At 39.5% G+C, this 144,179-nt stretch overlaps 3 protein-coding genes and 2 long non-coding RNA genes across 10 annotated transcripts; 3 read left to right on the top strand and 2 right to left on the bottom strand.

Moving 5' to 3' along the window:
• Positions 1–33,521: 33,521 nt before the first annotated feature.
• On the top strand, positions 33,522–44,633 carry LOC139631183 (uncharacterized). Of its 5 annotated transcripts, none has more exons than XM_071495189.1 (3): positions 33,522–36,314; positions 37,107–37,151; positions 37,249–43,342. In XM_071495189.1, the coding sequence occupies exon 3, from the start codon at positions 37,257–37,259 to the stop codon at positions 38,493–38,495; it is 1,239 nt and encodes a 412-aa protein (XP_071351290.1). In that variant the 5' UTR covers positions 33,522–36,314; positions 37,107–37,151; positions 37,249–37,256; the 3' UTR covers positions 38,496–43,342. The 5 variants fall into 5 exon arrangements, 3 of the variants coding, with proteins under 3 accessions (XP_071351290.1, XP_071351289.1, XP_071351291.1); XM_071495190.1 differs by adding an exon at positions 43,438–44,633 and having other exon boundaries at positions 33,888–41,404; positions 41,502–41,657; XR_011693322.1 differs by having other exon boundaries at positions 33,522–41,657; positions 42,297–43,342.
• A 1,413-nt stretch (positions 44,634–46,046) lies between these two features.
• Positions 46,047–50,916, bottom strand: LOC139631090 (uncharacterized). The gene is made up of 5 exons (XR_011693283.1): positions 50,852–50,916; positions 50,618–50,733; positions 49,746–49,806; positions 49,582–49,630; positions 46,047–46,906 (listed from the first exon to the last, which is right to left on the bottom strand). It is a non-coding gene; the product is annotated as an uncharacterized lncRNA (long non-coding RNA).
• An 18,549-nt stretch (positions 50,917–69,465) lies between these two features.
• LOC139630717 (uncharacterized) lies at positions 69,466–71,917 on the top strand. The gene is made up of 2 exons (XR_011693206.1): positions 69,466–70,775; positions 71,300–71,917. It is a non-coding gene; the product is annotated as an uncharacterized lncRNA (long non-coding RNA).
• Positions 71,918–90,866: 18,949 nt separating this feature from the next.
• On the top strand, positions 90,867–98,048 carry LOC139630978 (sterile alpha motif domain-containing protein 3-like). Of its 2 annotated transcripts, XM_071494885.1 has the most exons (6): positions 91,036–91,130; positions 91,695–91,756; positions 94,737–95,738; positions 96,035–96,187; positions 96,627–96,719; positions 97,089–98,048. In XM_071494885.1, the coding sequence occupies exons 3-6, from the start codon at positions 94,737–94,739 to the stop codon at positions 97,410–97,412; spliced, it is 1,572 nt and encodes a 523-aa protein (XP_071350986.1). In that variant the 5' UTR covers positions 91,036–91,130; positions 91,695–91,756; the 3' UTR covers positions 97,413–98,048. The 2 variants fall into 2 exon arrangements, with proteins under 2 accessions (XP_071350985.1, XP_071350986.1); XM_071494884.1 differs by lacking the exon at positions 91,695–91,756 and having other exon boundaries at positions 90,867–91,130.
• Positions 98,049–100,296: 2,248 nt separating this feature from the next.
• Positions 100,297–105,051, bottom strand: LOC139630980 (uncharacterized). Its single transcript, XM_071494886.1, has one exon. The coding sequence runs from the start codon at positions 101,582–101,584 to the stop codon at positions 100,673–100,675; it is 912 nt and encodes a 303-aa protein (XP_071350987.1). The 5' UTR covers positions 101,585–105,051; the 3' UTR covers positions 100,297–100,672.
• Positions 105,052–144,179: the final 39,128 nt, after the last annotated feature.

The raw sequence follows: 144,179 nt of genomic DNA on the forward strand, positions 1-144,179 counted from the left end.
CCTAAGTTAGACTCCCATACATGTCTTTTGTTGTCATTGGAAAAACATTTGGTCACGTTCATGAGGTTTAAAAGTGCTTGATAACCGAGCTTGCACCTAATTTGTGTGTATGTTTATGTTATGTAGCAAGCTAGCTTTTTAGCTATTGTTTTCACTGCCGACAGTGTGAAGGGCAGGTATTTGGTTTGGATGTGTTGGACATGATTCTAATATGTTTGCCACCACATAATACCGGTTCACGTAAATGGATGTATTGTTCCAGGGATAAATGAAATCGCTCGTATTCGGGTTGCTATAGTTATGTTATTTTTGAGGTCACGTTCATGTGTTTAGAATGGTTTGATGATTTTGGTGTATCTATCAATGCAGCCACAGTATACTCTTGTTTTTTTTGTGTTATTATTTATATGTATTGAAGAGATATGCAATTATAGTTAAACTCAAACATTTGCCTGATATTAACGCTGGAAATTCACCAGTTGAATGTGAATTGAGATGTTTCACATGTTATATAGGAGGCAGAATAAATTGGTGCTTGAGACAGTCGCACGCTGCTGAAATCGTGTTTGTGTCTTACTGTTCCACAGTCATCCATTGCTGTGTAACAAAACCATAACTGTCCCGAGTACCCCTAGGCTTGAGGCCGGTAACACCCACCTTCCAAAATAAATGTTTATATATTTATTTGTTTTTGAGTACATGAAATAAGAAGTAATTGTGTGTTAACATTTGATCAAAGGCATATTTTAAAGTTTGAGGCAGTAATTGCACTTAATTCTTTTCAAAAGCAATTTGCTCAGGGGTGCCAAAACCATTCCATACAACTGTGTATTACAAGGCATTCAGTAGCACTTTTGCGAGCAGCCATAGCAGGGTGTGATAATTGCTTAGAGGTAGGAAGGAGCTGTTTCCTTCCCTGCCCTGTAGGCCACATACAGAGTCTTGAACAAAATGAAGCCATGTCACGGAGCCGGTGTCTATGGAGAATAGGAGTGGTTGGGGAACTAGGAGAGGCTGAACCCCAGACAGACAGCAACATTCTGGAGAAGCAGAAAAGGCCTCCCTGTAAAGGCAGGGGTGAGTCTTCACAGGAGGAATCCACAGGAGTGGGCTCTTAGTCCTTAATGTTCATCACAGTGTTGTCATGGTAACAGATCTTCCCTCAAGGAACACAAGCTCAGTCTTGTGTAGGGTGAGCTTTATGTGGTGCAGTTTATTTCAACTGGGAACTGTGCTGAATTCCATAACTCAGAGGAGATTTAGTGGTGCTATTGGACACAAACCAAGAGGCCAGATAACTGCTCCTGTTCCTCTTGTAGATGCTATTTGCATGTAGAATCTACAAGAGACAACAGTCTCAAAGTTAAAGTTTTAAGCTTAGTTACCAAACTTATTTGAGTGTTGTGTTTTGTTTTCTTGTTTAAATGAGTCCCTGTCGACATTCCCCTATAATTTCACTCTCCTCAGAATGAATTGTTATTTTGTTTTCTGAATTGTTGTTTTTTTTTTTTTTGCAAAATGTTTTGTTTTGGAAAATGTTATTTTGTTTTCTGAATTGTTGTATTGTTTTCTGAAATGTTTTGTGTTGTGAAATGTTGTTTTGTTTTCTGAAATGTTGTTTCATTTTGTGAAATGTTATTTTGTTTTCTGAAAAGTTGTGTTTTCTGAAATTCTATTTTGTTTTCTGAAATGTTGTTGTGTTTTGACCACCAGGGCCACCTGGTAAAATCTATAAATTCCTTCTGTTATAGCTGTCATAGCTCTATTTTTGTCCAAAGCCTCAATTCGGTCACTCCTGTTTGTTGTGTTAAAGTTACTGCATTATGTGTTAATACAAACGCAACACTTCCTGTAACCATTTCATGTTAAAAGATCTCTAGCGTTTCAGCAGGTAGAAAACCTTTATTTCAGGGCTTTTATTGCTGTGCTCCAGTAAGTGTATTGTATCATTTCATTAAGTTGGCAACACTGCAGGTTGTAAACAGCCCCCTAATAAAACCTGTTTGCGCCAGAATCCCCAACTCGGTGACCAGGCGCTCAACTGACCAGTGGTGGAAAATTGATCAGTCAGTCAGTCAGTCAGTCAGTCAGTGGCATTCCAGATTATAGGGCTAGCCCCACTGTTGTGGTCTAGCTACAACATTATTTTTACCCAGCCCTTCTGTGTTTCCGATACATAATCTGCCTGGCTCTACTTCCCTCCCTACTGAAAGTGCTAAATGCAAAATAGCTATACATGAAAACAATTATAGAAGGTGTGGATGGATTGTAGGTGACACTTTTAACCACAGTAGCTGTCAAATTCAACAAAACACGTGTCAGTGGTTTTGTTATACTTCTCATGAGCTGAGAGTAGTACAGTTATTGATTGTAATGAAAACCTATTTGTAGCATTCATTTTATAATAGCCTGGTATTATCCTTACTGTACTGTGGAATGTTCTTAAGTTGATTTTCCTTTAGATTCATCGGGCTCATGGTGTATGTATTTGATATTTTGACAAAAAATCAATAGCAGCTTTTGATTCTGCTTTGTACCTGAGCCTTAAAGAGCTTTTAAGGATTGTTTAAGTTGTTATTTTCTGGAATCATATAAACTGTGGGAGCAGAATCCCCATTAAAGCCTCTGCCTTCACAGCTTCCATCCTTCAGTCATTATGTGCACTGATACACGTGGATACTTTCTGCCTCCTCCCTTGTGCTCAGTAGAACAGAAGGCAGAATCCTATCCTAAACCCTGTTTATTTCATTCACATTCCAAAATACAAAAAAAACAGTGGCTCCAAGGTTATCACTGATTTAATGTTGGTGACTTTTGCATTGATAAGAGTCACAGAAACAAGCAACAGTTTTTCTCATTGTTTTAAGTATGAAACTTTAAAAAAATGTTTGAAATCATGTTCATGATACTCAAAGATTAGTCTGTAATACTGCTACTGAAAATATTCCCTTTGTTGTAAAGAGGCTGGATTTTCACAGGGCGTGTCTTTACTTTAACCAAGGATAGCAAAACAGCCATTTATAAGAATTAAGGGGCTCATACTTTGACATCTGTCAGACAAGCTCTATGGCAGCCTTCTCAAAGAGTGGTCCACAAATGACCTCTTGTCATTTTAAACATTGTTGAAATATCAATTTTTAACAATGTTTATAACAAGAGCAATTTTGTTCCTGCAATGCAAAATATTTTGCTTAACATAGTTTTCCCAAATAAAAAGTGAAAAAAGAAATAGAAAACTTGCTCCAGGTGTCCAGATGAAAGAGCAGAGAGTATGAAGATGGTTAGAGGAGGAAACATCAGAGAGACTCAGCCACATGTTTGAGCCTCAGTCAGACCCAGACTCAGATGAGGAATCTGTTGAGACCAGAATCAGAGACAAGCAGACAGATCAGAATGGTTAACATAGTTAGTATCTTTTATTTGTTTATGTTGTTTGTTAGCTTGTAACTGGCAGTGGCTGACACAGTGTTAGTGGTTGTGTTAATGCTAACTCTTGCTCTTTGTACTGGACAAGGTTTCTGGTTTATTTAGTCCCGCCCCTCATCCCCACAAGATGACAGGATTGGGTCCTTATGTGACTATGAATCCCTGGCTGTCTGAATCTGAGAGACTGTCATTGGTTCACTGCAGTTCAAGGTGGAAATACTCAGTCATGGTGTTGACTCATTATTTCACTCATCATATGTGTTGTATTATATAAAAAACATCATAAGGACATGTGAACAAGGTTTAACACTTGATTTTCATCGGAGGGGGTTTTTAAATTTAATTTTTCTCAAACCTTCTGCCAGTGACCACAAAGCCTACTAGTGAGAAATGTATATGAGTTGTTTTCAGTATTAAATCAGCCCATATGTAAATTTTAACATTTTTATTTGAATGAAGATAATGAGATAGGATAATAGATACTTTATTCATCCCTATAGGGAAATTAACAGTTCTCCAGTGGCTTATTTATGTATTTAGTTAAATTTAGATTAAGATTTAGTCTCATGATCCACTGCCTTTGTCTGAGTTGTTAAATATTCTGATGTCAGTGGGAACAAAGGATTTCCTGAACTTCTCAGTCCTGCAGCACAGAGAGATGAAACATTGGCTGCTGCTGTAGTTGTTTCTCTGACCCACGAGGATGTTGTGGAGAGGATTGTTGGTATTGTCCAAGATGGCCTGCATCTTACAGTGCATGTGTCTCTCCACAACAGACTGAGGTGAGTCCAGACTCCTTCCAAGCACAGACCCAGCCTTTTGAACTGGCTTGTCCAGTCTCTTTGTGTTCTTATGTGACATGCTGCTGCCTCAGCAGACTGCAGCATAAAAAAGAGCACTCTCCACCACGGACTGATAAAAAATTTGCAGCATTTCACTGCAAATGTCAAAGTACCTGAGCTTCCTGAGGAAAAGGAGCCAGCTCTGCCCCTTCCTGTATATGGCATCTGTTCTCAAGGACCAGTCCAGTTTACCATCCAGGTGCACACCCTATAAGTGTGCACCATCTCAATGTCCTTACCTCGAACATTGACTGGCTGAAGTGTGGGCCTAGACCTGCGAAAGGCAATGACCATCTCCTGGACATAGAGGTTCAGAAGGAGGCAGTTCTTGTTGCTCCATTTACTGAAGGCCATTGTCAGACCCCTGCACTCTTTTACCTGCCCATTCCTGATATGTACCCCGATAGCTGTGTCATCTGAGTATTTCTGGATGTGGAAGGAGAGTTGTATTTAAAGTCTGCTGTATACAGAGTGAACAGGAACGGAGCCAGAACAGTCCCCTGTGGAGTCCCAGTGCTGCTCACCACTATCCCTGAGACACAATTACATACTGTTGTCATCTTGTGAGGTAATCCAAAATCCAGAATGTAAAGGATGGATCCATACCCATCCCTTCTAGCTTGTCTTTGAGAATGGGGGGTCATATGGTGTTAAATGCACTTGAAAAATCAAAGAACATAATCCTCACATAACCACCTGGCTCATTCAAGTAAGAATGGGCCAGATGGAGCATGTACAGGACGGCATTATCCACTCCAATATGTTCCTTGTAAGCAAACTGTAGAGGGTCTAATGCTAATCCACCTGTAGCCTCAGAAGGTGGAGAACCAGCTGCTCCAGGGTCCATGGTAGAATAGTCTTAGCTCTCCATCTCCTGGCTTTTAGCTTAGCCTTGAGCTTAGCCCTGGCTCCTTGATACTTCACCTTCAGCTGGATGTATAATTCCATGTCTGGTACACTGTAAAGCAGGGTTCAACAAGTAAGTTTGCCCTTGGGCCAATTTTGCCTAATCCATTACATGGCGGCCAGAACATAATCAAAGGCTAACTTTGAGAAACTGATTGATAAAAATGCAACTTAAATTTACTTTATTGTGTGGCCACAGTCATATAAATATGTTTGACTTATTAATTTAACTGGTGTTATTTTTTCATATCACATCATATGTACCCTATTTCAGAGGTCTATCAAGCAAGCGACAGAACCTTTGGAAGAACTATTTATAATAAAGGTTTGTTTGAACTATAGAATTGCAGAAAAAATGAATATTCTTGCACTTTTATTTTGGAGACAAAATCGCTAAAACGGAAGTGATTCTGTGGGTAACTGTTGCTGCTATGACAGAGATCTATTGTAGAACCAGGTGCTGTGCGCTGGTCCTGATGTGATACGATTGTGTCTGTCGTTCACTCTCAATGTGGATAAAATATAATAACAGCAATAATAACATTTCTGTCCACCCCAAAAAGAAAAAACTCTGTCTCAGATGAAATTTTTCTGCACAAACTCGCCACAATACTGCGGAGATAATAGAACCTCTCAGTTTTGGGGATGTCTGGGGAGTTATTTGGTCCATGAGTTTTGTTTTGGTGGCAAAGTGGTCCTTAGTCTGAAAAAGTTTGAGAAACACTATTCCATGGTATTTGATATAAAAAGTTAAACAAATTACTTTTAACAATTAGTTTATAAGCATTTAGAAACATAAGTCGATTTCCATTTGCATCTCAAGACACAGCAGAATACAGCAGAATCAGAAATGAGAAATGAGATTTCTGGCAGTTGGTTTAATGTTAGTTCTGTTTCCAACAGACCAATCACAAAAATGTTTCTTGTTGCATATTGGCATCTGTCAAATGCTGTGAAGGCAGAGAAATATTACACTAATATCATACTGCCTCTGCAAAGTCTCCATCATAGCAAAGGTCAGACTGACATGGTCAATGCAGCAGAGCTGCTGTGGGCTGTGTTCACACAGACAGGCCATGGCATCTGTCTGTAATCTGTCTGTCTGAAGGCTAAGGTCGGGAGTCGAGAGTGAAGCCAGTTTAAGCTTTGCTCCAACACTAGTCTAATGTGCGTGAGGTATGTTCACAAAAAGAAATACTCATTATACACCTAAAAGTTCACTTTAACCCACCCTAAACTAAGAATTTTGTTGCTATAGTGACATTTAATCATGCCAGCCAAATATGCTAATGTTGGGGTTTGTGCTGCCTTTGAAAGGAACTTGGAAGGGTACATGTTCTATATGGGAAGTCAAGCACACAACAAACAACAGTGAAAACAGTTTTGTGAAGCTACTTTTAAAGCATGGCTATGCAAGCTATCAATTACATCACACTGGACAAAGCTGAAAGACAGGAAAGCTACACTAGGGAGAAATCTAGTTTAGCTAACTAAAACTATGTAACAAAAGTTGTTCAAAATACTTTGCAAAAAAATGATGAAATTGATAATGTTCACGTGATGCTAAATTTTGACAAAATATAATACAAAAAGTCATATGCCACCATTAATGGGAAAGTGCTGGAACGTCAGCTTTGGTTTGGTGAACAATAACTGTTTAAGTATCGCATGGTGGTTCAGGAGGTTTATTTATGATAACATCAAACAAGATCATATTGTGTTAAGGTGAAAGATGCATTGCCTGGGCTGCCTTCATAGTGGGCGGGGCTGGTCAAATTACATGAGAAAATAAATAAATAAATAAAAAATTGTTCCTCTCTATTGATGGCCCAAAAAAGTAATTTAACTACTTGAATTACTATGCACATATGGATGTAGTTGAACTATCAGCAAGCTACTGCAAAATGTAATAATAATAATTATTATTATAATAATGATACATTTTATTTATAAGCACCTTTCAAAACACAAAAGGACACTACACAAAGCAAATAAAACATTCAGAAGCATAAACAAGATAAAACACAGATAAGAAACGATTAGATTAAAAAAATGCATAATGTACATTTTAAAGAGCACCAGGAAATAAATGTTGTTCTACAAGTTTAATTACATGTAATTCACTACTCCCCAACACTGGTGAACAACAAAAACAAACACTGCCTTATTTTTTTAAAAACGGTGAATAATCTTGTGTTCTCTTCATTTCTACACTGAGAAAAAAGACAAATAATGATGAAGGTAACTATAGCAATCAGTGTATATTTCTTACAACAGAGAGATGAGTATATGACATTTTTTAATGAACACTGAAAATAAAGCCACTGCATTTGAATGGGTCTGTGTTAACAGTTAAAATTTCAATTGTTTGAAGGTGCATTGGATGACAGCACAACTAGAATGAAAGTAAAAATTTCTGCACACTGTGTCACCCACCAGGTGGGCCATCCAGATAACGGTCAGTGTTTTGCACTGAACTTAGACGAAACCTCCATCGATTTTACATATCAAAGTCTGTTTACAGGTGTTAGGGGATACTACTATGGCATTTGTGAAAAAAAATTGCATCAAGCATTTTGTAGCTCCAGGAGCTTTTGGGCAGAAGACTACATGTTTGGAAATGAATAAAAAACCTGGGGGTGTGGAATTAGAAAGACTTGTGTTATCATGATCTCCTCATCTCCACTTTCATCTCTGCTTGAGGCAAGAGTCTTAAGGCTACATTAGACGCTGCTAGCATAACAAGCTAGAATCTCCAACTGAACTGTCGGGTTGCATTGAGGTAATGAAGGGGCCGGGTTTTGACAGAGAAGAAGGATGTCTCTGACAATATCTCTGGTTCTGCTCCATTGATTAAAAAAAAATAATAATTGTCCATTGAGTCTGACAAAAGAAGTGTAATGCTAAATCACCTGTGTACATTTGGAAGTTTCAGCTCAGTTGTTTTTTTTGTTTTTTTTTTTACTATGAAGACTCTTGATTTAGTCGGATACATAGAGAAATAGTGTAAGGTAGACAGCTGTGCGCAGTGGACGAACTCAGACATGGATCTGGAGTCTATTTTTAAGATGTAAGCCAACTCAGAGTCTACCTTTGTGTAAGCAGCCTCTGGTCGGGGTTCCCTAATCTCCACGCTTGTCAGTGTGTCCTTTCTGTCTCTGATGCTTTCTGCTCACTCTAATCTTATTTCTACCACTAATGCCTGTTTCCTGGAGATGGTGTGCCGACAAGGTGCATTCTGATAATGATGCATGCACACAACTAAATGGTATCTCTCAAACATCCCTGACTCGGGGAGGGAGGGTTCCCCTGATAAGATTTGCCAGCCAGCTACGCTGCTGATAATGGGTTTAATGCAGGATGTGAGTACTTGTTTACAGCGGGCTGTTACATTGCAGACATGTCGGGAGTGTGGGGAGACTCCATAGTTCCCTTCAACACTGAACTTGCCCTGTAATTCAACAGTCAATTTAATTCTGTTTGATGTAGAGTGTAATACATAGATTATATCAGACAGATCAATGTCAGCATGCCTGTACTCCTGTGATTGTTTAGCCAGCCAGAACACCATGCTGTTTGATGTGTTGTGAATAATTCAGTTTTGATATGTGCTCTTTCGTGCACTGCATGTGCATGTGTGGTTCTGAAATTCATGTCAGAGGGACAGCAAATAGGGACAGCAAATGTATAAAACATCAAAATCTCTTAGATCAATATTTTGCTCAAATCGGGCTGCAGCATTGGCTCTGACTTTGTTTTTCCTCAAGACTATGAACCAAAATGTAAGATGAGACCTTAACTCTTCCTGGAATTGATTAAGATTTACATTTACATTTAGTCATTTAGCAGACGCTTTTATCCAAAGCGACTTACAGAAAGGGGAACAATCAAGGTTAAGTGCGATAAGAAGGGTTAGCGCAGCAATAAGTGCTAGTGACGATTCTTTAAGTGTAGATTTGCTATGTAGTGCTAGGGGAGAAGGTGCTCTCTGAAGAGCTGGGTCTTCAGGAGTCTTTTAAAGGTAGAGAGGGACGCCCCTGCTGTGGTAGGAAGTGGTAGTGCGTTCCACCAACGGGGTACAACGTGAGAGAAGTGTGCTTTTGGTCAATAAGAAAAGGAAAAAAAACAGCTTAGATTACATTAACTCACAAAGGCAAGCTAATGGAGGACCAACTGCAGTGGCATCATTTGCACAGTTAGCTGTGCTGCAACATTATGGAACGGCACAAAAATTCATTTTCTCTCTATTTTCACACACAAACACATTTTTAATTCAGTTTAAGCATTTGATCATCAGAATCAATTTTGGCTGATAAAGTAGTAATGACAGAATTATTCTCTTTACAAGAGAAAGTAAAGTGTGCATAGTTAGAAATAGGAAACTAACTCTGTTAACCACTGAAAACTATCTTAAACTTATCTCTTAAACCCAACCGGTCGAGGCAGACAACCGCCCACCCTGAGCCTGGTTCTGTTGGAGGTTTCGGTTTAAAAGGGAGGTTTTCCTCCCCTCTGTTGCCAAACACTTGCTTTTTGTGGGAACTGTTGGGTTTTTTTTCTATAACAAAGTAAGGTCTCAGCCTTACCCTGTAAAGTGCCTTGAGATAATGTGTATTATGATTTGGCGCTATACAAATACAATTAAATTGAATTGAATTGAAAGGATGTTAGTCACATTATGGTCTTGTAGAATGTGATTCTATTACTGTCTCCAGATTTACAATCAAAATGTTTTCTTTAAATTCAATCATCAATGCACCGGTAATGTGGAGTTCTGTATTGTGGGGTGAGGGAGCTGCGTCCAACTACGCAACTTTCGATTGAACAGATGTGAGAGGAAGCAGGGTTTGAACATCTGTCTCAAGCTCTTCTTTTCTCATTCTTCACACAAATACCTCTGTTGCCATGTGTACAACTGAGTGCCACCCCATCAAAGTCCTCAAGGCGAGAAAGTTTGCAACGTCAAACATGGTCAGGCACCCCCCAGCCTCAGTGGTGTTGTGGTCAGGATGCATTAGGTTATTTTTCCAAGGGCCTGGTACAACATACGATAATAACACTGGGGTGTGCCAAGCTGTGATTACGTGCATTTGCACTGCAGCTTCACAGCAGGGGATAATCACATTGAGTCATGCTGGCTAGCCTTGCTTGGTAGCAGCGCCAAACACAGCCAATCTGAGATGGTCTCCTCCTATCCCTCAACCAAAGCTGCATCTTGCATTTACTCACCACATGAGGAAGCTTTTTTATTTATTTCTTTATTTTGAATGTCTCTCTGTGTTCAGCTCTCTCTGCCTGTGTAGTTTCTGACAAAAGTTTTGGAATTTGGACTCAAGTTTCACTCCAGTCAAGATACAGCATTAGTGTTTGGCTTCACGGTGGGTTTCCCAGACTCAGGGCGTGTGGAATTCTAGTAATCAACTGATTTCCCTCCTTGTCAACTAAATTTCACTCCAGTTTGTCTCATTTTCTTCTTTAAATGACCTTGTGGGGGGTTGAATTGATGTAAGAAATTTCAGACTTGATTAACTACTCAAAACCCTCCGTGGCTGCAGAGGCCAACTTGTAAACAGGCAAGGCAAGCAACTGCTTCGGGCCCCTGGCTGTTAGGTGGCCTAAGGCTGACAAACATAACCCCACAATGTCTCAAACTGTACTTACCTTTGTAATTAGCCATCTTTTTAAGCAGTACCTCAGTGTGCATCTAAACCAAACACAAATATTAAAACTGTTTTATGCAGGCTGTTGCTCAGATTGAAGTATCCTGAACAGAGCAGTCGAATATAGTCACCATTGTTAACTCAACAAAACGTAGACAGTAAAGTTAATTCAACTAGAATAAAAGCAATGGGGATTGGTCATTCATCATTATGTACTGTCTCTGTCTGGCTGGTGATTGGTCGACTGAACATGCTGCTGCTCTGTCCCACCCTCTCAACACTCTTACTCCAGAGTCACATCAGAGCTTCTTCACTGAGAAAGAGAGGAGTTAAGGTTTTTCAAAAAGGCTCTAGACATGTCAGCAGCTACTAGTGGACTCTATAATCGCCTCTGCATTACTGTCAACTATTGTATAGACGTCTGTAAAAGAGCTGTTGGGGCAAGAAACACGGAAAGTTGAGTAACAAACCTTTCTGGTTCTAGCTGCTCAGTGCAACTGCATTATGCCTCTGTCAGATAATGATGAGCTCAGTGCAGTGTGGGAGTGTGCAACGTCTTTACATCACTTTTTATATAAAGTACCCAGTGTAATTGAAGCAAATCAGCCTACCCATCTGCACGAAGACAATGTTCAAGTACACAGTGGATTATATTAAGTTACTGTCTTCCTCTCTGACTTTATCATTCACATCACCTTGTCTTTCTGGGGTGAGGCAGACTCATTTTAGTTTTCAATTGTCTGGCAGCCCCTAAAATGATTTCATGAAAAGGAACTATCAGTAATGGTTTCCTGAGCAGTCTCAAGAAGAACCACACATAACCTGACCAGTAAAATGTAGATGAACTCAAGGCATCTTCACAACAGTCAAATAACTGAAAGCAGTGCTTCCCAAACTTTTCCAACTCATAGCCCTCTTGAACATCTCAAAAATGTTGGCGGCCCACATTTGGCGGCCAAATAATGCCTTCTCAGAACATTTTTTAAATTTTTTTTATTTTAATGATAACGATCAAACATTCAGGACTTAACTGAAAGCAGAGGAAGCTCCATGTTTCTGTTTTGTTTGATGGCGAAGAGATCACTTGTCAATTCACCATCTGCCTCCTGACTCTGTTTCCTTTAACTCTTCCTGTTGTTAACCATCTATCCATTTTAATTCTGCAGTTTTTGCAATGGCTGTAATTTTTTAGCACACAGACTGAGATAGCAAACAAGTATATGATATGGCAATAGCATAAAAGAAAAAACTCTGGTGTACTAAGGAATACAGTGAGATTTACCTTGAGCTGATAGGCTTAATCAGCATTATGTGAACTAGTTTGGTGAAGGCTTGAATGTAACGGATAATCATTTATATTTGTAAATCCTGCACTCCAGCCTTAAAGTAAATACACACTCGTGACTGATCACCAAGAGAAAGGATTGTTAGTTTTATTGTGCTGACTCTGAAACTGTATCACTGGTTGAATAATTAAAATGGTTCTGCAGCTAATTTTTTCCAGCAGCAGCCGCACATATAGTGCATCCAGAAAGTATTCACAGCGATTCACTTTTTCCACATTGTGTTATGTTACAGCCTTATTCCAAAATGGAATAAGGCTGTAAAATTCATTTTTACCTCAAAATTCTACACACAATACCCCATAATGACAAAGTGAAAAAAGTTTGCTTGAAATTTTTGCAAATTTATTAAAAATAAAAAACCAAAAAATCACATGTGCATTAGTATTCACAGCCTTTGCCATGACACTCAAAATTGAGCTCATATGCATCCTGTTTCTACTGATCATCCTTCAGATGTTTCTACAACTTGATTGGAGTCCACCTGTGGTAAATTCAGTTGATTGGACATGATTTGGAAAGGCACACACCTGTCTATATAAGGTCCCATAGATGTCAGAGCACAAACCAAGCCATGAAGTCCAAGGAATTGTCTGTAGACCTCCGAGACAGGATTGTATCGAGGCACAGATCTGGGGAAGGGTACAGAAAAATTTCTGCAGCATTGAAGGTTCCAATGAGCACAGTGGCCTCCATCATCCGTAAATGGAAGAAGTTTGGAACCACCAGGACTGTTCCCAGAGCTGGCTGCCCGGCCAACCTGAGCGATCGGGGCAGAAGGGCCTTAGTCAGGGAGGTGACCAAGAACCCGATGGTCACTCTGACAGTACTCCAGTGTTGCTCTGTGGAGATAGGAGAACCTTCCACAAGGACAACCATTTCTGCAGCAATCCACCAATCAGGCCTGTATGGTAGAGTGGCCAGATGGAAGCCACTCCTCAGTAAAAGGCACATGACAGCCCGTCTGGAGTTTGCCAAAAGGCACCTGAAGGACTCTCAGACCATGAGAAACAAAATTCTCTGGTCTGATGAAACAAAGCTTGAAATCTTTGGCCTGAATGCCAAGCGTTTTGTCTGGAGGAAACCAGGCACCTCTCATCACCTGGCCAATACCATCCCTACAGTGAAGCATGGTGGTGGCAGTATCATGCTGTGGGGATGTTTTTCAGCAGCAGGAACTGGGAGACAAGTCAGGGTCGAGGGAAAGATGAATGCAGCAATGTACAGAGACATCCTTGATGATAACTTGCTCCAGAGCGCTCTGGACCTTGGACTGGGGTGAAGGTTCATCTTCCAACAGGACAACGACCCTCAGCACACAGCCAAGATAACAAAGGAGTGGCTTTGGGACAACTCTGTGAATGTCCTTGAGTGGCCCAGCCAGAGCCCAGACTTGAACCCGATTGAACATCTCTGGAGAGATCTGAAAATGGCTGTGCACCGACGCGCCCCATCCAACCTGATGGAGCTTGAGAGGTTCTGCAAAGAAGAATGGGAGAAACTGCCCAAAAATAGGTGTGCCAAGCTTGTAGCATCATACTCAAAAATACTTGAAGCTGTAATTGCTGCCAAAGGTGCTTCAACAAAGCATTGAGCAAAGGCTGTGAATACTTATGTACATGTTATATTTTTGTTTTTTATTTTTAATAAATTTGCAGAAGTTTCAAGCAAACATTTTTCACTTTGTCATTATGGGGTATTGTGTGTAGAATTTTGAGGTAAAAAAATGAATGTAATCCACTTTGGAATGAGGCTGTAACATAACAAAATGTGGAAAAAGTGAAGCACTATGAATACTTTCCAGATGCACTGTACACTAAAATGCATTAACAAAAGAAAGTTTGATTGCAGCTAACACAAACCAAAACTCCCTTCTACTTTTAACTTGCAATTAGCAATCACATATCATGCTCACAAATAACAGTCCAATTGTTCATTTTATTGTAATTTTTAGTTTTTACAGTTCAGTAGGTATATACTGTATATTTAATCAATGTTTATTGTCCCCACAACAACCTTCCCTGTGGTGTTCCAGAGGCAAACAGTTGTGACTGACTGTCACCAGTTGCACGACCTTAGCAAATCATGCAGACTACATTTATTTGCACGATCCTCGATTAAATGGAGAGATGCATTTTGTTAAAATGACACATAAACTGTAAATCCAGTCCAAACACTGCATGTTTCCAGGGCAGAATACATCACATCTGTGCCAGGAAATCTGTCCCTGATCTGTCCCTGCTAAAACTCTACTTGTTTGGTATGACCAGTTCTTTATGGTGGCAAATATTAGCTAATGGCCAATTAGCACAATCATACTACAATCATAATTAATCTTTTCCTCTTCTCCAGTTTCAACCCTTATTTGATAATAATAATAATAATAATAATAATAATAATAATAATATATATTTTAGTTACTTATGACTTTATTTCCATTAACATGCAATTAGGATTAAACAAAACCTCCTCACACCTGAACCCATGCATTTATTTAATCATTCATTGATTTATTTAATCTCTTCATCCCATCCATAACCAAGGTTTCCCTAAAACTCTCACTGACTGACTCTGACTTGAACTAGTATTGAGCAGCATTGTGACAGAGGGACATATCACTGTTTAATCTGATTTTAAGTAGAACCTTTGTACTGAGACCTAAATGAACAGGCCTCCAGGGGGCTGTTCTAGAGGGGGTAAAGGGTAAGGTAAGATATGCCTGTTACAAACTACTGGCAACTTATGTAAACACTGATGTAGAGGTAGGCCTATATCCACCAGCATAACAGCTGTTGTTTCTGTAATGAAATGAACAAATAAATACATTTTAGTCATATGTGCCGAGGATGAGTAACAAAGCTGGTGATGGAGGACCTCCAGCCTTTGTCCTGATGGATCCTGCTGGTCAATAGGTTGTACAAAATGGTAAATCTGGACCGAACAGAGGATGAATGTAGAGTTAAATGTAAGGATCTGAATTAAAATGTATTTATTTATTTTTTGATCTTAGGAGTCATGATAAAATTGATTTTATAAATTGGATTATGAATCAAAATCAGAAAGCATGTTGGTCACATTACCTTTAACTTATTTTATTAGTCCCTTGATATCTGCCTCTGTGTGTAATGCTCATTCTGCCCTAAAGACTTGATAAATGTGCCTGACAGATATACTGTTCACCCACCTCCCATCAGAAAATTGAATCTAAATAAGATTTCCTTTTCACCATGAGAGTCCCATTTGTGCTGTGTATGATACACATGGTTGAGTTACACAGCAAAGGTAGTTCTTTAATTAAAAAGCAGTGTTATGCTACCCTCTATCTCTGTGAGTTACTCCCTTTACCGAAACTACCCTGTACCTGTTAGTGGACTGCTTCATCAGTTATTTCCTTCCACAGAAAAGAGGAAATTGCTGATAGGAGGTCTTCCCCTCCTGCTTGGCTAAATCAAATTTGTTATGAAGAAGTGCAGATGGGATTAAATCTTGTTTCAATGGCCAGGCTCTTATTACCTAAGCAGGTATTTTGCCACCTGACATGGCCAACAGGTAAAATGATGTGGGGTTTATTTACTCTTTGTTAATTGATTTTACATTGAGCCCAGTTAAGAAGTGTGATCTCCTTTTTTAAGCAGGCCGAGGCCAGAGTTTAACAAGCTCTTAGATTGCAATGGATTGTTTAATGTTTTAGCAAGTAGAACAAAAGGCCTGTTTGCTTCCTGACTGGCAGTGCCTTGAAGGCTGTAATCATCCATTGTACAAGCGTATTCACGAGCTTCTATCCTTTTGAGAGCCTGTGTGTGAATCAGATCATCCCTGAACAAGGGATTTGTTCCCACTTTACTGACCACATTCATGCTTCCCACCCCAAACCTTACTATGCCCTTTCCTCTATCACCACCCTCAGGACAGAGGGCCCTCTAGCTGTAAGGATATGAACAGCAAAATCATCACTATTTGCTATTCGGAATACTACTTTGGAATCTGTCACTGGTTTTTCAAGAACAGATGTGACACACTGTAGTTAAAAAAAACAGGCTGGGGTATCCACTGTATCAAACAGGTGCACAAGGCATAAACTGCAGTGTGGATGTCATCTGCATGGGGTTTAGAAAGGTGTCTTTGACCCTTACTGCATACATATTTAAGGAAGGACCATGCAACAAACCAGAGGAGATAAAATATAGTAGTAGAGTGACTGATTAAACATTCTGTTGGATTTACTTTTAAGTTCTAAATATTTTTAATGGTAATTTTGTTTGGACAATTCTCTCAAATTTAATGACATCAGAGAACAAAGTCACACCCCATGTGTATGTGGTGTAATTTGAGCTTCTCTGTTCTGTGTTTTGGCTCCTGGGACAGTGGCGTGAACATGTTAGTGCATATATATGTGCGTGTTAGTGCACTTTGTTAACAGGGAGTTTTTTCTCCCCCCTGTTGCCAAGTGCTGCTCTTTGTGGGAACTGTTGGGTTTCTCTCTATCATTAAGTAAGGTCTTGACCTTATCCTGTAAAGTGCCTTGAGATAATGTATTATTATTATGATTTGGTGCTATATAAAAAAATTGAAATGAAACATTGAATGGGAGTCCCTCCTTGTTAAACCATTGGTGCTCCCCATGTTTTTAAAGACACAGGGACCACCCTTAGGTGAGATGGCACAGTGCAGTATGCAGTGTTCAGGTGAAAGTAACTTTCTTGTAACAACAAGGTTTTATTTATTTTTTTCTTTTTTTTGTAAAAAGGCCTCTGATATAAACAGAGATGAGACCAGAGCCCAGGCGGAATGGCCATGGGGACTACTGGTGCAAATCCTGGTAAAATCTTTCATGTAGCTGGTCCCAGTGGAAGGCTGAATTTCTTTCCCAGTCCCACCAGTACTGGTCTGGCTTAACAACTAATACTTAGATGGAGAACCTTACGGGCTGCCAAAGGGCTCTAGCATTACTCAGAACTAACTATTCATCCCCTCATGTGTAAGTAACTTGATGTTACATAAGGTTATATGCCTGTTTTATTTAGTGACAGCTTCAGTATGAATGGAGAGGTGGTTGTGGCCGAATAGAGGCCAGAGATGTGGTCGACGAAGCATTTGTTTTACTCTGAGATGCTGGTGGTCTAGTGCGAAATTTAGTGATAGTTAGTGATGATTGTTTACAGAACCTTTAATAATTTGTGCTCAGGAATTAGTCATTTATAATCTTAATTTAATATTGGGCTTTTCCCCCCACATTCCAGCTCCCAAAAACTGACACTTTCTTCAAAATCAAAGTCAGTTTTATTTATTTATTTATTTGTTTTATTCCTATATGTTACCTATATACACATGGTGATCCATATTCTTGAGCAGGTGGAATCAAAATAGATAAAACATACTGAAATAAAACAATAATGGGGAAAGAGAAAACCTATACTGCTCTCTTCTTCTCAACCTTTACATTTTGTGTTCTTCTATTTTTATAGGACATAAGCTGCTCCCTCATTTTGTAATTGAACTGTAATTCCTATGGTGACAGTTCATCGAATCCCATCATCAGGTCAAAGATATAATTCCTCCATTACTTCGGTCTATAACTAAAAACATGCAAACTGACATACCTATCAAATTCACCAGTAAGGGTGATTACCATTGCTGGAGCTTTGACCTTGTAACATGTCAAGATGGCAGGAAAAGAGGTGTTGATGGTAATGGGGGCAAATGGGTTATTGTATTTAAAACACTAGTAGGAGGATCAAAAGTGAAGGAAGAGGGCAATGTTGGATCTGACTGACCTTGTTGACAAAAAGTGATAAATACAGTTCACAATCTTCAGTTGAGGTGGCAGCAATAGCAACAGGAGCAGGTTGTACAGGCTGATTGATTATGCTAAACAGAGCTCGGGGGTTGTCTTTATTACTAGTAATTAAGTCTAAGAAGTAAGCTGATCTTGCATACTTGATTTTTTGATTGAGCAAAGTCAACAGCTCTTTCATGGGAAGAAAATGAACACTGAGTTTTGTCTTTTTTCATCTGTGCTCAGCCCTGCTGCTGTCCCACTTACAGCTATCGATAGCATCATTTATCCACTGAGATGTGTCGGTGGCTGCTTCTGTTTTAATATGTGAAATGGCATCTACCAACACAGAACACAGGTTATTGAAGTTATTGACCAGATCATTAATGTTGAAGGGTTGAGTAGAGCTCTTATATAAATCAGAAAAAGATTAAGAAAAAGTAGATGAGAACTTTGAGGCAGACTGGTTATTAAACATGCAGGAACAAACTGTTCACTTCTGAATTGTTTAGTTGCCTGGATGCAGGAGTCAAAAAGAATACATTTATGATTGGAGATAAGGTCTATCAATGAGAGGGAGTTTATACTAAAACCAGGTCAAGAATGTGGCCTTGGTTGTGAGTTGAGCCCGAGACTTGCTGCTCCAGGTTGAATGAATCTGTAAAGTTTAGGAATTCAGTGGCAAAACAGGTCTCCATGGTGACAATTACTGTTCTTTGGTATAATAACAATACAGACTTGTCAAACCAATCTACATTAAAATACTGTGACGGATCAACAGTCCAACTGAATTAGCAGGATAAATGCATTTTAAAAAATCAATAACAAAACAGCATGGTTCATATAATGATTAGCTGGGATGAAACATGCAAAATCACGTTTCTTTAAAATTCTGATTCCAAGGACTGAAAAGTAAGCCAGGATGATGAAAAGGTTTGTTGAGTAGAGACGGGATGAGGCTCTATCTATAAATGACACTACACAAGAGACTGTGCCCTGTTATTGTCTCTATCTTTTTTTTTTATTAATTAATCTATTAATTCTTGTTGGCATAGTTTTGGATTACTGTGTTTCAAGCTGCAGGCATTATAGTGTATTTTATGTAAACTTTTGTTTTGGATTATTTCTTTTTATTTGTTGGGGTTGTTCTGTCTTTGAATGTGTACTGTGTTGAATCCTGTGGTGTTGAGTGTGTTTTATGTTGTGCTTTTGACCACAGCCATCAACAAAATAGACACACCTGTGTGGAGGGAGGGGGGGCATTGACAAGATGTGACTGCTGACCGGAAACACAGGAAGCAGAGCAATGGAGAGAGGCACAGAGGGAGCAAAGCAGGTCACAGAGCCATGTCTGGTAAGGGGTTCTGAGGAGCCGAGGCCACAAGTTACACCCCATATCTGTTATACCCTACAGCTGGACGAGCTCTCCAGAGAGGTCAGCGAAAGCAGTGAGTGAAAGCAGCATGTGATTAGAACTTTTTTTCATGTTACAGTCCCCCTTGAACACACAGCATGACTAATAGTCAGAAGAGTCAGGCACTGCCAAGATGGTGACGGTGGAGCAGAGCACTCTGAGCATCAGAACCGCTCTTCAGCAACCTGTGGGGGATGTCACTGAGGCTACAACCATCCTTACTTATGGTCTATGAAATAAATGTTATCAACAATACAACTAACTACAACTTATCTGTGCTTCTCTTTCTTTATTTTTGTAATTTATTTATTCACTTCATAATTTTGTGATGATCCAAAGTTATTGTACTGTAAGTATTGTCATGCTTTGACCCCTTGAAGTACGCTAGGCTACTTCACCTGGATGTGCATGGGTGGAAACACTTCACATGACAGGGAATCTTCTGTTTATGAACTTTACTTAACTTCAGCAGGTGAATACAGAACACAAACATTTACATCCGTGATTTAAGTAGTTAAGCTGGGTTGAGGACTCTAGCTCGGGCACAAAACAGCAAAGCTAGCGCCGTTCATGTGATGAGCTGCAAGCACCATTTAGCCTCAACACTAACATGCTGGCTGACCAGTCAAAATCCTACAGTTAGCACCAGTAACATTTAGCAAGGAAAGAGAGGCAGTCCTGTCTATCACTGTCCTGCCTTACACTATCATACAAGACAAGACAATAAATTAACCTCACAGACAATTACACAACAGGAAATAACATACTGTAAGTCTGTATTTCAAAATAGAAGTTGATTTATTTGATTAGTATTCATTACTCTGGAAGCCTCTTTCCACATTTGATTTCCAACAAACTGTAAACAGCACTTCAGACTAAAGTGTTTAAATCCGCAGCGACATGACAGTGTACTTGGTGGGAGTTACGGCCTGTTCTGTGAGCGGTCTGAATAAAAGAGAGAAATCAGTTGTTATTTTGTAGCTGTAAAGGCTGATGGCATTTACAAATTGAGGGTGATAAAATCTGTGTAAAGTAAACACTAATTGGGTCATCTCCGTACGCAGCGAACTAATTGCAGTATTCTACTTCTTAATTGTGGAACTGTCAGAGAGCATTTGGAATGCTAATGCAGAAGAGACAGCTGGTGAGAGAGAGTGTGGGACCAAATCCAAATTCACCCATCTCTCTCTCTCTCTCTCTCTCTCTCTCTCTCTCTCTCTCTCTCTCTCTCTCTGGGTCTCTGGTGGCTCAGCAGTTCAGGTAGGAGATGGGAGAGAAAAAGATGGTAGAAAGGAGGCAGTATGCCAGGTGCTGTGATTATCTCTAGGCTCCAGTCTTCCTCCTCTTCTGTCAACCCGCTCTGCTGTGGTCAGACCTCACAGCCCACCAAGAGGGAGCTGTGTAATTGCTTAGGTGTCATTTAACCCCATTATAGTAAGTCATGCAGATGTCTCAAAAGAAGGTGAATTCTCTCTCACAGCCATTAGATATAATGAAATTGGTCACAGTGACATGCCAAATGATCGAAATATGAACTACAATGGCACTCAGTGGAGCGCATACCTCCACCAAGGCTAAACGATCTTCCATACGTCTGTAAAATATGGTGCAGTAATAATCTGGATCTCACAAAGTCATAAATAAATCTTCTTTATTATATAGAGATCTAAATATTATTCCCTAAGATATTGATGAAAGTGTTGAAAAATGGCCTGCCTCGCCCAATGTTGAGGAAAGAGATAAATAATTCCTGGATTGCAGAAGAAAATTCTGACACATGAATAACAATAAGGTCCTCACACCCCTGGTGCTCTGGCCCTAAATATGGAAAAAGGGCCTCCAGTGTTCAGGAGTGAGAGGCTGTATGTTATCTGTACATCAACAGGTGCATTTATGGAAAAACTACACTGTGTGGGGTATTATATACTGTAAAAATTATGTAATTTACTTTGCTGGAATCTTGGAGTTCTTGGTTGGAGGTGGTGTTGGTGTTGGCATATGGAGTGGAATGCAGCCGCCAACAGGTTAATTGGTATTTTTCTGGGCCTTTCCACTGAGGTTATTCCTTCAATGTAGTAACTCACGATGCACCCCAGAGGATAGGTGTGGCAATGTCAATCCAGTGGGAGCCAACTTTAGTTTGCCTTTAAACACCTGCAAAAGATAGATCTTGACAAGGTGATCCTACAAAAACTACAAAAAACTACAAAAGGGTTTCATACAGGGCAATTTGAGAGTCTTCCCTCTCTGTAAGGAGAGTTTTGAGGTTACGTGTAGCAGCACTGGACCACACCAGAGAGACAGCAAAAACAAAGGAGGGTCAGAAACAGCACAAACACCACAGGCACTCCAAAGATGCTCAGCGGTTTGTGGTCACATCAAGAAAAGTGGAAAAGGACAATACCTGTAGAAAGGACACTGTGTGTGGTTTGATCAACAGGTGCAAGTCTGTGTCCAGTGTGCAGCACTGCAACAGCTGAAAGGTTAAAAATAACATCAACATAGCCCATCAGATGAAATACAATTTTACAGCACACAGTAATTTATCAAAAACAATTAATTTAACAAAAAACGAGCGGAAAGCATTAGTTAGAAGCAAACATAAATCCATTTAAATTTAGTTTGCAAAACAAGGTTTCCCACCAATATGACCAATTATACTATCAAACGGAAGGAATAACAAAATACAAGTCTGTTATCTTATGCAGCTGAGGTAAATGAAGTAAATACGGTAGATGCTAAAAAAATAGAACCAGAATGTGTTTGTGCAGAGCTCAGCTGAACTGTATATTAAGCGGTGGGAAAAATGTTTTCTCACAGCAAAACAGCAAAATGTCAACCATGGAACAGTTAATGGAGGAGTTTGCTAGATGTGACACCATCTTTCTATCTTGGACAGGATCTGATAAGACGGATTCATCTCTCCAAACATGGCAGACTGTCACCAAGAGAGAAATAGTGGCACGCAATAATGTTTTTTTTCACCTCTGCTGTGATTACTGCTTGTATGAAAGGAAAACCATCAGCTTCATTTATCCACTTGATTCAATATCTCAGACTTGATGTTACTGCATTTCTTTGACCATAGCTTTAGTTAACAAGATCTATCATTTTCAACACCAACGTTAGATGTTGGTAAAATGTACTGTAGAACCGGAATTTGTGTGGCTGTTAGTTGATCATTATGTTTTTTTTAAATGAGTCAGGATTTCACAGGAAGTTTGAGGTTTTTGACATGTATTGCTGTGCCTTTCAACAGCTCTCACGCTGGGCCTTTTACCTTTAAATTAAGCTGCCATTATCCATGCATTCATGCTTTAATTTTTTTATTGCTCAAGATAATACAGGCTTCCACATACCAAAAATGAAACAAAACTGAAGAGTGAACTCAGACTTCAGATGTCTTGTTTTTGAGAGTGCTGACACCAGTGGCTTAGTAGTCAGTGTAATGGATCACTAAGTGATAATGGACAGTCCCACCACGATCTGCAATTTTAGGTGATACAAGTGGCTTAGGAGGTAGAGTGGGTTGCCTTCTACTCCGAAGGTCGGTGTTTTGATTCCCAGCTGTGTCCTTGGACAATATACTGAAGCCCAAATTGCCCCTGATGTATTATTGGTGTGCCAGGGTGTGTGTATGATAGAAAAGTGTTGTATGTTATGTGTATGAATGTGCCTTCCATTGTAAGAACTGAGTGGTTGATAAGACTAGAAAAGCACTCTGTAAGTACGATCCATTTGCCTCTCTTTCTTTTTACTCTAAGCATCTGTTGACCTCTCAGATTTTGGGAACCACAGTCTTGGTTGGGCGTGTGGTCCACCCACACAGGTGTTGTTTGCCAAATTGGACAAATCTTCTCATGCCTGGGAGTGCACAGACTCTTGCTATGTCTCAATTTTGAATACTTCTATAATCACACTTGCTTTTGAGTGCATAAGTGCATTCACACTGAAAAGTACAGTATGGCAACCTGGATGGTGCACTCAAAAAAGTTGAGTGTGGAACACTGGACCCTTTTCCAAATTTATTTTCCGAATTGTGAAAATGATGGCCAAAGAAGGAGGACATGTCATGGGCACCAATGGTGGAAATTGACAGGCAGCATGTGAATGATTGATATGGGTACCTTTATCCCACCTGTTTCACATACTGTCTTGACAGGTGACCCAGACACCAGTGAAGAGTCTGGCGGCAATGCAGTGAGACACGCCCTACAGACCAATCAGAGAAGGCGAAAGTTAGGGGCGGGAGCTCATAGCTGCCAATGATTATGCTTCTGGTCTATTGCTTCTTTCACACCAAGGCTTCAATCCTAGTATTAGCTGCTGGAAGGCGTTAGCCAGATATTGTATTCAACAAAATCTATTCTAAGCAGCAGTGAGAGTAAAATTCACCTGGTGACATTTACACACACGGTGTGGCCAAAAGGAGAGGAACAGGAAATGGTGTGGTTCTGCCATTTTTGAGTTATGCTAAGCCTCTCAGAAATGGGAGGGATTATGCCCTTTGAGCTGCTGGAAGGCTTGTGATGTGAAACATATGTGACTGGGAATAATTGATAATTAATTCATGAACGTAATATTTCTTTTAGAGTTGTTAAACTCAAAGCTGCAGAGTGCTGAGTAAGATATGATTTTGTTGTTCTGATGGAAACTTTGCCTCTAAGCTTGCTTTAAATGAAGGCCTGGTTCCCTCTGCAGAAGAGATAAAGAAAGGCCCTGACCATTATTTAACAATTTACGATAAGAATTTCTAAAGTGTACAAAACATGAAGGGGTCTGAACTCTTTCTAAAGCCTTTGTTGAGAAGCAGCTAATGGGACTGAAAATTGAGCAAAAAACAGCTGAGGGTTCAGAGGGTTAATGCAGGTTTCAATACCACAGCATCAAGCATTAATTAACATCAGAGTGTTCAGATTAACTCTGCTGTGTTTCTGTCCATTCTCCATAATCACTATTGGTGAAGAAAGAGAAAACATGCAGTGTTGTATAAAGCCGTATCCCTGACAATGATCTGCAGTAGAATCAGTCTCCACCTCTCACAGTCAATATCCGTCTCATTGTTTCTCTCTGACTTGACTTGAACATTCAGTGCTCAGTGGAGCACTTCCTAAAGCCTCCTGCTGTTGCTTGGCAACAGATGCTGTCTTTTCTGAAGAGAACCTGCCCTTGATATAAAGGCCATATAAGCAGCTCTTTGCCATACACACACATAAGATAGACAATTACAATGGCCAGTGAAAGTTACCCAGGCCTGGCACTGTGCAGGATTCTTTGCTAAACATCAGTGTGATGCTAACATCACACTGATGTTAAATAGGTACAGCATGGAACAGGGGGTGGGGTGGGGGGGGGGGGGGTCGGGGGGGGTCATAATTCTTCTTGCCTATCCTCTCTCATTGTGCCAGGAAAAGAAACAGAAAAATTACGTTTGTCTATTAATCATTGTTTTCAACTAGTTTGAGCAAAAAAAAAAAAAACAACAACAAAAAAACCTTGAATTAATTTGCATGATTTTTTGAATAATGTGCTTATTCTCTTTTCAGAATAATAATCAGTTCTTGGCTTTGTGCTTAACTTCTCAAGTGCTGCTCTCACTTCACACAGCTCCTCCATGCTCAGATTAACTTTGGACCAGGGAGATTTCTTTCTCAACTCTTCTATACACCTCAATTCTGAGGCCATATGTTAGCTTTATTTAATTAAATTTCTCTTTAAATACTGTGATTGTCAGTCTTGATTGGAGAGACCTGACACATTCTGAGGAAGCCCCACAGAGCATGCAGTATTGTATGAGTGTATTGTGTCAGTCTGTTAGACTGATGTGTATTGATTTATGCAGTCAGGCAAACCTGAGCTGTGGTTAAACTCTGACTTTACTGTGACTTGAAAAAAAATTAACCTTAAAAAATATAGATATCATGAGATATTTCTCTCCATTTAAACATCCATCTTAGCATGTTGTTACAGATCTGTGGTGCACAGCACAGTGTGGTGTGGACAGGGCATGGTGGCAGCAGTGAGACAACATATGCAATCTGCTTGACAGAGCAGAGAACCATTCTGTTGGAAATAGCACGATTGGACACAATACTAGATCATAAACACCTGAAAACTCTAATGCAATCCATTACAGCAATCCTGCAATAAATGTAACCCTTTTGAATTCAGTATATTATGGAAGCCCCAAGAGACAAGTTAACTTTTTCCACCCAAGAGTCTGGATGAATGAATCCTGTTATATTTGATGATTTAGTTAACTTATTCTTTTCAGTTTTTTCTTGGTTTTTATTTCAAACCTTTCATCCAGAGGCCTTGAAGGCTTCTCCCATGCACAGGAGCTGCATGTTCTCATGCACAACCCGATTACACAGAGAGATCCAGTAAACAGACAGACTGAGATGTTAAACACTGTACTTACAGCTTACATGTATCTCTCTCTCTCTCTCTCTCTCTCTCTCTCTCTCTTGTTGATTGTCCCGTCAGCTCCCTGTCGTCTTCTGCCTGTTGTGAATTGCTATACTGGGGGGAAAATGATATTATGGCCATAAGTTCCCCTCTCTCTGTCACCATATTTCCTGCCTGTAAAGGCATAAAATGCCCAAAAATATAACTTAAAGAAATGATTTGATTAAATTTAGTTTTCTATGCCACTGAACATGGTTTCTTGCCAGGAGCAGATGTGGTAATTGTCGCTTGACAAGAGCTTTAGCCATCGTTATAATACGGAGGTTATAATACGCAGGTTATAATACGCCCTCTGACGTACACCTTCAGTGCTACGTATTCAGGGCAGATTGAAGGCTACACTAGTTGGGTTTCCATTACCCAGCTTAATGCAGCTTAATTGCAAACCTAAAAACAAGTAATAGAAACACATGAATTATAAAAAAAAATCTCTCATTGGTTGGTTTTTCCGAATATTTGACAAAATATTTGACAAAATTGAAATGGAAACTATTTTTTTTCCCATTTAAGTATTATGCCCCAGGGAGCCAGTTCTAACTGAGAAGCAGACTGCTTGAAATCTGTACATCTTTACACTCAGTGGAAATGCACACCGTTTGCAATTTAGTTTTACCAGCATTTCTAAAATAAATGTACACAAAACAGTGAGGGAAACCCGGTTTGTGAGTCTTCATCGGAAAGTGACGATGGCTAGCTGGTTAGTGTGCTAACTTCAGTACAGGAAAGTATGCGATAGAGACAAGAATTCACTGAAGACACTGGAGACAACTCTTGGCTAGTAAAGGAACAATGTTAAACAGGCTTTTTGAGCAACATGGTCCATGGTAACTGGATGAACAGATTTTCATTTAACATACTAAAGATAATCATGCTGTCCTGACAGTGCATGGGCTTCTCTCTATCAACCCTTAGGACAAAATGACAACATTAAAGATATGATGACTCATTATCTAAAAGGCAGATTTCCATTAAATTTACATCTGTGTTCCCTTGTAATGACCCTGTGCCCTTTCCTCTTTCTTCTTTTTTTTTTTTATGAAGAATGTGCTGCTTGAATAAATAAGCAAGTCACACATGTGGTTAACCATAACCAGTTGCTTTTAAAAAACACTCATTAAGCAGTTATTTTAAATTTACATTTAAATGATGTTATTTATAAAGGTAAAAACAAAGATAATAAATGTTATAAAATGATGGCAATTAAGAAAGCAGGTTCTTTGTAAAGCGACTAAAACAATTAAGTACTTATCAAAAAACATGACCTCCAGGGGGTTAACTTCTGTGATGTAGATGTGTTTTCCTGGATGTGTCAGTACACTCTGACAACACTGTTAATGGGTGAGTCTAACCACACCCATCCGCACCCACTCACTCCACAATCTTTAAACCAGAGAGGGCAGGGAAACACTGTGTGACAGCCTGGTAGTAAGTACCTTTTTGAAATATTTATCTTTATTTTAAAAACATATAGCCAGTGTGCCATAATAAAAACTCACTCCAAGAGAGCAGGTGATACCAAACTCTGCACTGGAGCTGGCCGACTTCCAACTCTTCACAGCGGATCGCGACACAGAGCTGTCCGGCAAAACGAAAGGTGGAGGAATCTGTTTTTATGCTAACAGTGGCTGGTGCAGAGACGTGACAGTGATCCTGCAGCACTGTTCTCCTGACCTGGAGACTTTCATCATAAACTGCAGGCCTTTCTACTCCCCCCGTGAGTTCACCTCAATCATCAGGCCAACGTGCAGGAGGCACAGCGGGCGCTCGCCGATCAGATACTGTGTGTGGAGCGGACCAACCCGGACTCCTTAGTTATTGTCCTTGGTGACTTTAACAAAGGTAACCTCAACCACGAACTGCCCAAATACAGACAGTTTGTTAATTGCCCGACCAGAGAGGGGAACACTCTGGACCACTGTTACACCACAATCAGTGGTGCTTATCCCGCCGTCCCCCGGGCTGCACTGGGCCACTCTGACCATGTCATGGTCCACCTGATTCCCACATACAGGCAGAAACTAAAACTGTGTAAACCTGTCATGAAGACATCGAAGCAGTGGAGCAGTGAAGCCATAGAGGATCTGCAGGCATGTTTGGACTGCACTAACTGGGAAGTGTTCAGGACTGCTTCCAACAGTCTGGATGAGTTCACAGAGGCTGTGACGTCATACATCAGCTTCTGTGAGGACTGCTGTATCCCATCACGCACCAGGGTGAGTTATAACAATGACAAACCCTGGTTCACAGCTAAGCTCAGTCAGCTCAGGAGGCAAAAGGAGGAAGCTTTCAGGAGTGGGGACAGGGGCAGGTTTAAAGAGTCCAAGTACAGGTTTAGCAAGGCGGTGAGAGAAGCTAAACGACTGTACTCTGAGAAACTTCAGCTCCAGTTCTCAGCCAACGACTCTGCTTCTGTCTGGAAAAGGCTCAGAAAGATCACAAACTACAAACCTAAACCCCCCCACTCCATTAACGACTTCCGCCTGGCCAATGATCTGAATGAGTTCTACTGCCGCTTTGAAAGACAATGGGACAAGCCGGACACTAACCTCCACATCAGAGCCACATCAGAACACCCCTCCTCCTCCCCTACCAAAGGAACGTCTCTCTCTATCCTGGAGAGAGATGTCAACAGGCTTTTTAAGAAGCAGAACCCCCGCAAAGCAGCCGGTCCTGACTCTGTCTCTCCATCATCCCTGAAGCACTGTGCTGATCAGCTGTCTCCGGTGTTCACGGACATCTTCAACACCTCACTGGAGACCTGCCACGTGCCAGCCTGCTTCAAATCCTCCACCATCATCCCTGTCCCTAAAAAACCAAGGCCCACAGGTCTAAATGACTACAGAGCCATTGCCCTGACCTCTGTGGTCATGAAATCAATTGAGCGCCTTGTCCTGTCCCACCTCAAATCCATCACTGACCCACTCCTGGACCCCCTGCAGTTCTCCTACAGAGCCAACAGGTCTGTAGATGACGCCGTCAACATGGCTCTCCACTTCATCCTCCAGCACCTGGACTCCTCAGGGACCTATGCCAGGATCCTGTTTGTGGACTTCAGCTCTGCCTTCAACACCATCATCCCGGCTCTGCTGCAGGACAAGCTCTCCCAGCTGAGCGTGCCTGACTCCACCTGCAGGTGGATCACCGACTTCCTGTCTGACAGGAGGCAGCACGTGAAGCTAGGAAAGCAACTGTCTGACTCCCAGACCATCAGCACTGGATCCCCACAAGGCTGCGTTCTTTCTCCTCTGCTCTTCTCCCTGTACACCAACACCTGCACCTCCAGCCATCAGTTTGTCAAGCTCCTGAAGTTTGCAGACGACGCCACTCTCATTGGACTCATCTCTGATGGCGATGAGTCTGCCTGCAGGTGGGAGACTGACCGTCTGGTGACCTGGTGCAGGCAGAACAACCTAGAGCTAAACGCTCTGAAGACAGTGGAAATGATAGTGGACTTCAGGAAGAGCCCAGCCCCACCCACCCCCATCACCCTGTGCGACTCCCCCGTGGCTACCGTGGAGCATTTCTGCTTCTTGGGAACCACAATCACAGAGGATCTCAAATGGGAGCTGAACATCAGCTCCCTCATCAAGAAAGCTCATCAGAGGATGTATTTCCTGAGGCAGTTGAAGAACCTGCCAAGGACTATGATGGTGAACTTCTACACCTCCATCATTGAGTCCATCCTCACCTCCTCCATCACCATGTGGTACGCTGCTGCCACGGAGAGGGACAATAACAGACTGCAGCGTATCATCCACTCTGCGGAGAAGGTGATTGGCTGCAATCTTCCATCCCTCCAGGACCTGTACGCCTCAAGGACTCTGAGGCGTGCAAGGAAGATTGTAGCTGACTCCTCCCACCCTGGACACAAACTTTTTGTGACACTCCCCTCTGGCAGGAGGCTGCGGTCCTTCAGGACCAAAACCTCTCGCCACAAAAATAGCTTCTTCCCATCTGCTATTAGCCTTATCAACAAGGCTAGAGAGCCCCACTGTTGCTGATCCCCCTGATCCTCAATTGCACCAATCACCAGAAAAAAATCCTTGTATGTGAAAACATACTTGGCAATAAAACTGATTCTGATTCTGATCTGATCCTTAGTCTTATATCCACAGTTCATACAGTCTAGAGTGAGTTCAATCAGGATCAGTTAATACATATTTAATCAGAGATAATACATAGAGCTCATGAGACTGCACTGTTAATAAATGACTAGAACCAGGAAGCATGCTTCACTGTGTAACAGCAGCCCACACGATGTAAACACATCAGACCTGTCACTGATCTCTCTTGTCTGTATGTAATAAACACAACACTTCCCGTTGAAGTGCCACTGAATGAAAGGAGAATGTAGTCCATGTGTTCCTGCTTTGTGCTGCAGAATATTTCACTTGGAAAGATGGATTACAAGCCATATCAATCTACTACATGCTTTACTGGCCTAATTCCCTCTGACATGAGGCAGACTGGGCTCCAGTGACAGAGCACCAGTCTGATACTGCCATGCAAATATCCCGAGTAAAATAAACACATTCTTTGATTAGGTATCTTCTCACAAAATTCATTAGACCAAAAGCTGATTACACACATCTAGTAATCCTATTAAAATTTATAATTAGCAGCATTTTCTATCTCTCTTCCGAGGTTGCGAGTGGCGGGTGGGAAAAGGGTTGCAATTAGGAAAGACACAATGCTGTCCCTTGTTATCCAGCGATTTCATGACAGACATTACCAGACGCTCAGGCAAAGATAAGTGAAGCAGCTGTTTTTTTTTTTTTATAACCCCTGAAGTGTCTATCACAGTACTGTGATGGTACACAGCAAATGAGCAAATGTCAGGCTGTGGGGACATTATTTTTCTATGACATAGCCTAGCTTGAATATTCTCAATGAGATCAAACTAATGTACCAAGACAAGTAAATAAAAACCCGTTACTTTGATGATCTTCTTACATGCTACTTGACTAAAAGTTTTTTTACTATGTATTACACACAGTGCCATTGTATTAGCCATGTATTTACAAAACTTGTCTCCTCTAAGATTATAGGTTTGAGCTAGTTTATGTGATTGGACATGATTTGGAAAGGCACACACCGGACTATATTAGGTCTCTACAGCTGACATTGTACATTAGAGCAAAAGCCATAATGAGGAAGGAACTGCCTGCAGAGCTCAGGGATAGGATTGTGTCGAGGCTCAGGAGGGCTACAAAAAATTTTCTGCCTTAAGCTGCTCCGACATGATTTTTTTTATTCAGTCCAGTTTGTGTTTTATAGTCTCATCGGTATAACATTTGCATTTACACAGACACTTTTATTCAAAGTGACTTACAAGTGTGGGACATCAGTATAGAATCAGGACAGTAGGGGACTTTTGTGTAAGTACTAAGTACAACATCTCATCAATAAGTTCATTGGTATGATCTGAGGAAACAGGACAATTGCAACAGCTTCATCAGTGGAGTGCAGTAGAGGAACTAGTGGTTAGAAAAGTTTTAAATGAGTCCCTCGTTTGACCAAATTATCTGAACTAATATGGAGGAGGAAGTAGTCATGTTCGTGAAGATATTGTCCAAACATGCTGATTACAATACTGAGCTATACAATTTTACAATATAGAATACAACTTGTTTCTGTTCATATTTAAAGATAGAACAAATATTTACTGAGGGTTTATGTTTGTTTAATTCAAATAATTGGTTTCGAGGAATTTGCTCCCGTAAGGACCTCAATTTATGCCCTTATGGATGTGTGTTGTAATTTTATGTATAGTTTATGGGTACAATGACTGGGTGCCCTTTGTCCATACCATCCCTCTGCTCTTCTTTTTTCTCTTATTTGTGTCTTCATTCTTTACCTTCTTTTATTCATCATTAGTTCTGCATTTGTGCTCTGAGGCTTTGAAGAACAAAACTTAAATTTTCTGTAATCTCTACCCCCTGTAGCTCTGTTTCAGTCTCTGTGTATGTAGGCAGTGTGGTATTAGCATATTGGCACAAATATATCTGCATTTTATTTTGAAAGCATTGTTGATTTTGTTTAAACATAAGGTGGAGTGGTGGAGTTCCTCTCCAATCTCTTCTTCTTCCAGTCTCCATCCCCTCCCCATCCTCCACTCTTTGTTCCCTGCTCCCTCCTCAGAACACATTACACTGACACCCTACAGACACTCCTCCCATCCCCCTATACACACAGTAGTCCCCATACCGCCAACCAAATCCCCAAATGATTGCATCTCTTGTGCACACCCGGCTGTGCATGGATCACTGGTGTTTGCATGCAAGCAACCACACAAACAAAATCAGGTCAATGGCTTCTCTGTGCTGCAGGTAATGCTGAGCCTTGACCTTTTTTTCTTATTCTCTTGTGTGTTTCTGCTCATATCTGGCCTGGAGGGCTTTGTTTGTTGGCCAGTCAGGAGTCAGGCAGATATTCAAGCCCCCACAGAGCTGTCACAGCCCACTTACACTAGACAGCTGGCCCGGTGAAGGCCAGCACAGGAGCAGATCACAAGACTGCCTTTTTTGTTCCTGCTAGAATGACCTGTTCTGTGCCCTGTATTCCCTCTTGTGTTTCCCAACGATACCTGTATTTGGATTTTCTGTTTTTGCACCCGTTCCAGAGTTTGGATCACCTTTATTTGGTCTCCTACCTGTGTAGGTCTGTAGGTGTCATTCTTTGTTATCAAAGCTTCTTCACTGCACCTACCTGCCTTTGTGTATGTTGGTATTGGGCCCAGAAATCCTTGAACTGCTAAGCATCCAGACAGAGAGCTCTGCTCTAACTATTCCCATTACTCGCAATCTTATGTTTGAAAATAAATAAAAACCATTACATTAATAGAAAGTCTTGACCATGGAGACAGTCATTTGATATCTGCTTTTTTATTTGTTACATTACATTTGTATTTTGATGTACTGGTGACAATTTGAGTCTTGTTTTAATAAAAAGACACTACAATTGAACATCAATCAGTTAACACAGCAAGTGTTCCTTGCAAGTGTTCCTAAGATGAGATTTATATTTGGTGAAACAAACTACATTTAATTCCTAAGGCCTTTGTATCTATTTTAGTACCTGGTAATGAGACATACTTTGAAATGACTGGATCCCACACAATACAAGTCGATCTTTTTTTATTAGACCTGTCCTGCCTGTCTGATGACAGTCCTGTGACATCACTGGGGTTTTTTCTCAGACTTGTCAAACCCCTCCAAAGACACATCCTCACAACAAATAAACTAATGTTGATGTATAAATTGGGGAGGTTCACCTTAAGTACTACAGAAACTATAGAATAGCTGTTTTAATTTTGCTGCTTGATGAGTGAATGACACAATAAACAATTTCAGTGTTTTATGTGGGTTTGCAAGGTTTAATATACTGTAAATGGATGGAAATATTAACTTTCAAATCAGTCAAACGATATATCAACACATAAATAAGTAACAGCACTCTCCAGACAAATACTCCATAAGAACGAAGCAAAAAGTCTTATTGGATGTTGCCTTGTGGGAAAAAAATAAATAATAAATAATAGCAAATCAACTGAAAAAAAGGATCAAAGCAGTGGAAAGATACAAATCAACTTCCGGTTTGGGACTTTCAAGATAAAATTGGTGTCACATGATCTTTTTTTGCCAGATCGTCCACCCCTAGTTTGAGGTAGAATTCAATTCAATTTCAATTCAATTTTATTTGTATAGCACCCAATCATAATATACATTATCTCGAGGCACTTTACAGGGTAAGGTTGTTATAGAGAAAAACCCAACAGTTCCCACAAAGAGCAGCACTTGGCGACAGGGGGGAGGAAAAACTCCCTTTTAACAGGAAGAAACCTCCAACAGAATCGGGCTCAGGGTGGGCGGCTGTCTGCCTCGACCGGTTGGGTTTAGGAGGAGAAAAGGGGGGATGGAGGGAAAAGAGAGAGAGAGAGAGAGACAAGGAACAGCTGTATAGTGTTATCAATAATAATGATAGATAACAGTGGTTAATAGTAATGATGAGTAGTGGTAGATCTGGATCCTGCTGCTCCCGAGGCAGAGAGACCTGCAAATGAGGTCAGAGAGATAGAGAGAGAGGAGAAGTACAAACTACAGGGGAGAGAAAAAAAATACAAAGTTAATGGCATAAAGTAGTCGAGAGAGAGAGAGAGAGAGAGAGAGCCCAGTGCATCATGGGAATCCTCCAGCAGTCTAGCTCTATAGCAGCATAACTAAGAGATGGCTCAGGACATAGCCGAGCCAGCCCTAACTATAAGCTTTACCAAACGGGACAGTTTCAAGCCTGATCTTAAAGGTAGAGAGGGTGTCTGGCTCCCGAACCCACACTGGGAGCTGGTTCTACAGGAGAGGAGCCTGATAGCATTCAATAGATAGATTGATAGAATTCAACTTTTTGGTTGAATCCATGACAACTCCCAACTTCTGAAACCAAACACACCCAGGAGATTAGTCAGAAACAACTTAGTTTTATCCTTATACATTTTTATGTCCATCCTCCTGGACAAAAACAATTTCCAGATTTGTTGATTTTTTTCCTTTTGTTTGTTTAAGAAATTGGGCAGCTTCATCAGTAAAGCAATTAGAACTTAGCCTTTATTTTTCTGCCACACATATATTTATTTCCCATTTGATAGCTCACTTGTTTTGGGGAATTGTCTCTTCTTGTGTATGTTGTCTACCTTTAATGTTTGACTTTTTCCCTTGTACATGTTTCAGACATGATGCATGATGGACACTACTTTGTTCTTTCTTCCTTGTAATCAATAACTCACAGATCTCTTTAGAGCTCAACTCAAGCAATTCGTCTTTGCTTCCTTGCAGACTTGGACTTTTTGAGAAACTTGTTTCTTAAAATAAGCAGCACCTTCGAATTAAATGGAGGTTTAGTTTTTTATTTAGCTTATATTTCTTTTAGCTGTCAAGTACTTTTCATAATAAACATCTGACTGTGCTCACATTCATGTTTGACAGCACCCTGATTATTATACACATCTTAACATTTAAAGATGTGTTTTATGTCACAATTATCCTGAAGCAGCTCCAGTGTTTTTCTAATTAAGATATACTTGTGTTTTCCAATAATTATCACCCAATAGCATGTGAACATGACAATCAGGGTCACTATAGATTTAAAACAGGAACCAACATTGCCCTGTCTACCTATCAAATACTTTTAATAAATTCTCACAATGACATGAGTTGTAGATGTGCAATGTAACAAAATCACAGGTTGTTTCATTTGTGAACACAGATCTCAGTAAATGGCATAATAATAATGTCATATTCTTATGTTGGTGTCCTCAAATAAACTTAATTTCCATCCAAAATCCTGGCACTTTGATGCCAATAATTATATTCATAATTTTAAACCCAGAAAATACTGCATAGCCATCTCTGTTATAGTTATAATCGAAATGAAATTCATTTCTGTAGTCGGAAGTCATGTACTTTCCCCCAGACATTTTTTCAACTATGTAAAAATACTCTATGATTAGTATTTTCTTTAACATGTTATTCCCACATATCCTACACTGTATGCAAATCTCACTGAGAAATCGGGATCAGACCACATGCCCCACCCATCACTGCGCCAAAATCAGAAAGTAGAAGGATGAACTGATAAGACTGTGGTGGTCAAAGGTCAAGGTCACATGACCACACAAAACACAACATTCCCATAAAACCTTGAGGGGATTTGGTATTGGTACAGACGTTCACATGGGCTCAAGGACAGCCTGATTAGATTTTGATCTATTAAGATTGCTGTGTGAAGTCTTGACTCACACAAATGGTTAATATTTTACATGATTCTGTATAAGTGAGGGTGGAATCTGAAACTACTGTTCTGAGTGGCGGAGGCATACAACCGCTAGTAATTCTGGTCTTAAATGTAAAAAGTTCTGATTAGAATTTATTTAAGTGTACTGTTTGACCATTTGGGCCAATGGTTTGATGTAAGAGAGAGGAAGTATCCACTTCACATCAAACTTTTGACAGGTCTGACCTTTGACCTAATTTGCATAGGGGGAGGGGTTGAGCTTTGACCCGCCCCTCCCCCCCCTCCTTTTTTTTCCTTGCTTGCACATAAGTTTCTCAGAGTCTAGACTTTGTCACAGAACTATAGAGAACTATAGAGTTGGTGTATTTTCAGGAGGAGAGCCCTACACTCAAAAAACTGATCCAAGCCCTTCTTTGATGTGACACATTAAATTGTTGTTTGATTTGCTGAAACAAATCTAGTAAACACTAAATATATGTACATTTAATTGTGGTAACATAATAGTTTCACCTTGACATTCATGATCTCAAAACAAATGTGTTTCATTTGAATTGGGACCGCCCATTGCGCATGTGCGAGGCAACGCGCTCCCAGCCTCTGTTCCTCCCGGTCTTTTTCAGACAACTTCTGCCAACTCTCCTGCGGGATTTTACTTTACAGAGCCACGGAAAGCTGCTGTAATTCCACTCCCTGGTCAGTACTTGATTTTTTATATTTTTAAAAGCTTAATGTGAAAAGAAAAGTGAAGTGAAGTGAGATGAATTTTACTGTCAGTGAAGTCGGACATTGGCTAGCGGGCTAGCTAGCTAGCTAAGATACATGAGGGAGAATGAAGGTTGACTAAGTGTCTGTGGTTACTCAGACTAGTGTTATAACGACACAACTTTTACTTAAAGTGAACATGAACATGAATTATGAGCTCTTACAACTAATGAGTCTGTTTCAGGAGCCCCCCCCCTTAATCGAGCTAGCTCCGGGTGTGGAGCATGCGCACATGCGTAGTTTAACTCCGTTTACATCCACGTCAGATGTCCAGTTATAGTCAGATTAAGACACGTGATTCTGCATATTTAAGCCATGTGCTTCTGTTTGTTTGAGAGATGATGGAAGATTCAGTCTAAATGATGGACAGATGAAGAAAGATACATTTGCATTAGAGGAGATACATTTCACAAGATTCATTTCAGATGAAATTAGAATGATTTTATAAACATCATATGCATCTCCTTCTGCATATCCTTCTCTAAAATCTGAGATTCACAGAGCAAGCTAGATGAACCTCTAGGGCATAACACATGAAAACAGTGGACTTGTCAGTACAGAAAAGGAGTTTCCAGAATTTCAATAAGTTTTTTTTGTTGTTTGTTTTTTACATTTTATGTGGGAAATATGAAACTTGGCAAGTGCTCTCATGAAATGCTGTCTACTTGGTGAAATTATGAGTATCCCATCACTTGCAATGAATATTTGTCTCATCTTTTGCAGTTTCATCAACGGTACCAAGCTACTGGAGGCAACCTCTCAGTGACTGTAAGTAATAGACTGCTACTTAATGCTGGCACATGATCTGCATCATTGTCACATGTTCCATTTTAATTGTGCTAATTGTCTTTACTCTCCTTTTCAGGATAATGAATGTGGAAGTGCAAAGAATGCAGTCTAGAACTAGCTAGCAGGTATTTGTTGCTACAGCATTTCAGGCAGACACATGGGCATTTTAGGGGCAGTTATCGCTTTCCATGTCCATACACAGATTGCCCTTGTATGTTTAACACATGGAATAAGCTATTAAATCACACATACAAACATCATGCTAAACAGACAACTCCAAAGCCATTAGAAACATCTACATTCCAGTGTCATGTGTGTTCTTGCAGAGAACTAGCAACAGAAAGAGATTTTTTTCAACACCTAAATGAACATCTCAGGCATAATGAAACGGTTCCATGTGTGTTTTTAGGCTGCACATTTAAAACCAACATTTACAGTACATTTAACACACACAAAAACAGGAAACACAACCAACATTCATTAAAAGACTTTCAAGCAAATGCAATCTGTACAAGCACTAATTTACATCAGTTAGATAATTCTGCAGGTGGGCTAACAGAATCCATAGACACAGAACATGAATACGAAACACTAAGTTGCTATGATCTTGCAGAGTTACATCCAACAAATTTTATTGAAGAGAAAATTGCATGTATTTTACTGAAGTTGGAAAATATAGTTCACATTCCAAAGGCTGTTATTGATGAGGTCCTCTCTGAACTTCACTTTATATTAAGTACAGAATCTTTGCCTTTGACAAAAGCTACAGTTTGTGGTGTATTTCAGAGCCATAATCTACAAGTTGAAGATTCAGTCGTTGATGAGCTTTCCAATGTTATATGTAAAACTAACCCATTAGGTATAGCCATTGCAAAGGATGGCCCTCTTGCTACTGCTTATAAACGTAAAGAATACTATACCTCTCATTTTAGGGTTGTGGAGCCAGTTGAATACATACTAGATGCCCAAAGGAAAAGGACATTTCAGTACATACCTCTATTACGATCTTTGCAGCAGTTGCTCTCTGATAAAGGTGTCCTTGATCATCTTGAAACTCCAAGAATACAAAACCAGCCATTGTCTTGCTTACAAGAGTACCGCACCATAAGAGATGGTGAGTACTATAAACAAAATAGTTTTCTGTCTAGTGAAGGTTTTAGAATAGCAGTTCATCTTTACATTGATGATTTAGAGATTTGTAACGCTCTGGGGACATCTCGTAAAAAACACAAACTCTGTGGTGTCTACTGGGTTTTGGGAAATTTGCCACCAGGTTCCCATTCAAAACTAAGCTTAATCTATTTAGCTGTGCAAATCCGATGATGTCAAGGCCTATGGCTATCAAAAAGTGTTAGAGCCACTCTTGCAAGACTTGAGTATACTAGAACAGCACGGAGTCTGTCACAGATTGGTCAGTTTGTTAAAGGTTCAGTGCAGTGTGTAATTGCTGACAATCTTGGTGCGCATGCGATAGGTGGATTTGTTGAGAGTTTTTCTGACGGATCAATCTGCAGATTTTGTACGGGAGATAAATCAGAATTTCAGACCAAGGATGTGAAGTCTGGTGCTTTTCAACTTAGAACCAGAGATATCCATGATGCTCTTGTCATTTCTGCTCAGGAAAGTGCAACTATTTACTGTGGTGTCAAAAAGCAGTGTGCTTTAACAGAGCACCTTTCTCATTTTCATGTAAGCACTGGCTATCCTCCTGATATTGTGCATGATCTCTTCGAGGGTGTTGTTCCAGCCGAACTTGCACGCTGTATTAGTTTATTGATCTCAAAAAAATACTTCACTCTTGATTTCCTTAACACATTGATTCAGACATTTCCATACAAATGGGGAGACAAAACCGCCCACATGCCATACCACGCTCTTTCACATCTAGGAACACTATAGGGGGAAATGCACATGAAAATTGGACATTGTTACGATTTCTTCCCTTTATGATTGGGCATATTGTACCAGAAGATGAACCAGCATGGCTAGTGATTCTGGATCTTAAGAATATTGTTGAGTTGGTTGTGGCCCCTGTACACACAGATGAGACCATTGCATATCTTGAGGCTAAGATCTATGATCACAGACAGCGCTATCTTGAACTCTTTCCACATATTAAGCTCCTACCTAAACATCACTATTTAGAGCATTATCCACTAATGATATGTTGCTTCGGACCTCTGGTAGCACTGTGGACAATGAGGTTTGAGGCTAAACATAGCTTCTTCAAGCAGGTTGTTCGGCATACAAACTGCTTTAAAAATATACCTCGCTCACTAGCTACTAAACATCAGTTTATGCTGGCCTATCATGCACATGCCTCCAACTTGAAGAAGTCATCCTTGGAGGTCATGGATGTTTCAATCATGCCTGTGGATGTCCTTAGTGAGGGAGTAAGATCTGAACTGCATCAGAGATACCCAGAGGTCACTGAGGTCCATATGGCAAAACATTTGTCTTACAGTGGTATATGTTACAGTAAGGGAATGCTTATTGTACATGGCTCTGTAGATGGACTTCCGAAGTTTAATGAGATAATTCAGCTGTGCATTGTAAAGGAGAATCTGTTTTTTCTAGTGAGAAGTGCTTGTGCTTGGTACAGGGAGCATTATGGTGGCTTTGAACTGTCTGCCTCACCCACTACAGAGGTTGCCCTAATTGAGCTTGGAGACTTGGAGGACCCATATCCCCTTGTGGAATACATCGTAGGGGGCTTGCGCATGGTAATGTTGAAAAGATTTGTCATCGTTAAAGGTTAGTGACATTGCTGAATATAAATAGTGGAGCCCAACTGATCTATCAGTTTGCCGATTAGCCTGATCACAGACATATTGGTATCAGTGTTGTCCAATGTGCTGATACATTTTTTTTCTTTTTACATAGAATAATGCAGAAAAAAGCTGCATTTCAGACAGTAAAGTTTATTTTTAGGTTGTAAATTATAATAGTCACGTATCAAGTGTTTGATAACTGTATTTGAAGGATCATTGCAAAAACTGTGTGTGTCGCTTTGGCCTCAAAAATTAAGTATCAGTCAGGCTCCACTAAATAGTCTGGGTGTTGGATGTCTGGCTCTTGTAAAATCTGAAAACTATTTTATTTGCATTTCATATATTATGCTTATGTATTCTTTTCTTGTTCTACTTCTCTGTTGTTTCAGATCAGGATTAAAGGTGTTACACAATGGCAAATCCAGCTGTTCTACGGGTCATCTTTGGTGATGGATCTGACTCAAGAAAATTGCACCTGGTTTCTGGTATTCCAGAAACAGTGGACGAACTACATAATCTCGTAAAGACATGCTTTCAATTGCATGAGGACTTCCGTTTGCAGTACATGGATTCTGACTTTAATGAGTTCATGAATCTAACGTCAGTGTCTGAAATCCAAAATAAGAGCACACTCAAAGTAATATACATGTCTCTCACGCCACCACCATCACTTTGTACCCAGTAGGACAGTCTGATGAGGCTTTGAATACCACAAGCCCAAATGCTGAAACCTTTTCTTTTTTATCACTGGCCTCATCAAGCAGCAATGATACGCTGTACACATCGACCCCGCATTCATCCCCAGAATTTCATCCCTCAGGATTGTCCTCCTGGCCCCTAGTCTTTGTGGTCCCTAAATTCACCTGTGAGGCTGAATTTGAGCTACAGCAAAAGAATAATGAGTTCGAGACAAATGCAACATACTTCACCCTGGGCCCAAAGCTAAAAGGGGTTATCCTTGATGGCCTAGCTCAAGAAATGATGAAATACACCAAATACCCAAAAGACTATCAGTGTGAAGAGGTAGCAGCAGCTTTGACAAGGACCCATCCTTGTTTGGGGCAGCTAGGATCCAAGACAGGATTTTGGGGATGGAAACAGTCACTAAAATATAAAATGCAAAATTATCGAACAAAGCTTGGGAGACTCGGTCATCCCGAAATCCGTGTAAACTCCTTGAAACACAAACGAGAAGGCCAAGGCAAAGCTGCAGCTAACATCAAGAAGCCTAGAAAGGCTTAAGTTAACTACATTCCTCTGCACCCAAAAGGTGAAACTGTGGAGAGCCTGGAGAACGAGAGAATTGCTTTACTGTCAGAACTGAAAAAGCGTGACAACGAAGTTGTGATAAAAGCAAAAATGGAGAAAACCTTCTCCCACAGGCGACTCGAGGTTGTGGAACAAAGGCCTATGATAGGAGACTTCAAAAATAGATGGCCTGCCCTGTTTGAGCAGAGTGAAGTAAGTAAATGTTTGTGTGTCGTCAAGTCTTATTATTGTCCATAGTGATTAATGGCTGCACAAGTAACATGTCTGTGCATTGTTGAACATTTTTCAGGTGAATGCAGAGTTCTTGCGGATCACCACGAAGCCACTACAATCTAAGTTCCTGTCACAGATGGACCACTTCTCAGACAAGCTGATCCAGATCTTCCAGAGCAAAGGAGGAGTTAAAGGGCAAAAGATCAAGCACATCCTGGCAATGACAGACTTGGTTAGTATAAATGCATCAAACAAACTTTCACTGTATTGTGGTGGTTAAGTTTATTTCTTGTCTGTAGCTGCTCATTTAAAGAAGTATTTCACAGCTGGAAATATGGTTTTTTCATAACACTAGGAAATAGGTGCTACATGATCAGAGAAAAGGGGCTGTGGCATTTGCTTTTGCCTAAAAGGGAGGGGAGAAAATCTCCAGCTACAAGAATGCACTGCAGTGCATCATACCAAAAAAGACCTCTTGCAAGTTGAGTGGTGCTTGGTTTATACAAAAATGGAAATGCAACAGTCCTAGAACCAAAACAAAATGGTGGGCACTTTGTCCTGCTGCACGTACTACTACTACTCACCTAGTAATGATAACAACAATATGGTTAAGTATTCTTTTAATCTCAGCAAGAGGGAGGCCTGAAGGAAGGAGGTCAATGTTTGAAAACCTTACATGCTCTGACTAATTTCTCAAGCCTACTTAGTGCAGCTATAATTTTCACAATTTAATGTCTGCTTTCCTTTACAGTTTGATTATATAATTATTTTTTTCACATATAATGACAGCCCAAAAACCCACTGATCTTCAGACTGCTCTAATCCCTGCACCATCATAACCAGATGTCTTTATTTGTCACCCATGTTTTAGCGCCATGACATCAACACAAGGAGGGAGTGCATCCTGAAAAGCCTTGTTATCTATGTCAATGAAGACCCAGATGTGTATTTCAAGGAATATTTGCTAAGTTTATTAAAATTCTTTCTCATGTAGTATAATTGTAAACATGCAACATAAAAAATACTGTAATTCATCTTTTTTCTATTTTTCCTGTATTTCCTGTCCTCTGGAACCTCCATTTACTCGTCAGGACATTACTCCGACCTAGTGACACATAGTAGTCACTGTACACACTGTAAATTATCATACGAAGATACACACACAGTACACGCAGACACACCTACCTTTATAAGTGGGGATGGATTTGGTTTCACACTTCAGTTTTGCTGAATATTTTCTGTGGTAGATTCCAAAAGGATCACTACAATTGCATAGTTTTAAAACTGAAAAATGTTGGCCATAAAGCTGCTAACATTGTGTTGCTACTCAGCTCTCTTGCACTGCTATAGCCTTGGCTCTGACAGCTCCAGTTTCAGGCATTGATGGAGCTGAAGCTGATTGGGCTCAGTCCACTGTCATCCATGTTGTGTGCCTCAGATTCCACAGATTCCTTTGTGTTTTCACCTCCAGAATCTGAGGAGCGGTCTGTGGAATAGGTGACCTGAGAGTCTGTGTCGCCGTCCATTTCTATTTTATCTGTCATGTCAAGTAATTTATCACACATCTATGCTCCACCCTGTCTCAGCTCCTCCTCTTTCCTTGTTCTGTCAGTGTCTGCCCACTTTTTAAGCATTTTTCAAAATTATGCAGCAGGTAAAGTTAGGCTTTGGCCGCAGGGGTTAGTTACTCTATAATATTGATACTAATCTAATTCCATGCTTCATTTATGAGAAATACTATGAAACAGCCAATCACTTCAGGAAACAACACTGATGTGTGCATCAGAAGATTCTGTGAAAGCCTGACACACCATCATCACTAACCCTGGCCAGATATCTTAGGTCAAATGTTGAAGGCTACAGCCAAATTAGCACCTGTTTTTTGACCATGACAGCTGATGAACTGTTGCTCTAAACTACTGTTATAGTAACTGTGCATTTATATTTTGTATATGATTTTCTGTTTGTTGTTTAGCGTTTTACTTATTTTTGTTTTCTGTGTTGTTGTTCAGTCCTCTGCAGCTGAGGATGCAGAGAGGGACATCGCCACCACAGTCATGGGGATTTACACAATCGGAAGAGATGGACATGAGGAGCCAGAGGATGTTGGAGTTGTGATTGAGGGCATAAAAGTCCTCAACAATGTTGGCAGCGTCATCATGGGGTTCATCATGCTGTTTGGGCTCATTTATGCCCTTGATCTAGCCTTTCCCGAAAACCTCAAGTACACCTTCGAGTTTTTCCAGAAGATCATTATGAACTTGGATGGACACAAACTGAATGCAAAGATACAGCAGCTGAAAATCAAGCTGTTTTCATAAGGGGCAAACACTGTATCCACACAGTCAGTGACAGTCCGCATGGATGTTTTTCTTGTTCTAATAATATGTTAACTACTTGTGTAGCACATTTTGAAGTGTGTTCCTATGGATAGGCTGTGACTGGACTCGAAGAAATTGCTTTTTTTTTCTTCTTCTTTCGGGTTCTGTTTTGTCCTTCTGCTATCTGTTTGTAGGCATTACATATTACAGTTTATAGTAAAAGCAAAGTTTTCATGTTTTAATGTGAGCTGGTTATACCATGCCTAAGCCTTTGCAGATAAGTCAAGATCGAAGTGCATTTTGAACAGTTTAGATTGAGATTGGTGGAAGAATTTCCATGTTTTGTACTGTTGATGTGTTATATTGTGGTATATGTATATTTCATGCCAGTTTTTAGGCACTACATAGTGCAGTTAATGGTAAAAAAAAATGTTCAGGGTTGGTCTGAACTGGTCAAAACTTGCCGTAGCTTTTCTGCCTGAAACATATATCTGGCTCTGAGGCAGTTTTTCTGTGTGTTTTGACACACAAGTTCCATGTTGATGTTTTATATATATATATATATGTATGTGTACACTCAAAAAAATAATTTGTTCAATGTACTTAATATAGTTATGTCAACAATTTCCACAAAACTGTGTTGTTTTCAAACTAATTTAATACTACTATTACAGAGAAAATAATAACCTTATGTGAAACCAACAAGACTGTATTAAGTAATTTCAATATTATCTGGTCAAGTTAGCCTTAATTGATCAGGCAGTGTTCAGCTAACTAAACAGGTATTCATAACACTGACCTAACTCACTAATGTAAATGTAACTCAGCTGCATTGAGTAACACTAATTGAACAACCCCTTGTAGTTCCAACTTAACTAACTTGAATAATCCGTACTTACATAGATTTTTACTATGGAAGCATGCCCCAAATCTTTCTGTCTGTTAGAATGTCAGGCAATCTGATGCTTTTTTCTTGTTGTCCATAAATATCATGTTTGGATCCAAGACACTAAGGAACTGCCTGCTAAGAAGTTTTGTGTGTGTACCCTAAGCCTGCATGGTATCTTATTCTTCTGTGTGATAGACTTGTCAAAAACTACTAAAATAACAATCACATTTTCAGTTTCTGGAGAGAAAGTACAGTAGAAATCAAAGGCCAAAATACTCACCATGTACTCTCTTATGAGATTTTCAGGGTCTTCATTGAGGTAAACCATTAGTGCTTTCAGTACACAGGCTCTTCTTGTTTCAACAGCATCATTCTACAGCAGAGAACAAGGGAAGTGTGTAAGAGAGGTTACATTGGTATTGCATTGTGCAGCAATTAGCACTACAGATCATCACTGTTCAGCCAAACTGGTCAGACTACTAATTTTCAGCCCTGCAGTAGCCAGCTGGTTAATCTTCATCATAAAAAATAAATAAAATAAAAAGTACCTTATCCAAGTCTGCCATGATAGTCCTTATTTTCCGCCCTGCTGCTCCTCCTTTACTTTTGAAGATTGTCATCAGCCGTGTAGAATGATGATCCAGCTGTTGCATGAATTTCGATCTCAGTGGTGCAGTGGTGATGCGAGTAAACTCTGCTTCTACCTACAGACATTTAAGAAAGTATAAAAACATCAACACAATACAGGTCAAAGAAAACAATAATCAAATTACCGGACCAACAAAATGTTGTTGTGACTTCCTAAGATTAAAATTTTGTCACATGATCAGGTACTGTGTGAATCATTTAATTAATGCAATATAGAACTACAACAAGGATATCCCTTAGTTATTTTTCTCAAAAGTTATAATTTTCACAGATATGATTCTGTTGCCCAGTTCCAATGACCACCACATGCTTGCAGTACAACAAATTTGACACAATGATTTTCTTTTAAATTCATAATTCTAATTTTCATCTTTGGGTGAAGATTAGAGCAGCAAATAATCTTGAGATTTTTTTGCAGACAAAAAAATGCCAAAATTGTCCAGTTTCCCTCTTACTCTGAGTGTCTGTGTTGCGAATAAACAGACATTTGAAGACATAATTTTTTATAATCAAATTGATGAAAATAATCTGTTGTTGCAGCCCTAGTGAAGATTCCTTTTAATGTCATCCCTTCACCCCCTAAAATGTAAAAAACTTAGTTATGACTGACCTCATGCTCAGAGAAAAGAGCTGGCCACCTTCTTTTGAATTCAGCAATGAAAGGCTTTTCTTCAATCACTTCATGCCGCCTGTAAGCAAATGTTTTTTCCATTTTCTCCTTAACCACCTGTTGGTTGTTGCTCTTTCTCACAATAGTGCCAGTCTCTCTTCCTCAAAGCTCTCTTGGGATTGTCCTGTTGGATAATCTGGACAATAGTTCACCTCTGCTCTTCTAGCTTTCTTCACTTGATTTGGAGATGTGCGTGGATCACCTTGTTTACGCTTGAAGGAATTCACATTCAGCTCAGAACATCCAATATTGCGCAGTTTTGTGCGGTAGTTTGCCATTTTATATTTCAAGCTTATTTTCCACCCATAAAAGCCAGAAACAGAACCTTGCTCCTTTAAACATGGGTGTTTCTTCACGAGTGCTTCAGCTACTGCATCAAATTCAGCATTGCACGGATAAGCTTTATATTTGATTATCTGGGATGCCAAACTTTCAAGAATGTCTGACTTCATTCTTGGACTTGGACTGAAGAGGATACCATTATTTTGAAAGTCAGTATTAGCACGCTGGAGTTGGAGCTTGACATCATAGCCGAACTCAGGCACAGGGAAGACGTCTGGCTATGGCTCACATCTGAGGGACGATGATGATGAGCTAGAAGATGAGAGAATGTCAGTGTCCACAGATGAAATGGAAGCAGTCTCATCCCAACTGGGTTCCACTGAAGACAGGCAAGGGCTAGTAAGAGACAAAGCACTTGGGAGGTAAATCACTTTGAGAGTAGCTTTGTTTTGAATGTCTGAGGTGGACTTCAGGTTTATGAACTCATCAAAGTCACTGTCCTTGTATTGCAGTCTGAAGTCTCCTGACACCTCACATTGTCTCTTTATCTCACTTTTTGGTTCCTCAACAGAATCAGGTATTCCTGAAGGCAGGCTTATTTTGGAAGAGTCATTTTGTCCAAGGATGATGCGAAGCACTGCCGATGTAGCCATATTGCTTGACAAGTTATTCTGAAGAAAAGCAGAAAAAAATGATTAAAACCATATGTAACAGAAGTTTGAGCAGACAGCATTCATTCATCATCAGTATGACTATCATGGAGATTAAAAGCATAGGGATAGTGTAAAGAAAGCATCCCTCAGAATGACGCACAAAAGTCAGACACTTGCTTCTAAATTAGCTTACTGTTTATTATGAATCTTGATTTTATATACATTTACAAAGTCGTCATCAACATTATTTTATGATGCAGTGTAGTGTCATTGTAGTGTTTATTCTGGCTCAAATAATCTCCTCCTGAAGCCACAAAAAGTCTTGTTCTACTTCTGACACATTAAAAGGCACTCATGTTCCTGTGTAAACTGTTATGAGATCAGGGTATTTTTGACATAGATGAAGCGCCACATCCTCTTTCATGACATCTACAGGAATTGACGAGACATGTGTCACATCAAAGGCTGATCTCGCATAACTCCCTGTATAGATGTGATGGCCAATCATCAGCTGGTGCTTATTTGCCAAAGACAGTGTGATGTTCTTGAAACACTTTGTGTGTCTGACAACCTGTTTGAAAAAACTGTGTTTGGCCTCAAAACGCATTGTCCAAAACATTACAATGGGGCCAAACAGCTTTATCATTTCTGGGTAATGCTCCAGAAAGTGATGTTTTGGTAGGAGTCTGTGACCTGGAAATACCTCCTGGTATCGCTGTCTGTGCTCTGAGATTTTATACTCTAAATATGCCACAGACTCATCACAGTGGACAGGAGCAACCACCAGCTCAACAATATCTTTTAAGTCTAGAATCACTTTCCAGGCTGGCTCATCTTCAGGGATCAAATGACCAATCATAAATGGTAACAATCTTAACAAACACCAATTCTCGTGTGCGTTACCACCAATTGTTTTGCGACATGCAAAAGTATGTGGCACCAAGTGAGGGCGATTTTTTTTGTCACCCCACCTGTATTGAAAGTTTTTAATGTGATTATTAAGGTCAACAAGTGAAAACAACTTCTTGGAAATGAGAAGTCCCAAGCACTGTGCAAGCTCAACAGGGACTATGCCCTCAAAAAGATCATGGACAACATCAGGGGGATACCCTGATGTGACACAGAAGTGGGCAAGTCTCTCTGTGAAAATACAAGCTTTCTTCACACCAAAAAAAGTACCTCCTTTTGCCTGTGCAGTATTAACATGTAACTGTTGAAGTTCTTTGTTTCTGAGGGTAAATGCACCTGATTTTACTTCTTTGACTTGAGTTTCTTCCCGCTGAGCCGTGCAAAATCTACAAAAATACTGGCCAGAGAAACTTTCCACAAACCCAGCTATTCCATGTGCTGCAAGGTTGTCTGCTACCACACTCTGAAGTGTCCCCTTCACAAATGTACCCAGATGTGAGACAAAAACACCCTGTTGCTCTAGGGTAACAAGATCTTGGAGTAGTGGCTCAAATATTCTGTGATAGCCAAAGATCTTTACATCATCAGATTTACATAGGAGAGCCAGGTATATTGAGGCCAAAGAGGAATGGCTGCCAGGGGGCAAATTTCCCAAAACCCAATAGACAGCACACAGTTTGTGTGTTTTCCGTGATGTACCGAGGGGGTTACAAACTTCGAAATCATCTATGTATAAACAGAGAGAGATTCTTAGTTCCTCTCCTGACAGAAATACATTATTCTTAAAGTGCTGGCCATCTTCAAAGAATCTGTAATGCTGCTGGTCACTCACTCTCTGTTGGAGTCTTCTCTTTTCAATAACTTTGCTAAGTACATCCTTTTGATTAAGTAGCTGCTGTAAAACCTTTAGCAAAGGGACATACTGAAAACTTCTATTAGCTTTTGCATCAAGTATAAACTCAACTGGATCAACAATATTAAAATGATTTCTATAATATTGCTTCCGCTTAAATGCAGTGGCTAATGGCCCTTCCTTTCCCAAAGCTTTTGACAAAGGGTTAGATGAAGAAAGTGTGCACTTTAACTCTTTGATGAGTAATTGGTCAACCTGCAAATTACGGTTCCTAAAGAAGTCAGCAAGAATGTTGTTAGCTACAGGCACCAGGGCAGAATTAACTAAATAATGCAACTCATTTAACAGCTCATCAACAGCCGAGGCTGGTACATGGAAACAATTCTCCAACTTTAATAAGACAGATGCCAATTTCTGTTCTATAACTTTTGGCACATCCTCAGGTTCTGGGATCAGTGCATCATCTTCAAGTTCAGCATCGTCAAGTGACTCATTACTATCTGTCAGACATGCTCCTCCAAAAGAACAATTTAATGAATCTGCTGTGGCATTTTTCACAATTCCAGCTTTTAAATCATTCAGTGTATATGTCCTATGTTTTCTGTTCTTGTGGGTTTGATATGTTCCGTAAATATTTGTTTGAAAGGAACAATTCATGCAACATATAGTTTCGTGTTTTTTTAGATGGCTATTAACATGAGTTAAAAATTCTTTCAATGAAGCAATGTGGCTATTTGAACAATGGTGGCAGTTGAATGTTGTGCAATCTACTGATTTTTGAGAGGTCTGATCAAAATGTGATCTACACAGGTGACTTCGCAGTGCATTCCAGGTTTTAAATGTGCACGGGCAATTTGAATATGTGCATGGATAAGGGTGTTTGCGGCCAAAGTGGCCATGTTTTAACCTATAGTGCTTCAATAACTGATACCTTGTCGTTTCCTCTGCAGCACACTCTTTACACTTCCACATTCATAATACTGGAAATGAAACACAACCAAAAAAAAATTACCATCCCATATAGAGTATTCGATTTGAACATCTGTGGATACTTAAAGGCTAAGTTTGGATGTATTACTTCGTAACTGTACTTACCACTACTGAAGAGCCACAAACAAATCCAGACTGTCCAGTCCTCAAGCTCAGAAATGAAGACCTGTAAAATACAAGTACAGTCTGTTAAATATCAGTTACACTTGTGATAAGCAAACCATTATAACATATTGAGAGCAAGCACATGTTCAGTTTTACGGTTGGAATAGCACTGAAACCTGAAAGTGATATATCATTCAACACATAACCAACTCTGGGTGTGGTAAAGAAAGCATTATTTGTTTTATATAAAATTGGTTATTCATTAGTAATATTATTATTTTCATGCATTTTGCACCATCATCCACATTTAGTTATGTATTATTAATGATACAGAATAACCTTTTGTATTCATAAACATATATATGCAGAAATAATAATATATAATATAATAATAATAATATAATAATATATTACATCAGTAATGTTTTCAAAACTCCTGCAGTACAATCATCTGACAGTCCCACATGTGCAGGGATCCCTGCCTGGCTCATTCAAACAGCCTACCATATCCCTGTACGCTATGAGAGACAGACAGACAGCCAATCATTTAACAGCTATGTAGTTCAGTAGTACCAAAACGGCTGTAGTGAGAACATAAGGCTGAAGAAGCAGAATGGCAACCAGTAGACCTTTATGGTGCGTCTGCCCCAATTCTGAAGCACGCAGCAACAATTACGTAGTGGTGGAAAACTAATCATACTAGTTTAAAATGTCCTTTGTATTTTGCTATCGTTCAGGCTAGGGGTAAAAAACGGTCCAAAAGTCATTTTTCTATCACAACATACAGCAACACCTGACATATTTTTCAAACTCTGCTTTCCTCAAAGGCACTGCATAGTATATTTTATCACAAAATGTGGCTCTATACTTACACACAACGCTATATTCCTTTTCAAATGCTGACTCAGCTCTGAGTGAGCAGCGCAGTCTGTCCTGACCAGGTCCTGACGGAACTCCCTCACTCTTGGACGCCCACTCACTCACTCCGCTAGCATAAAAAAAAAAAAAAAAAAAAGTCACTCAACTATCTTACCATTAGCTGCTGGCCTGCAGCTAAAATACAAGCTAATGACACTGTTTTTAACCAAGCTGTTTAAAAAACTTACGGTCCCCAACTTGTAAACCACCAACACAGCTTTTAAGGTCGCCTTACCATGCTACCAGGAGCTCTGCAATGAATTGTTAACAAAAAAAAAATGCCATTAAAACTAAACCAATGTAATGTTGCATTTGGTGAGATGCTAAAACTAGAATTCCAGAGTTAAATTGTTATTTTAATGTATGTCTGTCATCTGGCATTTTGTTAATTGGCTAGCTTGTTAGCTAGCTAGCATGAGCTAACATGTGCTCATATATGCTAGATTTTAGCAAGACAAGTACAGTAGCACCAACAATATCACTCTCTAACCATTCACAAATGTTCCAACATCAAAAAATATACTTACTCAGACAGAGATAGATGTCAATGGATGAAAACAGGGTAAGAACTTGACCGAGAACACATTCGCCCGCTAATTTGCACACAGCAACAGTGGAGTTTGTGGAATCAGCTTCTGAGCATGCGCAGAAAGCCATCTAGAACATTCTTAGTTTGATTGTGCAATTCACTCAACAGTGTTATGTTGAATTTACTTAACTGGCTTCTTTTGCTTTGAGAAGTTTTCATTTTAAGTTAGACTTATTAAAGTGGACTTGGTTTTAAAACCAAACACAGAAATGTTAATTAAATGTAATATATGATCATTTATTTAATTCAACAACTCACAGAGTTCACTTTTTTGAGTGTATGTATGTATGTATGTATCTATCTATCTGTATATATATATATATATATAGATATAGATATAGATATATAGAGATATAAATATATATAGATATATATAGATAGATATATAGAGATACATAGATATATATTCGTATGTGGTTTTATTCATTTTAAATAAAAACATACTAACCAGATTTTGTGTTATGTGTATCTGACATGGGCGTCAAGTGAAGTAATGAAAGAATGTTATTTTAGACCAACTATATTAGTTTGAGTTGTACAAATGTAAATCAGTTTAGGCTGGTTAATGTACTTATTTTATTTTGGCTGTATTTGATAAAGATGAGTTCGACCAACTCAATTAAATCATATTATAAGGAGGTACTTAGTTCGAGTTGGGGCTACATAAATTTAATGGATGGAAATCCTGCCCAAAATTTATTTGTGTTCATTCAATGAGTTATTTTTTTCAGTGTACTCACCACAATTCATTCAACCCTCACATACAAAGAGTTTCTCATGGTCATGGTCAGAGTCACTTTAAGAAGTCATGTCAGTCAGTGTATTTTCAGGAGGAGAGTGTACTCACCACAATTCATTCAACCCTCACATACAAAGAGTTTCTCAAGATCATGGTCAAAGTCACTTTAAGAAGTCTGTTTCTTATAAACTTGACCTGACCCAACCTTAGGGTGATAGATAGCTTTCCATATGAATCCAACTTTATTTGGTTGGAAAACTTTTTTTAAACAAAAACCAATTATTTTTTGGTTGAAATACTAAACAACAAACTAAACAAAAGACACAGGGTAATTGTGTTCAAGATAAGAAATACCGGTATAAATGCACCGTCATCCTGAGCGGCTGTATGACGGAGCAGGCCCCAAGACGTATGACTCAAAACTCAGCATGATGGCTCGCGGTAAGAAGACTTTGCGTTTCTACACACGTTGCTTCTTATTTTTTTATAACATTTAAAAATATTAAACGAAAGATCTGTGTATTTTAGCATTTACCGTCTCCGTAGATGTCCACCCAGCACCGCAGTTTTCTGGTAAGTATTTACTATATTTAACATATTTTTATGTATTCTATTCATTGTCTAAACATCGGACTGTGTTTTTTTAATCAGAATTATCCATCTTTTAAAGTCACAGCCGCAGATTTGGAAGGAATCAACTTTTCACAATCACATTTTGGGAAGGTTTGTCTTTTTAAAATTTAAAACTCACACTGCATCCATTTCTGTGTTATAATAACAGTTTCAACAAAACATACTGAGGTTTAGCTGAAATATATACTCACAGATTTTACCGACAGTCTGAACGAGGTATGAGACCTCGACGGCAGTTTCACAGAGGTTTTACAAGAAATGCAAGCGGCTGAGGATTTGGTGTTGATCCCGTCAGAGGCTGCACCACCTCCTCCACCTGCCCCGACCAACACCACCCCTCCGGCGGGTGAAGAGCGCATCATCACTCCGATAGCTCCAGTGCCGGCTGGGGCGTGGAATCCGGCCGTCTTCCACGGGGGTATCGACGAGATCCTAGCGGGGGATTCGCTGGTCCGACCCCGGGGGAAAAAATAAAAAGAAGAACCAGCAGAGTGATTCGGTGGTACGTCCTGGGTTAACCGCGTAAAAATAAAAGGCAGATCCAGCAGGGACCACCGGCGCAAGGATCCGACGGGGCACAGGAGATATAAGGTAATCTTGACCATTTTTTAAACCTCCTTTGTTTTTAATGTAATCTATACGTGGAAGGAAGTTAACTCTTCGCGCTTCAGCGTTCAAATGAAAATACAACTTCCTTGCGTTTGGTCACAAGGCGATGATGATGATGACGTAACGTGTTCTCATAGGTCCTTGTCGTTTTCTTGGCTGTCTTGGCTAAATAAAGTAAATTCTGAGTCTGAAACTAAAACTCTGTGTCTAACTAAAATGTTTGCTTTAAAAGATTAAAAAGTTTATTGTTAATGATGCTAACCCATTAAATTTGTTATACCCAACAGACTCTCAGCCTATGGTCTCAACACCCCTGAGGGCCCAGACACCACCTCGGGTAGACCTCCCATCTCCTGTCAGGCGACAAACAGCACCTGTGACACCTGTTCTTTCATCTCCTCCCAGAGGACAGAAGCCTCACACTTCTTCTTCTGCGAGGGTTACCACTACAACCGACATTGAGAAGGCTCCGGCGAGACCCCACAGACGGCGTAAAATACAACGTGTCAGATCGACGATTGTCCGCAAACTCTTTGCGGATACTATCAATCATTCACCAGGACCGATAGTGGGAAGAAGAGGAATGGGAAGAACTCAAAGAGGCACCCGAAACCAGCAATTGGAAACGCTCCAGATGGTTACTCAAGTAATGCATTCTATCATTTCATCCTTCACTGCCATTTGTGAAAAAATGTTGTAATCTTAGTACGTATGTATATTTGTATGACATTTTTTAATTTAAAAGATGAATAGAGAATTTGATTCCGACTCTTTATCTTGTTCACCCTCATCCCAAGTATCTCTTGAAATTGAGTTAGCTGTAGAGCAATTATGTCATATTCCAACACCCTCTTCTGTCCATCAAGTCCCTCTCGACTTGCAAATAGCTGTAGATCAATTGATGATGAGCTTTATTGTCACTGTAACAGTACAAGTACAGCTGTAAAAGTACAAGTACAGCTCATCATCAATTACGTTCTATCCCAATATCCAACAATGTTGCCTTCAGAACCACGAAATCCTTTCCAAACCTGAGAAAACACATTCCAAAGATTAAATCAAAACAACTAAGACGCTTTCCACAACATAGAAAACATACTCCAAAATCTAAATCAGACAAAAATATCAGCTCTCAGCTCATCAAATGAACCTCAAAATGAACAAAATGAGTCTCAGTCACAGTCTCAGCCACAATCACAGCCGCAGCCTCACCAGGGGGGTGAAGGGTTGGAGCAGAGACACACTCCTGCTGAAGAGCAGAAGGAGGAGGCATTTAGAGGGGGCAGAGAGACAGAAACAGCCTCTTATGGTCGGTTTAACACTCTAGTCATGAGACACACATTTACAGTTCCTTGACCCGGCAATGTACCCGATATTGCCGCATTTTATCAACATGATAGGGGTAATTAGGGAATTAGCCAACAAGGTAGAATCGCGAGCTAGTCGCAATGATGTTATTCAGTTGGAGGTGGTAGGTGAAAATGTGCGTGATTATGTTTCAGTCACCAACAACGACCAAGGCAGAAATATTCTTCCAGCTTTTGAAGGTTTGCTCGATCGTATAGTACAGTCAAACAATAACATAGCCGCTGACAAAGGTGTAGAATTAATTGTTCACATAGTGCGGAAGCCTACAGGTGGTGCCAAACGTAAGATGGAGAAAACTTTAGATTGTGAAATTCTCAAAAAGAAAAGACCCCATCTCTATTTTGCAGATGACAGGGAGGATCAGCTCTGCTTTGCCGTCAGCCGTCATGTTATCCATCCGGATTTCACAGATAGTGTGATGGGTAGGGGGTTGCAGTGTCAGGCCTGTCACTTTCAATGACATAGCCAAATTTGAGGAGATCTTGAAGCGCAAAATTGTAGTGTTTTACAGAACATCTCATAATGAACCCCTCTCACATTTTGAAACAGACTTCCCCGATCGTTCCAAACCTCTGTTTTTATTCCTATTGCAAAATCATTACTACGGGATTAAAAACCTAAAAGCCTTCAGGGGCGCAAAGTTTGTTTGTAATTATTGTTACAAGGGTTTAAGTAACTCCTATGTGCACAGCTGTAAGGGTTACTGTCAAGTCTGCATCGACCCCATCTGCTATACACAAGAGCTCAAACCCATAAAATGCTCCGATTGTCACAGGACGTGTCGTTCACTCTCCTGTTTTGCTCAACACAAAGAGGCTAAGCCATGTCCTATGAACAAACAGGCTTTCAGTTTCTGTGATCAAGTAAAAAAAATGCAAACTATGCAATCTATGCTACTACGTTAATATGACCACAGGCAAGGCCAAGCAACGTTGTAGCACATCTAGATGTAGAATCTGCGGTGAAACATTACCGTCTGGTTCTGAAACAGACGATCACCTATGTTACATTCAACCTGTTGCCAGTGAGACCAAACATCTTGGTTTGGTTTTTTATGACTTTGAAACATTTGTCAACAAGAACAACGAACACATCCCCTTTCTAGTGTATGCAAAAACATTGAAAGGTGAAGAGAAGGTGTTTTACGGTCTGGACTGTGTTAAACGCTTTCTCCTGTATTTCAGGAGGAATCAGTACCGGGGAAATGTTTTTATTGCGCATAACGCTTGTGGATTTGACAGCTACCTAGTTTTAAAAGGTATATTGAAAGAGAAAGCATCGCCACAAAACATTCTCATGACAGGTTGTAAAATCCTCAGTTTTGAGGAACCCGATTATCAACTCAAGTTCATAGATTCTCTTTCTACCCATGCGTCTTAACGCCATGCCCAAGACTTTGGGTTTCAGCGATCAGATCAAGGGGTATTTTCCGCACAGATTCAGCTCAGAAAAGCACCTCATGTATGTAGGACCTTACCCTCCACCGTCTAATTACGGTATAGACCGCATGACGACGCGCGAGCAGGAGGAGTTTTACAGCTGGTACAGTAAAGCCAGTCAGGATATCTTTGACTTTAGGAAGGAAGCTTTGCATTACTGTAAGAATGACGTTGATATTCTCAACACAGGGTGTGTTAAATTCAGGGAGCAGTATCTCAGTGAGACAGGTGTGGACCCTTTCCGCACTATTACCATAGCCTCAGCCTGCATGAAGGTGTTTCTCACCAATTACTGGCAACCTAAAACCCTCGCCATACCATGCCCTGACAACTACACCCAGCGGTGTAAAAGATTCTCAAACGTATCCATCAGATGGTTGGAGTGGGTTATGCACAAGGAAAAAATCTTTATCCAGCATGCTCTCAACATGGGTGAAAAACAGATTGGTCGCTATTTTGTAGACGGTTACGCAGAGATTGACGGTGTAAAATATGCGTGGGAGTTTCACGGATGTTTTTATCACGGTTGTCGTGATTGTTTTAATCCTACAAAGACTTGTCCAATAAGGGGTTTGACCTTTGGGGAACTGCATGCAAAAAGTGAGGAGATGTTACAGTCTGAACACAACCTCTGCGTCATTGTGGTGAGAGAACACATGTGGAATGAAATGAAAAAATCGAGCGATGTAGTAAACTTTCTCCAGCATTTCAACTTCCCAGAACCTCTCACACCATGACAAGCGCTGTATGGAGGCAGAACGAGCCCTTTAAAGCTGAGGCATACTGCGGGGTCTGATGAAATTGTGCATTATGTTGACGTTTGCTCATTGTACCCATATGTCATGAGCACACAAAAGTTTCCCCTAGGACATCCTACCATCATTCACAAAGATTTTGGGGATCCTTGTAACTATTTTGGGTTAATGAGACCCACCGTATACCCACCACGTGGTCTCTTTTCCCCTGTTTTACCGTACAAATGCTCATCCGGTAAATTAATCTTCCCGCTGTGTCGTACCTGTGCTGAAACCAACAACCAAGAGGGTCTCTGTAGACACGACGATGAAGCCAGAGCGTTGACAGGGGTGTGGGTCACGCTCGAGTTTAACAAGGCCCTCGAGCTAGGGTACAGAGTGGCAAAAATCACAGAAGTGTGGCACTTTGACAAAAGTAGCGACTCAGTGTTTGTCGACTACATCCACAGTTTTCTCAAAGGTAAACAGGAAGCATCGGGGTACCCGCCTGATGCGACGGATCAGGAAACCAGAGAAAAATACATCAGGGACTATCATACAAATCAGGGCATTCTGTTAGACGCGGACAAAATTGAAGCAAATCCTGTCAAGAGACAAGTGGCTAAATTGTGTCTCAACAGTCTTTGGGGGAAGTTTGCGCAGATAGACAACCTAGTCCATACCAACATTGTCTCAGAATCTGAAGAGTTTTTCTCCTACCTTTTTTCGGGCACACACAAGGTTGAATACTTCAGCGTTCTAGACAACGAGAGAGCCTTAATTAGGTGGAGATACACAGACCGATGCAGTCAACCCCCGGGTAAACAGAACAATATATTCGTTGCGGCATTCACCACAGCACACGCACGTCTAAAACTGTACAGTTATTTAGAAAAGTTGAAGGAGAGGATTCTTTACATCAACACTGATAGTTTAATCTATGTGGTAAAGAAGGGTGACACGCCTTTAGAGATGGGTAATTATCTAGGGGACTTGACAGATGAACTGGACGGGGATAGCATTCAAGAATTTGTAGCCGCGGGTCCAAAGAGCTATGCATACCAAACAAACAAAAAAAAAAAAAAAGTAGCAATGCGCGTCAAAGGCATCACTCAGACTCAGGAATGCTGTGAGTTGGTAAACTTTGACAGCATCAGAGATCTGGTGGAGGGTTACCTGTGTGAGTGTGATTGATGTCCCACAGCAAACCATAAGTCGCGATAAAAAGAGCTTCGTCTTGAAAAACACATCATTTCAGAAAAAGATAAAGTGGTGTATGACAAAAGACGTCTCTTTGCTGATGGCACAACTTTGCCTTTTGGATATTGAGTTTGATTTTGTGTTGTTTTGTTTCATACAACTTTGCCTTTTGGATAGGCCTACCGAGTTTGATTTTGTGTTGTTTTGTTTCATTTTGTTTTAAAAATGTCACACCAGAATGTAATGGAGGAAGTTGATTTTGAACCTAGGTTTATATTTCCTTTCTCATGTTTGATTGTAGGACCTAGCGGGTGCGGGAAAACCTATTTTGTAAAAAATGTACTTGAAAACTGTGAACATGTCATGAATATTGTACCTGAAAATATTGAGTGGATTTATACTTCCTTTCAACCTATGTACAGCGAGTTGCAAAGGTTGAATAAAAAGATTACATTTGTTGAAGGATTGCCAGATTCTTTTGACGATGAAAACCTGTTTCCTCCTGATCAAAAACATTTGATCATTTTGGACGATGTTATTTTCCAAGCCTCTGACCATCCTGATGTAGTTAAAATCTTTACTCAGTATCGGCATCACAAAAACATGAGCGTCATGCTGTTGACTCAAAATGTGTTTCATCAGGGTAAACACGGTCACACCATTAGTTTGAACAGCAATTATTTGGTGCTGTTTAAAAATCCTCTAGACAAACTACAAATAAATATATTAGCCCATCAAATCTTTCCATCTCAAAAGGCATTTTTTTTAGAGAGCTTTGAAAACGCCACCAGAGACCCTCACGGGTATTTAATAGTAGACCTTACACCCGTCTGTCCAGAACGATACAGATTGAGGAGCGGTGTACTTCCTCACCAGCGGCCGACCGTCTATGTACCAAAATAAATTACCTAGATCATCGTCATCATGTTGGTACGTTTAAAAAGAAACGCTTCTTTACTTTCGGCTTTATACCACGCCACACCCAAGAAATGTAAAGATATTCTTATTCACAGCTCTCCAGACTTTATCCAAGCATTGTGTGAGATTGCTTTAAACCTTTTGAAGGGAAACATCCCTTTATCACCTTCTCAATTAAAAAAACTGAAGAAGCAGAAAGAAATTATCAGACTGTTGGCGGACAAGAAAACAACTTTAAAACGCAAACATCAGGTTTTAAAGAATCAGTCGGGCGGATTTCTTTTACCCCTGCTAGCCGCCGTCGTACCTATGATCGGGGATCTTATCGGGGGACTCATTAGAAGACAATATGTGAGAAGATGTCTTTGAGGAAGGCGCAGAAAATGTTTCTCGTCTCACCCCATCAGCTAAACTGTATGACTCAACCACCAGCCGCCATCAGAGAAACCACCGAGGATGAATTGGATGTCAAAATGAGAGCCGTATTAGATGAGCCGGGGTTGACTCCCGATGAAAAAATTAAAAAGTACAACGCTTTACTGCAAAGATATTTAACTTTGATGAAGCAGGGTCAGAGAGACCAGTGGCGTGTAACCCTAACTCTTCAGAGGGAACACCCGGACGAGCAGGGCGATGAGACCGAATTCTCAAATCAACAAAGCGCTCGGGTATCATCTAAGGCGTCGGATGATGCTGACCATGTGATCGCTGAAGTTTTGAAAAGCTTCCCCCCACGAGATCACAACAACACCGAATACATCTTAAAAAAATATCCGAGCGTGATAAAGGTTGGAATGCAAAGGGGGAATTTGTTTATAAGGGTCAAGTTGTGAAGGGGTCTCATATGACTGATTCATTGAAACACCTATCACACTCTTATAAATCATCCCGGACCGCGCCACAGACGAGTTGGTCAAAATTTTTGAATACTCTGGCTGATTTGAACATCCCTTTTTCCGCTGTGAAAAACCCACAAGCTCGTGATCAGTACCGCTCCCTCAAGACGGGTACGGTCCATGACCAAAATGTCATGCTTGGAAAAGAAACACCTCGCACAAGACGTGGAAAGATGAAGAAACAAATTACTCTGTCACCGAGTTGGGTGGGTACGGGCCATGCCCAAAATGTCATGTTTGGAAAAGAAACACCTCGCACAAGACGTGGAAAGATGAAGAAACAAATTGCTCTGTCACCGACTTGGATCGGTATTTCACCATAAATAAATAAATGTAACACACAACTTTGTCATTTATTAATAAACTGTTTTATTGAGCATATTTTTTGCGTGCTGTCTTTTTTTTCAATCAGCAATGAACTACAATTAAGTATCGGTTCAAACTATAAAAGTTTCATATAAGATAACATTTATCCGCAACAGTCTTTAAACCTCTGTAGAGAGCAGTTCCTCTGTTTCGGGATGACGTTGATTTTATTTTTGAGACGGTGTTTTCTCACAAAGTCGTACACCATACGATCATTTTTTATCACATCGTCGCTGTACAAAGACAGTACTTGGTGGTAAGATAATCAGCAGGCCCGATGACAGAGATAATAGATGCAGTGTTGCTCGCAGATGGTTGACAGGGGGTGTTACAGTTGACGGTTGTGGTACTTTCCAAAAACTGTAAGATGCTTGAGGGGTAGTGATCAAAGTCTGGCGGAAATCCATAAGAGTCAAAAAAGGTGGCTTCGCCTCCCTTTTCTAGTGTTTCCCAGGCATGTGAGCAGGGTGTGTGTTGACTATGAAGCAGGCCGGTGTCCTAAAGGATGGATTCAGCGAGGGTAATAGGTCACAGGCCCACACACCGCAAAATACATCTCCCAGCAAACGATTCAAAATACTTTCTATCTGGAGATTATCCTTTTTTTTAAATTATTTTTTATTTATTTATTTTTTTCTTCAAATTAGTAATAATCCACAAGCACCTGTCTTTTTGAGTCGATCTCCAGAATTGAATCAAAACAGGCATAGACTATAAGAGTAGTGGTTTGTGGTAAGGGTGCTCTGAATCTCATCTCTAGTCTTAAATTACCGCTGGAGACGGGAGATAAGGCATCGTTGTCGTCAGCCGGGTTGAGATTAAACACAAACAGAGAGTATCCATTGTTAAATTCCTCTTGGTCGATACTCAGGGGTAAATCCTTAAGATGTCTCCCCGTAGCCAGGAACATGTTGTAAAACTCTCTAATGGACTGTCCGTTGTTGAACTGAGGTTGAAAAGCCTTAGCGGGAATCTGTTTACCATCCTGACAGAGAGCTAGATATTCTACATCATTGTGAATAAAATTGAAGGGTGACAGGTCTCTTCTCCCGGTGAAAGCTTCGTGGTGCACCATACCCAAAACTATATATTTAGGCATAGCCCCCAGAAAAGATTCTCCTGGCTTCACATTCTAGAGTTTTCAGGGATAGAGTATGTCTTCACATTGACGCGTGAGATGGGGTAGAGCGCGTTACCTTTCATTAAGGCTGCTGCGTGACCCAATCGCACGGCTGGGGACACAGACACTTTTTTGGCAAACAGAGATGCCCCCAGCATTTTCAGACGAAACATGGAGTCACGGGCTCCCATTAGACAGAAAGCGTCGCTGGCACGGGTTAGTTTAATTCTCAGGTCAACAGAGTTCAGCAAAAGTCTCTCACAAAAAAATACATCCCCGTGGAGAGGACCAAACAGGTGTAGTTCTCGTGAATTAGTTGTGAACGCGGCTCTCATGTTTAACCCTCTATTGGGGCCGTTGACGGTCACTCTAGAGTCCATGGCCCCGGGGGTATCTTTGTAAAAAAGACCGGCTGAGAACTGACTGGCGAGCGCATCTCCTGAAAAGTTGAGTAGGGTCTCAATCATGACACGGTACGGGTGTGTGGCGCTCGATTGTGAAATCAATCTATCCCCCAAAATAACGTTGCGTTGATTGAAGATTGTATTCAGAGGGTAACTGATAAGGCCCACCGCCGCATCATTGGCCAAGTCTGTACCGTCCGCGTTGGTGATTTTCACACGGAGATGCAGCAAAATATCGTTCAGATCCAGATAATTTTCACCGTCTCAGGGGATATAAAATTCTATAGGACCACCGTCTGTGATAGCCGACACGGGGGAAATTTCGGTCTATGTTTTATCTTCGATGGAAAGCTGTGTCATAGGTGCTGTAAATAAATCCAACTCAGCGAGGGTGCACTCTGGGGATTTCTGGTGTAACAGAGCCATGATTTTTTAATTCTTTTGAAAAAGAAATCAGAATTCAAATATGTCAGAGCTCTGGGGAGAATTCCTCTTTGCCTGCCTGCTTCTCGCGACTGATTTCCTCTTTTTACTAGCCCACACGGCGATTCTTATACATTTATTATTTCAGCGGCCTTGATCCAACTGTTGAATTTCTCAGGCCAGTTTTTCCAACGTACAAAGACTTGTTTTTCACCCCTCACGGTACGTCGTTTCAGAATCTCCTAGACGTGGTAGACTCTGTCTTTATCCTTTTTTACTTTTTGCAACTCTGCCTCGTAAAATGAACCTTGGATGGGTTCTCCATCATAATCTTTCAGTTTGTACACAGGAGGTTCGCGAGGGATGCACTCAGAAACTGTAAACACTTCGTCCGTAAAACTCTGTTCATACTTTTTATCAAACACACCTCTCTACTTTGATATCCTGACAAGGTCTCCCTCCTTAAAAATTTTCTTTAATTCAGTCCTCTGTGGGGCGAGAGATTTACCGTACAGGTTTTCAAACACTTGATAGACGTTCTCTGCGGTTACATCCATAGGCACCATTTTTATGCTGCCGTGATAACTCTGATTATAGCTTTTCATCAAGTCTTGTAAGACGTCGAGGTATCGCATGGTGTTGTTAGCTGTGAAATATCTCCACATTCTGCTTTTTAAAGTGTGATTAAATCGTTCAATCACAGAGGCATTGAGATCGCTAGCTGTGGAAAAATGTATGCTGCCGTGTTTTTTCATCAGAGCCTCAAAACGCTTGTTAAAAAATTATTTTCCAGCGTCGGTTTGTAGTTTTAAGGGTGTCTGACTCTCCTCAAAAATTGACTCGAAGGCCTCAACCACCTCAGATCCGGTTTTTCTCTTTAGAGCACGTACATAAGCCTTTTTGGAAAACACATCTATGATCGTTAATAAATAATTATACCCGTCACTCTGCTAAGGCTTGCATATCGTATAGGTCAGCTTGAAATTGGTTTAAAGGACATGGGACAAAAACTCTGTTTCTAGTAAAATGTATTCTGACAGGTTTGTGTAGAGTGTATGCATCCTCTCCATATAAAAAGTCTTTGACCTTTTCACGCTCAACCATCTTGCCCGTTTCATCATGCACTCCCCTACAGAGGCGTTCTGCACCGCCGAAGCTACCCGGGTGTGTTGGGTTGTAATAAAAGTTTTTCATGAAGCGTACCTCAGACATGTTGAGACCAGAATGAGAGAAAAAGATCATGCGTCGGGTATTTGATTTTTTTTTTTTTTTAATTAGAATTCAACACAAATACAACAGTGTGAAAAACAATACATACTTTTTAAAATTAGAATTCAACACAAATACAACAGTGTGAAAAAACGATACATACTTTCTTTAATTAGAATTTAACACAAATACAGCAGTGTTAAAAAACGATATGAATTATAGAAAAAACTTAATCTAACTAACAAAACAATTTGTTGTCAAAAAAGAAAAACTACTTATTACTACTAAAACATATGGTCATGAATAGAGTTTGTGCTAACAGAGAAAAATCTATAGTACGCTGCATATCAGCGTGCAGTTTTTTGAGTTCATCCGTAACGTTGACAGGGTGGTTGTTTTGCAAAAGTTTGCTGGTAACATCGACAAACATAAAAAACGAGTATGTGCCAGGGTGTAACGATGTCACTCGTTCGTTCTTTTAAAAATTTTTCAAAACTCTCTGACATGCGGTTATTGATGTGGTTCATGATCTGAGTCACGATTTTTCTACAGAAATTCCACATTTTCCTGCCGTTTAATGCTCCAACCACAGGTCACACAGTTTGTCAAGTTGTTCTTTTTTGGTCCTGCTGTCTCCGTCCTCTCGATCCAACATCTTATCGAGTGCGTTGTAGATGAAGCTTGTTGATTTCAGCTCGTGTAAAAGACTCTCCACCGTATTTCTGATCCTCACTTGATCCGCCTTGATGTTTTGCACGGATAGGAAGTGTTGAATGGCTGGAATAAGCTTGGGGGTGTAGAGCCTTTTCATCAACCAGAAAAAGTTTTCCTGGTAGAAGCCTTCCAGACGCACATTCAGGCATTTGTGCTGTCTCTGGCTGGGATGATTAATGCGACACCCCACGCACATCTCATCTTGGTACAGGGACAGAGTTTTGCTCAGCAGGTGGAGCACGGCTAATTTTACACCTTTAAAGAAAGTATCATTAAAGAAAGTATCAGTTAGCCAACCGTCAGGTTGGTCATGGTCACCTTGTTCAACAGCCTGAGTTGGCAAATCATCGGGTGGTGGAGTTGGTGGAAGGTTGTCATTCTCCCCAGTCATCATAACTGCATTTTCTAAATCCGATTTGTAATCTCTTGAGGGAGCCGGGTGGATGGTTGTTGCGATACGCCTGGACGTGTAGCTTCTCTGAGGGGTGCACATGTTTCTCTTTCTTGTGGTGTTTATTTTTCCGCTTTGGTAGGTTGTCTCTTTAGTGTGTGGCGACGTGGTTTATCCTTGCATGGGAGGGGTGAAGGGGTGGTTTGTCTCTGACGTGTGTGTGTGGGGGGTGGGAGTAGAGGGGTCTTTTTTTTTTCACCAGGACATTATCCCAGATATGGCAACTGTGAAAGAGCGAAGTGATCGTATCACTGATCTGATCCAACTTTTCACTCCAAACTTCAGCCGGTAAAGCCAACAAAGTCCAGAAAACACTGTATTCGGAATTGAACAGATCCAACACAAAATACAATTTAGCTTCTTCCCTACAGGCTCCATCTTTCTTTGACTCTTCTTCTTTATTCTCTAACCGGTAACTGACGCGGAAGAACCAACGACCCGAAGTTGAGGTTTTTGACAGCCAAATAGCCGCAAACGATTTTTGCACAGATTGCAAAGATTTTTGTTCCTCTTCTACCACCTCCCTGATACTCCTCGGATTGATCAACTTTAACACACCCCAATCGTTGGAAGATAATGTGGCTAGATCCAGCAGGTCCCCTGGTGTGTCACCTTCACTTCGCTGATAGAGACACAGTTCCCCGGTCTGGTACCTGAACATATATCCCCAGCTACCACACAACCCATAGGGTTCTAAAGACCATTCCTCATGCAGACGCAGGGTGAGCGGAGGAGGCATTTGGGTCCTGGCTAATAAAAGACGCTGCGCGATCGACCGACATGGTGAGTACACTCTCCTCTTGAAAATACACTGACTCTATAGTTCTCTATAGTTCTGTGACAAAGTCTAGACTCTGAGAAACTTATGTGCAAGCATGGGAAAAAAAAGGGGGGGGGTGTCAAAGGTCAACCCCTTCGTGTGGGAAAAAGGGGCAGGTCAAAGCTCAACCCCTCCCCTTATGCAAATTAGGTCAAAGGTCAGACCTGTCAAAAGTTTGATGTGAAGTGGATACTTCCTCTCTCTCTGATGTATAGTGCAAACAAGGTAGGACTATACAGCAGCCCTGTCTAGTTTGTCTCTCTAATGTGAATCTTTCCGATAGAGAGGCTACAGCAAGGGTGAAACTCCTACAAGGTAGGTATAAAAATTCCCAATTGACCATATTGAATGCTTTTCCTGCTTTTAGGCTAATCAAAGCTACTGGTTGATTATTTATATGTATTCTATGTATAATGTGCAATGTTGTCCTAGTGTTGTCTTGTGTCCTTCTCCCTTTAACAAATCCAATTTGGTCTTTACCTATCAAGTATGATACAAATGTTTGGAATCTGCTTTATAAAATAGAAGAGTAGATCTTGTAATAAACATTAAAAATTGATATTAGTATATAATTCTGGCAATATTCCTTATTCTTCAGTGGCTTAGGGAGTAATTATTGCTTCTTTCCATGAGGCGGAAGTTATATCTTTAGCCATGATCTAGTTAAAGGCGGTGTAGAGTAGAGGTGTAAGTTCTTTTTCAAACTTCTTGTACCACTCAGATGGAAATCCGTCACCACCAGGTGCCTTGTTTGATTGTAATTTGCCTATTGCTTTCATCTATAGTTATCTTTGTGGTTATGCATTTATTTTTCATATCTATTGAGGGTAGGTCTAAGGAGTCATGGAATGTTTTAATATTTTCATTTGAGGCTGATGTTTGAATGTGAAGTTCTTTGTAGCTGTCTTCAAAGAAATGTTTACCAAATGTAATTTCTGTCTGCTGTCTCCATAGTCGTTTTTCTAATAACATGGCAGCTTTGGGGCCTGATTCATAGTAATTTACTTCATAGTACCACTTTTAATGCATCCCATAGTATTGCTGGTTCCATCTCCCCATCATTTTTTCCTCCACATAACTAAACTGAATGTCTGCTTTGATTTGCTCAATGACCAATTTATTATTTAATATTCCCGTGCTCATTCGCCATCTTGTATCTTTTCATCTACACCTCAAATAAATCTAAAGATAAATGGCACTATGATCGGTCACATTAGCCTTTCCAATTTGACATCCTTGTATTTTATCCCTATTGTCTTTGTGCATGAAAAAATTATCAATTCTGGCGTAAACGGAATGTGTTGTTGAGTAATGACTGAAGTCTCTCCACCGAGGATATCTCTCCACACATCAAAAAAACCCATTTCCTCCTATGTATTTTTCAACAATTTTGTGATGGATTTCTTGTTTCTCTTAAAACTAGTTGTGTCCAGGCCATAGTTCACAATCACATCAACATCTCCACGAATGCATATGCCCTTAGTTTCTACAGCAGTAGTATCAACTAAGGATTTAAACAATTTCTTATCACTCTCAGGTGGTGCATATACAGGTATGTTCACCAAAGTAATCAACAATCGATCAGTTGTCTCTTTTACAATAACAAATCGTACCTCTGTATTTTTTACTTCTTTTTGGCACTCAAATTTCATTACATTTTATATTAGAATTGCTACTTCTTTTTTTGGTATTAAAGGGAGAATGATATAAGTTATTTTTGATGGTTTCTGATTGATCTTAACCCTTTTGTCTGGGTTTCCTCAGCCATTAATATTTAAAGACATACAGTAAGCTTGATCTCTTGGTATTGGTATTCATGGGCCATTTTAGGTCTATTATCATTGTAGAAACTCCCCCACAGGTTTTCAGTAATTCAAAGTAATTAACAACATATACACAACATATATGCATATATACAAATAGGGCAACCTCCAAAAAAAACCCTCATTTTATGTTGACTCTCTTTTTGTTCAGAGGGGAAGGGCCCCCAGATGGTACTGGGACTCAACCCATATGGGATTGTTTTTTTATCTGTAACCCTCTTTCCCTTTTAATTTAAACTACTTAGTAGTCACTCATCTTGCTTTATTACTGGAATTCTTGCAGCCGTCCTTTCGCATGTCTGCCCTGGACATATCTCAGAAGTTTTCCTTCTGAGATATGTCCAGGGTTCCCTGTTGACTGGAGCCTTTTGAGAGGGGCAGAGTCTTTGTATCTGCCTCCCATATTTTCCACTTCATATCCCTATTTCAGCAGGTTGCTGGCAGCCTCCTCTGTGCTGCCATACCTTTTTGTTCCACTAGCCCAGGGGATGCACATCTTGCAACATCCTCACATAGTAGTGGTGGTCAAAATAAATCCTTTTTGAATCGACTTTGAAGTCAAATTTAATCAAATTTGGCTGTTTTCTTTTCCCATTTTTAAAAAAATACCATGTCTTCATAGTAAACTGCTGACAATTGAGGACAATTGACCTTGGAGGTTGCTCTGCTTTGGGCACAACATAACCGAGTCACTCTTGACCTCGATTCCAAGTAATCTAGCTTCTCCATCATAATTTTCTGCTCTTTCATTCTTTCCTGTAGTGCAGAATTTGCCTCAGAGCTCCACAATTCAACTTCTTCAGTGAATGTCACTGTGAGGCAAATTTTATCGTGTGGCTCTCCTATTTCTGTGGTTATTTTTGCAAATTTCTGGTCAATGTCCTTCTTGAGTTCTGTCCGTTCGTTTGTCATATGGATTGTGATTTCATCCTTAAGGATTTTCAGGTCTGTTTTTATTTTATTTTATTTTTTGCAGGGCTTTAATGTGTTTGCTAATGCCATTCTAACTGGTTTGAAATGGAGCTGTAGTATCAGGTGTTGCGTTTCTGTTGAAAGTCCGCTCTTGTTTAGAGGTCCCAGGTCCCTCTGTATTAAATTCACGGGTTTATTGTGCTGTCATAAGGGATCTCACAACTCAATGATTCATGCTACTACACTGCCCCACTGGAAATCTTTCTCAGGTGTGGCCAGAGGTAATATGATTTTGAATTATCTGTCCGTCCATGTATCCTATTCTTGTGAACACAATATCTCTGAAAAACCTTGAGGTAATTACTTAAAATTTGGCACAAATATTTGCTTGGACTCAAGAATGACCTAAGGAATTTCCTTACATCTGACACAAATGTCCTCTAATTAGAATTTGGCGATCAAAGGTCAAGGTCACTGTGACCTCACAAAAACTGTTTTTGGCCATAACTCAAAAATCCATACAGTAATTATGACAATTATGGACAAACTAACATAATTATAAATAAGAGGATTACTTTTAATATTTGGATGAAAACCCTTCACAGTCAATGACTGTCTAAGGATCACCATTGTCCTCCATGGAGATGCATCAACAGACCTTTACTGCAACTGCTGGGTTGAGATTAGGTGACTAACTTGGCCATTGGAGAATATTCCATTTCATTGCCTGAAGAAGCTTCTGGGTTGCTTTCGCAGTATGTTTTGGGTCATTATCTGTACTGTGAAGCACCATCCTATAGATTTTTCAGCGTTTGGCTGAATCTAAGCAGATGGTACAGCCTTATACACTTAAGAATTCATCCTGCTACTTGCATCACCGTGACATCATCAATAAAATGCTCCATTGGCAGCCATATGTGCCCATGCCATAACACTGCCTCAACCATGTTTGACAGATGATGTGGTATGCTTTAAATCATAAGCTGTTCCTATGGTTTTTAATTAGTCTCAAAACTTACGCACATAAAAACCATCCAGGTGCACATGACACGAGGGCACAAACCTGATCTGCAAATGCTTCTCAATGAGAGAAAGTAAATGTAATAACTTTATCTGATGAGTTGTAGTTATCTATCACATGCAGCATCCATATCTTAAAATAGCCTAAAAGGCAATTTAAACGTAACATTTTTGCCTGGTTATGATTTTTTAAAATGTTGATTCTAATGTGACTTCAAACTGAATGTTGTTGCCGTTTGTATAAATCCATGGTTTAAAGCCCTGGGCCGGTCCTGTATTAGTCTGTTAAACATCAAGTCCGCTAGCAGAGCACTCGTGAACGCACAGCGCCAGATCGAGAACGTTTTTCGCTCGTTCTCATTGCCCAAAGGGATGATAGGAGTGACACTACTGTGCAGTCTCTATGGGCCGCATAATGCGGAAGTAACCCGGAAGCCAGAAACTTTTTCGGCGTATGCGCCAGGCGAGCAACTTGTATTGAACTGAATGGGCGCCATTTTAAGATCCGTCATCCAGTTCTTATAATACATCCATGGTCCAACAGCTATATTGATTGTACACACACACACACACACACGTGTTGTACATATTTTCACATTACAAATTGCTCTAAATTGTCCGATGACCTGGCTTTCTCTATTTCAATGCCGGCATAAGAGAAATAGCTTATAAGCTACACACGGAGCTAACTCAGCCCAACCGGTCAAAAAACCTGCTAAGACCCGCTAACATCGGGCTTTTGTCAGCAGTGATGAAGGGTTTAATCAGCATTCACAGTCGGGTTAAATTGATTTGCAGTAGACATGGGTATTTATTGGCTCCTGCTCCGATCGGCATTGATGTAAACACAAAACCCGGGTGAACCCGCTAATTTTTGCCTCTTTTCCTGCTGTAACGTCTCAGAGGACACAGACACACACCTGTCACCTGTCCGGCACGGTGCCGTTACACCAGAAACTCCGCGGCTACACTGATGATGGGGAAGAAAGAGTGAGCTGTAGCTCTGACAGTTTTAAAAACACACAATTGCAGACCGAAACATCTCATATGGAGGCACCAACACTTTGACAGACTTTCACCAGTTTGCAGGGCGGCTAGCAGCTCACTCTTCCTCCATCGCTTCTGTGTGTGTGTGTGTGTGTGCGCGCTCTAAGTGCAGTGATGACATTGCTCCCTGCAGTTGTGTGTCCTGAGTCCGAACAGACAAACTCGACTGGCGGTGGAAAAGAAGTGTATCGGCTTCGGAACATCCTTCTGGTCATGAAAAGAAGGGAAACGTCATGAGTGAATTACTGATTATCTATTCATACATTATTACTAATAACAACACACCGTTGGTATTGCAGCCTGGAGGGAAGGCTTAGCTAACCAGTGATAACACTGAGCAGGAGAACGACTGATGCTGGTACACTCCAGACTTTTATACCGCTACAGCTTTAGGGGCGGGATCAAGTGGCAACCCACCGTGATGTTACCCATTGGTTTGCGAACTGCTGTTTTGAAGCCTCAAGTTTGCAGTTTGGCTGCCACCATCTTGATTTTTTGAAACCAGAAGAAAACATTTTTGGAGAAGAGGGTGGAGCTGAGGAGGAGTGAGGGGTGGAGCTGACCTAAGAGCCGAGGTCACTGTGCCCGCCAGTTCCCACCCACCTACACCGGCTATCTGACGGACCGTGAGAGGCTGCTCCGTGTGAATCCGAAATCAGTCGATTTCCATAAGTCAAGGTAAACTTTAGTACTAAGTGATAACTTGCTGTTAATAGCTAACTACATGCATGTGGAAAATATTACATATAGGAATGTAATGTACACACAGATAATGACATGTTATTGTAACTGAAGTTACCGTGTGCTTACACACAGAGTAAGCTAACTGTATGTAAGCTAACTGTAGAGTAGCAGCAGTATAACATCTTGCAGTAAAACCATAGACTGTAAATGGTAAAACACTTTACTGTTGTGTTTTAAAACTGGTTCTGTGAATCAAAGGTTATTGCCTGACTTCATGAGTGTTAACGATGACAGCGGGTTGTCGGTGTCGTTAAGTTACAAAACGATAACGTTATTACAGTGAACTGTGCTGGAGACCTGCAGACCCAGCAGATCAGTGTTATTGATTGTTTATTCTCGCAGTGCAATCGAGTGTGCGTTGATATGAAGTGTGGTTCAGTGTTTTTAGTTTTTCGTTAATTTCATCGTTAAAAACGGGCGTCAAAACATCTGTTGAAATTATTATTTCTCTCTTTCAGAATAAGTAACATCACTGTCTGCTTGGATTGATTATTGCATCTGCACACACTCAATACCACTTTAGTGAGTATTAGTTTCTATTATATTATATATTGTTAAACAGGGCAGCAGTTTTTACAACTAGCTGGAGGGAGTACTGTATTTTCAGATAACTGTGCGGAGTTAATCTAATAAGAGTGATTCTTATTTTACCTTTTTCTAGCTAGAATATCACACATATCTCACTATTACAGTGTTTCTTTCCATCTGGCCAAGGTCTGGATCACTGGGGATAACTACATCCATCGTGGAGCCCAGAGAGCTACAGACACCACGGGGATCAACCTTGGTGATGATGGTGTCTCCGTCCATTGGTTTGGCTGGGGTGGTCTGAAGTGGAAGCTGTCTAACACCTCTACTACTTGTTACTAAAAATGAGGGATTGAACAATTTATTATGCAAACTTGTGACAGTTCACCTTTACCTTGAGCCACAAAAGTATTTTATTTTTATTAAAGTTACTGAGTTTAGTAAAAACTTTTTACATAACTTTCCAGTATTGTTGATGGTTAATGATTTTGTTGAAATTGATGATTTTTAAAGGTGCAATAAAAGTATTTATGAATCTCTTGGTCTAAGTCTGTTGATGGCTTTATGGTATAAATTTTGACAATCCAAGAACATTGACAATGAAGGATCAAAAGCCAGATATTTTAGTTTGTGCTTTCCATGTGTTTTATGTACTTTATGTACTATGAATTATCAACTTCAATGACACTGAACACTCATTCACCAAACTGTACTGTTAAATTTATAACAAGGTGTACGGTAAATCTGGAAAACCCAGGCAATACTTCTGTAGTTCATAGAAAATGCTCTCAGTACACTTTAATCACAGTAGGTTTATTTAAGATTCCATAAACAAACCTACAATCACAAATTAGAAAAGCACATTAAACCCATTTCAATGACAGTAACAGCAGATATGAGCAAAACTAATGTGCATAAGCTGTACTTCACTATACAAAAGAAAAACCATAAAAGGACCTAAAATATCAATTTCTTTACTGCTTACTTGACTGTTTTAAAATCTCACTGTCAAATCTGCAGTACACACCAAAGATTTTGTAAGGCTAATATTTCTGAAGTGGTAACAGCAGCACACATCTGTTACAGGAGTCACATTCTGCTCCTGGTTGCACTTCTGGTTTGACTGTGCCAGCTGTTGTCCAGTGAAGATCCTTTAAATGTCAAATTGTGAAATACTTTCATTTGTGAAAGTGGTGACTAGAGTAAGACTAGAGTAACGCTAAGGACAAAGAATATTAAACAAACTTCTACAGAACTAGTCTGTCTTTCCATCAGAGGCACCTGAACTGGAAGTGGTTTTCTAGCATCATCATCACCATCCATTTGAGAACTAAGGATGTTGTCCATGCAGCCTCCTTTCTCCACAGCCAGATGAATGGAAACAAATACTGTGCTCCATACATGAGGGCCTCCTTCTGTTGGCAGTGGTCCTTCAGTTTTCAGTGTGGATACCTTTAAAATCACAGTAAAAGACTAGTTCAGACATGATGGATCAGTTAATCACATACATAAACCAGCTGTCAGGATAACTGCATGAATGCCTACTTCAGTTGAGAAATATTGTGTTTGCACTTACAGCATCAAATGAATTAACTGCTACATGTTATGTACTAATATTATTTTCTACATTGCGTATTATACATAACTTCTAACCGTATTGTGATGATCGGGGTGAATGAACAGAACTTCTACATAGAGACTCTAACGTGTGTCTTTTGTGCACAACACATCAATACACCAAGTTAACACTTCACTTCAGGGTGACATAATCTCTAGGGTCCTTCAGATTATGAGTATATCTGATTGTCCAGTAATAAGAATATCTGGGTCGAATAAAAAGGACAGATCCAGTAAACCAGCATAATTTACAGTCTACATGTTAACCACATTTAAATTACGTTAAGGTTAAGTTAACCCAAACTTTCACAACATCCAAACTGACATTTTAAGAACTTTAATAGCATTAATGGAGCTCAATATGAGCCCAACACACTAACGCAGTACACTTCGACTGGACCTTGTGTTCCAGAAACACAATAATAACGTCGGTACCTTAACATTAGTTATATGCACATTTTAGTTGGGCTTTTAACATCATATTCAAACATGTATTAACACCTCTAGAATAAAGTCACCAGGTCACCATCCCAGCTAGCGCTAGCTAGCCAGCTGGGTTAGCAAGGTGCATTTGTAATTTATCTACACTACGATATCAATTGGAAATTGGGATGCTAATTTTGGCTAGCGAAAACACACTTAAGCTAAAAATAAAATGTACTTACCGTATAATCTGAACAGCCGATTCCTTAGAGTGTCTTTTGGTTCAACCAGACGCTGATCAATGCTGACATTTTAGGCGAACAAAAAGGACGAAAACACTACACCCAAAAACAAGTTCACGGCTAATTCAACATCATTGGTTGTGTGAGAGGGGACTGCTCTTGATTGACAAGTGACATGTGTCAATCATATGTTAGCCACGCCCCAATGCATACCCTACTTTATGGTCTATTTTAAATTCAATGGGACTATAATTTTAAAAATGAACATCATGTTGTATTGAAGAAGACTTGAAACTAGCGATTGAGACCATAAACTCGTTATGAAAACGTTTACTGGGGTCATATACCAAGTGAGAAGTAGGGTCATTTTCTCATCGACTTCCATACAATCGGACTTCTTTTTGCAACCAGTGGTGTCGTCCCCTGATGGTCATTCGACAGAATGCAGGATTAAGGCACTTCCGCATTGGCTTCATTTTCCGGAGCCAGCGTCGACGTCCATTTTTATATACAGTCTATGGGCGGGATATGCTAAGTGGGGGACCAAGTGCGTCATCAGTACCCCATTTAGGCCCCGCCCGAAAAAACGGTCAACGCAAAAATGATGAAACACAGTTTAAGGTATAACTGCACAATGCAGTACCACACAAGTTTCACATGATTCACATGTTTTCAGGAATAGTTCTCCAACATATATATTGATTTTATAAACAAATCTGTGAATTTGCTTAACAGCAGTCCTCCTTCACGAAGGTTATAATGTTAAGTTTTTGTTGAAACTCAATTAAATTGTATTATTTTGGAGGTTGTGTGTGTTGCTGTTGAACTGTACTCCATTACAGTGTGTCTGTTGTTCAGCCGAGCCTTCATTGATTTAAATGTGGTGGACAAAATAATAGGAACACCTGCCAATACAATGCAGTGCAGTTCAACAGCACCACAGACCACATCCTCATAAACGATCACAGTGTGTTAAACATAACATCCAAAGCATTCACAACTTCATTGCAGTACACATCTGATTCCACTGACCAAATTTCACATTGTAAGGGTAGGTTTTATGCAGGATGTTGTTTTGGATTGTGTTGGGGTTTCTTTTTTTCTTGTTTCATGGTGTTGTATTCCTTTTAGGAAGTATTTGCTTAAATTAATAGCATCAGACCACATATACTCAATGAAAAGCTGCATCTTAATCCTACAACCATCATTTTGTGGCTTATTTGAATTTCAATCTGTTTTAGCCTCAAATCAGTTGGATGTATTGTAAAATATTCTAATTCTCTTTCCACCCCTGATTTAATGTAGTAAAAAAATTGTAAAAACACTGTATCATGAGTTCAGTATTACCATGTCAGATAACTCTGCTATCATTTTGAAGTCCAAGTAAGGGCAACAATAAATGAAATACTACAATCCAAGGTAGGATGCATAGGCATTTTAAATTGATAATGAATGTTAAGGTATCCTCATGCCAAATAAATTTTTTGCCCATGCCTTGTCATTTTTCCATTTCCTCAAATGGAATCAAATCTGGAAAATACATCTGCTCTATAATTAGACTATGGAAAAGGTTTGATTTGGTTTAGATACAAGAACAACTCAGATAGGTTTCAGGAAAGATCATGATTTGGTTAAAGTAAGTTTAACCAAATAAGTTTTTTAGAAAACAGATATTTTGTGAAACTGCTTTGAAAACTCTGCAGGTTTTTATTCAAAAAACATTTTAAAAAAACATGCTCTGAAACCTTCAACAGCCCTCTTTAGCCCACAAGTTATTTTGCAGAACAATTTGAAAAGAACAAAAAGAACAACATACACATTATGAATCAGCTGTTGATGGCCCACCAATTTGCAAATACAGCATGGTAACAGTAAATCAAAGAAAAATGTGCCTCCTATAAACATGGGCACATGTCTGGATTGTTTTTTTACACTGACCGTGGAAGATGGCGCACACACGCTTCTCTGCTGGTGCAGCTTTGGAACAGATCCTGGACATGAATGAAAATGACTGCAACTTCTGCTCTGTAACTGTTCTGATTTCACACATTAAATAGAAGAATGATAAATAAACTGCTCTAATCGCCTCACTAGCAGCATATCATTAGCCACTTTTTGGCATGGATGTATTATAGGACCCTCTAATAATACATCCATTTTTTTCAATCTCAGTGTCTCTGCATGAATGTTAGTTTCCATAACTGCCCATCTTAAAATATATATAAATAAATAAAGTGCTAGAAATTCAAAGGTTTTACAGTTTAAAAATCTAGTGAGACAGATTTGCTTCCATAAAAACAAACCTAAAAAATGGTAGAACATATGGTGAAAGTTAATTTTTCATGCAGCCAGAGGTGCACAGTACATATGGATGGATGTTGGAGTTGCTGAATTTTACAGATACACTGGAGGGATATTCTACAGATACCAGACCATACCCTGTAGTGTACACACAAGTGAAAGCCTGTGCATAGGTCCTCTCAATGCCCCTCATTTGTGATGAAATACAACAAGCTCATGGGAGGTGTGGATTTGTCTGATCTAGTATTACACAACACAGCACTTCCTCCTTTGCTCCTGTTATAATTATTACAGTCTCTAGAGAGCTTAGACTTTTAGGGCACTTGCTGAAATGTCTTACATAACACTTGCATCTGTGATGCTGTCATCCTTCTTGGGATGACAGTGTCCTCTGTCGTTTTGAATTTGGCACACTGAAGGAAATAACCACTATGAAGATCAAATGCTACAAGTTATCATTATTGAGTTTAGTAGTAGCTGTACCAGGATCAGCAGTCTTAGTAAGAGTAATTACACCAGTACTAAAAGTGAAAAGTTGCAAAATGATGATGTGAGGATTAAAGCCCTTTGAATTGTTGCATTCAGACACAAATAAAACAAAAACAAAAACAGTGTAAATATGTTGCAGTCATGTGTTATGCATGTTTGTGTGCCTATGTGTCTATGTGCCAAACAGAATGTGAGGACAATGGCACCCACCCAGATATTTTCCTTGGACAATTGAGTGGTGTCCTCCTTTTCTTCAGTTGAGACTGTGTTTTATAATTAAAACATCATCTCCCAACGGCTTGCTCCAGATGTGCTGCTGAACTCATCAGCCTCCTCTGGGCCACAGAGAGATAGCACATACAACCAGACAGCTTGAACTGAGGGAGCCTTGGTCACAAAGCACATTTGTTTTAATACATCCCATCCCATGTAGTTTTTGCAGGCCAGCACAATGAGCAGTGGCTGTCTCATTGCTTCCAGCTTGCATTTATTTATGAAAAGATTCTTAAAGTTAAACATAGCAGCACATAGAACTACTCTGTTTATTCATAAGTGTTGGACAGAACAAAATAGGATTTAGTTGACAGCAGTAGGAGTAAAAAAGTAAAGTTCTGAGGGTGTTTGTCCAGTGGGGGGCATGAATGTTTTCACCACAGTATATTTCATTACAATCTGCCAATTTAATTATGAAATGTTTAATGTTGCTATGTTTATGTCATGTCGGAGTTACTGTAAATACCACCTACCACCTATAAGCAAGCAAACATCAGTGCCTCAGTTCAGCCAGCCTGTTGTACAGGGTAATTGAATTAAATTATATGGCTATAGTGTCACAGTGCACACTATTTTTTAACCCATGCACAACCATTGCTGCAATCATGCATCTGTCTTGAGATGCCAGATAAAAACAATGCTTGCAAGACATAAACATGAGAACCTTTCCCATTTTGCCCTGATGGTGGTGCTCAGGAAGTATCCAAAATGGAAAGGGTTCATACTGGTGAGCATGAATGGTAATCTGCATGGAGTGTAGAAAATATATGGTTGGATGTTTTGTGTACAAAAACTTGACATTTATTCTTGAGGGTGGCACAAGAGCCAAAACTGGAATGGGTTTTTTTTGGGAAGAGTGAATGTGATCAGTACATTTCACAGCAGTATGGGTGTCAGGAATCAAATGTTGGGATCATGAAGTATTTCACAGCCATGCGGACTGCCTTGTGTTGGACCGAAGTTGTAGCCTGATTCCACATATCTGGATCCCCACCCATACCTGCATTAGTTTTTTCACTAACTCAAATTGATATAGTGTTATGCTCATGTGCCAAGCAAAGCAGAGCTTTGTTGATGGGATAAAGAACTGGGAAATCTTTGTTCTGTGCCACAGCTAGTATCCATTCCAAACAAAAATGGCAATAGTGTGAACATTGCTGCTGAACGGGTTGTTGTAGGTTGATTCAGAGACATTTGAGCAACTGATATGAAAATGACATTGGTTGGGTACATCAGTCTACACTCAATTACACATAATGACAAAGTGACAATGTGGTTTTAAGATTTTTTTGCAAATCTATTAAAATGAATTAATCAAATCGCTTACTATAATCTGAAGTTTTCAGACCCTTAATACAGATTGACTGGATGTTTCAGGTCTTTGTCATGACGACAGGTGAATCATCACCTCAGTCTTGAGTCAAGTCGAGTTAGAGCTGAAAGTTACAACCAACTTACAGTTATGACTGTTGTACCAGTTAGGCCAGGAACACACACACAGGTAGAGAGGACACACTGCCTGTGAGAGACACGCATCTCACACCTGCGTAGCGTGATGAAGAAATTTGGTGCCTCACCTATTTTTCATGTGCAACAAAATTAGACAGAGGACCTGTTGAAAGTCATTCTGACATCATAGCAACAACATTGCATAGAACTGACACCTTTCACTGTAGTTGACAATGTCTAGATGTCTAAATCTGAATATGATATAATATAAATATATTTTTTAACCATTTCAGCAGCTGCATGTGGAAACAGTGGTACTTTAGTTACATTTCCTGTCAAAAATAAATAAGAAATTAATTTATAGTGAAAAGGAATCCAACAGTCCAGTAGCCTGGAAACTCTATGCAGAAAGACTGAGCTGGCAGCGATGCAACCACAAACACACAAGGCAAGCAGTGTGCTCACGGTGTTACACTTGCGCTCTGTATGTGTTGCACCTGGGTGTAACTTTTACATCCAGTGTGGAGCAGGTGTAAGTTGGAAAGTTAAACTAGTATCATTGGTAATAATAACGGAAGATTTATTGATATATTGATCACACAACCAAGATCTTCCCATTTCTTCCTGACCTCAGATCAATTTTCATGCTGATAGTTTTTGTTTTTTTGTGTTAGTGTTAACTGTCAGAACATTTCTATGCTCTTCTTACAACTCTATATGTGTTATTTCTTTATCAGTAATTTTCCCTTTCTTTTGGTTTTTCTTATCCATAACCTCCAGCTTTTTTGAAGGTAGAAGTTAGAGTGGCATGTGTTACCTAGCAACAATCACATGCATAATTGTTAACACCTAATTTATTTCTGCCCAGCTGTTGCACTCTGCTCAAGGTGATGAGCAGTGCCTCCAAGGCAGGCGTAGTGCTTGAAATTTTTCCCGAAGTGTTCAATTTCTTCTCTTCAGATCAGAGAATCTGATTTTCCTCATGTGCTCAGAGTCCTTTAAATACCATGTGTCAAAACTCCAAGTGGGCTGTCATGTGCCTTTTCCTCAGTGTGGTTCCTGCCTCTACCATAAAGGCTTGCTTTTCATGTGCTGCTGAGATGGACGTCCTTCCAGCAGGTTCTTCAATCTCTGCAGAGGACTTCTGAAGCTCTGTTAGAGTGACCACTGGGTTCTTGGTCACCTCATTGACCAAGGCCCTTTGTGCTGGGTGACTCAGTTTGGCCAGATGGCAACTCTGGGAAGAGTCACAGTGGTTCCAAACTTCCTCCCTTATGCAATTATTGAGGCCACCATGCTCCTGGTAACATATTAATCTCTAGAAATGGTTTTGGACTCTTGTCCCCATCTATTCCTCCACCACTTCATGGCTCATTGTTTGTCCTGACGTGAATTTTGAAATGTGGGACCTTATATAACTGCTTGCCTTTCAAAACTATGTTCAGTTAATCAAATTTATCACAACTGGATTTCAGACACATATCAAGACACATATCAAGGATAGTTAAAGCAAACAGGATGCACTTGACCATAATATGGTGTCCCAAGGGTTTTTTAATACATTTGCAAGAAGTTTCTAAAACCATATTTTTACTTTGTCATTATAGGTTATGGAGTTTAGAATGAAGGGCAGAAAAGTCAGTTTTATCCATTTAAAATTAAATCTCTAACACAAATAAATGAAGAAAGTGAAGAAAACACCGGACCATGTCGCATTTGCAACCTCACTATGGCAGTCACAGATTGCTGATGAACTGCATTCATGTCAAAAAGCATCATTACTCTAAATTATTTTAAATTACTTCTAACTGGTTTATTAAGCCTGTCTACAGTGATTATTCAAGCAAAATGAATATTTTGTATTGCTCAAGTGTGGGCTTGTTTGCAGGTTGTGGGTTTTGTGAGTGTGTGTGTATGTTTGTGTTGTGTCTGTGTTTGGGCTTGTTACCATCTAATTTCCTCCTCTCTGTGTTCATGCATTTATCTCAGCATTTTCATTTTGGTCCTCCATCATGTGACTGAGTGCTGTGTTTTCTTTTCCTCCCTCCCTATCATGCTCTTATTCCCACTCCCCTGGACAGATGACAGCACTGGTTGGCAGATGATTCACTATGCCTACAATACAATAGGGAGTTTAAGTGTGGAGTGTGGAGTCGAAGTGTGGAAACTGCAGTGATGAACTTATGCTAACTATCTCTGATACAAAATTCTCCACAAAATTATACACCCTCACCCCTACCACCAGCTTGGGTGGAGCCAAAGGCAGTTATGGCTGAATTACACTAATGTGGTGACATAATGGCTGGAGAGTGGGAAGATGGAAGTAGAGAGGTAATATCCCCTATACTGATTGGCTGAAAGATTGTGGTAGGACAGCACGACATCTATAGGTCAGCATCAGCTGGGTGAGTTGTAAAGGAGCTTGGAAAATATATCTAAACTAAGCACAACAAGTAAGGAAATTTGTGTTTGGTAGATTATTTCTTTGTTTTAACAATGCTTCTTGGCAATAAATCTTATGCTATTGGAAAGCCTGTTTATTTCCATTTTAAATGGTGCCACATTTGTAAGGAACATGCATTTGTGGGATGAGCAGCAGAGCTGAGTATTTGGGTTGCACCCATGAAAGATTTGCCAAATCTTCTCTGCCAATGCCAAACAGCTTTCTTTTGCTGTTGCTATTATTTTGGAACTGTAAGTAGTCTTCAACAGATTTTTAGTCAAGGTTTGCAGGACGATATGCCCAACGGCTCTCTGCCCAGACAATCCAGAACAGACTGCACGCAGCCAATGTCTGGTCTCATAGGGCTGCCAGGAGGCCTGCCATGACTGCCCTTCACCCTCAAGCCCGTTTGCGCTTGTGTTGACAGCACGTGAACCGGAACCCGAACATGTGGAGGAACGTGTTCAGCGATGAGTCCAGATTCTGCCTATAGCACTTGTATCGTAGGCTGAAAGTGTGGAAAAGACGTGGAGAACACTTTGGTGATTGCTGCACCAATAGAGTAACATCTTTTGGTGAAGGTATTGTGATGGTGTGGGGTGGCATTTCCCTCAATAGAAAAACAAGGCTTGTCATTCTCAATGGAGAGAGATATCAAATTGAAATTTTGCAACTAGTGGCAATCTCATATCTCCACAGTCAGTGACCAAACTCCAAGATGAAAACGCCCCCACCAAGCGGGGTTTATCAGAGACTACCTCCAGAATTTGGGAGTGAAGAGGATGGAATGGCTTGCCAGCAGTCCTGACCTCATCCCCATTAAACACTTGTGGGATCAGCTTGCGCGTGCTGCTCATGCCAGAGTGACCAACACAACCACGTTGGCTGACTTACAACAAATGCTGGTTGAAGAATGATGCCATCCCACAGCAGTGTGTGACCAGGCTGGTGACCAGCATGAGGAAGAGGTGTCAGGCTATCGTGGCTGTGTATTGTTCTTCCACAAGTTACTGAGGCTCCTGTTTGTTAAATGAATAAATTGTTAAATTGCCGATATGTCTTGTTTCTTCAGACTTCAATCATCCAATCCACCAAACAACACCAAACAAGAGTCAACAGCAAAAAAAAAAGCTGTTTGAAGAAGATTTGGCAAATCTTTCATGGGCACATACTCAGCTCTGCTGCTCATCCCACAAATGCATGTTCCTTACAAATATGGTAACATTAAAATGGAAATAAACAGGCTTTCCAAAGGTATAAGATTTATTGCCAAGAAGTATTGTTAAAACAAAGAAATAATCTACCAAACACAAGTTTCCTTACTGCTTAGTTTAGTTAATGCAGTAGCATGGCATGTAAAGACTAAAACATTTCTGGAGACATTTTGAGTGTGCCTGCGGCTTGTTGTGTAATGAGGATAATCAGCTGTCAGTTGATAGGTATATGTACTAGTGGATGTGAGGGTACAGTACATGGAAGCCAGACACTGGATATGACAGCAGCATTCATACAGGAGCACTGTGCACTGCTAATCTAACTTCCACTTTAGACAGTGGTATTGGTGCTAGTATGACCAGTAGATGAATCATTGAGGTTCACACACCTTTCTTTGAGACTTGCCTTAACTCTACCCACAACCACTACTTGCCTTACCCTAACCCTAATGTTGACTATAACCATTGCCCTAAAATCAGCTTTTTGCCATTATCAAACCATTGGTGTCCCACAATTCTAAATTTTGAGCTCCTTTTCTCTCGTTTCCATAGAGAAATCACTGAACTGATGCACAATATTAAGCCTTCATCTTGCCATCCTTGATTTTTATTTAATTAGCTACACTATTTTATTTGACATCAGCTCTGCTATTGATACTATCGATCATGGTATTGTATTAAAACAAGCTAAACCAGTTGGTGGGTATTTTCAGGTCTGGCACGGATAGGTTCTCATTCTATCTTGCTGATAAGAGTTATTGTCAGACACAGTTTATGTCAGACACAGCTCCTCTGTCATGCAGCATCCCTCAGGGTCCTGTTGTAGGTCCTATTTTGTTCTCTTTGTTTATTCTGCCTCTTGGACAGATCATTAGCTGCTACAGGAGCATCCTTATTGTTATGCCGATGACATTCAGTTGTATTGCTCTTTTAAACCTGATGAGAGTAAACAGTTGTCTATTTTAAATGTTTGGATGCCATCAAGATTTGGATGGCTGACAACTGCCTTCAGTTAAATGCAAATAAGACAGAGGCTTGTATAATTACTCCTGAAAGTCTAATTCAAACATCAAGCTTTATATGGGGCCGTACATTTGTGTTTAGCATAACCTTTGTGTGGTTTTTATTACACTGCAATTTCATATGCACATGTACCAAATGTATTTATTTATATTTTTTTATTATTCTCTACATGTTGTGTTTACAATTTTGTATTGATGTTAATCTTTCACTTATCTTTGTTATATTCTATAGAAAATATTCTGTTCAGTGAATATTATTTGATTATACCTCATTCTTTTGGAATGGATAAAGAATTGACTGATAAGCAGAATCGATAATCACATCGACATCAATAAATTCTTATTAGTGCCATGTCCTAGAGCTGAAATCATTGATCAACAGAAATAAAATGAGCAAAAACTGATAATCTGAGTGTTTCCAACTTCTAAAATGATGTTTTTGAGTGAAGATTTTTTTGGCTTTTCTTTGTTATCTTTTATTTTTTTTAATTTGGACAATTGGTCAGATGTGAAAGCGGACTGAGAAACTTGCATTCTGAGAAATGCTTATTTATTTATTTAGGTTTTTGTTCATAAACTGTTTGTTTTGTTTATGTATTAATTTAACCTTTATTTTACTGAAGGTTAAGAAAAACATGCATCGATCTGATGGTAATGCACCCCACCTCTGTACAGTTACTTGGCCTTAAATTTTGATTTTCACAAATTAATGATTTAATATGGAGATCTTATTGTTGACTCAGTAAGTGTGTTGTCCGTGCGACGGAAGTCTGTCCTCATGGCTATTTTTACTTTGTCATTTACACCACTACATTATTTATTTCTTATTTTTCATTTTCAGCATAAATGAGAAACTACGTTGGATTATAAATATAGATGCGTGTATCTGTGTGTGTGTGTGTGTGTGTGTGTAAATCATACATTTCTCTTTTTAATGATATTTTGTAAACAGCCAATTTATTATTGTTATTGAAATTTGCCACTTGAAAACATGAGAAAACAAAACAACAACAAAAGTTCTTAATTTCCTGCACAATTTTGGTCAGTGCTTCAAATAACAAACAGGTATGAATGTGTAAATTATCTGCTCAGTGTGGAGTCAGATATACAGAGCTCATATGCAGCTCAGAGGAAATTAAAGGTAGGAGTGCTGACACACAACTTTCTAACATGCGGACAGGTATGAAACTTTGCACATATCATAAGCAGATGGGTGACAGGATGTTTTGCCTCAGGGCAGATAATCAGCTGCTGCAGAGTGCTTCACAGCTCCATGTTGCTGCCTGTGTGCTTTGTTTTCTGTGTATTTTTATCTTTACACCTTTATAACAAATCCCTTTTATTAATGTAAAGACGCTTTTTAACTTCTGCAAAAAACTTTAATATTGCTTCCTTTCTCTCACATCTCCAACTAAGTTTCTAATATTAATTTCAAATATGTCAAGATTGTGTGTGACTGTGGGTCAAAGGATGGAAGAAAGAAACAATATTTTTCAAGTACAGACTAAATTGAGCATGTCATATTCTGTTAAAAAAACTGCCAGCATTTAATGCCTGGTCAGATTTGTAGTCTTGTTTGCTTTTTCTTTGATGAGGCATTTCCTGATTTCAAATATTATTCTATTAATTTAAGAAAAAAGTTAGTTTAGTGTTCTCTAATGACAATACACAATAAACAATGGCAACAAGACATCATCTAGTCTCCGCTGGGGGTGTGGGCAGGCCTTCAGTTGCCGGGGCCATTTGGCTCTCGCGCTGGGGTTGGTGGTCGCAGGCTGGCTCTGGGGCTTCCTGCCCGCTGTCCCTCTGCGGGCCTCCTTGTGCTGGGGGCTGTTGCGGGCTCACACACACACAGACAGATTCACACACACACACGCACACTCATATATACATATACACAAATACACATACAGAGCATCTAATGGTTAAGGACTATAGAGTGACCATAAATGTGGATATTGTTAGCTATTGTTATTGTTACTGTGGTTGTTTTTCTGTTGTTGTGTTGTTGTTGTTGTTTTTCCCCGTCTCCCCACTCCCATTTTCCTTTTCCCCATATTCCCTCTGTTTTCCTCTTCCTGTCCACTCTCATTCCTGATGCGGTCTGGTTGTCTTAATAAAGTTAAAATTTGCAATAGGAGGAGTATCCCACACTCCTCCTTCACAGAGTAAATCGGCCCCAACAACACAAGGCATCCAGACCACTCATACTGCTTGCCAATGATATTGGGACAGGACACAAAAAAAAAAAAAAATTATGGCTGATATCGGTCAACATCTCTACATCATGGATGGACAGTGTGGGTGGCTGTGGCTCAAGCGGTACAGTGGATCATTGACTGTGCCAACAGTGCTGTGTCAAAAGCCAGTCAAATAAATGCAAACATGGTAAATTACTATGTAGGTAACATGATCTGGGTATTCTGTTGTTTACTTTGCAATCAGGATGGAGGGTGAAATGATGTTTGCTGTGATCATATGTAAAATCCTGTCATAGAGTATAATATACCAAAGTGTAGTATTTCCTAATCAGATAATCTTTAAAACTACAGCAACATGCCCTCACCAACTTAACCTGTTGGAGATTTCAGTCAAACATTTGCTAAATTGGCACAAGCAGAACTCTGTGACAGCTGCTAAAAAAAAAAAAAAAAAAAAAAAAGATTACATTGAGGGTTATGTGATGATGAGCTCTGGTTGTTTTCTCCAACATCTTCCTGATACCAGAAGTGTTTGTTTAGTTTTTTTTTTTTTTTTTTTTGTTAAGAAGTGAGGACAGCTTAGAGCTAGTTGAGGGTTGGCTAATTAATTAATTAAGTTGTATTTGGTGGTTTTGCATGTATAATGTGCATGTGCAATGTATACATAGTTCCAGTGTGTATATAATGAATCCATGAAACTGCCTTCTAAAGCAGTGTCAGAATTGATAAGATTTTATTGATACCAATGCCATGATCGGTCTGATTCTTAATTCATTCCCCTAACAATTCTTGATCAATTTTCTGTGTTGGTCTAAGAATAAGTAGATGAATGATGTATAAACAAGTAATGTGGATTGAACAGAATTTTTTCTAATGAATCCTAAGATACATGAATCTTAACAGAAGAAATTGTGGAAGACATACTGTATGTACCATGTAGAAAATAATTAGTGGTAATTAGTACAGTGCTCACATTATTACACAATTAACTTTGTCTATACAATGTACACATAAGCTTATTGGCTATGGCTGAACTTTATTTTATCAGCTGCTTTTTTATTTCAACAGAGAGAGATGCTCATCAGTTTAACATTACTGTTATTTGCTGACATCAAACTTGGAGAGGAGAGAACAAGTCGACCTGACTGCTGTTCCTATAATTCACTCTCAGGGTGTTTTTTTTTCTTGACTGGATCGATAGCTCCATTTTATCCTCTAATCGTAGATGTAAACATTGAAATCTGCTTTGCCATGAGGAAGAAGTGGGGCCTTTGCATATTTTACAGAGCCCTTTGCAACTTGAGCAGTGAGCATATGGGGCCGACCAGCTCTGAAAAACATGCTTTGATAAAGGGAAGTGATCAGCCGGGGACAGACGATTCTGATGATTCAGACATTTTGGAACCAGTTAGTTCTGGAACTGGATCTCGGTTCCCATCTCTGTACCTGCTAAATGCAATATTATACTCTTATTGTCAGGATTTTAGCATGCTGACACTGACATTTAGCATTAGCATCAGAGCTGCTGGCTTGGCTCTATTGTCTTAGCTACTCTTGTCAGTGGTGGATATTGTCAACATATGTAATGCACTCCACCTCTCATGGTTACTTTGCCTTAAATGTATATCAATAATTTATTGTGGAGAGGTCATTGTTGGCTCAAGAAGTGTGTTGTTTTACAGCTGGTTTCTTCTGGCCAGCAGCTCACTTGTGTTTCTCTAACTTGGCTCCACGCAAAGAAAGTCTGTACTCACGGCTGCATCCATTTATATGCTTGGCCAGCACTGCCTGTTTACACCACTACATTATTTATTTCTTATTTTTCACATTTTCAGCATAAATGAGAAACTGTGTTGGGGGATACCTCTCTAGCAAACAAAATGAGTCATCTCTATTGTCATGGAGAGCAGTCATGCTGCTGGAAGTATTTATTCCCAGTGGCAGTGGAGGGATGAGTCCACCCGCCCCATCCTGCCTGCCTTCCTCGTTTCACGTTCTTTGCTTTGTGCAGTGTGTGTGACTTGATATGGAAAATGTGACATTTACAAAGAGATCATCTATCTGCCTACGCTCTGCTGGGTTGTTGATACAGCTGGCTCAAGACTTTTTGGGGCCACAAGCAGAATGTTACCCCACTCCTCCTTTTAGGGTCACAAAGCAGCTGAAGTAAACCATGTCAAAGCCTTTGGATCCTGTGAATTATTTACGTATAATCTTCTTCAACTGACTGAAGATTAAATTGTGCTTAGTCAAAATAAACTACAGTGTGTGTGTTCATGACAATGAACGAACATGTCACCCAGTGTGACAGTGTGGCTCACTGCCATGTGTTTAATAGTTTCTGGAAAAGAATTGAGCTCTATGGTAGGTTTGCGTTGCCTTTGGTCATCTATGTAGAATGTAATCTGTGTGAGAGGTTGGTTGGTTTGGTTTCTCTGAGTATCATGACTCAAGATTCATTCATTCATTCAGTGACAAATTTTTCTCGTGTCTGTTCTCCTGCATTTGATTGTTTCTCCAGCCTAACTAATTGACACTGCGCATTCATTGATATAAAACAGGAGTATTACATGGTCCATTCATATGTGAAGCATGTATTAAATGTCTGATTGCTGCTGTGTGTTTTAATTAAAAGTGATATGTTCAGGTGCTCGTGCTATAATGTTTTCTTTGCTGTCATTAATATTGTTCCTCTCTTCACAGCTGCTAAGATAAACATAGTCTTTATTCTTGACAAAACATGATTCAAGTGTTATTTACCCTAAACAAATGTGTTGTGCTGTCAAATAGCTGTGCAGTATATTTTTAGAGATGGAGAAATTGTATAGGGTGCAGTCAGGCATTGAATTTAAAACCTGGCTTCAAATATTGGAAAATACAAAGGCTCCCGCTGGATGTAGGTTTTCATTAAACAGACTATTATAATGATGTGATTAACACTGACAAAAGAAAGAATGAGAGAAATGACTGTATTCATAAGGCCCATACTGCACATTCTATTAGTCTGCCGCTGCTGCTGCCACCACCACCTTGAATAAATATGTTTCCTGATGGATCTCGACTCTACCAGCCATTGTAATGGAGTCCCAAATTAGAGGTTGGTTGTTCTAGTCATCATAATGAACCTGCTGAATGGGAGTGCTCAACACAGAGACACAATACTGTAGATAATTAGGGTTTTTAATGAGCTGGACTTTGCTAGAAACAGGTCTGAAGTAGCTGTAAAATGTGGTTTAAGGAAAACTGACTTTACCTGTTCAGGTCAAACTATGGGAGGTTGGAGATGGAACAACACTGCACATTGTAATGATTTAATGCCAATTCATGGATAGTATAACAGGCAAGGAGGGTAATTTTTAAAAGGTTTACCATAGGTTTACCATAAAGCTATTTTGTTCAGAGGTTTGCTTGGTCCATTTTTCATTTGCAGTTAAATGAGAACACCTTTATTAGGGGTGTAATGTAGTGCAATGTAGAAGACAGGCAGCACAGAGAAGATATATATATATATATGTATATATATATATATATATATATATATATAGAGAGAGAGAGAGAGAGAGAGAGAGAGAGGGAGAGAGATCTTCACACTTCATTACACTGGGTCATATTACATGATATGTAAAAACATAAAAGAAAGCAAAAAAAAAGAAAAAGAGGGAGAACTCTATTGCCTAATCTAATCTATTTTGCCTTTCTATTTACATCTACTGTAGATGATGGGATGTTATGCTATTTTGGCTACTGATGTGGTAATATTACTGCAATAATTCTGATATATCCATATTTTTAAATATTTAAAAATGTGTTTTGTGAGATAAGCCGCCTTGACCTTTGATCCTTGAGTCTAAATGAATGTTTGTGCCAAACAAGAAATTTCCTCAAGGTGTGACTGAGATATCACCTTCACGAGAATGAAATGGATGTAGAACAATGTATGGAACTGTACTGAAAGGACACTAACATGCAGTGTCTAACATGTTATTCCAGAGGTTCAGGTGTGTTTAGATTGGGTGACTTATGATTCAGATCATCAAACCATCCAGTGACATATTTTGTCTTTTATGTAAGCATCTGTATTCAGCAGGTTTCTCCAGGTATTAAGGTTTGATGTGTTTGGCTGACTAGCCTGTGCACACTGTGCAGACTTGGATCCAAATGGTGGTTTTTGGCACTTATTTTTGCCTGTGTGAAGAACCCAGCCTCACTTAGAGCTTTCTGCCAGACTTCTTAACAGTAACAGTAAGATAGCTAGTTATCAATATTGTCTGCTTTCAATATAACTCTTGTCATGTGTGGAAGAAAGTATTTCTCTTTACTGCTTCCTCCTTCTCTATCTGCAGCCTGTATGCTGAGTTCATGCTACTTTTTTGACCTTCTTTTCTCTCTGTCAACTTGCTCCTACTCCTCGCAAAACTGTCTCCCACCATAACTCTGGGATTAATATTAATAAATCCATGTATATATGTACCTTTCTGCTCTTTGCAGCACAGGACATGTTTCAGCCATCCTTTTCATTTTGCTCGTATAATGGAACAGACGCTTCTTTTTAATCAGTCCAGCTATCTTTACAAGCAGAGTGGTGGTTCATCTTTCACTCACGTTTTACTTGTGTTTTATTTGTGTTATATGTGTATAAGCAAGTATACTTCAAATCAAATTTCAACTTCAGTAACTGGGTATTGGGTTTTGTTGGTCAATCGTGTGTTGGCGGTACTCAGTCAATACTGTGCATGATACACACATATAGTACTTCAGCTTCAGCTGCTGCTCTGATATTCTACAGTGTGCACAGGTGCTGTGTAACACAATAATATCAGTACAGCAACTTCTCATGACCTGGTTTTCACATGCACATCTCCCCTCAGCAGAGCCTGATGCCGACTCTGGATGTGTGCCATTATGTTTACCACTTTCTATTTTCCATTAAATCAATAAAACAGAATAGAATGCCTTCTAATCGTATAGTTACAATTACTATGTCCCTGTAAAAGCCGGTGAGAATTTTATAACTTGAACATGAACATAAATACACACAACAGAATAATATAAGTACAGCAACATCTCAAGACTGGGTCTCTACATGCACACCTTTAAAGCAGAAAGAGAGAGAACAGCAGACCGCATGAGAAACCATGTCCAAGCTAAATACTACAAAAAAAGTACTGTACCTGATAGAAAATAGTAGAACATTTGTGACCTGTACAAAATAAGATTTACAGCTCTATTTAGCACTTTTGCCATGTTTTAACACAGTATTGACTCACATAATCTTACGAATGTGAATGATCAAAATTACAGATAAATGTTTTAATTCCAGTTATATTTCTACATGTTGGAGCCCTGGTAACTAAGTTCCACTATTCCCCTGCATTATCAAGTGAACATTTCTCTGGCATCAATTACATTTTCTCTAAAACAACTTTGGCAAAGCAAATCAGTGGTATGTAGCCATATTTTGTGGGGACATAGCTGTGTTATGTTGTCTCTGCCAGTGGGTGATTAACCATGCGTGGCAGACATGCAGTAACAATGGTTTGCTGTTGATTTGATTTTGTTTAAAGGTCCCATATTGTCACATGTGTTTTTTGATCATAAAGCAGGTCTAGGTATTAATACTGTGAAAGTGTCAAAGCCTCAGTCCACAGAGAAATACACACAGCCTGTATTCACACTGTAAACCCAGATTTTGACTCAACTCAAAGAGACTGAGTTCATATTACTTAAATCTGTCTAATTTATTGACATCACTTGCTAATTCTGATTAAGATGAACTTTTTCAAGGCCATTTTTATAGTAATTGTTTTATTAAGTCCAATCAATGTTTTTTTCTCAAACAAACTGAGTTTGTACTACTTAAACCTGTGTACTACTTAAACTTGTGAATTTAATTATGAATTCTGAGTAAACTGTACTTTTTTAATAACCTATTTTATTGCAATCATCTGTTTGAGCTCAGACAACTTGATATCTTTAAGTTTTGCCTGTTACTATAGCAACGCGATGACATCACCAACCGCCAAAAATCTTGATAACACCAGTTTTGCAGCGCGGCCAGACACGACCCAGCTTACAGCGAAAGTCCCGGTAAGTTTGCACAGATCCCAGCTGTTTATTGTGGTGTAGTAGGACTACGGAGCCCCCCCGTCATAACAATTGAGCTTCGCGCCGACGTGTCTGTCGACCGTCCACTTTGGGCACACTTAAAGTCAGCCGTCATGTTTTATGTTGTATTCTTTTAACTTTGTGCAAAATAAAGAAAAAAAAGAGAGAAAAAAAACAATCAGAATCAGAATCAGAATCAGAATCAGAATCAGTTTTATTGCCAAGTATGTTTTCACATACAAGGAATTTTTTCTGGTGATTGGTGCAATTGATCAGCTACAGTGGGGCTCTCTGGCCTTGTTGATGAGGCTAATAGCAGATGGGAAGAAGCTATTTTTGTGGCGAGAGGTTTTGGTCCTGAAGGACCGCAGCCTCCTGCCAGAGGGGAGTGTCACAAAAAGTTTGTGTCCAGGGTGGGAGGAGTCAGCTACAATCTTCCCTGCACGCCTCAGAGTCCTAAAAAAACAAAAAAAAAAACAAACAAACAAACAAAAAAAAACATGGCACAGAGCTTGACTGTGACACTTATTTCTCTGTTGCTTCCAGACAGCTAACTTAACGTTGAGCTGACACGGTGAAGTAGCTAACTCTGATCTACGAACATCCTGGTAAGTTGGTGCACATTAGCTCACATAATTATTTAGCTAAAAAGTTTTATTTTCTTGATTTAGTTTGGTTAATTTTTGTTGTTAGTTGGCTAGTAGCCCCACTCTTAGCTGTACGTTAATGCCTCTTCAAGGTTTTGTTATTTAGTTAATGCTGTGTGGCTATTGTGTTCATTTGGAGAGCCGATTTCAAATAGTTATTTTCAGAGGCTTTACACTGTTAGCTAACTGTCATTTTTCCTTAGCTCATCTAACTCTAGCTAGCTGAAGATGGAGTGGTTTTAAGTGTAAATATTGTGGTTTTATTAGTGAGAAAAGGGCGCAGCTATTCAAACACTACCAGTTAAAACATGGTAGTTATACAAGGACAGTACCATTCCCTTGTTTGCACCAGGACTGTTTGTGCACATTCAAGTCCTTAAGCAGCCTTAAAGCACACATATCTCGTGTTCACTCTAAAACTCATGAGGAACAACCAGGAGAAAATGAAGCACTCAAATTCAGCTGTCAGTTGTGTGACGTCAGTGTACCCTGCTCTGAATCTGAATTTTTCACTCACCTTCGAAGCAGACACTTGAAAGTTAACCAAAAGGTTCAGTGTCCATATGCAGGCTGTAGATTTGAGAGCAGTGTGTATTCAACTTTTAATGCACATAAAAGTAAAGCACATAGAGAAGACAACTGGAAGATGTTCAAGAATGAAATAGTTAATGTTGACATGAGTGATGAAAACAAAGACAGTGATGTTGCAGATGAGCCACTGCCAATTGAAGACACGGGGGAGACAGATGGTGTCAGTGAAGAAGTTTCAGAGATAGATCTTCATGATTTAGAAAAGCAGTTGGAGCACAACTTGGCTGCTCTTTTTGTAAAGATGCAGACTATCCTCCACATACCTGAGCGCTCTGTACAGGAAGTTATCAAACAGCTTTGTGATATACATTATTTGTCAGAGCCACTTCTGCAGCATAAGGTGAAGATGATTCTTCAGGAGTATGATTCTGAGATAGATGAGTCCATTGTGAAACAGGTGAGCAGTGATGTTTCAAAGACCAACGTAATGACAACATTTTGCGGCAAAGATGGTTCCTTAGCAACCACAAAAAGGAGAGCATCGTATGTGTCCAAAGAATTTCCGCTGGTAATGCCTGTAGAGTATGTAGTTGACAAAGATCAAAAATCTGTTGTATATGTTCCCATGCTGCAAATGCTGCAGAAGTTGCTGAGCAAGACAGATGTTTTAGATAAAGCAATGTCTGAAGAAATACATGTTCCAAATGAATACAGAACTCATGTAGATGGTACATACTTCAGAGAAAATGGCCTTCTTATTAGTGATGAGTTCACAATTGCCATTGGGCTGTACATCGATGACTTTGAAGTCGCCAATCCGTTAGGAACATCAAAGAAGAAACATAAGATGTGTGCGGTGTACTGGGTAATTGCCAATATGCCAGCAAAATATAGAGCATCACTCAACTCTATCCAGCTTGCTCTTCTATGCAACACAACCACTGTAAATGAATGTGGTTATGCTAAAGTGCTGGAACCACTTATACATGATCTGATGTCACTTGAAAAAGATGGTGTTTACATAGAGGCCTTAGGTGCAAGTGTGAAAGGAACTGTTTTATATGTAGCTGCTGACAACCTAGGTGCTCATGCACTAGCTGGATTCTACGAGAGCTTCTCTGTTGATAAGTTTTGCAGAGTCTGCATGGTAAGTAGAAGTGACACTCAAAAACAAGACGTGCGCTCCGGTGCTTTTGAGCTCAGAGACAAAGACAGGCATGACAGACAAGTGCAGGAAGTGATGGAAGACCCAACTGAGTAGAAGATACGGTGTGAAAAAAGAGTGCCCCTTGACTGCAAAACTGGAACACTTTCACGTTGTTAAAGGTTATCCTCCTGACCTCATGCACGATCTTCTGGAAGGCATTGTCTCAGTAGAGTTGTTTTTGTGCCTTTCAGAAATGATTTCCAAGGGATATTTTGATCTAGAAACAGTGAATCAGGCTATCAGGTCATTTACATATACCTTTACTGACAAAACTGATCAGCCACAGCATATTACAAAAGGCCTCTCCACAAAAGGCACAATCGGGGGAAATGCACACGAAAACTGGTGCCTAATTAGGCTCCTTCCATTTCTTGTTGGTCAGTATGTTCCTCCTGGGGAAAAGGCATGGGAAGTTCTCATGCTTGTCAAGGACATTATGGCGTTAGTAGTCGCCCCCAGGTTTACTGAAGAGACACTCTACTTCCTGGAGTGCAAGTTAGCTGAACACAGAGAACTACTGCAGTCTACATTCCCAGAGTTTAGATTAAGACCAAAACACCACTTTATAGAACATTACCCTCAACTTATTAAAGCATTTGGTCCACTGTGTGATGTGTGGACTATGAGGTTTGAGGGCAAGCACAAATTCTTCAAAAAGGTTATCCGTGATGCTCAGAACTACAGGAATGTAGCCCTTACACTTGCTGTGAAACATCAAAAAGCAGTCAGCTATCATTTGGACTCAAATTCATTTTTCAAACCTTCTGTTGAGATGGAGAAGGTCACGACAGTCTCTGTATCATCTTTCCCTGAGAACATCCAGAGAGTATTCAGTCAGAAAATCCACAAGCCAGCAGCAATTCTTGTAGCATCATCTGTCTGTCTAGATGGAGTTACATACAAGGGAGATATGGTAGTCTCTGCTGGATCCTGCTCAGGTCTCCCTGAGTTTAGGCAGATCACACACATTGTTGCAGTTCATACAGAAATCATGTTTGTGTGCAGAGTAATGAGTGCATGGTACCACGAGCACCTGAGATCATATGAAGTTTGCTACTCTGATGTAACCCTGCCCCTGTGTGTGGTTCCGCTATCAGAGCTTAACGATGTTTTCCCCCTTTCCGCATACAGAATAAGTGGGAAACTAATGGTGACTCTCAAACGTTATATTCTGTGCTGACCAATCTCTCTCTTTCTCCCCAGATGGCAGTGCAACAGAGACTGCTTGTGAGAGTTATCCTCACTGAAGCAGACATAAGGAAGGTGGAACTGAAGACAAAGCCTGCTACAGTTGACCTTTTGATTGACTCCGTTAAAGATGCTCTTCAGATAAACTATAGCTTCAGCTTACAGTTTAAAGATCCCAGTTTTGACAATGAACTGTGCAATCTAACAGACATTTCAGAGCTGCCTGAGCGACCTACTCTTAAAATCATTCCAGTTCTTTCTCTTGTGGAGGTGCCCATCCCAGGGTTAACATCAAGTGAACAACTAAGTGACACATTCAGCCAGGCAGACACAGACATCCTCTCCGGCTCTTCTCAGGAAAGACAACGCCAGTGGCCAGAGGTATTTGATCTGTATATACCGAAATTTTCTGTGGATGTGGAATATAGGCTGCGTCAAGCAAACCTGCTCCATCTCAGGGATGGAACACACCTCATTCCGTCAAAAGAGCTCAAACACGACATCCTCGAGAGGCTAGCCGAGACCATGTATGCCTTGAAAGCATACCCAACAAATGCAGAATTTGAAGCTGTAGCCTCAGCACTTGTGCGAACACACCCATGTCTCAAAGAACAAGGATCAGTGTCCGGCTGGAGTGGTTGGAAAAACAGCTTGAAGTTCAAGATGGGTAATTACCGAACAAAAATGCGTCAGCTGGGTCACCGTGATGTCACCGTGAACGGCGGTAAACATGGAAAGCACTCTCCTTGTGGAGACCCACCTAACAAGAGAATCAAAAAACCAAGGAGAGGAGAAGTTAATTACTTACCAGATTATCCAGATGGACAGGATGACTCCAGCCTTGAAGATGCTCGACAGTTCATGGTGGAGGAAATGAAAAAGAAAACCCCAAATGGAGCCCTCATCAAGCAGAAGATGGATTTGACATTCGCTCTTCGAAGGAATGAAGTTGTGAAGGACAAGCCTGCCATCAACCAGATATGTCAACGTTGGCCGGCTCTCTTTACTGAACACCAGGTAGGCCTATAGATTTGTCTCATATACTGTATTCTATGTAACTCCTCTGGTGACATTAGATTTTTAAAAATTAAGGCGTGGCCACAAATCCATTATTGGTGTCATTTCTGTGCAGACTGTTGATTGTTGATTGTTTATTTTATTTATTTATTTTTTTTAAATCCAATGTCACCAAAGGGGCTCCTTAGAACTCATCAAAACTGTATTAAAGAGTAATATTGCACTCTGGGTTGTTACATAAAAAGATCACATCAACTCATTTGAACATTAACATGTTTTATTTTTACATGTTTCAGGTGTGTCTGGAGTTCAGCAGGGTGGCTGGTAAGAGCCTGAGACAGGAGTTCTATGAGGCCCTTGACCATCACAGTCCCAGGCTCATGGAAATCTTCAAGGCAAAGAGGGGGCTCACAGGGCAGGTGTTGGCTGACCTGATGCGACAAACAAAGGTTAGTTGATTTAAAATCTATATTTATGTCTTAGAAAACAATCTGATGCTTAATTGAGTTTGAAAGAACACACGTGTAAATAAATGTACTGGTAATCACTGTACTGGCTATCCTGTTTGCAGATGCTTTCTTTTCCTTGACATTTAGTAGCCTATGTGTAATGGAGTTGACTAAACTAACTCCTCAGTCCTCTCAGAGTAATTAAGTACCATATATTACATTAGTTTGCCAGGTTTTGTTAGTTGATCTGTAGATGAGGTATGCAAATAACTACCTGTATGCATAATGTCGAGAACACTGTGTGAGTTAACAGGTGGGGTCCAGTATGTAAATGACTGTGCTGTGTATTATTGATTATGTGTGTGCACATCGTGTTCAGGGTAACACATGGACCCTATTTTAAGTGTGTGATGTCCTCTCTGCTCTCTCAATCCACCAGGCTTCAGATGTGACAGAAGTCAGATGCCTTGTTCTCAGGGGTCTTCCTGTCATTCTCGGCGATGATCCATCCACCTTCTTCAAGGCCTGCTTTGTAAGCAACTTTGATTTTTCTCTACCTCCTCTTCTCCTTCCCCCCTCCCTTGCTCTGCCCATTCTCTACCTCCCCTCCTCTCTCCCTACAATACATATTATTTGTATTGCATGTGTTAATAGTTTCTTTATTGTTTGAAAAAAAAAAACTTCTCTGGATGAGGCAAACTCCAAAAACTGTGACCTGTGTTCACTCCAGATCAGTTGTGTGATGCCTCTCACACCTGTCCTGAGTGATTATCTGTAGTGGTAGCTGCACTGGGCAGTGGGCAGACACTGGACAGGGCTGACTTGGGCTGTGTACCTATTGAGGCTGTTTGTAGCAATATGTTGTCATGGTGATGTGATTGTGCCCTATTCTTTCTTGCAGGACATTGAGGATGAGGGAGGTTCGTACAGTGATGTGCCAGTGGGGATCCTCTGCCATGAACAGGAAAACATCACTCCACACACGCAGTCCCTTCACCATAATGCTTCCTCAGTGGGAATCATCTTGGAGGGAAACACTGTGATGGATGTTGAGAGCCTGCCCCAAGCCATGTACATTGTCTTCGGACTTACCTATGCACTTCATCTCAACTACCCAAAGTACATGAAGAACACTTTTGATTTTTTTCAACAGGTACTTCTGAACTTAGGTAAGACAGATCTGAAACCTAAACTACAAACACTCAAGAATCAGCTTGCAATGTAAGATCCAGAATCTCCTCTTCCCGACTCAAATGTGAGTTTTTTGTTTTCTTTGTTGTTGTTTTTTTTTTTTTAATAAATTGGCAGAAAAGAAAAAAGAAAGTAAGAATTTTGGCCTTCAACATTTGCTTGTTACAACTTTGAAGGGAATGTATAGACGTGAAGAGAGAGGGTAAGGAGTGAAGGACAGATTAAAAAAAGATGTTGCATGGGGGTTAGAGAAAGCATGGGGAGTTGTGAGGAGGGGTGATTGTGGACTCTAGGTGGGTATCTACTTTCAGTTTTATTTAGGTATCTGCTCTGTTATTTTTTTCACCCTCCCGTTCTCTCTTTTTTCATTCTCACACACTTTTTGGTTTTTCCATGGACATATTTGTTATTTGTAAATGTAAAGATGCCAGTGTTCAGCAGGGCTGAGTTTTATCTTGCCAGTTTGTCAGCCAAATTTGAAGAGTACAATATTGTAATGATTGGAGTTTAAGAGGAAGAGAGTATTGTATTGTACTAGTTTGTGAGGCTGAATTGTTTTTTCTTTTCATGCCATCACTGAGGAATATACAGCCTTTTAGGCCATGGCTTTGTTTTTTTCTTTTGTTTTTGAAAAAAAGATATTTTCAATAAAAAAATTGGATCAATGTAATGCTGCAGTTGTATGTATTTTACACGGCTCTATTGAATGAAAATATGTATATATTTTGAGTTTCAGGAACTAAAAAAGTTAAGTTTGGTCAGTTAGAATACACAATTTAGGTGAATTAGTGATGGAGTAATGCTTACTTAACAAGCTGAGTTAAATAAATGGGTGGGGAATGATTGTATAAACTAAGTATCTTCAGTTACTGTAACTTGGTTATTAGTACATTCAACTTAAATGTTCTATTCCATTCCATTAGGAGCTTCAAGTACATTGAACGTAGTCCAGTTCACTTTCTCAACTAATGCGTCATTACTTAAAAAATTTAAGGCAACGAGTTACCTCAATTTTTTTTAAGTAGAGTCTACTTATCTGGGTTTACAGTGCAGAAACTGAGCCTTAAAACGAGCAATCAGCCACACCCCAAGCCCCACCAACCTGGACCCACCATCCAACCTTACAGGATTTGGTTTCTCTGAGAATTTACCTGAAATCTCTCAGAAAACAGCAGAAGAGTGTATAATATGTTACCTTTAAGGTAACAAACCTGCCTTTCAAATAATCTCTAATAATGAATTGAAGTCATATATTACCTAATAACATGATTATTATTTAATAAGTACTGTATGGGACAACCCTGCTTGCAGGTGTACTTGTTTAACTCCATGTCAAGTGCTCTTGGAGCCTGACAGCCATGCTCTGTGGTTTCCAATCATCAACTAGACAGTGAGTGAGTTTCCTGTGCAGCATCTTTGTCAACTGTCACCAGCAGGGGGATTTGGTGGCCTGGGGTTATTGAGTCCTTTTGATACTGTCAGTGCACAGAGAGCATGTAATCTGTCTCACCAGCACCATTTTGTCTCACCCAGACTCTCTTACTCCCCTGTCCACAGGGCTAGTAGTTAGTCACACCAGTATGCTAGCCCTCTCAGTCAATTGTGTTGACTCTCTAAGCAAAGAGAAATATTTGTTGTTGCTGCTCGATGTATACATTAGCAGGGTCATCATCACCTGTTAGTGGAAATCCCTACACCTCGAATGTAATGTTCTTTTCCTCCAGTTGTCATGTTAAGAAGTTAATGGGAATGCAGAGACTTTAAGTGACTTAAGACTGAAGTGACTCATTGTGACAGACACAAGTGCAGATTCTGTGCCGACTTAAATACTTTGGTGTCAGAAAAAGTTCAAATTTTTCTTCTTCTCTCTCCACTGTCTATAATAAAGGCTTAAAATGCCTATAACAATTAAAAATGGAGTTACCAGTTGTATCCCCCTGACACTCAGACTAGTTTCATCTTTGACTACGAAAACCTCAGTTCATCCTTGACTCCAGGTGAATGTTTGTACCAAATTTGAGGAAATTCCCCCAAGGCCTTACTGAGATATCACATTCACAAGGCCAAAACCCCTTTTTCCGAAGTCACCATGACCTTTGACCTTTGACCAGCAAACTCTAATCAGTTTGTCCCTGACTTCAGGTGAACATCCGTAGCAAATCAAAGGTGTGATGGAGATATCACGTTCACAAAGCCGAAACCATATTTTGTGAGGTCACTATGACCATTGACCACCAAAATCTAATGACTTCATCCTTGAGCCAAGTTAATTTTCATGCCAAATAAGCCACTAAGTGAAAGTTAAGGCGTAAAGGTCAGTTCACTTTGAGGACAATAATGCTGTTCAAGTCAAGTTCATGGTTTTCTCCACCTCCACCAGTGACTCGGACCATCCTGCCATCAAAACTTTAAATGGCACCCATATTGCTCGAGCTGATTCATACAAATTTGGCTTGACAATAGATTATTCGAGAGTCAAATTCAACATTTGACTCAAGAATAAAAAATTAAACCAGGTTTCTTGTATGGAATTAAAGGGATGTCTGTCTTTTTCCAGTCGTGACACTACTGTGCAGTCAAACCTCATGTCTGTCCTTGACCATGGAGAAATTCCGTATTGTCATGCTGCACCATCAACACTCAGTTAAACTGTCTGTATCAAAGTGTATCAATTCAATTTCAATTCAATTCAATTTTATTTGTATAGCGCCAAATCATAATATACATTATCTCAAGGCACTTTACAGGGTAAGGTCAAGACCTTACTTTGTTACAGAAAAAAACCCAACAGTTCCCACAACGAGCAAGCGCCAGGGGGGAGGAAAAACTCCCTTTTAACAGGAAGAAACCTCCAACAGAACCGGGCTCAGGGTGGGCGGCCGTCTGCCTCGACCGGTTGGGTTTAGGAGAAGATAGAAAGAGGGGGAGGGGGAGGAGAGGGGAGAGAAGAGAGAGAGAGAGAGAGACCAGGAACAGCTGTGTCGGTAATGGTGTTATCAATAATAATGACAGGTAACAGTGGTTAATAGTAAAGATGAGTAGTGGTGGATCTGGATCCTGCTGCTCCCGAGGCAGAGATACCTGCAGAATGAGGACAGAGAGAGGGAGAGAGAGGAGAAGCACAAACTACGGGAGAGAAAAAATACAAAGTTAATGGCATGAAGTCATCGAGAGAGAGAGGGGGAGAGAGACAGAAATAGAGAGAGAGCGCCCAGTGAATCATGGGAATCCCCCAGCAGTCTATCTCTATAGCAGCATAGCTAAGGGATGAGCCAGGACATACCCGAGCCAGCCCTAACTATAAGCTTTACTAAACAAGACAGTTTTAAGCCTGATCTTAAAGGTAGAGAGGGTGTCTGCCTCCCGAACCCACACTGGGAGCTGGTTCCACAGGAGAGGAGCCTGATAGCTGAAGGCTCTGCCCCCCATTCTACTCTTACTAACTCTGGGAACCACAAGTTGACCTGCATTTAGAGAGCGAAGTATCCTATTGGGAAAATAGGGAACTATAAGCTCTCCAAGGTACGATGGTGCTTGACCATTAATGGCTTTGTAGGTGAGGAGGAGGATTTTAAATTCTATCCTGGATTTTACAGGGAGCCAATGCAGAGAGGCTAACATAGGAGAGATGTGATCTCGTTTCCTAGTTCCTGTCAGTACCCGTGCTGCCGCATTCTGGATCAATTGGAGGCTTTTTACTGAATTTTTGGGACATCCTGACAATAAAGAGTTACAGTAGTCCAGTCTTGAGGTAACAAATGCATGAACTAGTTTTTCAGCATCCTTTAGACATAGAATGGGTCTGATTTTAGCAATATTGCGCAGGTGGAAGAAGGCTGTCCTAGAGACTTGCTTTATATGTGAAGTAAAGGACAAGTCCTGGTCAAAAATGACACCAAGGTTTCTGACTGTAGCACTGGAGGCCAAGGTGATGTCATCCAGAGTCAGTATATTATCACATAGTGTATCTCTGAGGTGTTTTGGGCCAATTACAATAACTTCAGTTTTGTCTGAATTTAAGAGTAAGAAATTACTGGTCATCCAGATTTTTATGTCCTTAAGACAGACCTGAAGCTTGGCTACCTGGTTAGTCTCACCTGGCTTCATGGATAAGTACAGCTGGGTGTCATCTGCGTAACAATGGAAATTCATCTGGTGCCTCCTAATAATGTTTCCCAGAGGGAGCATATATAGACTGAAGAGCATTGGTCCTAGCACAGAACCTTGTGGAACTCCATGACTAACTTCTGTGATGATAGAGGAGTCATTATTAACATGAACAAACTGGAGTCAATCTGACAGATATGACTTAAACCAGCTTAGTGTGGTTCCTTTGATGCCAACCATATGTTCTAGTCTCTGTAATAAAATCTTATGATCAATGGTGTCAAATGCAGCACTAAGATCTAGTAGGACAAGTACAGAGACAAGTCCATTGTCTGAAGCTATGAGGAGATCATTGGTAACCTTAACCAGAGCTGTTTCTGTGCTATGATGGACTCTAAAACCTGACTGAAAATCTTCAAACAAACCATTCCTGTGCAAATAATCACATAACTGGTTTGCAACAACCTTCTCAAGGATTTTGGAAATAAAGGGGAGGTTGGATATAGGTCTATAATTGGCTAAAACATCTGGATCAAGAGTAGGCTTTTTAAGTAGAGGTTTAATTACTGCAACTTTAAAAGCCTGCGGTACATAACCAATTGATAAAGATAAGTTAATCAGACTTAATATAGAGGTGTCGATTAAAGGAAAAACTTCTTTGAACAACCTTGTTGGAACGGGGTCAAGAAGTATATATGTATATGTATATGTATATGTATATATATATATGTATATGTATCACAAATACATTACACAGATATTCTATTCTATTACATTTGCACACTGTTCAGTTTTTGCTTTGCTTTGCTTATAATTGTAATGTATATTTGGAATATTTTTTTTCTATGTATTTTTTATATTTTTTATGACCTTAGACTTTGCCTTTTTAAAGTTCTTTTTAATTTAATTTAATTTACTTGTGAACTTTATTGCACAGTCCTCTTGACTTTCAGTGTCTGGCAACACACTTAGGGCCTTGTCTTACACTGGCGCAAAGCAGTGCAAAGTGCAAGTCTTTAGACTGTCTTCAGTTGTAGACTGACGTAGTTGTTATTTTCCTGTCTAGTGCCCATGTAACCCATCTGTGCAAAAGTTTCTTGGTCTTAAAATGAGGTGTGGTCAGGCGAATTGCTGGCCATTGCTATCTTGATACAGTGGAGAGTGAATGCGCAACTGACCAACAAAAACCTGATCTTAAGTCAGTGGTGCAGTATTACCTTGTTTTTTTAAGGGTGCATTATCAAGAGAGTATGTGCCTACATAAGCAGGCGCACAGAGAACATACACTCTGCCTGTCATGCACAAGCAGAGGCTGCTGACAAAGCACTTCAGATATTTGGATAAGTGAAGTGGAACATTGGAATACAGCCTCCTTTGTGGCATATTGTGTGTGGCACAATGTTGCCATGCTTCTTGTCATTGACACAGGAGGCTTGAAGAGAAGTGCTCTTTCTTACTATCTGGTAAAACCACCACAGTGTTTCCCATACGTCACCTAAATTTGTCCACAGTTTTATAACAAGCTGAAGATTTATTTACACTTCTCATCATATAACATAAAAGATGTCTAACATTGTGATTTGTGACGCTACTTATTTAAATGCAACCCTTTTGAACAGTTATTTAAGTTAAAATAGCAAAAGTGGTACAGGAGTACCCTAAATGCATTTATGCCACACACTTTAGACTGTGTGTTTTGGATTGTTAAAATCCAGCCCTTAGTTCTGTGGAGCCATCAGACAATAATCTCAATTCAGTGAGTATTACTTATTAAAGGCATAGACTGAGCACCTGTCAATAATCGGTCAGTACAAGTTCCTGCGAATGTGGCAGGGTGAAGGCACTTCTGCAGCGAGATTGGGTCAGTGGACTCCACAAGGCCAGAGGTATCATGACAATCTTTTGGAAATACTTAATTAGGTAGTCCATAATGGATAAGAAGTCAGTGATGTGGTGCTCATAGAAAAAACATTTGTAACAGGATCCAGACACTGTCCAGCCTGAGAGCCAGCCTAGTGAGTATTACCGGGAGGAAGTCCAGACCATGCACAATTTCTGCTGTGCTACAGTAGCTGATTAGTGTTTTGCAGAATTCACAAACTGTCAGATGTTTGTACAGTAGACACTTAAAAACACAAATAAAGTTGGCAGGTGTGAAAATGAACTCACCTAGACCTATGACCTAGACATGGAGATAAAAAAGAAAGACACCAAGGAAATTGAACTTGGAAACCCAGAAACTAGAAAGAGAGGTAAGTGGTCATTTCAATGTACACTGTAAACATGACCGTAACACAGTGTATTAATCATTGTTATTTTCTCTTCCAAGCTCATAGCAGATGAATGATCCCTGCAAAATTAAAGGTCAAAAAACATTGTCGAGTCCTCTCCCTGAATGTACAGTACACCACATAACTATTGATCCAGTGAACTGGGACTATAATTTGGGAGGATTATACAATTATGAAACCTAATAATCACAAATTGTGTGCTACCAATGGGAAATAAAATACACATACACAATGAAGATTAACACACATCCATAAGAAAATGGAGTACCTGTGAAAAACACACGGGTTTCCGAGTGGAGACAGTGCTGACTGAACAGAAAGGCACCAGGATTAATCTAGCCTGGCTGTTAACCTGGTCTGGATGTAGGCTAGCTACACAGAATAAATCTCCATGGTAACTTATGTGCCACCACTTTCATGAAACCGAGTCATGGTTGAATTCAGCCAGGATAACCGGAAAATTCCATCTTAGTCCCTTATCTAGGTTTTGTGAAATAGCTGCCTGGTTGCCCTGGAGTTCAGGGTGATCTACTAAACAGCCAATGACATCACTTCACCGTCTGAAATGGACCCCATCAAAAGGAAAGTGTTACTCTAGTATCCTTCCTTCTGTCTCAATTCACCTTCAACAGCAGCAGTGACAGTAGCAACAATAATACATCTACTGTGTCAGATCACTACAACAAGAGCAGTGGTAAATTATAGGATCATGTCTTTATCTTGTATTATTATGTTATAACTATTGAGATAGTTAACATTAATTATTTCTCTATAATGTGTTACATGGAACACTGCTCTCATAGGTATGAAAAGGTATAAGTGGTAATGTTGGGCTCTGGCTCTTTGCACAGACTAACCATGTTATATCAAATGTTTATGCAAATGTGATGAGGGAGAGTGGGATGAGTTATTTTTGCATGCAGGGTTCTGAAAGTAAAAATAACTCATTCCATCTCTCCTGGTGGAATCAGTACAAAAGATGAGAATCTGTGGAAAAATATGTAGTTCTTTCATAAAAAGTCATCACAGTGTCCCGGCCACATCTCATCTCATGTGTTCAGTAATTGTAAGCAGCTGTGGACACTCTTTCTTAGCTAGGTTTGATCTCCAGCAGCTCTGTTATGAACATCAGAAGAGAGAATGATGAATGAAAGGATATTTTTGCCTATGTTTTGTTACGTTTTATTCTGTGTATGACTGACATTTGCAAATCAATCAATACATCTTCAATGCCAATCTGACATTGTTGTTTTTATAAGCTCTCTTGCATAACATGCTTTATATGATTAAAATCTATATAAAGCCTACATACTACATGCCTAAGTGCTTGCCTTCAATGAAGATTGGGCAGGTGGAATAATTTTTTCCTCTATGTTTTCAATTGCTCACAGTGGACTTTCTTCTTGCTTACACAAAGTTGGATTATCTGGGCAGAATCCAACATGGCGCCATCTATAGTACTAAACTCATATCAAGAAAAATGTAAACCAGTTCTGTTACAAGACTGAAAAGTATGAATTGATTTTTTGGAATTTATGAATCCATTCCAAATCAGTAGAGATAGAATTGGGATTCAAATGTGAATCGATTTTTTTGCACACCTCTAAAACACACACACACACACACACACACACACACACACAAACATGTTGTCTTTGGTCACTTCTGGGTAAATTATATAGACTATGGGTATGTATTCACAAATTTGTCCTCAAGGTGACTTAAGTTAGACTCCCACACACTCACACAAACTCACTCACACACACACAAGATGATAGTCATCTTGACTTCACTGTTGCAGAAGAAGTAATGCCCTGATTATCCAGGGACACAAAAAGTTTTACATTATTCTCATTCACTAAAAAATATTGTTTAGAGATTCTTCAACAGGCTTCATAACCAGGAAATTAAATGACACTTTGAATTTCACTGCTCAGACTTAGGTGACCCCAGATTCCTGGAAATTTATCATAAAATATTTCAAGACTACTTGCTGTTTAATCACATGACAACAAATCACCTGAGATATGTCATTATGATGGCCTTATGCACATTGCAGTGGTGTTGTCACTGTTGTTCTGGGAGAAATAGAAGCAGGAAATGGCAGAGTCCAGCCAGGCAATCTGAAAACAGTACTATCTGAGAGTTTTCAGCAGCTCTCTCTGTTCATCAGCCCCTCCTGCTTTCTTTCAGTGCAGAAGCTTTGCAGCTTGGTCTCGCCTCAATATTTCTACTCATATTCTTGTTTCAACTGCTGTGAGAAAATAGGAGCAGCGATAAATCACTGGGACTGTAGTGTCTGTAGATGTCATAGACTATTGCTATATTTCAACAATTTTTATGACCTACTCAGTAGTGCGTGAGCGTAGCCTATCAACAGCACAAGCCTGCACTGAAGTGCCTGGATACATGGCCACTTAGCCATAGCTAATTGGCAGCAAGATGCCCCGCTTCACCACAGATGACCACCACAAACCGCTACAGAAGACTGCAGTGCTGGAAACCAAAATTCACCCATTAGAAGTGAACTTGGAGGTAAATGGCCTGCAAATAAATGAAAACACAGACCATGCACACAATAATGGACAGAAGCATGCTAACACACAGCTGATTAGCACAAATAAAATCACAGAGAAACAGGAGGGCTCTGAGCCAGATGATAAATCTACAAGGGACAGTCCTCCCTGGAACCCTCTTGGAGCAAAGTCTAAGAGTAAATCACAGGCAGAAATCTGCTCCTCGACATTTGTGATGCGACTGGCTGACCTGCATTATCATCCTCCTCAACTACTGAACAGAAGAGGATACCTGCTTGGACAACTTTGAAAGCAACAAACCTCCTGAACAACTGAGTGTGAAGCTAAAGAACATATTTGCTCTACTACTGGAGGAACCTGGATCTCCATCTGAAAATCTGGATAACCTCTCATGTCAGCTCTCTTGATGATGAGGTGTCTACTGCCAGTCAGAATAGGAGCTGAGCACTTTACTGACAATTTCAACTTTTTCTGCGACCACAGATGGACTTTGTCTTAACATGTCTGGAGGAAAACTATTCATCTATAACCTATTTTTTTTCTCCTGTGTCACCATCTGTTCCATCTGCTGAGGACAAGAGACAAGAGTGGTCAAAACAGGAAGAAGACATAAGAAGCCATGGAGGATGCCACCTCAAGCCCCACCTGAAGTGAGCTTTAATCATGAGAAACATCAGCTCAAAGAGGAAGAAGATGCTACACTCCCTTTACCAACAACTGGCTGTGAGGATTCATCTGTGTGTGTGTGTGCGTGTGTGTATCTGCATGTGTGTGTGTGTGTACTTGTACTTGCTACATAGTAAGGACCAAAAAAAGTATGTTACTAACAGAGTGAGGACGTTTTGGGGATTAAGACTTGGTTTTAGTTGTGATGGTTAAGGTTAGGGTAAGGGACTAGGGAATGCATTATGTCAATGAGTGTCCTCACAAAGATGGAAGTACAAGTATGTCTGTGTGTGTCTGTGTGTGTGTGTATATATCTGTGTGTGTGTGTCCGTGAGTGTGTGTGTGTGTGTGTGTGTGTGTGTGTCATTCAATTTAACAATACATTTAATATACTCACTGACCACATCATTCAAAAGGTAGCATTTTCAAAAGTATTTACATTTGCCCACAAGATTCAATTTAATTTGTTGTCATGAGCACTCACACTAAAAGGACAAAGCCTGTCCTGTATATCCAAAAAAATGGCAGAATTGAACACATCTAATTCTGTCTGTCCTGACACAATAAGGTTTTTTAGTACAACTTTAACTTCCATTTGTGTGACAGCTTTGAAAATGGCACCTTGTGGAGTTCGTTTGATTAGGTCAAATGCAAGGAACATCAACTAGTCTTCTTCTGTCACCTCCATAAGTGGTTTTCAGGGATTCCTCCAAGGTATCCATGCTTGCTTGTCTATTTCAAAATACATATTCTCACTTGCTATAGGCAGAACCAGCACCTTCTTTGAAGCCAGCAAGTTCATGTAGGGCACATGTCTCTACATAAGTCTATCAAAGCAGCAAACACATCAATCTTACCATGTTTCAATCTAGCACCATTATACAACAGAATTAGATTAGAGTTCTTTTAAAGCATCAACACCCCAGTAAGAGACATCATTAGCCTTCATGATGGAAAGGAGTCGTGTCAACGATAATTTCGACCTAAACTCTGGATCAGTGTTATGTTAACTATAATAAATCTGATCCATCTTATTTCCAGAACCATATGACTGTGCAGGGATTGCACATATCAGTGTTTGTCTGTGTGCAAAAAGATTTGCAATGCATCATGCCTTAGAGTATAGAAAGGATGAGATTTATCCATCAGTGAAGTCATATAAGATTCCCTCTGCTTCTCTGTGGTATAGTGTTCAACATGATGAATGTTCTGGAATTAGATAACAACTGATTAAGATTTTCAATTAGCAGTGCTATCTTAAGAGGCGGCTGTGCCTTAGGAGGTAGAGCAGGTCATCCACGAACTGGAAGGCTTGATTCCTGGCTCCTCCAGTGCACATGTTAAAGTGCCCTTGGGCAAGATGATGAATTCCAAATTGCCTTTGATGTATCGTGTGCAAGTGTGTGTCAGTAGGTAGAAAAGGTGCTATATATGTAGGAGACAGTGCTGTATGAATGGATGAATGTGGCTTGTAATGCAAAGCCTTTTGAGTTTTTTCTTATCACCATGACCTTAGAATGACTTTCCTTCACCCATCAAATCTTCTGAGACACTCCTACTCCTTGTGGGTTGACTGGACTGAAGAGCTTTCTTCTGTCCATATGCAGTAGTGGAGAAAGGATTTATAAAAGTATTGGCCAAATATAGCCAGTGCCTCATTTGGGTTTTATTTATATTTTATTCATACTTTCATGTCATGTACACAAAGTAACCAGCCCTCATAGGTTTATAAGGAAAGTACAGTTGCGCTAATTAAACATTTCATTGGGATATTTTACAGCTCAGTCCTCTCTCCCAAGCAAAATAATCCCTTCCTGAAACACAAATCAAGTTTTTCATAATCATCCAGTAAGAATAAATGAACATTAAAGACATTTAAGGAAAGTTCTTCACAGTCTCCTCTCATGATGTTGAACTCCGGAAATGATTTTGATGACCATTCTCTGTAAAAAGATTAGTCTTGATTTTTTTCAGTTAACATAACATGGAGGTCATCAACATCTAGCATTACAGCGTAACAACATAATAATAATAATAATAAGCATCATCATCATCATCATCATAATCATAATAATTGTTATTATTATTATTAGTAGTTGTACTCGTGGTTTTCTTTTTAGTCTTTTTGTCTTTTTAGTCTCAGTCTCATTATTATACATCTTTATGCATTATGTTATATTCTCTTTTCTCTGCTTTCCCATTCTCCATTTTATGAAAATTTTTTTTGACCATTGGGAATACATCATAATGTGTAATATCTATAGAAACAGTATATACAAATTTAGACTAAAAAAGGTTCTCAAGGCATTGCTTTTACATTTATCCTCCTGTCCTTTTAGGTTTTTTTTTTTTTTGGTTACCTTTCAGAATATTTGTATTTATGGATATAAAACCTTCCATATAATATGAGAATATAGAATCTTGAATCTTAGTCACACATATCATTTCAAAGACATGTTCAACATCAATCCAGAAGAAATGCATTCATAAATTAAATGTTGTTTCTGTGCCAGTGCCATAACTCTGAAACAGACTTGATTTGTGAAATTTTGGAGGTTTTTAAGAATAAAAAATATTAATTGTGTTATTTTTCCATGCTTTTTCTAGTTATTTGTATCTTCATCAACATGGATCATGCCTAAAATGAAGGTCTACGAATGTATCATTCAATTATGAGAGGGATTTATAACTATTTCACTTTAATGAAGATAATGTCACACAAGTGGAGTGGCTCCTGGTGTGGTGAAATGGGAGCTGAGCTGTGTGGTATGGTCCGCACACTGGGTGTGTATGAGAACGTGTGGCTCCTGACTTGCCTCTCAGGGCTTGTTTTCACTGATCTCAGTCTAAAAAAGTTACTTATTGTGACTTAATCAGGGTGGGTGAATTGATGGAGCAGCATATTCATAATCAGATTTCCTCAGTCTTCAGTGATGTAACCCTGTTTGGCTGTTTTGTTACACTTATTGTATTTTATGGTGTTTGCGTGGCTTTATGCAGTTGCCTGCACAGTACAGCTCAATCCTAAAATAGCATTTCTCCACACACACAGCACAGACATTTTGAAAATGTGAGACAGTTTTCAGAAAAGGCCTCTTAGTTCAACAATTCAGAAAAGAAATGATTTATTCATGCTACAATCTGTGGCTCATATATTGTATATGAGGACAGGCAAACAACCTCTGCAGTAAAGGTCAGCGTGTACTGTTCAAAGACAGATCAAGAGAAGTCACACTCACTCTTAATATTCTATGGTTACCAACAAATTATGTTTCTCTGTATAGTATGCAGAGACTCTTTAAGGTGATGTGCTATAAATAAACTGAAACTGCGGCTGCTTCTCCAACCTTTAAACAGCCATTTCCCCCATTTTGGCAAAGTTCAAGCTTCAAAACCTTTGTACTGTTCTTGTTTAGACCCTCAATTGGAATAAGATAAAAACTTCCCCATAAAATGAGACTGTCCTCCTGTAATAAATGAGCCCATAGTTCATCTGTGCAACAGGTTATGTTACGTTTTGTTGTAAGGTGTCATCTGGTGGTTGTAGTAATAAGATAAGAGCAAGGGGAAAATTGCAGTGACATAGTTTATAGACTGAAAAAGTCCTGGTCAGGAGGAGGTTGGGTGGATGGATGGGTCAACAAAACACTGAAATATGACACAGGAGAGTGGTGTTTGATTCCCAAGTGAAAGCACCAGTTTATGCTGTTTCCATTATCCATGACCTTTCAACAAAGTTAACCACGTTGTTATTATTGTAACCATGACAACAAAGATCATCTAATGTTGAGGAAGTACTTATTTTAACCCAAACCACCATCTTTTCCTAAACCTAACCAAGTAGTTTTTGTGCCTAAACATAATCAATGTGTGACTGTGACTTATCATAGTAACTATGGCTGTGAAGGTGGGTATACGCCACTCATGGTACAGTATGTTTTTATTCTTGTAAACATGACAATCATGGTCTGGTATGCCTGCCACTGTAGTGGCGCTATTTCAGGATTGTTGAAAAAAACAACCTATATGTTGTTCAGGTTGGAGGACTGCTTGGGAAAAAACTTCAGCAGGGAAAAAAACCTCTGGAACAGCAAGAGAGGAGGGATTCTTCTTCAGCTTCAGACTTAGTAGTCTAAGTCTAAACAACTATCTCTCAAGGTAGAGTGCAGAGAGTGCAGTAACAGTAGTGGCGATTACTTTCACACACAAATTACTAAACCAGAAGCAGTGAACACAGCCTAGGCAGTAGTGCAAAGCCAGAATGCAGTCTTTTAGGTCCATTTTGTTATTACTGCAATTTAAAAAAAGTTGTGTCTTTTTTTTATAAGGTAAATCACACCAGTCAGATCAGAAAGGCCTAACTTTTCTGACTAAATCTGTAGTTACTGTAGTGGTGTACTGCCTTTGTAGGACAAAATGTCCCAGGTCAAAGCAAGCAGTGCCATGGACAGATATCATTAATTTCAAAATCCCTTTCTATGAAGTAGAAGTTGCTCATCACCTGTACTACTTGTAGCTTTTGCTGGGTTTACTTAAGCTAGAAGGAACCAATGGAGTTGGGTGACTTCAATTTGCTAGGTGGATTTTTTTTTTTTAAGAATGCGGTGTGGGTTACATTTCCACCTTGACAAGATCTGGTTACAGTGTGAGTTAGACCCCCTCCAGAAATGTTCTGGCCGACCTGACCACACTCTGATCATCAGGTTCCTCATGCAGCTAATGGATCCAGATTCAGACAACATTCAATGCGTAGCAATTCAGCAGCTGCTCACATGCAGAGAACCTAAGGGCAACTGTTCATTAGCATCAGACAAACACAGCTTCTGAGAGAACTGAAATATTAACTTGAATTCTGCACATTCAAAATTATCTTGAGGATTGAAGTCAGCATGAGTCAGTTACTCCTGTTTTCCTATCAAGTTCACAGTTTTAGTCCTCCAGAGAACACATGTTCAAATGTAGTGACGTGAGTGAGGCAGAGTCTGAGTGGGGAGTCAATGCTCATATAAAGTCAACAGACATGTTGTTCCTAACCCTGATACACAGCATCTCTCTTAGGCACTGGTGTTTACTCTGAGTGAAAGCTTTAATTTTTCCTATTCCTCTACATAATACATTTCATACCTCCCTCCAAACTGTGGTTTTATGTCTCTACTCATGAAGCACTGATGAAAATGACTCCTATCAGAGGGTCACATGTTCTTCAGAATTAAAACTGGATGGTAAGTCCTTAGTCTCACTGCTGTTTAAACCCTCCTCATTATGAGCATTGGCAGCTTTTGCACTTGCCTCTTCCCGGGATTTACTGTAAAAATGGCAAGTGTAGATTTCAAAATCATCCTGGTTTATCAGTAATATACAATGTCTTTTTTAAACCACTGTTAATAATTTACTTCATGTGTATACTAGCAGTTGCCCATTAATCAGATACTTCTTCAAAGTGTTAGAACAGTGCAACTTTTTAAGACTCGAAGTCCATAATGAAGCAACTTCATTGATTTTTTTCTATTTCTCTTTCTTCTCAATTTTGTCGTTTCCTTTCAAGTGGCAGAATAAAGACGAGTCTTTGATATCCACCCAGAAAAACATGAGCATCTGGGAGATGCTGAGAAACAAAACACCATTTGAATTATTTGCCTTTGAAGCTCCATTCATGAGCACTTTTCGCATATCAGCCAGTGTGACTCGAACTGCATCTCCAAACTTTGTTGTTAGAAGAACAAAGTCTCTGTGCTTTTGGTTCTGTACACACTGACATCCCTGAACATGTGTGTGTGTGTGTGTGTGTGTGTGTGTGTGTTTGTGCACACGCACATATGCACGTGTACACTTGTAAACCTGCCCCTGTGATAGGTCTGTATGAGCCACCAACACATGTCACTGACAGTTTTGACATTAAAGTGGTGTATTGACATCTGTATTTGGCAAAATAAATTCTGCAGGTGGTTAAGCCATTCATGTGTGAATCCCTGTGATGAGCTGATCATACACCCAGGGATTTATGACACATAAAGCAAACTTTATTTTTTTGTGATCAAATTTTTATTTTCATTTCCATTAAGTCCAACAGAAATATTACAGGGGATACAATATTATTAGAATGGATTCTCAAATAAAGTCAAAATCAGCCAAACATCAGAAAAACCCACCAAAACAATAGATATAGGTTGTAGTTGTGACAAAGCTCTGCTCCCTGTGGAGATGTCTCCATCATCCCCATTAAGCAGCCCATCTGATTTCCCCAAAAGAAATTTAACACCAGGTTATTACACTATGGTAAATAAGATAAGATGGGAGGGTGAAGTAAAATTTCTCATTTTTCTTCTTATAATGCGGGATTCGTATAAAGTTTATTTTAATGAAAAAGATGAACAGGCACATAAGATATTTTAAAAGGCTTTAAAAGGTTGTAAGTGTGCAAAGACATGTGATGCTCTTAAAACCATATGCAGTGTGTTACTGTGACTGATCCACTGTGTAGTGAGACCATGAACGTCATGTCTTTGTAGTGTTCTTCCTTCCAAATGGATGTGACAGACACAGCACACATTTCCTTGATTTACCAAAGGAAAAGCAGTAAGTGAAGCCAGTTAGGTGAAATCAGCCAAACACCCCACAGTTATTGAGATAGTTATCTGACATGGGGTTGTCTGAGGTACTTTTATAGTCAGTGTAACACTTGTAGCACATTTAGATCAGTGCACTCTCAGTTTGATGAAACAGACAAGAGCGCAGTGTTGTGCTGCTGTGGATGGAAACAACAGAAAAAACACGTTTTAGCTGCTTGAAAAAAAATACCCACAGAAAAATACCATTATCAGTTGAAGTGTGCACTTTAATTTAAATATTTTACTGCTTTATTTTTTTCTTTAGAAATACATATTCTAAACTGTTGAACTAAAGTATTCTTGCACACACAGTGTCTTAGGGTGGCTGTGACTCCACATGTGACTCCACATGAAAGTTGTAGTAGACCAACAAAAACCTAAATGAATAACTAAATAACTTCAACATTGTCACACTGTAAATAACCCATAAGGCCAGTGCTCATCAACACATAAAGCCCCTTTAAAGGGATTTACCCTTTGGCAACTTAGAAATCTTCTCACTGAAAACTGAAATTTTCTCATTTTCTCACTGACTGTTAAAACTCTGTTTTTTGTTGTTTTTTTTAAAGGGGTTTAACAGCCTGGGGCCCCAAGCAGTTGCCTGCCTTACCCATTCACATTCTGTATTGTGAGAGATGGTCTTAGAGGTTAAACACTGGTGAAGGCCAGAGGGGCCTGTGGAATCTCCCATGTGGCTCTTAAGGGTCATAAACTATTGTTTCTGAATTTGATCTTTTACTGCTTTCCTCAAGAAGCTTTGATCTGTCTTTAATGTTGACAGCATGTAAACAAACCAATTTGCTCATAAACAGTTTAGCCATAACATCACTCACAGTATATATGTAAGCATTGGTTATATATGTGATATGACATTTATTCTATACTATTAGTGAGCACAAACTTAGCTTAAAACTTTAACCGGACCGTGTAATTTCATAAAGACAGATCAACTTAATGACTGAAGGGAAACAAGGTGAAGGGGAAACACCATTAAAATAAATAAAGAAGGTATGTAGTTGATCCATATATCTATGTTATAAACTGACCACCGCTGTGATTTTCTGCCAGCAGTTCACCCACAAAACATGTCTCATTGCTCTGTTACAAACAGAAAATACAGTTTTTGTCAAATTCAATGAATATTTTCTGATGCTCCTCCTGTTCACTGTTCTATGTGTGCAGTCATAGTGTGTCTTGGCTCTGTGAATGGAAAACAAAGTGGTATGGACCAAACCATATTCCAGCCTATTAACACATTTCCTCAGGAGTACAGAAAGGAGGGGTGTAATTTGATTGACTAAGCTCAAATCAACAACCATTTGTTAGAACTGCAGACAGCACCTTAAATAAGTGTTATAATTCACATCATATTACAGGATTTTAACTGATATGGAGTTTATTCTGAAATAATAAAATTTTGGGTAGTTCCTCCAAATAAAGGATGGAGTGTCATACTGTGTTGTCACTATCAGAACAATCATGTCACAACTGAAATGTCACCACATGTCTCGGTCGTGACCAGATGCCAATTAGCACATGATTAGCTAGCATCGCTGTGAGCAGTTAGGTGTTTGGTAGTGACATTCCTTTAAGTTACATACTGATCTTCAGAATGATGAACATTTACTCCAAAATGATGGGACCGATCTACTCACCATGTGGCGATTAGAGAGTGAGATGCAGGGGTACTTCCTGATCAAAAATGGGAGTGGCTAAAGTCTGTCTTGGACAGAGCAATGGACTGAATATTACACTGTATCAGTACTGACATGAAAAAAACATTAAACATGGTTTAAAAAAACCTTAATTTAGTTTTTGAACTTCATGTTCAAAACAAAGCAAAAAGATCTTTTTCAACAAACAATGATGGAAATTCTTTTTTTTAATGATTTCATTTTCATGTATTGAAATTAAGGAGTTAGGGATAGCTACCTCCCAACTGAAAGTGTAGTGTGTAAATGTAGGTGTTATCTCTGCAAACAGAAACAAGTGAAATGTGACAGTTCAACCCATTGTCTGGTTTAGATGTAACATCATGATATAAGGATTATGACAAAAACCTTTTATTTAACATTTAAATGGCTTTTTAACATAGTTAATGTGGGTGTGTGTGTGTGTGTGCGTATTTATATGAGATACAGTTGAAACCAGAGGTTAACATACACTATATAAAAGGCACATAACCTTTTTTTTCTCACCATCTAACATTAAATCAGATTAAACTTTTCCTGTTTTTGGTCAATTAGGATTACCAAAATTATTTCTATTTGCTAAATGCCAGAATAATGAGAGAGATAATTTTTTATACAATTTTTTATTACTTTCTTGAGAGTCAGAAGTTTACATACATTTCATTAGTATTTGGTAGCATTGCCTTTAAACTGTATGACTTGGGTCAAACATTTTGGATATGCTTCCACAAGCTTCTCACAATAGTTTGCATGAATTTTGGCCCATTCCTCCTGACAGAACTGGTGTAACTGAGCCAAGTTTGGAGGCCGCCTTGCTTGCACATGCCTTTTCTGCTCTGCCCATAAATTTTCAATAGGATTGAGATCAGGGCTTTGTGATGGCCACTCCAAAACATTGACTTTGTTATCCTTAAGCCACTTTGTTACCAGTTTGGCAGTATGCTTAGGGTCACTGTCCATGTGGAAAACCCATTTGTGCCCAAGCTTTAACTTCCTGGCTGATGTCTTGAGATGTTGCTTCAGTATTTCCACATAATGTTCCTTCCTCAGGATGCCATCTATTTTGTGAAGTGCACCAGTCCCTCCTGCAGCAAAACAACCCCACAACATGATGTTGCCACCCCCATATTTCACAGTTGGGATGTTGTTCTCAGGTTTGTAAGCTTCCTCCTTTTTCCTCCAAATGTAATGAATCAATTTTAGTTTCGTCAGACCACAGGACATGTCTCCAAAAATTAAGGTCTTTGTCCCTGTGTGCATTTGCAAACTGTAATCTGGCTTTTTTATGTTTCTTTTGGAGTAATGGCTTCTTCCTGAGAGAGTCCGGTACAGGACTCGTTTCACTGTTGATAATGACATGCTCTTACCAGCTTCAGCCAGCATCTTCACAAGGTCTTTTGCTTTTGTTTTTGGGTTGATATGCACATTTCGGACCAAAGCACGTTCATCTCTGGGACACAGAACCCGTCTCCTTCCTGAGCGGTATGATGGCTGGACATTCCCATGGTGTTTATACTTGCGTATAATTGTTTGAACAGATGAATGTGGCACCTTCAGGCATCTGGAAATTACACCCAAGGATGAACCAGACTTGTGCAAGTCCACAATTCTGATATCTGGCTGATTTCTTTTGATTTTCCCATGATGTTACACAAAGAAGCAGTGTGTTTCAGGTGTGCCTTAAAATACATCCACAGGTATGCCTCTAATTAACTCAAATGTTGTAAATAAACATACATACATAATCAGAGGCTTCCAAAGACATGACATCATCATCTGGGCTTTCCCAAATAGTTTAAAGGCATAGTAATCTTAGTGTATGTAAACTTCTGACTTTGAAGAAAGTAATAAAATTTGTCTTAAAAAAATCATTTTCTCATTATTCCGGCATTTAGCAAATAGAAATAATTTTGGTAATCCTAATTGACCAAAAACAGGAAAAGTTTAATCTGATTTAATGTTAGACGGTGAGAAAAAAAAGGTTATGTGCCTTTTTATATAGTGTATGTAAACTTCTGGTTTCAACTGCATGTGCTACAGCCAACCCAGACTCTTGTAGCCATGAAGTAGCTTACCTTACAGCTAACAGTGAATGCATAGCAACTAGCATGAAAGATAACTATGTAGACACACAATAAACTTGATTTAAGTTTGAAGAGTTTAACTACAAAGCAGACAATGCTGTCACAAAAATAAATGAAGTAAAAACAATACATTGTTACCTCACTATGAGTTTTTCCCTCTAAAGCTGTCTACTCTGCCACAGGGTGCCACTTACTCACATGTGGAATAAGGACTAAATTGAGCATGAATACAGTGAATCAGGTGATTCATAACTTGTTCCTGACTAGAGAATTTGGAAGTGACCCGCGTTACAACCATCCCTGGTGTCCCCTACATTTTGTAGTTGACATCCTATCCATTGAATAGTTTAAACAACCGCTACCATGATTTTCAAACACCCATGCACGCACACACACATACACATAGACACAAAGTTATAAGTGTCGCTTTCAACATTACCTGGCAGCTTGTGGGCTCGAAGCAAGTTTGATTTTGGAAAGATAAAATTTGCAACTCCTGTTACTGTTTAGCCACAGTTTCCTTTTAGACTACATGATAGACAAAATCCACTCAGCCCTGAAGCCGTTGAGGGCATTGCTCCCGTTACACAGTCTCTCATAGTGCAGCTTTTGTCACCACAGTAAATATTAGAATGAACATTGTCTAGTAATGTTACTGATGCTATGTACAATCTCACACACTTTGCTGCTCCAAGGACTGTCATTAAATTGTTAGACATTTGTGATTGATCTCCCACAGCCTGGGTGTTGTTTATAGACATGTTACTATATGGCTGTGTGTATTATTTGTGAATTTAGCCGTTTATAACAGAGACAGATGCTGATGTTGCAGAATGATCTCATACAACCTCAGAGCTGGTGTCAGTTTAGCTCCACCCATCTGCTGCTGCCCGTGCTGTGGTCTGTGTTTGGGCTGTGCAGCCATTAACCAAGGTCAGAAGCTGGTAGAGCACCAGTGTGCTGGCAGTTGCTCATGTTCCCCCTGACCCCGTGTCACGCACTCACCCTGGATGCCTGTCGACGAGCTGGGTGACACAGTGGTGTGAGGTTACAGTGTCACTGTCATTAGAAAGGAGGTCAAAGCAAGATAATGACTTCCATGCTAAAAAGCCTGCTTCCTGTCAGCAGCACTACAGGTCATCAGATGCAACATCATCATCATGGCTTTGGCTATTTACTTTGGCTAGACAATGTCAGGGCTTCATGGAGCTCTGGGTAACACCTCAGGTCCCAAATCCATTTTTATCTAATTACACTGGAATTAAACAAGAAGAAGACGGTGAGCTGTACAAAACAGGGAAGTGAACACAGGAACATCACATAGTGCAACAATATAAAATACAGGAATACGACAATGTTGTTCTCATCTCTCTTTGAAGGACCACACCAGTGTTTTTATTTTAATGTTTTTTTATGCCCTAATCACAATTCATATGCTGCATGCTTTACTGCTCAGTGTAGTGGTTCATATTTTTAAGGGGTTTTCTAACTTCTAACTTTTCTAACTCATCAATTTATTTTTGTGAAACGAACACATCACATGCCAGAAGCAACAACATCTCATGTATGGGAGGTCTGAAAAACTGATAAATACCCATTTATGTGTCTAATGCTACAATAAAGTCTATTAATCTCATGTTCCATCATCTGTTATTTTAAATGTGTGGGCACTTCTGCACTCATCAGAAAAAAGTCTGGGGTATTTTTTATTTACGGAGGTTGTAATAGTCGAAGTTGTGAAGTGTGCCTTCAAGACATTGAGAGGTGGCATCATCATCATCCTGAGCTTGTGTTTTCTGTTAGTTGAGTCGCACACCTGTCTGCTAATAAGCGCCTTTTCTTTTCGCTCCTCAACTGAAGAGTAACGTTTAGGGAATGTGTGACCTCTATTTTGTTCATGTATGATAAGATAGAGCCGTTCAACCGGGTATGGTAAGGTTAAAGTGTAGTAAGTGAATAAATGACGAGTATTGTGGAAGTCCCAGAGTTTGTTTGGACATGCATTCCTCTCTTCCTCTCCTCTTCTCCACACACTCCAAACTGCTTCAACCTGAACATGTGGACCCAAACGGTTACAAGATCCACTGGCAGCTTTCATGTGTTGTTATTGTGCATGAATTTGGTTTCAGGTCATCAATTCTCAACAACCTGCTACTGACGCTGCAATCAGTTCAGTCGTGTCATTTTCATCTCATCGTCACCCTTCCATAGCAATTTTTCTATGCAACAATAAAAAAAATTACGTCTGAAATTAGAAACAGGGCTCAGTAGGGAGCTTTCTATTTTTTTCATTGTATTATCTGGTTATCTGGTTAATCTGGTGTTAAAGGCATTGATGGCTTGATAAAGTCCCTGTCTCTCTCCTGAGGCGTCCCATGATTCCATCAGCTTTTTGGGACAGATGTATTGCCTGTAAAAGTGGACGTGGAATAAGCTTCAATACAATTCAGACCCAGTCCATAATATTTATTTCTGTGGAAGCAGGGTTTAAGTAAGCCTGTGGCGACCTGCTAGCATGTTTAATCATATTCGTCTGTATAACACTTCCTTTATAACACTTAACCTGACCTGACTTGACTATTTTGCTAACATGCCAGCAATACCAAAGACATCTTTGAAGATGTCTTTGGTATTGTTGAGTTTACTAAAATCTAATCTCCATGTATGTGCTTGTTATGGGGGGATTAGTTCTCCAGCAGAATCCTTATAACTGCTTGGATTCTTTGAGAGCTTCCTCAAAAAACAAAACATTTTCTACCAAATCTAACTGTAGAACCATTTGCTATAATTGGTCAATGATTAAGTGTGACTAACACTAACATGAATTTATGTTTTTGTACCAAATAATACTTTATACCTTAAAATAAACAAAACTTAAAAAACTTTAAACAAAACTCTAACACTCTGTCCAGTGTTAGAGTTTTGTTTAAATCCTGATTCATTCTTCATCCTGGAAAAGTGGTTTGAAAAATTATTCTTAACTCCAGGTGTTTTCATGAACTTTCTCTGAACTTCCCTTGAAAGACTCTCAGTCTCGCATGTGTCTGGAATCTTAAACTGGCATCGCTTAACCCTGGGATGTTTAAAACACAATACAGTAAGTCTGCCTGTAGCTTATGATGTGAATTATTTTTGAAATGTTTAATTTTTGGACAGATACCTTCAGGAGCCACCACAGAGAATATTTAAGGAGTATTAGAGCAGCTTAGTATGTGTTTGCTTACCAGCGCTGAGCTGTAGAAGCAGGATCATAACTTATCAGACTGTGTGTTGTCTTTGTGGCTGGACAGGTAGGTGGTTAACTAGCTGGGATGCATAAGCATGAAAGGTCATATTACATCCAACTGGATGAATTCCACTATTTGTAATGTGGGCAAAGAAACTCATTACTTGATTTTTGATGCTGACGGAGTCTCTATTAAGTATATTTACCCCAAAGACAAGATGATTATATGTTCATGCATTATGGTGATGTAACAGCTGCAGAAATGTGCACATTCAAAAAACCTGTATGGGTAAACATGAATATGAGGGACAAATTGTGTTTGTTTGTTTTTCTTTGTTTTCCTACTGGCTTTCTTAGCACTTTACCCATCAGCTTTATTGCTGATATCTGATGAACCAGCAACATCAATAGAAAAGTCCAACACAGCTGGTCTGGTGATCACACACAGATGCAACTAAGAATGTAATGAAGTGCACTTACACAAATGCTGTACGTACTGTATACAGTAATGAATTCTAAATGTAATTGCTACAACAATTCATTGTAATTGTAATTGCTGGATTATTTTATAGGTTTATTTTTTTATTGATTAACCTATTGACTTGTAAATAATGAAGCAATGAGAGCATGACTATTTCAGTACATTTTACCTTTACTTTTTTCTTTACTTCAAGTCATAATATGTAATTTTCCCACATTTAAATGTGGACTAGTCTGGGCTCAACTAGACCTATGTTATATATTTTGTTGAATTGTGTACTTACATTATCCAAAATGTTTCCATCAACAGATAAATCTGTTATAATAATAATAATAATAATAATAATAAATATAAAATATAACACAATATTGTTTCCACAAAAGTTTGGATACTGTGTAAAATGTGAATAAAAAACAAATCCAATGATGTGCAAATCATGTAAACTATATTGAATTGAAACTAGAACAAAGACAACATATGAAATGTTGAAACTGAGAATTCTTTGTGCTTATGTTAAGTTTTGTTGTTAAGCTTTATGAAAAATATCTGCTCAATATGAATTTGGTGCCAGCAACATGTTTCAAAAAAGCTGGGACAGGGTCATAACGTTTGGGAGCTGAGGAGATCAGCTGCTTTTCAATGGGTGACAGGTCTGGACTGCAGACAGGCCAGTTTAGCATCCAGACTCTTCTACTACAGAGCCATGCTGTTGTAATACATGAAAAATGTGGTTTGGCATTGTCTTGCTGAAATATGCATGGCATTCTCTGAAAATAATTTTGTCTGGATGGCAGCGTATGTTGCTCCAAATTCTGTATATGCTGTTCAGCATTAATGGTGCCTTCCCAGATGTGCAAGCTACCCAAGCCAGGAGCACTAATACACCCCCACACCATCATGGATGCTTGAGGATGCGGCATCCGGGATTTACAAAAAGGATTGGAAAGTTTGATAGGTCAGAACATAGGACAATTTTCCATTTCACCTCAGACCATCTTAAATGAGCTTGGGCCCAGAGGAGTCGGACACGTTTCTGGATCATGTTTAGATATGGTTTCTTCTTTGCATGGTAGAGTTTCAATCTGCATTTCTGGATGATGCAACAAACTGTGTTCACAGACAATGGTTTTCAGGAGTGTTCCTGAGCCCATGCAGTGATTTCCACTATATAATCGTGTATATTAATGCAGTGGTGCCTGAGGACCTGAAGATCATACCCATACAGTATTGGTCCCTTTGCATACAGAGATTTCTCTGGATTCACTGAATCTTTTAATGATATTATGAATGTGCTGAAATTCAGAAATTCTTTGCAATTTTAAATTGAGGAACATTACTCTTCAATTGTTGCACTATTTGCCCACACAGTCTTTCACAGAGTGGTGAACCTCTCCCCTTCTTCACTGCACTCTGTGAGACTCTGTCTCTCTGAAGCTTCTTTTTATACCCAATTTTCTACTGATCTGTTGCCAATTAACCTAATTAGTCGTGAGATATTCAACCAGGCATTTTTTTTAAAGCATTACACAACTTTTCCAGTCTTTTGTTGCCCCTGTCCCAACTTGCTGACATGAAGTTCAAATAATATAAAACAATAAATTTCAGCATTTCAATATTTGACCTGTTGCTTTTGTTCTATTTTCGATTAAATATGGGTTTACATGATTTGCACATCATCGCATTCTGTTTTTATTTACATTTTACACAGTGTCCCAACTTCCTTAGAAATGGGGTTGTATAAAATTTTAATAATAATGATAATAGCAAAAAAACACAAAGCACATTTTAGATCTTGGTGGTTTTTAACCATGTTTTCCAATAGGAAAGAAGGATTTCAGTCAAACTTCTGAATCTGAAGTTATCAGAGAATTAAGCTGAGCAAACATTGGTGGCATCTCTGCTCCCAGCCCGTCTGAGGTGCCCTGTGTTCACCAAACACAGTTGGAGAAACACATCCAACTGCTTTATTCATTTTTTCTTCCAGTTTTAATCACCTGGTCTGTTTGTTTTAGAGAGGAGACCTCTGCAGATAATTCAACTCCAAGTAAAATCCTCCTCAGCATCTGGATCACAAGTTATCCAAGAAACATTTTGATTAAACATTAGCAGCAGCTAGGCTCACAGCCCCTCAAACACATCTTCAGTCAACTAATCACCATCTGAGAAACATTCATTTTTATCGTGAAACTGCTTTATCCAGTGTTTCTACTGGTTTTAATTACCTAGTCCGTTTGTTTTACAGAGGAGAAGACTTCTGTGGATAATTTGGGTCCAGGTAAAAACCTTCTGAACAATTGACACTGAAGGACGGGAAGACAACAACTCACATGACCATATGCCACTTCATGTCACCAAACTCTGTCATTTATTATTGTTTTGATCCCTAGTAGCAGAAAACTACTTATTGTGTATTTAAGGATTTAAAAACTTCATCCACCATCAGACAGGTGGTCTTGTGGCATTAAACATTAGGAAGTTTTAAAACAGAGGGAAAACACAGGGAATAAGGAGAAGGCTCACTGTAACCATGACATTTCTCTCCACTGTCTCCCTCCCTGTCCTGACCTGCTCTTAGCTGGTAATTGGTATCCAGGAGACTGTGTGTCTTTCTCGCTCCAAAATGGTTCACTTCAGAAATGTGCGTTGTAGTAGACAAACACTTGGCTCAACTCTTTTTAACAGCGCTCTTTATTGCCCAAATGGTTTCAGCTACATAGCCTTCATGAGGGTGGTTTAGTACAGAAATATAACAGCCGAACAACAATGCACAGTATGTGTGACTGTCTCTATCAATAGAAGCTAATAGCTTGATGAGGAAAGATTCTGCCTCTTTAAGAGTGGCAAATGACTAAGGTCTCTTCCTGCAGCACAATGCCATCTCTAGCACAGTTTGTGTGCCCTCTGCAACGGGCGTATTTAAACCCAGAATCCTCACATGGCATAAGCTCATATGTCACAAACTGTATGTCCGTATAAGGTTAATTCTTCTTCTAACCATATCTCTCACATAGAATATACTGGATACCTAAATCTAAACATGAACTCACATTGTAGGTCTTCCTTGACTTTTGTCTTACTAAAGATAGACACTGCATACTATTCATATCAAGATCTGCCCCTTACATGACTCTCTGGACTTATTTCCTGTTTTATTTATCCAAACATGTGTATGTTAGTTGTTTTACTTCCTTCCTGTCTTTGCTTTTTCTCGCTCCTGTGACTGCCCTGCCCTGATGTGTTTCACCCGCTCCCAACTACCTTTGCCTCTTTTGCATATTTAAGTCACTTTCTGTGTCTCAGTTCATGTACTTCCATACATTATTATTTTGCATACATAAGTGAGATCACATTGACAAGTACAACAATGTGCAGTGCACTATAAGTGCACAGATGGTTCACAAAACAGCCAAAAAGTTGAGACTAAAATGATGGACACTTTCAGTTCAATTCAATTCAATTTTATTTGTATAGCGCCAAATCAGAATATACATTACCTCAAAGTACTTTACAGAACACAACAGAAAAACCCACAAAGAGCGACAGGGGGAAGGAAAAACTGCCTTTCAACTGGAAGAAACCTCCAACAGAATTGGGCTCATGGTGGGCGGCTGTCTGCCTCAACCAGTTAGGTTTAAGAGGAGAAAGGGGGGTGGGGGAGGAGACAGGGGAAAAGAGAGGGAGAGAGACAGGGAACAGCTGTATATACTATAAGTAATGCTGTTATCTATAATAATGATAAATAAAAGTGGTAATAATAGTAATAATGAGTGCTGTAGTGGTACATCTGGATCCTGCTGCTCCAGAAACAGAGATACCTGCAGGATGAGGACAGAGAGAGGGAGAGATAGAGGAGAAAAAATTCATGACATATTGTAGTATGATGTAAATGTGTATAGAGAAAAATAGAGAGAGAGAGAGAGAGAGAGAGAGAGAGAGCTCAATGCATCATGGGAATCCCCCAGCAGTCTAGCTCTATAGCAGCATAACTAAGGGATGGTTCAGGACATACCTGAGACAGCCCTAACTATGAGCTTTATCAATGAGGACAGTTTTAAGCCTGATCTTAAAGGTAGAGAGGGTGTCTGCCTCCTGAACCCACACTGGGAGCTGGTTCCACAGGAGAGGAGCCTGATAGCTGAAGGCTCTGCCCCCTTTTCTGCTCTTAGAAACTCTAGGAACCAGAAGTAGACCTGTTTTTAGAGAGCGAAACAATGGACATTTATCTGGTGCTTCCTGATAATGTTACCTAAAGGTAGTGTTGTGCACAGGTAGGGGCAATTTGGTTATTGGCGTATAATATTAATGATTATCAGTGATAATATAGATATAATATATATAGATGTTTACTACAAGTAGGAACCTCTGGGCACCACCCTGTCACCAGGGACCAATGGCCAAATTGATGGCTCAAAATGCAGTCTCAGAAGGCAGCGAACCGGAGGTCGTCTGGTCGGATATTGATCCTTTAACTAGTAATATTTAGCTTATTAAGTTGATCACAGTGAACGATCTAAAACAACAGGATATGCAGCACTTATAAGTCAGATTACAAATACAAATACAAATACAATAAATTTGGAGACTGCTCCCTTTCAGCAGCCGAGTCATGGAGAGAGCTTGGAGTAGCTCTCTACTGCAACTGGTGTACGGGAAAAAGCAACGGCGGAGGGTCGCGATGTCCCTGGGGATCCCTGCTGAGAGTGCCTGGCCTCGGCCAATGCCGATGCTGAGTTTACATTCAAACACTGATTCGCACCTAGGTGTGAGTCGTGGGGGGGGGGTCATGGCGCTGTTGTTCAAACAGTTGACCAAATCTGGCTCAGGCTTTTGGAGGGACATGTAGGCGTCTCCATTGTTCTTTTCAGGATTCATGGCTTGAGACTCAGGCTTTTGGAGGGACATGTAGGCCTCTCCATTGTTCTTTTTCAGAACCCATGTCTTGAGATTCCAACAGTAGCATATATAGGGTGAAGTATCAATCTAGCACAGAACATTGTGGAACTCCATGACTAACTTTTGTGTGCATTGAAGAGTCATTATTAACATGAGCAAACTGAATCTATCTGATAGGTATGACTTAAACCAGCCTAGTGTGGTTCCTTTAATGCCAACGACATGTTCTATTCTCTGTAATAGAATCTTATGATAGATGGTGCCAAATGCATCACTAAGATCGAGTAGGACAAGAATAGAGATAATTGATACAACTACCCTTTCAAGGATTTCTGAAATAAAGAAGAGGTTGGATGTAGGTCCATAATTGGGCAAAACACCTGGATCAAGAGTGGGCTTTTTAAGTTGAGGTTTCATTACTGCAACTTTAAAAGCCTGCGGTACATAACCTAATAATAAAGATAAGTTGAGCAGACATAATGTAGAAGTGTTGACTAAATGAAAAACATCTTTTTACAGCCTTGTTGGAACAAGGTCTAGAGGACAAGTCAGTGGTTTAGATGAAGAAACTGTTGAAATGAGCTCAAAGAGACCAACAGGACAGAAGCAGTCTAAATATAAGCCAATGAGGCTGAGGCTGCTGAACTGGACAGCACATCTGAGTCAGCTGTGGCGAGGAGATGGTGAATTTTCTCTAACAGATACAATTTTATTTGTTAAGAAGTTCATAAAGTCATTTCTACTGAGGGCTACAGGAATGGATGGCTCAATAGAGTTATGACTGTCTGTCAGCCTGGCTACTGTGCTGAACAGAAACCTGGGGCTGTTCTTGTTTTCTTCTATTAACGTGAATAATAGGAGGTTCTCCCTTAACAGAGACTTTTTTTATATGTCAATAGTCACTTCCATATGTTTTTGTCATGTCTCACCTGGTCGCCATCTGGGCTACGCAGTGGAAGCAGATGGACCAATTTCTGAAAATGGCGGTAGAGGAAGGAGGACAATCATCGATGGCGACCTAATTTCCATCTCACATGACACACGGGGCTCACACAAGAAAGTATAACATTTTCAAGTCAAGTGAGCAAAGCAGCCACCAGGTGGGCAACAATCATGGTCACATGTTGCACTTGTCATTTCAGGTGAGTGCACAAATGCCATGTTTGTTTTGGGACAACACTACCCTGTCAAAATTCACGCACTACACCAGTAAGTACACTGTGTACACAGTATTTTACATGTGAGTGTACTGACTGAAGTATCTGATTTGAGACACAGTATCTGTCTTCATCCCAGTCTTTGTCAGTTGCTCTTTGTCTGGTCCCTCGTGTTTCCTAGTAGATTGTGCAACCTGTGTTCAGACCTTGGTTCCGGGTTGCATTGCTTGGTTATTCTCATGTGTATGTTCCTGTTGCCTGTGTTCTTGGATTCCTGCTTGCCTGACTTATTAAAAACGTTACATCACTCATCCAGCCTGCCTTTGTGTGAACTGCACTTGGGTCCAGCTTTCCTGTTCTGCTGTTCAGCAAATCCTAACAATCTGTCCCTGAGACTCTGTGACGCTGTACACTTGTCTACTTTTCCCTGCACATGCTTATCTGTAGGGCCTTGGTTGCCATGGTTGCTGCTGATGAGAGCAGGACACCTGCAAACTATCAGCCAGCCATACCTGAAGTAAACAATGAACCTGCTTACAATAAGGGGTCTGTGTGTATGGCTAGTGGAGTAACTGGTCATATACTACACAGAGAAATAAAGACTTAATGATGAAGGAAAAATATGTAAAGAAGGAAAAATCCCTTCACATGCACCTGTTTAATGGTTTCCTGGCACCAAACAAATGTGTTTGCAGAAATGTGGAGGGAGAGGTGCAGCTTAGGCTGTGTTTACGCTGATTAGGTTGTGCAGAGCAATTGTGGTGCTAAATTTGGCACAAAATTGTGTTTGCATTAAAACCTACTCAGAGCCCCTCTATGCAGATACAGACAATTTTTTTGACTGTTGGCAGAGGTGCAAACCACAGACCTCTCCAAAATCAAAAAATGCCTTTTAATTTTTTGTGGTCTGTTTCTGTTTGCTACAGTTTTTCACATCTAGTGGATCACAACATGTTTATCATGTTATACAACATGTGAGACTGAGAAAGATTACCAACAATATCTTCTGAATGAGTGTAATCCAGTGCTGTGGAGTTGAGCAGAAATATAAATACTGCTGTTCTGTGTGATGAGTAAGCTACCTACAAGAACTTGTAGAGAATGTTGGATAAATTCTGTGTCCTTGGTCAAACATTTGTTATCACACAACAGAAGAAATGATGTGTGTTTGAAAGAGGGCCTGTGTGTACACATCAATGGCACAGCAGTGTGACTTCATCAACTGTTTAAATCCCCGGACACAGCCACAGTATCAGTTAAGAACTAATAGTAAATTATGTTCTGTATTGTTTGACTTGAAAGCTTTTACACACAGATTTCAGGTTTAACAGTAAAATCATCAGGACTGATGCAACTGTCCTTAGGATGAATCCTGTCCTCCATCAAATTCCTTGTCTGTCACATGTCTGGACTCTGGAAAGGGCAAACTCTTAGTCAGAGATAGTTTTTCTGTGATGTGGAAAGGATTAGCAGTTGTGACTGATTCACACAGAAGCCTATTCAGTACGTGTCCAGTTTTCAAACCTGTACCCTGATGGGCTCTGTTCCCTGTAATTATATCAAAATCAATTATTTTTAATATTAGACCTGACCCGACCCACATTTAAATACAGGCCCAGAGCTGCTGCTGAGCAGTGAAGGCAAAAGCTTGGGAGCAGGACACTGACAGGGTGAGCAATGATAAAAAATAGATAAAACGCACTGCTCAGAACCATCTCACCATTAGGACACACTAACCCCACTTCCATTTAAATCTTTTGATGAGACAATGTGAATTTTATTTAATATTAACTGATCTTGGGGGTTTTTCTAAATACTTACTAGCAAATGTCCAAACTCAATTTTACATTTATTTGTTTAATACTGAAGCCCATTCCTTCACAGTGTTGACTTGTTGTTGCTAGAGCATTAGAGAATCCTGAGAGAGATATAAAACTACATTTAAGTTTTCTGTAATTAAAACCACAAATATCTTTTTATGGATATCAAAACATCAAATAAAACAGAAGAAAAGTGTAAAATATGGGACCTTTACTAGTTCTTTAAATGATCGTCACTGCCACTAGATGTCGCACTAGACCACCAGCATCTCAAACCAAAACAGATGCTTCAGGCCACACTCGTGGCCTCCGTTTACAATCCACCCACAACCATTAGAGCACTCCAGCATTGCCATGATAGGCTCCACAGCAAAGCTGGCATTAAGCTAGCTAGTGCTAGCACCATTAACTAAATAATATAGGTGGCAGCAGGTTAGTTAATGTTATCATGTCTACTGTAGCGTTCACTGATGAAAACAGACATGTAACATTATGTAGCGATCAAGTTGAGCTGTGAGTCTCCATGGCCAGTCTGCGCACTGCACTGTGCCATCTCACCTGTGGGCGGTCCCTGTGTGTTTATGAATGTGGAGAGGACCAACAGTTTAACAGGAGGGACTTACATGCACTAACATGCACACATACATGCACTAACATTCACATGTACATGCACTAACATGCACACGCTACTAGATTGGACACCAAAACAACAGATAAACTCAGATTACAACACACACACAGATGGGGTATGACTTCATTCTCTGCACAGGAGGCCATGACTACACTATATCTTTACATAGAAAATAGTTGTTTGCTGTTTTATTATTATCAAAAATCACATTTACAGAACTTTTAAAGCAATGCTAACAAAAAATCATTTGTCTTTACAAATACCACTTAGGCTGATACTTTAGATTTCTTCCTGTTATTCTAATAAAGTACTGTTAAAATAAGATTAAATCAATTACTGTCACAGTAAAGCAGTGGCTTGATGATTATCATCATCATCATTATTATTTTATTTATTATATAGAACATGATAAACAAAAAATGACAGAGAGTGACATAGAAGACACTGTGATCACAAAACATAAACAACAACAACAATAACAATAATAATAATGATAATAATAACAATGATATTGATAATAAAAATAACAATGAATAACAATGATATTGGTAATAGTATGGTAATAGCGGCAATGTAATGTAAGAATAATATAATAATATATTATATCTAATAATAATAATAATATATTATGTATTACGTAATATATTAATGCAATATAATAGTAATGACAATAGCAGAATGTTACCTAATCCTATGTTTATATGTGCACGGACATATACAATAAATAATTCATTAAAGTTTGAGAAGAAGATATTTTATAGATTTTACTATTCATTTAAAAATGGGTTCCCCAGCTTCAGCATCCCATTTGCTTATAGGCAGAATCTTGCCCAGTTGATGGAGTAGTCAGATCCCTGACTGTAACTGTTGATCAGATTATGGACTCAGGGAAGTGAGGACGAGGGGTTTTGTGATGTAGTGATTAAGATTGGATTAATCACACTGTCTAATGGAAGCTGCTAGAGATTCTATGGAAAGAGAGTAGTGGTGACAATGGGCAACCTTGTCGAGTGCCTCTCTGGAATGGAAATGGTTTTGATAATGATTCCATTGGCTATGGCAGAAACAGTAGGTGAACTAAAGTGTTTTAATCCAGTGGGTGAAATATGATTGAAATCCAAAGTGAGCTAGGGAGGCGAAGAGAAACGACCAGTCCACCTTTGTCAAAAGCCTTTTCAGTATCGAGTGTTGCTATGATGAATGGTGGATTGTGGAGATGTTGTTCTTGTAGAAGTTAATTAGGTTAAATAGTCTTTGTGTGTTTTCTGAGGAGTGTCTTCCTTAATGAAGCCAGTTTGGTCATTGTGTACTAGTGATGAGATGATAGTTTCTAGTCTGACTGATAAAGCTTTGCTCATGATTTTTATGTTTGTATTGATTACTGATGTGGGTCGATAACTGGAGCTGCTCGAGGGATCTTTGTTTTTTGGATATGTGTAATATAAATAGTATTCATGTGATGGAGTCGGGCTTTATTTTGCAAAATTTCAGATATTACTGATATTACTTATAAGAACTGTGGTTAGAGGAGAGGACAAAATTGCTTATAAAATTCTGCAGGGTATCTGTCTAGTCCAGGTGATTTATTGTTGGGCATAAGAAGGAGTGCTGTGGAGATTTCATACAGTGAGAGAGGAAATTCTTGGTTTTCTGATTGGGTTTGGGTTAATTTGGGTAGGGAGACACTCCTCAGAAATATGTCAGCATACTTGGTAGAGATGTTCTGGTCTGGATTGTAGACATTTGTGTAGTAAGATTTGGAGGAGTCATTAATTATGGAGAGGTTTTGTGTTATATTGCCAGATGGGTCTATTATTGAAGTAATGATGGATTTCGCTGTTTGTTGCTTCAGTTGATTTGCTAAAAATGTACCTGTTTTACTTCCAAATTCAAAGTTTTGCTGTTGGAGTATGAGGAGTACGGAAGTGTATTGCGTTCACTTGAATAAAAAAAAAAAATCCGGTTTTTCTGAGTAATTTATTTTTTGGTCTGTTTTTCGAGGTAATTATTTCTGTTTTTCTGAGTAATTTTTTTTCTGTTTTCCAGAGTAATTTATTTTTATGCTTGGTTTTTCAGGATAATTTTTTATGATTTTCTGAGTAATTTTTTTCTTTTCTGTTTTTCGGGCAAATTTTTTTTCTGAGTTTAGAGGGCATTCAAAACATTGGACACATTCACTCCTTTATTGAGAGCTCGATGTAATGGAAGCAAACATGACCTGCTTGTTTAGTTTAATCAAGTTTTACTTTGATCTGGGTTTAAGACACTGGGAGATTGTCCTGTCTTTAAGTCATATAGATGGTATTACTATAAATTTGTCAACCTTGCGCAGGCACCTGAAGACTTTGCGGTTGTTCAGAAGGAAAGCCCATTCAGATCTCCTGGACATAGCAATGTTTCTCCAGGATCAGCTGGACATATATGGCATGCTCCATGGATACAAGATGATGCATTTAAAATGCATTCAGGCTGGCTACGTGGTGACTCAAGAGACGATCAAGAGACTGCTGAAAATATTGGATCCACACGGTGTGCAGCTGAGGCGCCGGAATCGCCTTCGGTGGTGTATGTACAAGAATCCAGGCCCAAATTTTCTGTGGCATGTAGACTCCTATGATAAACTCAAACCATACGGGATCTGCATCAATGGTGCAATAGATGGGTTTTCACGAATGGTGATATGGCTACATGCCTACTCTACAAACAGTGATCCAAGGATAATCGCGCAATACTATTAATGAGGTGTCATCAAGGAATGGAACTGCTTGGCGAATTCGTTCGGATCTTGGAACTGAGAACTGTTACATTGAACAAATGCAGATGTTCTTGAGGCACGATCATCTGGACAACTTTGCTCGAGCAATCACAACCAAAGAATAGAAAACTGGTGGGGCTTTTTAAGGAGGCAACACGCACAGTTCTGGATGAACCTGTTCCAAGATTTAAAAGACTCAGACTCCTTTTCTGGTGACTTCCTGGACAAAAGTCTCATTCAGTTCACACGTCTTGAAATAATAGAGGTAAGTGCTGCAATAGTGACATATTATGTCAGAATAATACTGTGACACCTGCCTGCTTAGTGGTTAAAGTATTCAGATGTTTTACTTCACAGAAAGCAGTACCCTTTGTAGTGGGTTAGAGTGGTACTAATGTCATAGGCCCACTGATATTAGTGAAAAAGAGCTTACTCCATGTAGGCTATATAGGCCTATTCAAAACCTTACTAAAATAAAAGGACAGTATTATCAGAAGTAGGCTACTGTATATCCGAAGTACTTACAGTATGAAAAGTATTCAATAAAATGTTCACTGTCAGTGTTTTGAAGTTTTTAATTGCATAATACAGTTTATTATTGCAGATGTTTAAATTGGAGCTCATTTGAACTACATTACTGGATAATTTAATGATCATGTGTGAACTGATTTTCTCATTTTCTATTTTTATTTATCTTTAGAGAGAACTGCAGGAAGTTGTTAACCTCTGGAACACTCACAGAATTCGCCCGTGCAGAAATGCTGTGTCTCCAGGTGGGCGCCCAGTGATGATGTACACCCTACCCCAGCTTTTTGGTGCCAGAGAGTACCTGAAAGAGGTATCCCAACAAAAGATAGAAGTCTGCAGAGAGGAATGCCTTCAGAGAGGAACGCATCCCTGTGATGATACAGTGTTTGACATTTGCTGCTTTGTCATGGCAGAAAACAGTCTTCATCCACCCACCTCTCCAAGGAAGCCATTGAGCTGTACATGTTCTTACGTGCTTACATACGAGCTGAAGTTTAATGATCACAACCTGCTATACTGGATCAAAAGACGGGATGTAAGCCTACACATAAGGGTAGGAAATCTTATGGACCATGAATTTCACCGTAAAGGGTATTGTGTTTAAACAGCAAAAAACTGTGAACTCTTTACTAATAGAAATCTCCAGTTTGTGCATTGTATATCCTCTTTCTATTAATTATGGAAAAATTACACATCAAAATAAGTGCTGGCAATGAAATATCACATCACATGTTACATGTTGTTGAAAAAATGGAAAATCATTGTAAATAGATCAGCCTACAAAAATGACAGCCATTATCAATTAAACAGGTTACAATATCTTGACCTTAAGGTGTGTATGCTGAATTTCAAATGTAGCTCTTACAGACTGTTAATACCGAGCAGTGAAACCTTTTTTCTCTTTTGATATTTAGTTATTGTTTATTGTAGCATTGAGGAAATATACCTTCCTGGTTTTTTGTTTCTCTCAAGACGTTACTGTATTTCATTGCAGCCAAACAATTACATGTAACAAAATTTGGTGAATATGTGTGTATCTAAAATTAGTTGGTGATTATCATGTCATCTCCTAAACATATAAACAGATCAGATCAACTATTCTTATGTATTTGAATGAAATCTCACTGTATACATTTATGTTGAAATGCAGTTGTCAATAAACTTTCAGCAAATGAAGGATATGATTATCTTTTATTAGGGTGTGCATCTTTCCTTGAGTTTACGCACATTTGAAAACTTTAACATTTCACAATACAAGCACCTCATAACAAAAGGAACATGTCCAATTTTATGATTGTGGGTGGAAATATATCATGCCTCACAGAGCAGGACTCCTGAACTACATGACTCAACAGCAAAGACACAATCTGTTTGAAGATAGTTTTGCAAAACAAGACAGCAACCTGTGATTCTATTTGTAAAAAAAACAAAAAAACACCTCAAAGTAATGTAATGAGCGGTTTCACAAACACTGAGTATTAACATCTGACATGAGGTAGAGATTCAAATTCTATTGTGATTTAACAGTGAAAATATAACAAAAGTATTTTTAATGTCCAAACATTGTCATCCTAGACTGATAACAAAATTGTCTTAAATCAAAGTAAATTGTATGACAGAAAGAATATATCCAAAATAAAAAAAATCAATCTGTGTTTATCACACAGCTCCTGAGCTAGTCACATATTCTCCTTACATGCTCTGATAACAAAGTGTCTTAAAGTAAGTTATTTTTTCTTGATATAATAAAAACAAAAACTTGAAATGTAAAAAATAATTTTGCACTAATCACACAGCACCAGAGCTAATCACATTTTCTCCTTACATGCTCTATCCAACATTCACACAGTCTAAACCTTGCTGGCACCCATGGGGAAGAGAAAAATGTGTATGTGTTCATAAATCACTTAGCAACTCTTGTGCAATGTCCATTGCATAGGAGTTGCTTGACAGTATAGCCTCCATTTCTGCTCGAAGCTCAGGGTAGCTGTTGTAAGTTGATGGCAGCTCCACAGTTGGGCCACAAGTATGGGCAATTGGACGCCGCGCTAGCCCTTCCAAAGAGGTGAATATGACTTGAATTTCTTTCACACAGATGACATCAGACCCAGTCAGAAATCTCATCAGCTTCCGGAGACCTATTTCATCCAACCCCCTTATGTACTGATGTAAAAATCGCAAACTCTGGTTCTCTGCTGAATTAGCTAGAGAAGATGTTATCATCTTAATCACCTTCCGTGTTGTTGGTTTAATGTCCTCATACAGCTTCTTCATATCCTCTACACTTGGGAAAAACTTCCTGAGTATTGGTCCTGCAACCTCTGAAATATTATCCAGTGCATATTTTGGGTGCTGGATCATTTGCTTGTGGGTGACCTCGACAAGCACGGCTCTCAAGTTATCTTTTGTTGGTACTGTTCTTACTCCCATGCGATCCAGAAGATCAAGAAGCTCTTCCTCGTCAGCACCGACAACAGCCTCTTGCAAAGCAGTGGACAAGAGATCACGCTCAGACTGACTAAGATACAACATCAGGGAGTCAAACTGTAAATCAGGTGAAACAGAGTGTTCACCAAATATAACTGCTGCTGTAAAGGCTTGTGCAAGCTGAGAAGGAAAATACCCATGGTCCTTCAGTCCCTTGGCCAATATCCTGCCAACAGACTTCCATTCTTCCTTTTGCCATTTTGGGGATAGCGATGGCACCCTCACATCTGCACCTTCTGCTGCACAGTCAAGGAATTCTGTCCAGAAGGCAGCATATACATCCCTGGACACGCCGTCAGCATCTGCCCCCATTTCATCAATGAAGCTGTATTTGACAGAGTAGTTCATCACTGCTTCATCCTTGAACTGAGCAATCAGTTCATCTAAGAGAGTCACTCTGTGAAGTTTCACTGTCACATGCAAAAGTTCACCCGCAGGACTTGACGGTCTAGCAGAAGCTGTCTCAGCATCAATAGGAGTTGAGGTGCAGGTAGGGGTGTTTATTTGTTCCTCTTCTATTGCAAGGATTGGCTCATGCATGAGTGTATCATCAAGATCACCTACAAACGGCCCACCTGTCAAAGGACCAAAAATGACCTCTGATGTATTACACAGAGATGTAAGATCAACAATCTGAATAGCTGCAGTAGAGACAACAGCTGACACTGTGGCAGTGTTTTGCTCATTATCTTGGACTGTGTCTTGATTTTCACTGTTATGTCTTTCCGTTGTCAGCTGCTTGACCTCATCTGTCTGTATATCAGCTCCTTCCTCTGGGTCATCTTCACTGGTCAGGGTCTTTGTGAACAAATAAACTCTTAACAACCCAAATTTGTGTGTCTCGTAGTATTCTCCCACACTAACATCCTCATTAACTTGTGCTTCTTGGAAGTTAACTATATCGTGGCTGAACTCTTCCCACTTTCCCATCGTTGACTTTTCATTAGGGAAAAACAGTTTTTTAGCTTGAGACAGAATCTCAGTTTTAGTGGCAATCTTGTTCATATCAAGAACTCTGGTTCCTCCACCACTGCGTTTTCTGACTTGTTTGTTATCATGTATCCACCCTATTTCTGTTTTTCTGGTTGTCCTCCAGGCTCTCCTATTTCTCCAACTACCGAGCTGTCAATCTGCAATAACAACAAAAAGTATACATCAAACATGACACATCACAGCTTAAACTGTATTATCTCCAAGACGATTTACTTCTGTGCTAAATTCCAGGACAACCAATTATAAATGCCAAATGCAGATAATAACACAATGGACAGTATGAGACAGTACAAAAACAGCTTTTGAAGCTGTGACTTACATGATCCTGCTGCATTTTCTGAATACTCTCCTCAGGAACACCTCTGTTGGGAAGAAATATCCACAGACCATCATTTGTGGAGGATCCACATCCGGCCTCCCACAAGCCATTGCTGGCACTGCAAAATATTAGGAAAAAGGCAGAATCTATGTAAATATTTCTTGCACCAACAGTTAACATGTTTAAAACTGTCAAGGCCAATTGTATCACGAAATTGTCAAATTATATAAAAGCATAAAATCATTTTGTTTGAAATGGATATTTCATGTCTTGACTATTGAAAAAAATGTAGTTGTGTAGTGTCCTTTTGTGATGAAAGCCTTCACTGGTTGGTTATTCATAAACAATAACATCACTCTGATAGTACAGAAACTCAGCAGCTTAGACTGGGCTTTTATTATTAGTATTATTGTTATTACTATGATTACTTTTCAAAAGGTCAATAAAATACAGATTGGGGCTTTGCAACATAGGGTATGAGTAACTGTACTTTACCAGTAAGCAGGTGCAAAAACGTTTTAAATTTTAAATTGTTTTATTCAACATATGGGCCTACACAAATAATTATGTGCATGGACGTTTCATGCAGGATCCTCAGTGTGTATTAAATACATAGGAAATAGCAAAGGAGAGGGAGCCCATAAGCAAACCACAGCAACCTCAGCAACTCAAAACACTTGTCATGGTGTCAATATAGTGACTAGTCTACTGGCAACGTTCAGTTTGTTTATATAACGTTACATGTACGTGCCCCCATGTTAAACAACTTCTGTGTTAGTATTATCATGTCATGTCTCTAGAGTGTTAGCGTATACGATTAGCATATAACCTAACATTATGACGAAGGGCTCGTTTTATTTGTGCCAAGCCAATATAATGAAAGAAAGGCGATTCATTTTTGATAAAAGAAACAATGTCCAGCATGATGGAAACATCAGCTTAATTAGCTTTAATTAGCTAAATTAAACTGAAATCATGCCCATAGACATGTTCGTCTAGTCCTCTTTTATCTCTTCCCTGTTACATTGAGCAATAGGCTTACAATAGAAGGATAAAGTCTAACGTAACAAGAGTATCATACCCTGTGTGTAACTAATCACATGCCTTACCTTAATTGACCCGGTACGGTAGAAAGTTGAAGACAGGGCATATGTGCGGAACAGGAGTCACCATAGATGGGAGTCACTTGCAGGTTGGATGTTCTCGCAAGATTTCGAAGTATCTCGATAATTCAGAGAAAAAAATTAGCACGAAAAACAGAAAAATAATTAGAACGAAAAACAGGAAAAATTACTCAAAAAAAACAGGGGAAAAAATTAGCCAGAAAAACAGGAAAAAAGATTAGTCAGAAAAACAGGAAAAAAATTACTCAGAAAAACAGAAATAATTACCTCGAAAAACAGACCAAAAAATAAATTACTCAGTAAAACCGGATTTTTTTTTTTTTTTATTCAAGTGAATGCAATACGCTTCCGTATGAGGAGTGTATTTTCAGTTTTCTTTTTCAGTATATTATTTAATCCATATTTGGTTTTTAGTTCTTTCATAAGTGAATCAGTGGGGGAGTGCGAGGCCAGGAGGTCCAATCTCTTCACTTCTTTTTGTAGACTGTTCTTTTTCATTTTCTTCTTTCTTTTTGTGCAAATTGTATATTATTTTACCTCTCATGATTACTTTTGCTGTTTCCCATAATGTGTATGTTGATATTCCAGGGGTTTTACTGGTCTTGATGAAGGATTCTTGTTTGAAGTAATCAAGGATTTCTTCATATTGGGTAATGAGTTGTTGAAGTGCCATCTAGGGGTAGGGTGGGGTTGGTGTTCTGCTAGAAGAGTAATACTTAAAGGAGCATGATCAGAGATGGTGATGCTAGGAATGGTTGGATCGGTTATTTTGCAAGTTGTTAACCAAAAAGGAGTCTATATGGTAATATGATTTATGACCGGGTGAGTAATATGAGCAGTCATTATCAGTGTGATGATTCAGTCTCCAAATATCAATCTCTCCATAATCTGACATGTATTGTTTAAGTAAGGAAGACAAGTGGTTTAGTTTATTGTGGATGTTGACGAGCGGTCCATGTGTAGGTCCGGTACTGTCGTAAATTTGCTGTCTAAGATGAAATGTGGGTCAGTGAGATTAGATAATGTTGAAAAAAAAGAGTGAAAGAAAGAGGGGGAGTCCGTGTTGGGACCATAAATGTTTGCTAGTGTTGCAGTGTCTTTTCCAATAGTTCCAGTGATGATGATATAGTGGCCTTCTGGCTCAGTCAGTGTCGAAGTATGAGAAAAATGTATAAGTAAATTGTGTTTAGTTTTAATGTGTATTGTAAACTGTTGTAAATGTGTGCAGCACAAAAACTTCATACTTACCACCTCGGTTGTATGCCTCTGTGACTAAGACTAGTTTCATTAAATCCCTGTTATATAAAGTCATATAAAATAATAACCATTTATGTGAATTTTTTTCATAATTGCTGTGTGAAATCTTGAGTAATAACTAAAAAGTGTTCTATGAGGTCACACTGACCTTGACCTTTGACCTTTAACTACCAAAATCTAATAATTTCATCCTTGAGTCCAAGTGAATGTTTGTACCAAATTTGAAGAAATTCTCTCAGGGTGTCACAGAGATATCGCACAAGGACAAAACCTTGTTTAGTGAGCTCACCTTGGCCTTTGACCACCAAAAATCTAATCAGTTTGTCCTTGAGTCCAAGTGGTCATTTATGCCAAATTTGAATGTTCCTTCCAGGCGTTACTTAGATATCTGGTTCACAAGGCCAAAAATGGGTTTTGTAAGGTCACCATGACCTTGACATTTGACCATGGATGTAGTGGAGGTGCTGGATTGAGACCTCTGAACGAAGTGGAGGAATTTGCTAATTCTTTCTGACTGCAATCTCCACAGGATGTCCTGTCAGAATATTTGTGATCACTCTGATGTTTGATAATGCCAATCAGGAACCCACACAGTTATATCCATGCCACTCATTTATTTTAGATTGAGAATGTGGTTGAATGTGGTTTTTACACAGACAAAGTAAAATAAACAAACAGAAATGAAGAGTATCCATGATTATTAAACATAAAATATGGCATAAAACACACAGTAAATTCTAATCCAATAAGGGAAATATCAATGTGATATAATGATGCAATCCAGAATACACATTAATGGAGAACAATGTACGCTAATAAAGTGTCTTACAAATGAGCGATGGTCTATTAATCGCCGCGTTGGTCTCCCACATAGTAAATTATAAGTTACAAAACATCCTGATCGGATGATAAGAACTTGTAACTGGCACCGACGACACCGTCACACACATAAACGAACCAGACGTGACCGTCGGAAGATAAATATAAATGAACAGTGACAGTAGTACACATCTTCAATAATAAACAAAACAACTCAGATACTTACATTCTTATGGACGCACATACAAGCAGTCAGAACACATGATGAATGTCATAATAGTCCCAGCTGTGATCATATAGTCCAAACCGCGACGGCTCCACTTCCCCGACTCTCGTCATTCTCCTCCTCAGCTCAACACAAACAATTGATCAGCCAGGCGATCGGAGACCTGATTGGCACGGAGCACCGCATCACGCAAGCACCACATGCACAGGGATGCTGATCATCAATGAACTGGGTGACTTTCTGTACAATGGACCTATAGCTTGGTCAGTTTGTCCTTGAGTCCAAGTGAATGTTTTTACAAAATTTGAAGAAATTCTCTCAGAGATATTGCAGTCATACAGCCAAAACTGCATTGTGTGAGGTCACTGTGACCTTGACCTTTGTCCCCCAAAATCTAATTAGTTCATCCTAGAGTCCAAGTTAACATTTGTGCCAAATTTTAAGGAGTTCTGTCTAGGTATTACTGAGATATTGTGTCCACGAGAATGGGATGGATGTACATACATACATACATGTGGATGAACGGACAACCCGAAAACAGTATGCCTCCAGCCCTGAGTGTCGCTGGCCCAAAAGCATAAAAACAATTGTCCCAAAATTTGTATTTGCACATGGAATATCAAACATTAGCCAATTACTTGAATGGGTCAAATAATGACTATGAGAGCAGTTTAATGAGGAAGTGATGTATGATGGCATGATTAGGCCTTTATAAATAAATAGGACCAGGATTATACCCAGTCTTGTTTGAAAAATGTCTCTAAATCTAGTGACACTGTGCTAAGTTGACAACACTGCAGGCTGTAAACTCCCCCCTACAAGAACCTATTTGTGCCACTTAACATTCGATTGACTAATAGCAGAAATATGGTAAATCAGTCAGTCAGGGACATTCCAGGTTATAGGGCTGGCCCATCTGTTGCGGTCCAGCCAAAAATCCAAAACTGCAAATGGTGGCATGCAACACAAGCAGACTAGTGCAGCTGTGGCAGTGCCGCATATCCAGACTTAAGTAGCAAGATGATCGTTTTTTTCCTTCATTTCTGAACTGATACAATATTCAAGTCTGAAGTGAATTTGAGGGTTTGCTGAGTCAACAGTTTTAAAAGAAATGACACTACTTTGACAGCTTCACAAGAAGAGTGCAAACTATTTCTCAAATTGAGTATTCCTCATCTTCAAAACAGTTATTTTTGGGGTGGGGGTTTGGGGGTGCCTTTATTATTATTATTATTATTATTATAGTAATTATTAATATTATTATTATAGTAATTATTATCATTATTATTATTATCATTATACTATATCATTATTTGGGTGTTTCATGACTATTGTATACCACGGACTCTCATTTAAACATCCAACCATGCACACACACGCAACTACATGCAACATACCCTACCTAACGTAATCTTTAACCCTAGATTTTATTCTATATATACCATGTAACTGCCCTGTGTTATGTCTATTATGTGTAATGTTTTTGAAGTCATCATGTCTGCTATGTCACTTCTTGTTTGTCATGTTATTTCACCAATAAAGAAGAAAAATCGATGTGTCTGACAATTTGCTTTACAGGGTTTTGGGGCCTCTGCACAGTTTACTTAAAAATGTTCAGAATGGAAAGCAGGAAATGTATATCCAAAGGTGGCTAATGTGTTTCAAAGACTGTGTTATACCCAACAAATTCAAGGCTGTAAATCTTACACATAAAATTTCAAATTGTCTTCAGCATAGTCACAATTTTCTGTACACAAATCAGGGCTGAGAAGAATTCTAACAGATAGATACAAAAGTATAAAGTTTCTATACATTCTGTTGGATATACATGGGTAGTAATATACATCAAGTAGTACAGTACAACAGCATCAGTGGAAAGCAAAAACAGCCTTAATTCTGTGACTTCCTGACAGAAATGATAAATGTTTAAATCACATTAAGAATTTGAATGGATGGCCTGCTGTTAAGAAGCTCCTTTAACCACAGATAAATCAGCTTGTGCACCACCCAAGCACACAAGTTACATAAAGTCTAGAAGAAAACTTGAAATTAACACCACACCTAACTCATTTAGGGGTGAAACTCACATTCAGTACTCTTTGCAATGCATATCCCCATGTCGGATCAGTCCTTTGCTCAGCAGAGAATGCAGAGAGAACTACACTTATTTGAGCGCAGTGTTCACATGCATAATAGCCAGAGTGACTCTTCACAGCTTGTACGTGAACAGTAATCCCAGTTATATCCGCCTTCACCGCAGTTAACCATAAAAATATCACTGATTAGTAGCAGGTGTGCTGGTGGTGAAGTGATTCGTGTTCTGATTAATAACAGTGAATACCAGGAACGGAGCGGCTGATCGGGAGACCTGGTAAGATTCCTGGTGGGCCAAGCTAATTGTGGGGACAAGTGAGAGAGAGAGATGTGACGGTCAGCTTGGTGGAGCAGACTGACATTGTGTCTCTGTGTGGCCTCATTTCCCTCACTGTGCCCCCAGATAACTTTGTTTTGTTCAGCCCTGCGACTCTGTCCACCCACTTGCCGTTTATGTGTTTGTATCTTCATCATTGATTTAACACTGAGGCAGCAGTGGACTGTATGACTCATTTTACATGAATAACCAAGTAAAATAAAAATCTCAGAGAAAATAAGTTAAGATCCAGAAAAATCCAGATGTTTCAAGTAGTTTAGTTGTTGATCCAGCAGCAGTAACTGTGCTGACAGACAGGAGGAGCAGAGCTGCAGAGTGGCTTCAGGGCCACTGTTCTCAGTCAGTCCAGTTTTACACAATAAGCAGTAGGCAGAAGACAACAGGAATCTAGTCTGAGTTTATTTCTCAGGATAATGTTGTATGGCTTTGGTTTCTGCTAATAAGCTAATTAAAGTCCTCAGAGTCTATTGCTTGGGCAAAATTACTTTCTGAGTGTGGGCATGTGGAGGTTTAGATTAAACTGAAGTGACTTAAATTTACAGGGCACATTAGCCCTTAAGAAATGACATGCAAAAAAACAAAATGCAAGCAAATCCAGAGAAAAAATCTTCATCAATGACAATGGAAGTGTTTCCAGGGGACACAAACAAGTCCTCCTAGTTGGGATCATCACTTTTTTGTGTCCCCTTTTTTATGTCAAATGTCATCTGTGGTACTTGCAGTGTGTTTCTGTATTTGTTGTGTTGTGAGTATTTGTGGTGCACTTCAGCTCTCAGGGCCACCATACAACCACTCATTTTAGTAACTGAATTGAGATGTGCACTCAATTAATTTTTAAATGGTCACAATGCAATGGAAAATAAATACATTGTGATGATGTATATTATAAATTAAAGTACTGATTTAAATGATTATCAAAATAGTTGCCAATTAGTTTTCTGTCTGTCTGTCTGTCTGTGACTAATTGATAATAATCAAGTTATCATTTTAGTTGTACTTGTATAAACTGTTGGGTAGTTTAATTTATAACAACACATCATATTTTATTAGTTCTTTGTGTGTTGTGCAAAGATCTTAACTTGTAAAGTACAGTAACAAAAGCTGAGAGATAAATGTAGTGAAGTAAAAAGTGTCACGTTTTGTGGAGTTGAGGACCCATATGTAGACAATATGGGGAGGAGGTGGAGAAAGGGTGATTTATTAAACCAAAAAGTGAACTTACAAAACTGGTGAAAACGGAGAGAACTCAAAAGTCAGATGGCAGAAACAAAACTAAAGAACTGGATCGGGCAAACTTACAAAGACCAAGGCAAAGACAGAGACGTAAATACACAAGGAAGGCAAGACAGGATGTAAATAAACTTGAGAACCACAAGGAATTAACTTCAAACAACAACTTAAAACAGGAAATGAACAAAAGTCCAAACAGAGAATCAAAACTAATAAAGTCCGAAATCCAAAAATAAAATGTCCATCAGGGCAAACAGTGATAAAAAAAAAAGGACAGTTTCCCTGAAATGAATGTAGTGGGCTGTGTAATGGCATGAAGAGAAAAAAACAACCTCAAATTGGTAGGCTACTTAAGGAAATGTACTAAGTTACATTGCTTTTTTTTGTAAGTGAGTCCAGCTCCAGTACATTGAGTTGGTCAGCTTTTACCACCTACAATT

The sequence above is a fragment of the Trachinotus anak genome, unplaced genomic scaffold (genome assembly GCF_046630095.1).
Source record: "Trachinotus anak isolate AG129_WGS33_773 ecotype Australia unplaced genomic scaffold, CSIRO_AGI_Tana_v1 ptg000013l, whole genome shotgun sequence".
Lineage (NCBI taxonomy): Eukaryota > Metazoa > Chordata > Actinopteri > Carangiformes > Carangidae > Trachinotus > Trachinotus anak.

Coding starts and splice junctions, on each gene's coding strand:
- LOC139631183 (XM_071495188.1), top strand. CDS start 37,257: ATGTGGAAGTGCAAAGAATGCAGTCTAGAACTAGCTAGCAGGTATTTG.
- LOC139630980 (XM_071494886.1), bottom strand. CDS start 101,584: ATGCTCTTCAGTCTATATATGCTCCCTCTGGGAAACATTATTAGGAGG.
- LOC139630978 (XM_071494884.1), top strand. CDS start 91,047: ATGACATCACCAACCGCCAAAAATCTTGATAACACCAGTTTTGCAGCG. Junction 91,131..94,736: donor AGCTTACAGCGAAAGTCCCG/GTAAGTTTGCAC, acceptor CTTTCTCCCCAG/ATGGCAGTGCAACAGAGACT. Junction 96,188..96,626: donor ACCTGATGCGACAAACAAAG/GTTAGTTGATTT, acceptor TCAATCCACCAG/GCTTCAGATGTGACAGAAGT.